This window comes from Mustelus asterias, chromosome 1 (assembly GCF_964213995.1).
Source record: "Mustelus asterias chromosome 1, sMusAst1.hap1.1, whole genome shotgun sequence".
Lineage (NCBI taxonomy): Eukaryota > Metazoa > Chordata > Chondrichthyes > Carcharhiniformes > Triakidae > Mustelus > Mustelus asterias.
In genome coordinates, this window is record NC_135801.1 from 68,026,621 (window position 1) to 68,170,799 (window position 144,179).

General features: G+C 44.1%; 1 protein-coding gene across 1 annotated transcript; it reads right to left on the reverse strand.

The window, feature by feature from the left end:
- Positions 1-2,236: 2,236 nt before the first annotated feature.
- elovl6 (ELOVL fatty acid elongase 6) lies at positions 2,237-111,121 on the reverse strand. Its single transcript, XM_078213506.1, has 4 exons — positions 110,835-111,121; positions 38,367-38,498; positions 20,344-20,495; positions 2,237-12,391 (listed from the first exon to the last, which is right to left on the reverse strand). Exons 1-4 carry the CDS (start codon positions 110,915-110,917, stop codon positions 11,964-11,966), a joined length of 795 nt encoding a protein of 264 aa, XP_078069632.1. The 5' UTR covers positions 110,918-111,121; the 3' UTR covers positions 2,237-11,963.
- Positions 111,122-144,179: the final 33,058 nt, after the last annotated feature.

The following is a 144,179-nucleotide window of genomic DNA, read 5'->3' on the forward strand; positions in this document are numbered from 1 at the left end:
CGGTAGCACAGTGGTTAGCACTGCTGCTTCACAGCTCCAGGGAACTGGGTTTGATTCCCGGCTTAGGTCACTGTCTGTGTGGAGTTTGCACATTCTCCTCGTGACTGCGTGGGCTTCCTCCGGGTACTCCGGTTTCCTCCCACATTCCAAAGATGTGCGGGTTAGGTTGATTGGCCATGCTTAAATTGCCCCTTAGTGTCCTGAGATGTGTAGGTTAGAGGGATTAGTGGGTAAAATATGTAGGGATATGGGGGTAGGGCCTGAGTGGGATTGTGGTCGGTGCAGACTCGATGGGCCGAATGGCCTCTTTCTGTACTGTAGGGTTTCTATGATTTCTATGATTACATAGACATGGGGAGAATATACAAACTCCACACAAACAGTGACCCAAGGCTGGTATTGAACTTGAGTCCCTATCACTTAAGATTTAAAATTTTCCAATGAGAATCATGGACTATAGAACAGTTTTTACATGGTGTGCACATTACAATTATTGGATTCACAGAATTGACAGCACAATAACAGGCCATTCAGTGTGACAAGTCTGGGTTGCTGTTTATATCCCATGAGTCTCCTCTTATTCCACTTACCTCATCTCAGCCTTTCAAGTGTAGCTTTCAATTCCTTTACTTTGATTCACTCATCTAGTTTCCTTTTGAAAGTATTTACATTAACCACTTCAGCTGGCAATGAGCTCCATATTCCGACCACCCTTAGAGTGAAGAAATTTATAATTTTCCTTCTGAAATATTAGTAACTATTTTGGTATTTATGACCCCAAGTGTTGGATTTTCCCACAAGTGAAAACATTCATTCCACTTCTATCCAATGGCCCAGTAATGGGAACAGGAAATCATAAATAGGTGACTTTAAGCAGATACAGCTAATTAAAGGGAAATGTCAGAATAATGAAAATATCCACAGGGGAATACCTCAAAGGCATTGCTTTTATTACAGCTGAAGGAAAGCAGAGCTAAGGAATGGGCAAGATAGATAAAGTATAGCGGAAACCATACATGCAAGCACATAAATGCCAAATAATTGAACGGCTCATTGACATTGCAATGATACACTGCGATTGGCAAGTGCCACATATAATTATACCACAGCCCCGAGGAAGTGGAGCCTCTTTAGTGATTGTCTGCCAAAGCGACATTGGTCACCTGTCTGCAGAAGTGGTGGTGTGAAGGTAGGGGCAAGGAACGGTGTAGGGTACTTCTGATGTTGCCCGACATCCCTCCACTGGGTCTATTCTTCCTTTTCCAAAATACTGAGTTGGAACAGTCTCAGTGGGGAAGCCACTGGTAACAGCACTGATGGGAAACACAAAGAACCTACTGAACAATTGGCACATGAAAATCCAGGACCCCTAGGCCACGATCTTACCGGCGCTGTCTCGGTTTTTCACCTCTCGAGATCTTACTGGCACTGATTTTCCGGCAAAATTGGCTTCACGCCCGCAGAGGGTGCAGAGCCGATTTCAATATTCGTGATATGCTTTGCATGTGAGTCCTGGACTCTGGGGGGAAATCCGGGAGCGGGGGGGGCGGGGGGGGAACTCTGCAAGGGGAGAGGGGAATATCGGTGGGGGTGGCAATCGGAGGAGGTGATGTCCGGATCAGTGACCGGGTAGAGGTGGGGGACTCTGTAGCGGTAGCGATCAGCAGGGGGGGGTGATGTCTGGGGCAGCAATCAAGGGGGCTGGAGGGCATTCAGATGTGGGGATGCTGGCGTTGGACTGAGGTAAACACAGTAAGAAGTCTAACAACACCAGGTTAAAGTCCAACAGGTTTATTTGGTAGCAAAAGCCACTTCCAAATAAACCTGTTGGACTTTAACCTGGCAATGTCCAGGCCAGCGATTGGGAGGGGTGGGGAATCTGCAGTGGCAGCAATCAGCAGGGGGGAATGTCTGGTGTTGGAGACTGGCACAGGGAGCGATTGGCAGCGGGTACCAATGTCTGAGAGGGGTAACAGGCGATCTCCCAGTTCAATCTTTTAAGTATCAAAAACTGAAGTTACATCTGACCGAGTTGGAGCTAGAAATTCCCTTGGGAAGTATAATGCTTCAGAACATTTCCCCAACTGCGCATTCCATATTGCGCATTGCCTGGCTGAAGGAAGAATCAGAGCATTGAGAAGAAACACGCAAGTGGTGTCGAGAAAGGTCAAAGCACCAACACCCTTTAGACCAAGAGTACTGTGAAAAGGTAAGACAACATCTATAAAACAACTGAGAATATATTTCTTTATTGACAGACACAACCATTAGACTTCATACAGGAAAATGTGGATGCCAATTGCGTGTTGTTTGGCTAAAGTTAATTTTACATCATAGTCTGCTTAAAGATGGCTAAAGCAGCACAGGAGGTGACATGTTTATTTACAGTCAATGTGTGTTTTGCCACTGCTGGAGTTTCTTCCGGTTTGCAGATATGCAAGAGAGAGCAGCCCTTTCCCCATTACTTAAGTGCGATTCATCAAGCAAAACTTCCAGCGGTAATTATAAATTTCTAACAGCAGCATCTATTTTCAAGTGCTCTCATCACACTGTGTACACATCCCACCTAATTGCTTCCCCTTTCAGAAAGATGTACACAGCGATTGCTGTTGTGTACTAACCATTCTTCATGGGATTGACTCAATTCGGTTTTTGCTGTTGGTGTTTAATTGTCTTAATATTCAATAGTCAAAAATTAAGATTTACAAAATGCAAAAATATTGGAAGGGGTCACTCAACAGCTTTAATTTTTGGGGAATTAATTTATAGAAATTCAATTGCAGAATTATGAGACAAACAAACATTACAATGAAAGTTCATATACTGAATCTCTCTAGATTTATATGGAGGAAAATTAAATCAATAGCAAAAATGCCTGGTGATGCTGCCTGTTTATAGTGAAAGGTCAGCTGTTCCCAAGTATTCACTCAGGAATTGTGACACAGGAAAGCTGGATTCCACAGCAGCCTCAGCACTCTTTGGTAAATCAGCATTGCTCTAAAAGGTACCTTTCATTGCAAGATAACAACAGGTTGAAGTTAAGAGCTCAGCTGCTTCAAAACAGAACTTGTGTCACTGATCCTATCATTTGTTGAACATTGAGAAACAAAAAGGAACTATGCCTTGTGCTAATAGTGGTGGAAGAGCCAACAGATGTCGCAGGTACTGATTTTACAAGAAGTTCATGAAGCTCTGCAGGTTTTATAAGGATTTATAGGCAACCACAAAAAAAACACTTTTTAAAATATTATTTGAAAGTAACCTTTGGTCACACAATATAGAAACTGAAGTGCAGAATTTCAGTGCGCTGGGAGTTGAGGAAAGGATGAACTGATGGTCCCCTCAATTACCTTTGGACATCAGGGAGTACCTACACAAAACTTTCATGAGATGAAACAAAATGACACAGTAGAGTGCACAGTCAGTGAAATCAATAGGTAACGGTTCGTTTTCATTCATGTGCTGTTTGACCAGGCCTAAAAGCCACCAATTTCTCCTTAGGTTTAGCATCCATTTTCTTTGATTGCACGTCTGTTAAGCATTTTGTAACATTTGACTATAATCAAAGGGAGTCATAATAAAGAAAAATTGTTATTCTTATTTTCACTTGTATTTGACTTTTAACAAAAATATGCATCCTATTTAAATTAAAACACATTATGTAATAAAAATGCATCAGTACTTATGGTTTAAATTAAATAGAAACTCAGGGCTTCACAGAATAATATTTTCAATCTTGAACGCAGCTTGGTAAAATTCTCTTTTTAGTAAGGAGCTTTCCGATTTTTAAAAAACAGTAAGGTTGTAATGTTTCTTGGCCAAACGTATCTAGTAATTTAACCATTGACTGCAAACTCTCCCTATGCTTTCATTTTTGTGTTATGATTTTGAAATGCATAAAAAAATGAAACATCTCAACACAAAACATTTTAAGATATTTTAATAGGTGAGGAAATTGGTCTGAATTTACTGGAGGTATTATGAAATGGTTATTAGCACCTCCAAAGCATTGCCGGAATAAATAACTTCACAATAAATGGGCTTCCTGCAACCTGAATGTTAAATCAAAAAATCTGAAGGTATATGAATTAAAATACAGCACATCTTCATAATCAAATCACATGTTTTTATTCATTATCCAATAAACAATGCTATCCTCTTCCATCATTAGGTTGATTTTACCATATCATTTAGATTGACTCTTATGTTAAGTTAAATTATAGATGAATAATATATCAATGAGATCTGAAGGGAGCTAATTCATTCTAAAATAATTGTCAGCTGTATCTGAAAAACTAGATACTGCTGGAGCTTACTACAAAATGGCAGATTACTGACAACCATATTTACTCACATAATTTACTTTTTATACCTAATTTGTGTCTACTATATCCTTACTACCATCTGTTCATTAGGGCAATCTGAACTTATTGAACCCCAAATGTTCATTTCATTGCTATTTTAAATTGATAAGTGTGCATTTGTAGCTATTAAGCAGGTTCAATAGATTCAGCCAACACATAACCATAGATTTATATTGCTCCAAGCAGCCAGTGGATACACTAAACCACAGTATAAAGGTTGAAAGCACAGCAGCTGAAATGTCAACAGTAACCTCATTTAATATTAACGCTACAATTACATGACACGTGAAAGAAGTGCTATTGTCAAATGTTGGTTAGTACATAGACCTGCACTCTGCACAGTACTGGCGATGGGAAACAATACTTAACTCTACAATCCAAAACAGAATGAGTGTTAAATACAGTGAAGTTCAACGACAGACCTCCGCATTCTCTGTGAATTAGTCACTTGTCAACAGAAATCATAACAGAGTTATAAAGTGCAAGCATACTGCACAATAATAACAGATGTATCTATTTCTACATTATTGTCAGATATTCATGCTACCCAACTTTGAGATGTTACTGTAGTTATATTCATGGTTGGACAATGTTGTTGGCTTCAGTTTAACCTTCCATCACATATATGAGCAAACAACAAGAGGTGATGGTGAAATTCATTGGCCAACAATGAATAATGTTTTTACCTGATTATTTATTCAAATTAAAAAAGGAACTTCAAATTGAAAGATTCGTTGGCTGAGGCAGATTATGAAGGAAAAACCTGCCCACAGACATAAAAATGTAAACAGTGCTGAATTGGCCTTAAAGTAGTACATACTTCTGTCCTGCTATTACTGTATCTATTTTCTTTTCATTATCAAACCTACAAATGTGCCATCAAAAAGTCCGAACAATTAATTGACAATAGAGAACACGAGCGCAACAGATTTCAGGTTGTAATATTTAAATTAATAAGCTGTAATGACAAACTAGTAAAATTGCTAATGTTTATAAGAAATGCAAATTGCATCCCATTGGTTAAGCTTCAGGACAGGATTCTACTACAGCTAGCTCGAATAAATATTGTAATTTGAGCAGGATATCACATTGAGTATTTCAGTAAAGAATAATACTGAAAGACGTGTTTCCCCTTCATTGTTTAGTTAAATAATATCCTTAGCTTTGGCTTTTTAGTTATCTTTAGTGAAGCCTCTAAAAAAATGATGCATTAATATCGTTGAAACATTGAACTCTCCCAGAACATTTCCAACTGCTATAGCGGTGAGAATAATGGAGTGATCCACACTGGTCTCTCAGGCGCACTGCACTTTGCAATCTTCCCACACTCAATCCCTTTTTGGAGAGTTGGGAGTTTCGCACTGGCATGGGTTTGGGAGTGGGGGGTGGAGGGCCGGGTGGGGGGGGGGTGCCTAAAATAGCAGGTGATCCCAGCTTCAGAGTGTTCGGGCGGTATTTACAAGGGTGCCCCAGTGTCAGAGTGCACTGAGAGACTCCTCCAATCCCCTACGGACATCGGGAATCCCCTCTCCCCTATCGGTGGCATATTCCCTCTCTCCCTCCCCTACACAGCTCACCCGCATTGAGGCCGTCCTGATGGGTCCCCCTGCCTGATCCCTGGCATGTTCCCCATCAAGACCCACGACATGACTCCCCCCACGCCCACAACATAATGGTCCCCACTTAGGTCCCACCCCCTCAACACTGCTCCTGGCACAATGGCGGTGTCAACTTGGAACCGCTGGTCTGTCCGGTGGCCACGGTGGAGTGCTGCTGATGTGCCAGTTGGGTACTGCTGGTGTGCAAAGTGGGCACTGCCCTATGGGCACTGCATGGCCATGCTCCCAACCATCCTGGGGCTTCAATAACCCCCGAGACCTCCCGGCTTGACCATCGCACCAGATCTCCTCTTGTGGAGGTCAGTCATGATTCTCAGTTATTGCACTGCGCCCAAAGGCGGATGAATTCCGTGCACTGGGATTCGAAGGGCTATACATAGTTAAATGCTGCTTAGACCATAAGATATCGGAGCAGAATGAGGCCATTCAGCCCATTGAGTCTGCTCCGCCATTTAATCACGGCTGATAAGTTTCTCAACCCCATTCTTCTTTGATCCCCCAACCAATCAAGAACTTGTCTATCTCTGCCTTAAATACACTCAATGACCTGGCCTCCATAGCCTACTGTGGGAATGGATTCCATAGATTCACCACCCACAGGCTGAAGAAATGCCTTCTCATCTCGGTTCTAAAGAGTCGGCCCTTTACTTTGAGGCTGTGTCCTCAGATCCCAGTCTCTCCTACTAGTGGAAACATCTTCACCACATCCACTCTATCCAGGCCTTTCCGTAAGTTTCAGTGGGATGCCCCCTTATTCTTCTAAACTCCATCGAGTACAGACTCAGAGTCCTCAAACGCTCATCACTCATCTAGTTTTTCATTCCCAGGATCATTCTCGTGAAACTCCTCTGGACGCTATTTATCCCCAACTATGCTAATTGGCCTCAGACCCTTTTTGGGCGCAAACTGGTTCGTGCCATTAAAAAAGGGCCGGGAGAATCGCAAACTGTTTGGCGCCAGGTGCAAAGCCGATTTTTAGGCCCACACACTATTCTCCGGGATCAGCGCGATCTGCGTCAGACGTGGCGAAGTTGGAGAATTGCCCCAACTGCATTTCGAAAACACCACTGCAAGTGTGTGTCTCCTGTAGGCAGCTATCACTTTTTTTCCCTGCAGATGTAACTGGCTGTTACAAGATCATTTCAATATTTTCTCTGCTATAAAGTGTTTTCATGCTAAAGATATGTTTGGACAAACAACTCCAAGGATTTGTACTTGCTGGATAAACACTTGTTCTGCAAAGCTTTTAAACGTACCATTAAATTCTCTCAGAATAAAAATGTGAACTCAGAAGTGCCTTCAGCTCTCCTTTTCAAATGAAGATAAAGCTGAAGGTGAGGGGAAATGTGGAGATGGTCAGAGAAGCAATAAATGCAGTTATTTTTAACTATCGTTTCAACAGTCTCATACTTCAGAACAAACATTAAGATTACCAGGTAATTTGTGCTTATATCATACATGCCAATATATTTATATACCCACTAAATGCTCACCTTAAAAATGGAAAATAGCAACCTTTAAGATACATTATAGTGCATGCACTTGGTAAACTGGCCCTCATCTGTTACCGTACCCTTGGTGCGTAATCTCAGTGCAATTGGATGTAAAATAAATGCTTGCTGTCAACTAAAGGTGTAGATACTTCTTGATCCAGAGAGTTATATGAGTGACAGAGGAACTAGTACTATACTTATTCTTTTTAATTGACTTTTTGTATGCACTTGTGACATAAGTACTGTACTGAGGTTATCTTTCACCGTGTATATTGGAGATGTATTTAATATTCAAAATACATCTTTATGCAAAGTTTCCAAATGACTGGAAATTTCGGTTTATTTTCAGTTAAGCTTGTAATTCTAGAAATAGTACATGAGGAACTAAACTCGGAAACAATAACGGCAACTTGCTTTGAATTTCTTGTTATTTCCTTTGAATTCTTACTGTCTTCCAACTGTTGTTTTTCTATTTCACCAATTGCTGTCCCATCCCCTGATAGCATTGATTTCTATCTGGATACAGCTCTGTGGGCACTTTCTAATGTTCATACAGTGATCTTAGACTGAATGAACTTGGTTATATTGATGACAAACAGATATAATCCGAACCTGATCTTGCCTTCACCTAAATTTCCTGTCTGGATACAACTTGGGAATTAGACCCAAAAGTGTGTAATTCTGCTGATGTAAAGTTATTGAATCATAGAATCCCTACACTGTAGAAGGAGGCCATTCGGCCCATCGAACCTGCACCGACAACAATCCCATCCAGGCCCTATCTCCATAACCCCATGTTTTTACACCGCTAATTCCCCTGAATCTAAGGGGCAATTTAGTATGGCCAATCAGCCTAATCTGCACATTTTTGGAGTGCAGGAGGAAACCGGAGCACCCGGAGAAAACCCATGCAGACACGGGGAGAAAGTGCAAACTCCACACACAGTCACCAGAGGCCTGAATTGAACCGGGTCTCTGGCGCTGAGAGACAGCGGTGCTAACCACTGTGCCACCCTTGCTTACAGTCTAAATACTTTCCCTTGATGTTCAATGGCAATACTATCATTGAATTCCCAACCAATACATGCTAGAAGTCACTAGTCACCAAAGACTAACTTTTTCTATTTACCTATAAAGACAGGTCTGGGGGTGAATATCTCACCTCCTGACTCACCAAAGCCTGTCCACCACCTCATCTACAAGGCACAATTCAGGAAGGCGTTGGAATACTCTCCACTTGCTGCGATGAGTGAAGCTCCGGGACAAAGCAACCTGCTTGAATGGCATCCCATCGACCAAATTAAACACTTACTCCCTCCTTCATCGGTGCAGAGTGGAAGCAGTGTATACCATTTACAAGAGGCAGCACACCAACTCGCTAAGTCTTCTTCAACAGCACATTCCAAACCTGTGACCTCGACCACCTTGAAGTCAAAGGGCAGCAGGCACTTGGGAACAGCATAGCCTGCAAGATCCTGTCCAAATTAAACACTATCCTGACTTGAAAATATATTGGTGTTGCTTCATCAATGGGTTAAAATCCTAAAACTTTCTGAACTCACTCCCTAACAGCATTGTGGAGCCATCTTCCCCATTTGTACTGCAGCAGTTCAAGGTGGAAGCTTACCGCTTTTTCAAAGGCAATGAGGGATGAGCAATAAATGCTTGTCTTGCCTGCAATGCCCATATCCTGCGAATGAATAAATGAAATTAATAACATTTCCTGCCAAATCATTGCAATGCACCCAAAGTTAAAAATGAATCTGAGTCAGTGTAAATAATTAAGGCTGAATGAGAGTCAGACTCACACCAGATTGTTTTTTTTGAAGTATAAAAATTCAAGTTTCAGCTCAGTGAACTAATGTGCATACATATTAGGCACATATTTTAGAACATACAGCTGGTATAGCTTTTCAATTTTTAACGTGACATATACTTCTGCCATCAACATGCATTAAAAGAAACCAAAAGTATAGAGCATATTTCAGTGAGGATAATCCTTTTTAAAAAATAAGAAAAAATTGCAATAGAACATCAGAAAAATGGTTTCCTATCATGCCTGTAAATCTGATTGGAAGATTTGCAGGAAATTGCAAGAAACTCATGTGAAACTCTTGGGGGCAGGGGGCAGTTTTATGGGTGGGGATGCATTTTGGCCAAAATGATCACTACCCTCCTGTGAAAGAGAGGAAATTTAGGTACATTGCACTTCAACATACAACGCATACCCAAATTTCTTCTCTCTTTTAGTGACCAATTAGTTTGCACCCAGGTTACATGCTTCTCCAAGTGTAAATGCACAGGAAATTCAAAGCCCTCATGTGCTCATCCAGGGAATATTACCATATTGCTATCAGAGGAGAGAAAACCTCGTTGATGTTCCATTCCCTAAACCATAGATAATAAGTCAAGTTGTACTGCTCAAACTGGGATCAACAAATTCAACAAAGCCCACAGTTTCAACATGGGATCATTCTAGGCTGCAATTATGTACTGTATAAAATCTGACCTAGCAAACCAAGCCAAATTAAGATTCAATTTTTTATATATCTTAGTTGGACGTGCAAACATGGAGATGTTCCAAGTTAATGACGAGGGATTGAAAAATTTTTTTAGGTTAAATATTGCTGATTAATTCGTTTTGCTGGGGTATTATTTTAAGATCTTGAAGCTTTAATGGAGCAATTAGAGCATTAACTACTTCTAATATTATTGCAGGGATATGCAATTAATCTTGAATTAAAAGAAGTAAAGCTACTAGAAAACAATTTTAGAAATATTTATTGTTAGGTGTTACAGCATCAGCAGTTGAGAATTCACAGCAGATTACATTACTTTGGCTCTGGTTCAATTGTTTATTCCAAAAACCACCACAGCATGAAGTGGGTAAAGCTTCTGAGTTTATGAACAAGTATCCTAACCTGATAAATGCTGTTACATGTAGAGTTTTATTTCAAAATCATGAAAATCATCATGTCTTAGTGTTAGCATGTTAAAGGTTAAATAATCTCTCTCAAAGCTCCTGTGCCCCAGAATTTATTTACATTAAATCATTTATCAATAAGACCACAGTATCAAAAAATACAAGTAAAAATATCTGTAAAAGTATCCCACAGCTTGTTTATATAAAGATCTTCGTAGAACTCAAATTCTTTTCTGTGTACATATGTGGTCCCATCAGGCTTTTTTGATTATTCTGAAGTTTCTTAATCAACCATTCAAACTGTTTTAGATTGTTGTAGTACAATAGCAAATACCCATAGCTCTTAAATGTTTATATACTGACAAGAATGAAGAAAAGATGAAATAGCAGGGAAATAGCATTGACACCACTTGTTGAAGTTACAGGATTTCAGAAAGATATCCATACAACCAAGTAAGCAATAGAATTAGAGAAGAGTTGAGTACAGTCTCTGGGAAGTTCCAGGAGTGGTTTGGGAAAGGAACCAATGCACTCAAACAGTTTTATGCGGCTCAGAATAGAAAATAAACAGAGAAACTGAAAATCAAGAAAAGAAGCCTTAAATCTCACTATAGGCTTAGTCACGACTGACAGGTGAATGCTGCAGATTTATGAATTTACCCTATCCAATCAACAAGTATGCACTGAAACTGCACTATATGATAATAGCAAACCCATTAATATGTTTGCATGAAACTTCTCTGCCCTCCATTTTAGCCCATTACCGTAACATCCTGCTAAATGAATAGCTTCAGGTACTTCATATGAACATAGAAATGAGATTACTAATGTCAAACAGCCTCATTTCAACCTATAGGAATGAAATATGTGGAAAATTAAATTGGAACTGACAAAAACTTTTCTTCCTGCAGATGTACTTTGATACCTCATCTCTAGTTAAATCCCCCATTTCTATCAGGCAGAATAACTTTACAGTTCAAATAGTAGTTCTCAAAAGGCCATAAAGTACAGATGCAAATGTTCTCTAACATTGCATGTGTAAAAAAATGTGGGTATTTCTAAAGGCAGAATATTGTGTTTTTATGGTCAGGGACACTATGGGTCAGAAAGTTGCTAGTAATCTTATCAGTGCAGAACCATTTATTATTGATTAATGTAAAAAAAAAGTTTTTTTTAAATCATTAATCTTTTCTTGAAACTTTTGGTTCTTCTAGCTGCCCTTCAGAAGACCTTCGGATTCAACACTAATTGGCTTAAACCTTTAAGCTCTTTTTTATTCCTCAGTTGATCCAGTTTTTAGAAAAAATCATATCACAAAGCACCCATATTGACACTTAACATCATCCGTTACAGCCCAAATATGCATTGCATCACATATGCGCCCATCTAAAGGAACGCCTTCCTTACTATTTTGAAACTTCTAAGGGTGATCTCACTGAGGTGTCATGAGCTCAAATGGATTAATCCAAGCTAATGAATACAGACTGCCATTTTGAAGCACTCGATACATGTCACCGTGCCATGTGACTGATGCCCCTGAGCTGTGACCTTTAACCATCCAGTTCTAGTCGGCCTTCAGTGCTTTCCTGGTGCTGTTGCTCAAATAGGCCTCATAGAAAAACTGGCAGAAGAGCACAAAGTAGCTGAGGTACATGAGGGAGGACCAGACAATGTTGTGCATGTGTGATGGGCACTGACCCTGCTGCATCCACTCATACACCAAGTAGTTAACAATGCAGCCCAATATCATCTGGGTGATCTGCGTCATGGTGATGAACATGGCGAACTTGCGTGAGACTCTGAAGCCAGCTGCCCGCAAAGCGTAGTAGGAGTACATGACAGCGTGCACACCATAGTTCATCGTCATAAACCACCCTCCTCCAGCGATCATGTCTTTGTAAGAGTACCAGGAGTAAAGCAGTACTGTGATATGATGGTACCAGTGTAGGAAAATGAGCTTCTGCTTCCGCAGTATAATGAAGAGTGTGTCCCCTGAAAAGACAAACAGGAACACTTTTGTAAAAAGCTAATTTCATTGTATACGGTTTGTCTCTATTTGTACAAACACTTGATGCTGCAGTTGTTTGAAAACATTACAAAACTCTCTCCAGAAAAATGCTTACATAATTTTAAATCAATTTGAAATAGGTTATAATCTATGATCAACCATCAAGACTTGGAGTTTTGAGCAGGTTTGTGAACTGAATATTGAATGTCTGTTGAGCACACATTTATAATCCTTTGAATGTTTCAGTTTTTACAGAAGTACAATCGTTTAAGGTATAAATTTTGTTAAAACATGTGAAACTTTACAATTGACCACTGCCTGCTGTTTTTTGAATAAATATTCTGTACTAAATAAAGGATTTTAAACTGATAAGCAGAACCATTACCGCCAGAAAATAACCTTCAAAGGTCAGAGAATGATAGAGAGGAAGTTAAAGGATATCACTGGTGAATAGGATGACTATAATAAAAAAAAGGCTGCTGTCTATCATGTTAGATAATACACTGGCTTTAAAGAGGGATATGTAAAACAGTGCATGTGGAACACAAATGCTTAATTGTGATATCACTCCCTTTTTATAAGATTAGTTCAAAGATAAACTATTCATTCCTAAGCATCATAAAAGATACATTTTTTAGAAAAGGTATTAGCTTCCACTAAGATCCATCAAGCAGTGGTTGTCTCATTTGTTTTTTAATTGCATTGGGATTTTTGTTTACAAGAATTTGAATGGGGGGAGCAGGGTTTGAAAGGAAGGTTTCACATAAATAGTCAGTTGGACACACTTGAACATGGTTTTTGCTCGCTATGGGCAGAATTTTACGATCCTCTGCCAGTGGCTTTATAGGGATTGTAAAATACTTTGAATGATAGTGTGTTCATGCAATTTAAGCTGGGATAAGCAGAGCTGACGCACCTGCCCTTGCCCCAGGTCAGGTTCTTAAGTAGCTAATGACCACTTAAGGCTCGTTTCCCATCTACCCTCAATTTTCAGGCTGGTGGGAGGAGTTCATGGGAAGCCTCGGGTGGGCACCTCCATCATCAGCTCCATTCAATATTGGAGGACACCTTCCGCCACCAAGGTCTGGCTCCTTCAGGCATTCCCCGAAGGTCGGGAGGGGATTTTTTAATAAATCATTTATGGAATGTGGGTGTTGCTGGCAAGACCAGCATTTATTGACCATCCCTAATTTCCCTTGAGGCGGTGGTGGTGAGGCCTTCTTAGAACATAGAACATAGAAAAAATACAGCACAAACAGGCCCTTCGGCCCACAAGTTGCGCCGGTCATGTCCCTACCTACCTAGGCTTATATATAGGCCTACCTATAACCCTCAATCCTATTAAGTCCCATGTACTCATCCAGAAGTCTCTTAAAAGACCCTATCGAGTTTGCCTCCACCACCACTGACGGCAGCCGATCCCACTCACCCACCACCCTCTGAGTGAAAAACTTACCCCTGACATCTCCTCTGTACCTATTCCCCAGCACCTTAAACCTGTGTCCTCTTGTAGCAGCCATTTCAGCCCTGGGAAAAAGCCTCCGAGAATCCACCCGATCTATAGCTCTCAACATCTTGTACACCTCTATCAGGTCACCTCTCACCCTTTGTCTCTCCAAGGAGAAAAGACCGAGCTCCCTCAGCCTATCCTCATAAAGCATGCCAACCAATCCAGGCAACATCCTTGTAAATCTTCTCTGCACCCTTTCAATCATTTCCACATCCCTCCTGTAATGAGGCGTCCAGAACTGAGTACAGTACTCCAAGTGGGGTCTGACGAGGGTCTTATAAAGCTGCATCATTATCTCCCGACTCCTAAACTCAATCCCTCGATTGATGAAGGCCAGCATACCATGCACCTTCTTAACCACCTCCTCTACCTGCGAGGCCGATTTAAGAGTCCTATGGATCCGGACCCCAAGGTCCTTCTGATCCTCTACATTGCCAAGAGTCTTACCCTTGATATTATACTCCTTCATCCCATTTGACCTGCCAAAATGGACCACTACACATTTATCCGGGTTGAAGTCCATCTGCCACTTCTCCGCCCAGTCTTGCATCCTATCTATGTCACGCTGCAGCTTCTGACATCCCTCCAACCTATTCACAACACCACCAACCTTCGTGTCGTCGGCAAACTTACCAACCCATCCCTCCACTTCCTCATCCAGGTCATTTATGAAAATGACAAACAGCAAGGGTCCCAGAACAGATCCCTGGGGCACTCCACTGGTGACCAACCTCCATTCAGAAAAAGACCCATCTACAGCCACTCTCTGCCTTCTGCAGGCAAGCCAGTTCTGAATCCACAAGGCAACAGCCCCTTGGATCCCATGCCCTCTCATTTTCTCGAGAAGTCTTGCATGGGGGACCTTAACGAACACCTTGCTGAAGTCCATGTAAACCACATCCAACGCTGTTCCTTCGTCAATGTGTTTAGTCACATTTTCAAAGAACTCCACTCGGCTCGTAAGGCACGATTTGCCTTTGACAAAGCCGTGCTGACTACTTTTGAGCATACTAAACTTCTCTAAATGTTCATAAATCCTGTCCCTCAGTATCTTCTCCATCAACTTACCAACGACTGAGGTTAGACTCACCAGTCGGTAATTTCCTGGGCTATCCCTATTCCCTTTCTTGAATATAGGAACCACATCCGCAATCCTGCAATCCTCCGGAACCTCTCCCATCTCCATCAATGACGCAAAGATCATCGCCAGAGGCTCAGCAATCTCTTCCCTCGCCTCCCACAGTAACCTGGGGTACATCCCATCCGGTCCCGGCGACTTATCTATCTTAATGCTATTCAAAATTTCCAACACATCCTCTTTCTGAATGTCCACATACTCAATCTTTTCAGTCCGCCTCAATCCTGTAGTACAACCACCCAGGTCTTTTTCCACCGTGAATACCGTGGTAAAATATTCATTAAGCACCTCTGCTATTTCTTCCGGTTCTGTACAGACTTTCTCACCTTTTATAGGTCCTATTCCTTCAAATCTCATCCTTTCACATCTTGAACCGCTGCAGTCCCTGTAATGTAGGTACACCCACAGTACTGGTAGGGAGGGTGTTCCACCATTTTGACCCAGTGACAGTGAAGGAATGCTGATACTTTTCCAAGCCAAGATGGTAAGTGACATGAAGGGAGACCTCCAGGTGGTGGTGTTCCCATATGTCTGCTGACCATTTCTTTCCAGATGCTAGTGTTTGTCGGTTTGAGAGGTGCTGTTGCAGGAGCTTTGTGAGTTCCTGCAAGACATTTTGTAGATGGTACACACTGCCACTACTGCTCATTGGTGGTGAAGGGGGTGAATGCTTGTGGATGGGGGTGCCAATCTTGCAGGCTGCTTTGTCTTGGCTGGTGTCAAACTTTTGAGTGTTGTTGAAGGTGCACCCATCCATGCAAGTGGACAGTATTGCACCACACTCCTAACTTATGCCCTATAAATGGTGGACAGGTTTTGGGGAGTCAGGAGGTGACTTACTTGCTGCAGAATTCCTACCCTCTGACCTGCTTTTGTGGTCACAGTCTTTATATGGCTAGTCCAGGTCAGTTTCTGGCCAATGATAACCCCCCATGATGTTGATAGTGGGGGATTCACGATGGTAATATCATTAAATGTAAAGGGGCAATGGTTAGATCCTCTCTTGTTGGAGATGGTCATTGCCTGGCACTTGTGTGGCGCAAATGTTACTTGCGACTTGTCATCCCAAGTTTTGAAATTGTCCAGTTCTTTCTGCATTTGGACATGGACTGCTTCAGTATTTGAGGAGTTGTGAATAGTGCTGAACATTGTGCAATCATCAGCAAACATTCCCAATTCTGACCTAATGGAAGAAGAAAGGCCATTGATGAAGCAACTGAAGATGGTTGGAGAGAGTGAACGTTAAAGCTTTGCCTTGGACGGTGTTGACTTCCTTCAGTATTGTTGGAGTTGCACTCATCCAGACAAGTGGAGATTATTTCATCATTCATGATTTGGGAGGCAACAGAACATTCAAAAGACTTTAAAAACAGGAGATAAGAAAGGAAACATAATAGTTTACAAGGACAAAGGGTTCAAGGATGGCTTTAAGAAGCAGTTGATGATGACAGATGTAAAACAGAAGGGGGAGGTATTTGAGGCAAGCATTGATCGTGCCAGTTTATCAGAATGGGATGGAAGTCAGTAATAAAGTCCATAAACACCATGCACCTGTTAGAGGCGAGAATGTAGTGGGTCAGCAGAAAGAATCAAAGGTGGCATTGCAAGGTGATGAAGAACAGACATCAGATATCATCGACAGAACGTGGGGAGAGGCGACAGCGGAGAAGCAAAAGGGGACACAGAGGCCATGGGGAGCAGGGGGAGCGACGGGGGGGGGGGGGGGCGGGCGGCGCGGGGGGCGGGCAGCGTGGGGGGGCGAGCAGTGGGGGGGGGGGGGGGGGTGGGAGCGGGTGGGCAGCCGGGGTGTGGATTGAGTGGGCAGCGGGGGGGGGGGGGGGGGGGGGGGGAAAGAGAGCGGGCGGGCAGCGGGGGGACAGGAGCGGGCGGGCAGCGGGGGGGGCGAGCAGCGGGGGGGGTGGGAGCGGGTGGGCAGCCGGGGTGTGGAGTGAGTGGGCAGCGGAAGGGGGGGGGGGGGAAAGAGAGCGGGCGGGCAGCGGGGGGCGAGAGCAGACGGGCAGCGGGGGGGGGGGGGGGTGAGAGCGGGCGGGTGGGAGCGGGCGGGCGGGAGCGGGCGGGCGGGAGCAGGGGGGGCAAGAGTGGGCGGGCAACAGGGGGGGTGCGAGGGCAGGCGGGCGGTGGGGGGCGGACGGCAGGGGGCGGGAGCAGGCGGGCATCGGGGGCGAGTGCGGTGGGGCAGCGGGGGCCGAGTGCGGGCGGGCAGCGGGGGGTGCGAGCTGGCGGGCAGCGGGGGGCGCTGGCGGGCAGCGGGGGGGGCGGGCGGCAGGCACAGGCGGGGGGGGCGGGCAGCCGGGGGCGCGAGAGGGCGGGCAGCAGGGGAGGGGGCGAAAGCAGGTGGGCAGCGGCGGGGGGGGGCAAAAGCAGGTGGGCAACGGGGGGGGGGGGTGAGGGCGGGCGGGGGCGCGAGCAGTCGGGCAGCCGGGGGGGGGAGGGGCACGAGCGGTCGGGCAGCGGGGGGGGGCGCGCGAGCGGTCAGGCAGCGGGGGCGCGCGCGAGCGGTCAGGCAGTGGGGGGGCGCGAGTGTTCGGGCAGCGGGGGGGCGCGAGCATTCGGGCAGCGGGGGGGCGCGGGGGGGCGCGAGCGGGCGGGCAGCGGAGGGGGCGTGAGCGGGGGGTCGCAAGCGGACGGGCAGCGGGGGAGTCGCGAGCGGGCGGCCAGCAGGGGGGCGCGAGCGGGCGGGCAGCAGGGGGGCGCGAGCGGGCGGGCAGCGGAGGGGGGGGGCGATGGAAGTTGAACAGAACAAAGTTTTAAGATATTGTTGAGGGCTTCAAATCTGAAATGGCAGCAGCAGAGTGGCGAGGCAGAGATGTAATGGTGCAATACTCAGGGAATTAAAGAAAATTGAAGTTGGTGTGATTTGAGGAGGAGACAAGTAGCCATGAGGGGACAAAGAGAAAGGGAAATACAAGAAATAGACTTGTATTCAATGCAGCAACTACAATGTGTGCACAAACGGACAGAAATAATTCAGTTTGCATCGGCAGGGCAGAGACACACCTTCAGCTTTAACAGAGGACTTCCCTCTCACACCTGGCGCTTTCTAACTGATGAGTAAAAAACTCAATATATTATTTGCCTTTATACTACAATAGAACATAATTACAATAATTAACCAACTAACCACTAGGCCACAGATGCAATTCTTCACTGGGTTAACAATCTCACCAAAGACAAACACTCTATAAGCAAGGCTCACGTATTCAACAGGTATTATCCTCACGACATTTTTAATTGCAAGTTAACCATTTTCAAACCAATGAACTGTATAGACAAATATGGCAAAAATGTAAAAGGTACACGTGACACAAATTCAGTGACCATGTTCCAATTTATACTGTTCCAATTAACAATAAAGACAAGGCAAACTCAGCTTGCCAATGGTTCACAGTGTGACCCAGAGCAGATCAAGGGTCATCTAAAATTGCATGTTTCTCCATGGCCTTCTCAATAATTAACATGAAAATATTTTAAAAGTAGAACAAAGGGGAAGATCACTAGGTTGATGGTGGAGTGAAATCGCGAGAGAGCCAGGAAATCGGGTTCGAATGCAGTTCTAACAACACACAAGAAGCTTGACACCATCCAGAACAAACAGCCCGCTTGATTGGCACCCCATGCACCACCTTCAACATTCACTCCCTCCACCACTGATGCAGAGTGGGGACATTAAATACCATTTCAAAGAACAGTTCAAATATTATTGTACCATTAAATCCTTAATGCGTTATCAATATTACAATTTCATTGTTCTGAATTATGTACATTCATACCTGGGATATTTTCTGCACCATCCACAAAATGCACTGCAGCAAGGCTGCTTCAAAGCAACTTCCAAACCTGCAACCTCTACCACCAAGAAGCACAAAGACATCAGATGCATGGGAACATCACCACCTGCAAGTTTCTTTTCAAGCCAATCACAATCCTCTCTTGGAACCATTTTGCCAGTCCTTCACTCAAGATCCTGGAACTCCCTTTCTAGCAACACTCTGGGCATGCCACTCCACTTGGACTGGAGTGGTTCAAGAAGGCATCTTACAAGGGCAATTAGGGAGGGGCAATAAATGTTGGCCTAACCAGTGATGCTCACATCTTGTGAAAGAATTTTTAAAATGTTTTCCAATAAAATTAGCATTACAAACCCCATAAAAACAGCAAATTTGAACAGAACTTGTCATTGTGCTCTCATTGCTTGTCAGAATGAATCCTTGGTAAGCCAACTTGAGTCCGAAGCCTAAACTTTCCGTTGTTATATGGATATGAATGGATGTAAACAGACACAAAATTGGAAGCGTGCAACTTGTTTAAAATTTTCTAAAGTCATCTCGCTAATGAAGTTCTGTGAAGATTTGAACGTGTTGGAAACAGACCACCGGTGGAAGCAAAAAATTGTAGGGTGATTTCCAACATGCATAGGAATAGGGCCATTTTGTCCCTTGAGCCTGTTCTCCCATTCAATTAGATCATGGTTGATCTTCCTTCTAACGCAATAGGCTTTGGATGCATATCGTTCGACTTCTTTGGTTAAGAAAAAAAATCTATTAATCTCAATTTTAAAATTATCAAATGATCTAGCATCGAGTGCCATTTGAGGAAAAGAGTTCCAAACTTTGAATACCCTGTGCAAGGAAGTATTTCCAAATTTTATTCTTGAAAGATCTAGCTCTAATTTTTTGACGTCTCCTACTGCTGAACTCCCTTAATAGCAAGAATAGTTTTTCCCAATCTGAGCTATCCATTTCCCGTAATAACTTGGGAGTAATTCATTAATTGACTGCACACCTACAGTCCCACATATTTATAAAATGGAAGTCAGCGAGCTGGAGCTGGCTTCCTGATACATTTCCATTTCCTATATCCTTATACGGTGTATCAAGGAAAAGCAGATTTTGTTTTTCAGAAAATAAAATGCCAACTTTTTTCAAACAGCAAAATATTCACATTATTGAGTAACAGACTGGGGACTAAAGTAGGGCAAGGCAGATAGGCGTTTCAAAGTTTTGACAGAGATTGCCAACAGCATGATGGCGTTGCAATTATGATGTGGTATGTAATGGCTTTCACCCAGAATCTGGAATTAGCTTGTTACATCATTTTTGGCCAGTCCACAATAATTCTTATGAAAACAAGAATACCTTAAATACAGTGAAAATGAAAAGCAGCTTGAATAATTTTTAATTGGTTCAGTGGCATAGTTCCAGCAACACTATTTCCGTAAGGACTGAATTTCACCACACAACTTGTCTAGAACTGTCTTCCATACTCACCTAGCTCAGGTGCCTTGCTCAACACAAATGCATATGCCCAGAATTTGCTGATCGGTCCATTGTAGAAGCCTTGGTCACATACTGATTGCTTCAAGCCACTGGTTGTCAGGATGTACACCATATATGCTCCAGTACGAACAGCACCAATAATACTTTGAGGAAAGAAAGGACAACAAAATGATGTGGCATAACATTGCAATAACGATTAAGATACTTAGCTATAGAAACTAAATTTCTCTCCAAACAATGCAAATAAACTCTTACTAAACATGAACACTGTAGCAGAAAAAAAAACTTTAAATCAATTACATTTTAGTGTTTTATAATACGATTTTTAATTGCTTTATGTAAATTGTTTTGAACAAGACCACAAATGTGTGAAATTGCGCAAAAGGCACAGATGCCCATGAGTTAGTTGCCTTGGACAAGGAGACTTTGAAATCTGACGATCAAATTTGTTTTACGGCCATAGAATCAAAACCTGTTTGAATTACTCAAGTCAATTCATCGATCTGATTTTCTATTCTTGTAGGTACTGTCAGAGAACTTCATGTTATCTCAGACATCTGAAAGCATCTTTCGTCCCAGAGTAAAAGCAAAGTCTTGACTTTACTTACTCATTAAAAACATGTCAAACCTCAAATTCCTGCAGCTCCAAACCATGTGTTAGTCTGCAGTTTTGTGTTCTACATTTTTGAAATATTTAAAGTTCGCCCATTTCATGATGAACGTCCTCCAATAAAACACATAATTGGCACCACCAACACTTATATTTGAACAGCACGTTCCGTGAAAGGAAAGAGTATTTTGTGTTTGGCACACCTTGCCCGATAACGCAACACATTGGGGGGGGGGGATTTTACAGTCATTCCCACCAGTGGGATCTTCTGGTCACACCAAAGGCGACTCCCCCACCTCTCCCATCGGTGCAAGTTCTCTGGCAGCAGAGGGTGCAAACAATGGGAAACCCAGTTGACAGCAGCGAGACCAGAAGATTCCCCCTGGACAATGGCAGACCACCTCTACAAAACATGAGGCAGAGGTGTGGGGGGAGATTAGAGGGGGCTGGAATATCTTACCCAATGTGTTCAGGCAGTTGGCAGATACAGAACCCCTACGCTACCTAGACTGCCCTGCTGTTGGACAGTCATAAGATTCAAGTTTCCAGCATCCTGGGACAGAATTCTCCAATTTAGAATCTAAGTACCGTGGCAGGGACGGGACCAGGAAAGTGGATTGTTTCCCATTGCTGAGGCTGGTGGGAAAACACCAAATATTCTGGTCCCAACCTCATTAATGATGTACCTGGGTGTTTCATGTCATATTCAATGGCAGGGCAGGCCATCGTGGTGTAGGTGGACTGCCTGGAAAAGAAGAAAGATCTCCAGGAGCACTCTGAGACAGGTGGCGGGACCTCCTGAAAATGAAGATGCATCTCCAGGAACATTCTGATACTGGAAGATGGACTCCTCTCCAGCACATCGAATCTAGAAGGTCCACCTGCAGATGTATCTCTGACCCACTGATGTGATGTTCCAGGGTCCAGTAGCGCGGGCTGCCTCCATCCCTCCAATTCTGGAGGCAGCCAGAACAGACGTTGTTCAAGTGAGTCCAGACATCTGCATGTCCCATTGTTCGAAACGTGTCTCCTGTCGGCATCGTGGATAATCTGGCGTGGCGAGATGCAAATGAGATTCCCACATCCCTCCGGCAAGTTTTCCGACTTGCCATGGCAGGCACCAGTGGAAGATCCCACTGTAAATTCAAGGCGGCATGAAACCAATTTCTAGGCCTCCTGCCATATTCCCCGCCCCCTCCCGATATCCACCATCAAACCTGCCGACGGAAGCTTGGGAGAACTTCACCCTTGGTTTTTGTCTGGAATGCAGTTGCATGGGAAACATTACACAGGCTGAAATCTAAAATAAATTTAAGTAAAGAAAGATTCTTGCCAATCATTGATCAGTGGTTTTCAAGCTTGTTATTTATTCCTTTTCGAATGGATTAGTAATCCAAATTTTAAAATATCATACGTATAATATGAAAGTGCTGCACATAATATGAATTTAATCACTTCTAAAGAAACAACAATGTAGTTAGAGATTTCAGTGAAATGATATACCTGCTTCAGATTGTACAGTATGTTATATGTAAAATGTTTTCAAAAACTGCCCATTCTTGAACAAGACCGAACTCACCTGGGACTCACCACCAGTCTCGATAACTGTGGGTCTACCTAGCAATCTTCACTCTGCTCTCAGCACTCCTCCTTGCGTGCTCTCCTCTTAGGTGACATAGTGAGCCCATTCTGTGCTGCTGATGTGGCGGCTGCACTCTGCTCCCGCCCCCAGCTCGTACTGAAACCTGCTTCTGATCACCACTCAAATTAATTTGTGGACCCACATGAACCCATGCACTTCAGCCCAACCGCTCCCCGTAAAGGAGAGACACACTGACTCAGTGCAGCTTGTTTACTATTACTACTACTACTTTTCTTTGCTCACCTTCCCTATGAAAACAAAGTGCTTTTTTCGTTTATAGAAGATCAAACATATTACAATAGTTGGCAAAAGTCCATGACCAGAGCCAGGAGGCTGTTGCAAAAATGAAGAAGGTTTAGGATGTATAGGCAAGATACAACTCAGTGGAAATAAACTAGAAGTATAATCCTTTCCTTTATAGAAGGCTGCAACTAGAATACATTTCACAGTTGGCGGGGGGCTGTCAAAGTTCTCGAAAAAGTTCAGAGGATGACCACACGATCGATACCTTGTTTAAGGCCTCTTAGTTATCAGGGCAGACATTGAGAATTAGGGACTTTGACTTTGAGATGGATTGATGATGCAGGTAGACCACACCACATTGGGATGAGACAGGCTTGATGGATCAGCTGGTCCTTTCCTGCCGTGTTTGGATGTTTGTTAATAATGTGTATTATTTATATTACGGCATATTGTATGATTAGTCTGTTGTTTTAACCAAAAGCCCTGGAATATATATCCAGAATATAAATTGCAGATACATCTGCTGAATACCCCATAACCTCATGATGCACAAGTCACCCAAGAACTACAGACTTACGTATTGGCACACTACTAAAGAGAAACTGGAACTTTAGTATGCAATGGATAAAGCTTTATTTTGAAAGGAAGTTTGAGTCAATAAAGATGACCTAAATTAGTGAAGGGATGTCAAGACATATTTTGTCAGATGATGGGTTATGAGAGAAAGAGGTGGTTTTTAGAAAGATAATGGTACACAAATAAGCCTAAGCTATGCATTGAGTTGTAACTATAGATTCCAGCTAAAGTATTTATAACAGCAAAATGAACTGCTTACCCCAGCAGTCTGTTTTGTGAGACACGTCAGCTGGGATTCTAGAAGCAAGGTAACAGCATATTACTGTACAGTGGTATCCTTGCAATACAACTCATTTAGAATATATAAATCGCTGGCACTATCAATATTCTATAATATTCAAAGGAGTGGAGTTTATTACAATGGCAGTGCCCATTATATCAATTCGGTATTGATAGACAAATTATTGACAAATTTATTACTTTGCAGCAGAAATATGTATGCTTGCTGATTTTTATATTTGACGAATTTGGATCTACTTGTGTCGGTACATGTTTAGTGTGCCACAAAGTTTTCCCGAGAGGTCAGTGGGATTATTTGTTTTGAATTATAAATTCAAACCCTGATACAGTGTACAAAATATATATATTTTTTTAATTTCAGGGAAAAAATTAAGCACAGCTAGATAAATAAACAGTCATGCAAAATGTTAGGTTAACAGCAGAGGTGAAAACACTGCCCATCACATTCCTTAACTTGCCTGTATGTCAAAACTAATTGCGTGCTGTTCTTAGTTTATAAATATTGTGCAATAGTATAACACATAAAAAGTCATGCTTTTCAAATGATTACCTGCATAAGTGTATTATTTTCAGTACACTTACAGAATATAATGCGCAAAGTCTTCTTTCCACATGCATTAAAGCTACATATAATCATTGTCTATTGAAAATACAATGCACTGAAGCGAAATCTACTGATCTTTAGCCTATAAATTCGTGCCACAACCAAGCAGACAAATAACCACAGAATATAATGGGAATTCCTAAAATTCTCAGAAGCAACTCATAGACAGTATGATAAAGGTTACACAATTGGAATATGTGGGCACTTTCACTAATGTTGTAAATCGAGTCTGGCTGCATTCAAGCAACTTCTCCTGTGCTGTATAATGGTGGCTGAGGTAATAGTTGCCTTTCCTTCTGCATCAGATTTACTGAGCTTCAAAAAACTGAATCCAAAATGCGACAAATCAGGCTGAGTAACAGAAATGATGATATTTAACCGTCATGGGGCTCCTGGTCCGAATTTTGAAGTATTTGCTGATTTGCTTTATTTCAGCTCAGACTTTGCTGTTATGATGATCTACATGTTATGCATCTACATAACCTATGGGCTAGGAACACAAGTTGCAAAAGACTAAATAATACAGGTGCAGACATGCCAGTACAAATTATTAGCTCAAGTTTCTGATGTTTGCCTGCCAATCTTAAAATAATCAAGCTAATAAATAAGTTTGTTATACTAAAAGATTAATGGTGATCTTTTTACTTTAAACAGATAAAATTGGTCTAATGCAGATAGATACAGAAAATCAAAAGACCAGGAAGAAAAATACAGGTGAACAGCACCTCTCACAAGGAAGAAAGTTGTTTACAAAAAGAAAATACTCTAGATTAATAGATTAAAGCCAAGAAATACCAAGAAGATTGACATGCTTCCAAACACAAAATCTTTTCCCTTTAGTGGAATGTCAAATATGATGGTTATGATATAGATAGCTCAGTGGGTGGATAATTCCTCATTTGCTTTCACATTGTAAAACAGGTCAACAGAATCATTTTGCAAAAAAAAGACTGGCTGGCAATCAAACCTCCAGCCCAATGATTAACAAAGAACAAAGTTTTTATTGTTTTGCTACTTCTAAGATGACACATTATGTCGAAGGCACAATTTTTACTGATGATTAAAGGACCTAATTAAGGAAGCACAATTGCGTTAATTCCTAATTTATGAGATTTCAGTGGCAGTAATTGCTGTACTTGAACAATTAGGCATGCCATTTAAAAACAATATTTTCAATGGCACACTTGATGCAGTTATGGGTTAAGTATTAGTTCTTGGCTCACAAGGCTAGGTAACAGAAAGGAAGTCATGTCAAGCATTAGCCTTTAGATTGTTAGCAGAGGCAGGGACATCTCAGTCTGCCAGAGGTTAGATCAATTTTGTTTTCAATTCACAGTGTGACATTAAACAATATACATTAAATGACATGAGGTTAGGGCCTGAATGGGGGCCATGATGGGGAGAATATCGGCGGTCCGGCAAGGGCACTCATTGGGAGGGCACTGATGCCTCGATGCAGGTGACCCATGTCGGGGAGATGGGGTAGAGAAGGTGGATGTGGCAGGATGGAAGCATGCCTCCAATGAGGTGGGGAGGGTTGTCCTGATGTCTGTTGGAGGTGGGAGGGGCTTCCCAATGCACTGCGAGATCAGGACGCCCTTGCAAAATGGCATCCAAGTTCTCGCAACCGGCTCACCAGCGTGTTCAGGCCACACCCGCCTCAGTTCTGGTGCACAACTCATCACACTCCAAAAAAGTGACTGAGTGTTGAAAGATTGCAATGCAGAGCGCGTCCAAGAGATCAATGCAGTTCACCCCATTTTCCTCATCATTATATGTAGAAACCATTCGGGAAAATTCCACCCATTGTGATTCAGTCTTGATGAGTGTAAGGTGAAAAGCTTCGACAGCATGTCTCTTTTTTCAGACAAATAGGAAAGTTGAAAATTGTAATTGCTGAGATATTAGAAAATTGAGAATTAGAAGGATTACATTCCCTTTTATACAAACTGCGGAGAGTTAAAGCATTGATACAATAAACAATTAGGAAAACAAAGGATATGTTAGTCTTTATTACAAAGGGACTGTAAGAATAAAAAATGCTCGCTATTATTATATAAGGCCTAGGCAAGACTGGGTTGTATGTACATTTTTTGTCTTCACATCTAAGAAATTACATTGTTGCACTCCTCCTAGGGCAACTAAGGTTCGTTAGACTGGTTCTTGGGAGGAGAGTCAACATAGTTACGCAAAAGGGAAATAACGTTTGACTAATTTATGGGACAGTAAGTAGTCTCACAACACCAAGTTAAAGTCCAACAGGTTTATTTGGTAGCACGAGGTTTTGGAGCATTGCCCCTTCATCAGGAGAGTGAGGAGTTGTGTTCACAAACAGGGCATATATAGACACAAACTCAATTACAAGATAATGGTTGGAATGCGAGTCTTAACAGGTAATCAAATCTTGACAGATGCAGACAATGTGAGTGGAGAGAGAGTCAAGCACAGGTTAAAGAGGTGTGAATTGTCAACGCGCAACCTCAGACCATTGTCCACAGCAAACTTTCCAGCCCTCAGGACAACAGCGACCACGACACCACACAACCCTGCCACAGCAACCTCTGCAAGACGTGCCGGATCATTGACACGGATGTCATCATCTCACGTGAGAACACATCCACCAGGTACACGATACAAACTCGTGACTGGGCCAACATTGTCCACCTGACACGCTGCAAGAAAGGATGTCCCAAGGCATGGTACATTGGCGTGACCATGCAGACGCTACGACAACGGATGAATGGACACAGCTCAACAATCACCAGGCAGGAGTGTTCTCTTCCTGTCGGGGAACACTTCAGCAGTCAAGGGCATTCAGCCACTGATCTTCGGGTAAGCGCTCTCCAAGGCGGCCTTCACGACACACGACAACGCAGAATCGCTGAGCAGAAACTGATAGCCAAGTTCCGCACACATGAGGACAACCTCAACCGGGATCTTGGGTTCATGTCACACTATCTGTAACCCCCACGACTTGCCTGGGTTCGCAAAATCTCACTAACTGTCCTGGCTGGAGACAATTCACACGTCTTTAACCTGTGCTTAACCCTCTCTCCACTCACATTGTCTGCATCGGTAAAGACTTGATTACCTGTTAAGACTCGCATTCCAATCATTATCTTGTAATTGAGTTTGTGTCTATATATGCCCTGTTTGTGAACTGAACTCTTCACTCACCTGATGAAGGGGCAATGCTCCGAAAGCTCATGCTACCAAATAAACCTGTTGGACTTTAACCTGATGTTGAGACTACATACTGTGCCTACCCCACATCATAATGTATTGGAGTTCTTCAAGAAAGCAACAAGCAATGTGGATAAAGGGGAACCTCTGGAAATGGTATACTTAGATTTCCAAAAGGCATCTGACAAGGTGCCACTTTGAACATTACTCCACAAAAGGTGTAGGGGTTAACATATTAGAATGGATAGAGGTTTGTTTAGCTAACAGGAAACAGAAAGTAGGCATAAATAGATCATTTCTGGGTTGGCAAGATGTGACAAGTGGAGTGTCACAGGGACCAGCACTGGGGCCTCAACTAATTATATCAATGACTTGGATGAAGGGACTGAATGTATGGTTGCTAGATTTTGTGATGACACAAAGACGGGGAGGGAAGTAAGTTGTGAAGAGGATATGAGGAGTCTGCAAAGGGACACAGATAGATTAAGTGATGGGGCAAAAAGTTGGTCGATGGAGCATAAAGTGTGAAAATGTGAAGTTATCCATTTTGGCAGAAAGAACAGAAAAGTGACATCTTATTCAAATGGGGAAAGAATGCAAAATTCTCAGGTACAAGAGGGATCTGGGTGTCCTGATACATGAATCACAAAAAGTTAATATACAGAAACAGCATGTGGGCAGGAACACAAATGTTGTTGTCTATTGCAAGGAAAATGGAATCTAAAAATGGAAATGTTTTGCTAGTTATTCTGGTGATTGATGAGGCTAGAGTTTTGATGTCCTTACCAAAGAAAAGATATAAATCTTTCCAAATCTAAATCTTTCTAATCTAAATTAGCACGGCTTTGTCAAAGGGAGGTTATGTCTGACAAATCTGTTAGGTATCACGGAAGTTAGATAAAGGAGACCCAGTGGACGTGATTTATTTAGATTTCAGGAAAGCCTTTGACAAGGTGCCGCATAGGAGACTGTTAAATAAGTTAAGTGCCCATGGTGTTAAGGATAAGATCTTGGCATGGATAGCGGATTGGCTGACTGGCAGAAGGCAGAGAGTGGGGATAAAGGGGTCTTTTTCAGGATGGCAGCTGGTGACTAGTGGTGTGCCTCAGGGGTCAGTGCTGGGACCACAACTTTTCACAATATACATTAACAATTTGGAGGAATGAACTGAAGGCACTGTTGCTAAGTTTGCAGATGATACGAAGATATGTAGAGGGACAGAAAGTATTGAGGAAACAGAGTGGCTGCAGAAGGACTTGGACAGGTTAGGAGAGTGGGCAAAGAAGTGCGAGATCGAATACAATGTGGAAAAGTGTGAGGTTATGCACTTTGGAAGGGGGAATGGAGGCATAGACTATTTTCTAAATGGGAAAATGCTTGGGAAATAAGAAACACAAAGGGACTTGGGACTCAGTGTTCAAGATTCTCTTAAGGTTAACGTGCAGATTCAGTCAGCAGTTAGGAAGACAAATGCAATGTTAGCATTCATGTCAAGAGGGCGAGAATACAAGAGCAGGGATGTACTTCTGAGGCTGTATAAGGCTCTGGTCAGACCCCATTTGGAGTACTGTGTGCAGTTTTGGGTCCCATATCCAAGGAAGAATGAGCTGATCTTGTAAAGGGTCCAGAGGAGGTTCACAAAAATGATCCCTGGAATGAAAAGCTTGTCGTATGAGGAACGGTTGAGGACTCTGGGTCTGTACTCATTGGAGTTTAGAAGGATGAGGGGGGGGGGGATCTTATTGAAACTTACAGGATACCGTGAGGCCTGGATAGAGTGGATGTAGAGAGGATGTTTCCACTAGTAGGAAAAACTAGAACCAGAGGGCACAACCTCAGGCTGAAGGGACAATCCTTTAAAACAGAGATGAGGAGGAATTTCTTCAGCCAGAGAGTGGTGAATCTGTGGAACTCTTTGCCGCAAAAGGCTGTGGAGTCCAGGTCACTGAGTGTCTTTAAGACAGAGATAGATAGATTCTTGATTAATAAGTGGATCAGGGATTATGGGGAAAAGGCAGGAGAATGGGGATGTGAAAAATATCAGCCACGATTGAATGGCGGAGCAGATTCGATGGCCGAGTGGCCTAATTCTGCTCCTATGTCTTATGGTCTGAATAGAAGCTGCTCAGAGAAGGTTCACTCAACTAATACCTGGGATGGGAGTGCGGCTGTTATCTTATGTGGAAAGGTTGGGCCTGTATCCACTGGATTTTAGAAGAATGAGAGGTGATCTTATTAAAACGCACACGATCCTAAGGATCTTGACAGGGTGGATGCTGAAAGGATGTTTCCCCTTGTGGGGGAGATTAGAACTAGGGGACACAATTTAAACAGAAGGGATCTCCCATTTAAAATGGAGATGTGAAGAATTTTTTCTCTCAGAAAGTTGTACGTCTTTGAAATTGTCTTCCCTGGAGAGCACTGAAGTTAGGGTCATTGAGTATATTTAAGGCAGAGGGTAGATAGATTCTTGACTAATAAGTGAGTCAAAGATGATTGGGTTGAGGGGAAATGTGGAGTAGAGATCACAATCAGATCAGGCATGACTTTACTGAATAGCAGAGTAAACTTGAGGGGCCGAATGGCCTACTCCTCCTCTTAATTCTTATGTTCAGAGAATATCCTGATTAGAGTGCAGCCTTGGCAGTCAAAGGATTTGGCTAGTGGAGCTAGAATGGAGTGGGGAATGGAGGGGAGATGTTGGCATGCTGACAAGAGTCCTGAGACTGACTAGTATTGGGAGCTGGACTTTTCACCTCTTGAAGTCCACTCCCATTTACCTATTGAATCTTTATTTGGTTGTAGCAGTAGTTGGGATATTTCTTCAGAGGTCGAATAGTCTCTTTAGAGAGTGCACAGGTACATTGAGTAGAAAGAGCAAGACAGGGAAAGCATTTAATACACAGAAAATCTTCAATTAATTAATTCAGAAGTTATGTTTGTTGAACAATTCTGACAGTTACTCTGAGAAATAAGTGCTGTGCTTGTGTGTTGATGCTCAAGAACCTATCGAATAAGAAAAAAAAATAATTGTTAGGAGTATGATCAGGACTTTCTGGCCCCACTGCAACAGGTTCCCCCCTGGACAGATACAGCAAGTCATTCAAATGTCCTTCGACTTCAGTGGGACCACAGGATCCTGTCACTGGGAGGGGGCAGAAAATTCTGTCCCATGTTTTTGATGGGGGAAGTGGCAAGGAGATGTTTCTAAATTATTGCAAAAACTCACTGGACTGTAACAAATATTGGCTGAAGCACATCACTGATTTGTGTAGCTAAATAACATCAGTCTATTTAGCTGACTAGACAAATTATACTCTGATGATTTGCAGAAGGGAGAGACGTGACAATAGTGGCTCTGTTGAAATAAAAACCAGCTTGGCCAACAGAGATTTGTTTAAGGTCAATATTTTCTCAATTTGGCAATAAATTGTGAGGAATTTGTTAAATCCTTTTGGAAAGATAGTGCAACTAAAAGGGTTGTGTCAGTGTTATAAAGTAGGCAGAGAAATGTAAGTAAATGGGAAAATTAAAAGGCTTGTTTATACTTTTGCAGTAGAAGTCCAAGTTGCAAAAAATCATTTATACTTGTGAAGCAGATGGGAAAGTGGCACAGGAGAGCAAGGCCCTGGCCCAGAAGCGGTTATGAATCCGAAAAGCAGAGGATATTAAATTAGCTGGGCCTGAAGCAGCCATAGCAAGTCATGCAAAAGAAAGCTACTGAAGATACAAATATCTACAAGTATTCCAGGGGACCTAGAGGTGAATCACATTCAGCCACAGGCACTCATATGAGTTAACTGTCTGGTGTAAAAAGCAGCGGAGACTATGCCAGGTTGCTGGCCATCAAGTGCTCTCAGGGAGCTAAGAATGAAGCATATCAAAATATTTTTTTTGATTCAAAAAGGGAGCTGGCAACAATTTTATACAAAGATATACTGTGCAAAATAAAGGGCAGGAAAATAATTTATAAGGAGTTTCTGTATAAAATAAACATGGGAGTCGAAAACAAAAGACAAGGTGGAGTTCAGTGACTCGCGTCACAATGCCTCCTGTAGTGGGAAGCATGCAACACACCACAATTTCTTTTCGGAAGTATATCTATTATATATCTTTATAGACAGTTTACATTATAAACATTAACATTAAAGCACGGCTGGAAAATCATGAGAGTTGAAGGTTTGGTGAACAGAAAGTGTGTATCATAAACAATACAGAAATAAAGTGATATTTAAGCAATATATTCAGCTACTTGAGCTTATTCTGCCATTCGGTTAAATCATGGCTGTTCTAACCCCAGCACCACTGACGGGCCTTTTCTCCACAGCTTTAGATACCACTGGACAGTTGTAACATGCAGAACCTGCAATACCAGAGAGAATGGGTACTTAGCACTGCTGTTGCGTTTGAGTGACTCAATTCTTAAAAGGAGCTTACATACCCATTAATATGTACAGAAGACAATGAAATAAATGTACCAATGAAGGAATGTATTTAGTACTGAAGAGAGAGAGCCATTCTATTAGCACTAACACCAGAATTTGCTTCCAGATGACTTGATGCTGTTTCTGTGAGATTACATGGTAAAGAAAGCACAGGATGCTGTGTTAATACTTCAGAGAAAGCAAATAACATAAATGTAAGTACATTATCTAACTATGTAAGGCTTTCACGGAAAAATAAAAATAATTGTATGCTGAAACACAGATACTTAGCTTCATGTACAAGTGCTTTCATAAGACTTCCTCCTATGCTCTGCAATCCAAATATATTATTGAAGTACATATGACATACAGATTAACATCAAGAAAAAGCAGTCACTTTACGTTCATGCCACTAGAATCTTGGGTGCAATTGCATTATAGCAATCTCACTGAATGAAGATCATGAATCCGAAGTGTAAAACTCAACTTGTGGGAGAGTAACTTGATCTCACTCCTGGGACTCCATTACTTCTGCAATATTCCCTTTCAAGTTAATGTACATGGTGCTAATTCTTCTTGTTGGCAGCAGCTTATCAATACACTCTGCACTAAAAACAAATCATAATGCGTTGTATTTATTGAGTGATGCTCGCTAGTTATGTGCAGAAAAATTATAGTAGTACTGAAGAGGCTCGGGGTCAGCCTAGAATAGGGGTGTCTACATCATGGCACTTGGCACAGGCCATATTCAACAAATATTATTTGAACACGTAGGATAATGTCTTGTTTGGCCATAAATCAGGTGCGATGTATATTATTTTCTTGGCACCAGGTCTTGCACCTAACCTGTGCTGATGGCATGGCTGCCAACATTTTGGTCAAGACTGCTTTTGGGCATCCTTAGTGACCATCTGAAATCAATTTGAATGTGCAAAGGAGCATCACGGACTTGCTTCAGGACCCTTCTGCAAAACGTATGCAAAATTAGATGGAGCACACCTGATGTACAACATTCTAAACAGCAGTTCTTAAGTAAATTGCTGGAGGCCAGTTTAGAAACGTGAGGTAAAATTTTGTTTGAAAGATTTCCCCATCTGTGAAATATGCAGGAGCCGGAATGCTCCTCCCAACTCCACAGCACTCCTGTGAGGCACTGGCACAGAATCATCCCTCCTATATCTCCACTTTCTATTGGATATTGAGATGCTCCCTGAGTCTCCCACTGCTGGTTCTCCATTTACCCACAATAGGAAATAATATTCCCCTGTTTGACAATAGTAAAGCCCAGAGATTTCATTAGCCCTTTTACTGACTGCTCCTCTCGCTTAACATGTTGTTAGCTCTGCAGGAGATGCTGAACCACAGGTCATGCCACCCATCTTTCCCTAGCTAAGCTCCAATCTCCCAGTCTCCATTGCTCCCTCTCCACTTCTCCAAAATTCATAATCTGCTTCCCTTCCCGGAGCCAACATCCCCAACCAGCTTTTCCCTTGACACCTTCTTTTATATGACCTGCACTTCCCCAGACTTCCTCTCTATCCAGAGCCATTTCCCAGTCACTGACTACCCTCCTACTCCGAGCTATCTCCAGACCCTAAAGATTTCCTCTTTCTCTCCCCCCCCCCCAAAGCTCCCAGCTCTCCAGTCCCCCAACACCCTTTGCCCATTCCCTTTCTTCGGCCACTGAACCCAAATCTCCCAACTGACCACAGTCCCAATTAAAGCCGACCAACCCTTACCAGGTCCCAACCTGTCTTCCAAACCCCCTTTGAAAATCCTAATCTAGTCTCCATAGACCCGGCACCTCCCCATACTCCTCCTCTCTCTCCCTTTCACCTTCCGCTCACTCTCAAGTAGATGTCTGCCTGCAAGAGAGAAGGGGATATCTAGAGCAGTGCAAAGTTAAAAACCTCAGTGCTTCGAGGTTGTGAAAAAGCCATTCATGTCTCATTTTGGGACACATGCAATACTAAGCACAGACTACCTCAGGCCAGATTAAGTTGTACTGTGGGTTAGATTCAGTTGCTTTGAAGCTGTGTAAACGAAAAACAGCAGACAACCTGCTGGATATTCTGCTCTGCCAGTTTATTTTGTGATGGCCTCAAGGCCCTGGGTCGTACCACCAGCCTTTGGAATGGCCCCAAAACAACTTGTACTGTTGGAACTGTTTTAATGGTCCAAAGGCCACAAGAGATTGAATAGTGGCTTATACAGAAATTTCAATAAAAATACAGACAAGTATATGCAAAGTGCTTGTGCATGATTAACAAGGATGTGTATTCTAAGGAACTGCAGGTTTTGAGCTCTGCTAAAGCACTGTGTCCCAATTCACTGATTCCCCATTCCATGAGTGTGCTAAATTCCACAGATTTAGGAGAGAGCAGGTCCCTGATCAAAAGCCACACCAAACATCAGGACTCATCTGTTCTTGTCCATCTAGACTTCTCCTATGTAAGTTAAATATACGACTTAGTAAATAAAAAAGCAATTTGTTTTTATAGAGCCCCTCAAACTATTGTTATTTTCCTATTTCAACAGATTGGCAGCAGTCAAGTAGTCTTGAATCAAAACATAGGCTGTCATATGACTGAGGGTACAGTGTGGCCAATCTCCTTGCCTCCCATCAGTATAACATACCATCTGGCTGCATTTTCCACAGGCTGAGAGATTTCGCAGAAGTATACCAGAGTCGTACATTAAAAAGATCTACGTAATCAAATCAGGCCTTTGTTTGGTTGCTTGACTTGATCTTTCTCTCACTGTTTACGTATTCAAGGTTTTAAGAAATTGAAAGAAAGCTTAAGGGGATGGGAGTGGTGCATCCCTTTCCACATCAGGCCCCACAGCCAGGTCCGCCCTCAACCCCTCCATTAAGACGCCCCCATCTTCCTGCAGTCTAACTTCACCTCCCTGCCATGAGAATCTCTGCACTTAGCTGCTCGTGGACTCCAGGGCCAAGGTTTTCTGGCCCTTCCCACCAGTGAGATTTTCTGGTTCTGTCGGGAGGGGGATGGCAATACCGCCATCCCCCTCCCGACAGGTTCCATGGAGGCATAGCCAGCGAGTAAGGCACATGACCATTGATTTTGGCAGGACCGGAATTCCCACCAGCAGCCCATGGCACAGCTGCCTCTGCTGCCGGACAAAACAGTGGGGGTTGGGGTGAAGAGAATCCCAGCCCAGATCTTAGAATCTAGGGATTGTTTGTAGTCTCAGTTCTGGGTACTGCTGCCACTGGTGCTACTGGGACTACAGAACTGCCAGCTAATCAGATTAGCTGATAGCTCTCTGAGGCAAGACTTCCTCCTTAGTGAGGGGTCGAAGTCCCCTCTCCAGAATATTAAATGGCTGTGGGGCCACTGTGATTGGTGGCCGGATGAAAAATCCTACTTTGGATGCAAACATTCCCAAGAGCTTATTGGATTGTCAGGAAGCAGAGGTAGTCTTAAGTGATCCATGATATTCGAAATGATAGATTTAAGCGAGTTTAGTTTAGTGGTTCTGGGAAAGGGTAGTTAGATTCATGTTAAACAAAGGTGTTTGCATGTATGGCGGGGGGGGGGGGGGGGGGGGGGGCGGTGTTTAAATTCTAAACCGTGTCTCTGTTGTGTTTGAGTGTTTATGATATGAAAAGTAAACAACGGCTTGAAGAAGGATTGAGCTGTTGCTTAGCAACCAGGGGCCATTTTTAAGTTCGGAACGATTTTTGAGCTTCGTTTTAACCTGAACCAGTAACAGAAGGAGCTTAGCAGTGAGAGAGGGACCAGCTCTGCTCGAACCAGGAAATGGACACATTTTTTTTTTAAACTTAAAAGACTTAGAGATTTAAATACCTGACAGTTTGAAAGTTCCAATACGTTTGTCCACTTTTTAACGCACATTCACATCTACTTTCAACAACCAAAAAGGTCAACTTAACCTGTCCCAAAGGCATTTCTGGACCTAACTCTAAAGTTCCTACCTCTCCAAAAGGATTCCCTACCTAACTAGATAACTCCAGCAACTTTATACCTATTACTCAAATTGTACATCCCACAAGTTTTGTTTTGCACATCCCACTAACAGAAATTGCATCAATTTGAAAGCAATTGCAGTTTTATACGTGCAGCTGCCTCCCTGAACCACAGATGTGCGGGCTAATCATAGAATATAAGCATTACAACAGAGCTTGTTAAACTACTTTGCCCTTTGCTTTAACCTGAATATCAACTGTTCTGCTTGCTGACTGTTAACATTAAATGGCTGCTGGATTATACACGAGCAGACTTTATTTCACAGCCAGCAACCATGAGAGAGAACGTAAAATAAATTGATATTCCTATCTCAAAGCAGTCTTTGTATTGTTACGCCAACATTTCAAGAATGAATGGCTCAAGTTCTGTCTAGTGGGCAGACAGACTCTGCAGTAAACGCTTCTGTCTTTGTACTCCAAGCACAGAGGAATTACATGACATGAATGCAGATCAGAAGTGGCATAGCCTACCCAATTTTTCACCCACGGTCAATGGTCACAAACTGGATAACAGGTGCTGTCCCCTCTGCACCAGAAATTCCATTAAGTGATGCTTTATGCCAAGTACAACAGCAGGTAATATCCCTACTGGGTAATAATGATTACAGTGCATCAGCATAAGTAGTAATTATTTATTGTGCTACCAGTTCAATGTAATAACATCAACATGGGAGATATTATTATGTTGTGGCTTTATATCTTTTTAACAGAAGTGTTTGGGCACTGCTACAAACTACTTGGGGCGGTACGATGGCACAGTGGTTAGCACTGCTGCCTCACAGTGCTAGGGACTCAGGTTCAATTCTGGCCTCTGGTCACTGTCTATGCGGAGTCTGCACGTTCCCGCCCGTATCTGCGTAGGTTTCCTCCGGGTGCTCTGGTTTCCTCCCACACTCCAAAGATGTGCAGGTTAAGTTGATTGGCCATGCTAAATTGCCCCATAATGTCAGGGGGATTAGCAGGGTAAATACATGGGGTTATGGGGATAGGGCCTGGGTGGGATTGTGGTTGGTGCAGACTCGATGGGCCAAATGGCCTCCTTCTGCACTGCAGGGATTCTATGATTCTATACTTGGATGGTCAGGGATGGCAATCTGAATCACTACACTCAATGGCATAAGGGATGTGGCACTGTTGCCATCCCTAAATTCCCTTGAAGTGTGTGTTTTGCTAAGCTCTTTCAGAGGGCAATTAAGAATCATACCTGTGGTATGGGGTCAGCTGTAGACCAGACCAGGTAACGATGGCAGATTTTCTTGTGAATCTGATGTGTTTTTACAACAATCAATGATAGTTTCATTTGATTCAGATGGATTCTAAATCCATGGTGGGATTTGAATCCATTAGCCTGGGCCTCTTGATTACAAGTCCAGTGACATTACCACTACACCACAGTCTCCTCTTAGAATGAGAATTGAAAAAAAAACAAGCAAAGCGTTTTCTATAACAAACCCACTGTATGACAAAATCCTTAGTTTAAAACAGAGTTTAAGAATCTCTCAAAGAAATTGGTGGTATTTTTCCTTTTGTCCCTCATCTTTTATAAGTTGACCTTCCTTAAATAAAAATGCTGCAAAATCTTCTGGCAATTTGAAGAATGAATGTACAGAAAGCTCATGCACTGACCATGCACTTGTATTTTTGGAATCACGAGTTTTCGGAGCACTCCTTCATCAGAGCCATTCACCTGATGAAGGAGCAGCGCTCCAAAAGCTCGTGATTCCAAATAAACTTGTTGGACTATAACCTGGTGTTGTGAGAGCTCTTACTGTGCCCACCCCAGTCCAACGCCGGCATCTCGACATCTTGTATTTTTGGACAAAGATCATTCCAAATGCTTAAATTCTAAAGCTTATATCTGACAGTAGGGCGGCTTATTACAGGAGAGAATTTAATAAGTTTGCAAAGCAGATGTCCTGAATAAGACCATTCAACATACAAAACAGAGAGCAGTGCCATTAATAAAATGTATTGAAAATTATGGGAAAATTTATCTGGCTACAGTTGCCCATCTAAAGCTTTCTTTTATATGGATTAAGCCATGTCACTTAAAATAGATAATAAGGACCTAAAATTGATTTTATGATCATTAGGTAAATCTCCGAGACTCTTCAGAAATAAGTTGAGTAACCGTTTAACTTTTACAGAGTATTATAAAACTTAACATTTCGACTGTAAACATCATTGTAAGGCCCAATAAGTATTTTCAACTGCTACTGTTGACAATACCAAAGCCAAGGAAATAAATGCAGATAACAAAAACACCAATGCACTGTGGTACTCAATGTTAAAAAGGCTGTAATTGCTTTATGACCACTGGGTTGATGAATTTAGAGGCAATTTTAATTTGCAATCATGGGCAGTATCGGTAGGAAGGCCATGGAATGTCATCGAACAGGAGGAAAGGAAGTGATGCTTACCTGAAGAGTGCAAGACTCAGTGACCACAGCACCAAGGGTTTCCTCAGCTCAAACTTTGCTCGTTGTTTCATCAAGCGTCGGCCACCAAATATAAATGCAGCATACAGAGCTGAATACAAGAAAGACTTCTTCCTAAAAATAGCACAAGAAATAGCTTTATTGGTACAATTTTGAGAAACAGGGTCAAAAAGCACAGTTCAAGAATGAGGGTTTTAAGAAGTTTATGATCTTGGATAGAACTCAAATTATTTGCAGATCTCTCACTAATATAAAAGCATTATTAGCTCTCACCACCTTACTTCTTTCTCCACACGTAACAGAGGCCAGAATTGAATAAAAGATAAACTCCATTTTGGTAATAATGTGCTTCTTTTTCAATATAAAGATTTATATTCACTAAATACGTTACCTACAGAATGCAATATACATTTACCCTCTGAATTGGGCATAAACTGTATTCAGTTTTGAATTCTATAGTGCCTGTTCTGCTGTACGAAGCATCTGGTATTAGAGATGAAAAAGCATCATTCCAAACTACAACATATATGTTTAGCATTCCAAAATTTTATAGAAGTAATATTACAATCTAAAGTACAACTTATCCATAGTCAGCAGGCAGTGTCAAGAAATAAAACCCAGGCTCCCAAGCCTGCAACCTAACCCAAACAGAAGATCGTATAATGGTCATAAACACACTAGAAGGCCATTGAACCTGGTCCAGTCTGTGCTAGCTCTCTACAAGAGCAACTCAGCTATTTCCGCTGAGTCACCCTTCCCTTGCAAGCATTTTACCTTTAGGTGCTTTTCCTGCTCCATTTCAAAAGTCAGAACTGAATCTGCTTCAACCACCTCTCTGGCAGTGCATTCCAGATCCCAATCACTCGGTGATTTTGGTTCTTTTGCCCCGATCTTAAATCTGGGTTCTCTGGTTCCCAACCTCGCCAGCAAAGTAAATAGTTTATTTTGATCTACCCTGTCTAGGCTCCTCATGATCCAGAATACCTCTATCCAATCTCCTCTCAACCTTCTCTTCTCTGAGGAGAACAACCCCATCTTCTCCAATCAATCCACTCAACTGAAATCCTTCATCCCTGAAAACATTCTTGTAAATCTGTTCTGCACCCTCTTCAATGTCTTCACATCCTTCCAATAGTGTAGTGCTGAGAATTGGACTCAACGCTTTTCAGTTGAAACCAAATCACTGTTTTCTACATGTTCATCATAACTTCTTTGCTATTGTACACTTATGCCTCGACTTATAAAGCCCAGGACTCCTACATCTTTGCAACCATTATTGCAACTTGCCATGTTAGTTTCAACGATTTGTGTACTTAGAAATCCTGCCCACCCACTTCAGAATTACACCCATTATGTTACATTGCCTCCCTTCATATTATTGCATATATGTCATTTTAAAGTATAGTTTTTGAAATACTGTAGAAGGAAGTGAGAGTGATAGCTTGACAAGAAGACAGCATTTGACAATGCTCCCTCCACTCACATTGTCTGTATCTTTAAGACCTGGTTGGCTGTAGAGATTCGCATTCTAATCAGTATTCTGTAACTTGATTTTGTGTCTCTTTATGCCCTGTTTGAGAGCAGATATCCACTCCATCTGACGAAGGAGCAGCGCTCCGAAAGCTAATGGCATTTGCTACCAAATAAACCTGTTGGACTTTAACTTGGTGTTGCTAAAACCCTTACTGTGGGACTTAAACCCAGAGTTTCTGACTCAGAGGCAGGGACGCTACCCACTGCACCACACAACCTCCACTGTTCAAGGTACTGCATTCTAAAAATATTAAGTGAATAATTTTAGCAACTTGATTTGGCCAAGTGCTTTTTTTAAACTTCATAGAATCATAGAATCCCTTAGTGCAGAAGGAGGCTAATTGACCCCATCGAGCCTGCACCGACAATAATCCCACCCAGTCCCTATCCCCGTAACCCCATGTATTTACCCTGCTATTCCCCCTGACACTAAGGAGCAATTTAACATGGCCAATCAACCTAAACCACACATCTTTGGAGTGCGGGAGGAAACCCATGCAGACACGGGGAGAATATGCAGACTCCATACAGTCACCCAAGGCCAGAATTGAAACCAGGTCCCTGGCAGTGTGAGGCAGCAGTGCTAACCACTGTTCCACCGTACTTCCTAATGTTTTACCTCAAATTCAATGCATTATAATATCACTTAAACACTAAACCAGCTTTCATGTACTTGAAAAAGAAAAATTCAGAATCTAAGTGCACTAATGAGTAACGTGCTCTCAGATAGCCCCTTCTGTACAAATTCATGGGTTGAGTGTACTTGCTATTTATTTTGCCCACTGATCTAAAACTAGAATTTCAAAAGTAATATATATATCTTTCTACAAACACAAACTTAACTCTTTTTTTAACCCTTAACCAACAGCTTGGTATAACTGAATTTCACACAGATTAGTTCCATCTCCTGTCAACAATGCATCAAGTGGGGTCCTAAAATAAATTGGCTCATCTCTCTTTTAAGCTCACTTTGCCTTCCAATGTTTTTAAGTAACAATGTAGAAAAATAAAGAAAAGAGAAGGCTTTGTTTTTTTCCCCTCGGACAGAAAAGCAATGATTTTTGATGGCTTCTTTAGGTGCTAAAGAGTCTCCAAGGTGGTCAAGATGGGATCTTGAGCTATATTAGTCTGGCGCAGGTCGCCATCTTGGCAAAGGAGCTGAAATTCTTGCTCAGAACGGAAAAGGGGGGAGGAAAGAGCAAGTGTCCCAGGATCTAAACACAGGACAGGAGTGGAACTGTGAGTTGTTGGAGCATGGGATGGTCAAATGACCTTGTAGAATTCAGGATGCAGGAAAATAAACTTTTAATCAATCCCTTCCTATAACCTTTCTAAGTTGGTTTTCAACTCTGAGTCTTCGTTGTTTCGAAATCCTGTATGGAAATTGATGGGGTGACATGACTGCATTTTCATGTCGCCTGTCGTAGGTGAGGCATCTCGCCAGGAATGTGAATTTGTAAAATCCATAATCAGTATTTGTTGACTTTAACTACACTATTTATATATAAAAAACAAAATTGACTCCCAACTTGTTACAAGGATAATTAATTGGCAGGCACACATTGCAGCCAGTTCTTGGCCTTGACTCCAAAGCCAGCTTCAAGTCACTTGTTACAGCTTCGCAACCTGGATCACCGCTTCGAATGCAGCAATGGCACGTTTAAAAGCAGCAAGAGTGAGCAAGAGAAGGGAAAGTTGGACCATTGCTCCAAATCAGGGTGAAGAGAAGGGGCAGAAGACAGCGAAGAGACAACTGGATAATGGAGAGAGGCAACAGGAGGGAATGCCAGGTGAGAGTCCTTTTCAGAAGCATTAGATAGGTGGTGCCATGGAATTAGATAACGCAAACGTGAAGCTGCAAAAACTTGAAGGCAAGTGCATTAAGTGTGTTTATCAGAGAGAAATGACTGCAATAACATGATGGAAAAGAGGTGACAAGAAAATGATGCAGCAAATAAGTGTTTACAGGAAATGTAAAAGCTACAGCAAAGAATCGTTATACACACACACACACACACGCATAGTCATTAACAACCTCCGTACTATTCCATGAAAACACTGTACTGAAGTGATTTTTGCTTTTGAACAGAAGACATTAAATAATTTACACAGACAATATTACAGCAATAGTTCATAATCCCTGGATTTCCTTTTGGATTGGTAATCCCACTGTAACAGTTGTTTCCTGGGTTAGCACAGATGTTAACACAATAACAAAATACTTGCTTTACAATTGTACTCCCACAATATTTGAACAGCTAATTTCCTTAAGTGGATAATCAGTGATACTACGAAGTGAATTCAAGATTCAGTATGTTTCAAATGATACATAAAGCAGCCCCACTACAATCCAACGGTTTGTATACTTTTAGGCCACCAGCTTTTAGTTAAATCTTCGAGGTAAGTGAGAGTCTCCTGCCTGATGCGAAAAAGGTTACCCATTATGCTTAGCCCCACAAGACTATAAGGTCAAGAAAAGCTGGCAGGAAATTTTTGCAAGATGAGCAGACAAAAACTTTAGTGAGAAAAAATAAAATCACAGCAACATAAGATATTAAACATGATCAACAAAAACACATATCTGGACTGGAGAACTGCAATATCATGTTACAAAATAATTTGATATGTAATGACGTATTTGGGCATTTTGTTGCCCAGATTTGATTCCTCCCCCCACCAATCTCCTTCAGTATCTCTTGCACTGAAATCAGCGAGAGGCAAGACTGAAGTTGATACTTAAGCGTTCACAAAGCCTTGAAAACAAGGAGGACCAAGAGCACCTTTGAAAGGATTGCATACCAGGTCAGAGTTCTCAATTAATACACACACATTTGTATCTTGATGGAAGCCAGAGACATTGAGAGGAGGAGAGATTTAGGGTTTAGATGGTGAGGCTTGGCCACCCCAGTGGAACATGCACAAAAGGTTGGAGTTACTAGAACACAAGGTTGTCACTGAGTTTCGGTAGAGGAGGTTGCAGAGTTAAGAAGGAGTAACGTCATGAAGGGAGTTGAACACGGGCATAAGAAGTTTAAAATTGAGGTTTACCAGTCTGGTAATCAAGGTACTTTGACAAACGTAGAGGTGAATGGGATTTGCTAAAAAGTTAAGATGCGGGTACTATAATTTTAAGTGTGTTTAAGAGAGAGTGAAAGATAGGAGGGAGGCCAGGCAGAAGAGCAGTCTCTTGATGGAGAGGATATAGACTCAGAAGCTCAGTTCAAGATCAGATAGTACAGCAGGGTTGTAAACAGTGTGGTTCAGTCTCAGTCATTGGCCAGGGAGTAAGATGGAATCAATGGCAAGGGAATGGCATTTGTAGTAAAAACAGAAGAGGGTGCCTTCAGCCACCCAAAAGCTTAACTTCTGCCAATTTCACCTTACACAGGACTGGATGCCAAGCAAGCAATTTTGATTATGTCATTGTGGAGTAGAATGTTGAAGGACAGATCCATGGGTGACTTCTTGGGGTCTGTACGAGAAGCCACTGCTGGGAGTTCTCTGGCAATTACTGGATAGTAAGAATGGAACCAAGTGAGGGCAGTCCTAACTCACGTGGACAATGGGGGAGGATGGTGCAGTCAACCATGCCAAAAGCTTCCATCTGGTTGAAAAGGATGAAGATCGCTTACCGTGGTCAAATCATGTAAGTATGGTATTTGTGGCTTTGTGGCTATTTCAGCATTGTAGCAGGGATCAATGGTGGAAAGCCAATTAGAAAGTTTCAACATGGATTTGATTTTTGTTAATGACCTGGATGAGGGCGTAGAAGGATGGGTTAGTAAATTTGCGGATGACACTAAAGTCGGTGGAGTTGTAGACAGTGCGGAAGGAAGTGGCAGGTTACAGAGGGACATAGATAAGCTGCAGAGCTAGGCTGAGAGGTGGCAAATGGAGTTTAATGTGGAAAAGTGTGAGCTGATTCACTTTGGAAGGAGTAACAGGAATACAGAGTACTGGGCTAATGGTAAGATACTTGGTAGTGTGGATGAACAGAGGGATCTGGATGTCCATGTGCATAGATCCCTGAAAGTTGGCACCCAGGTTGATAGGGTTGTTAAGAAGGCGTACGGTGTGTTAGCTTTTATTGGTAGAGGGATTGAGCTTCGGAGCTATCATGTTGCAACTGTACAAAACTCTGGTGCAGCCGCACTTGGAGTATTGCGTACAGTTCTGGTCGCCGCATTATAGGAAGGATGTGGAAGTGTTGGAAAGGGTGCAGAGGAGATTTACCAGGATGTTGCCTGTTATGGTGGGAAAATCGTATGAGGAAAGGCTGAGGGGCTTGAGGTTGTTTTCGTTAGTGAGAAGAAGGTTAAGAGGTGACTTAATAGAAGCATACAAGATGATCAGAGGATTAGATAGGGTGGATAGTGAGAGCCTTTTTCCTCGGATGGTGATGGCTAACACTAGGGGACATAGCTTTAAATTGAGGGGTGATAGATATAGGACAGATGTTAGAGGTAGGTTCTTCACTCAGAGAGTAGTAAGGGCGTGGAATGCCCTGCCTGCAGCAGTAGTAGACTCGTCAACATTAAGAGCATTCAAATGGTTGTTGGATAAACATATGGATGATATTGGAATAGTGTAGGTTAGATGGGCTTTAGATTGGTTTCACTGGTCGGCGCAACATTGAGGGCCGAAGGGCCTGTACTGCGCTGTAATGTTCTATGTAACACATTCAAGGGCTTTCAACAGGAAAGGAGGTTGGAGATGGGAGGGTGGTTTACTGGGACAGAGGGTCAAAAGCGGGGTTTTGAGTAGAGTGTGTACCGACATTTAACTGAGAAACAGCACAGTATGAAAAATGTGCAATTTATTTAAAATGCCTGTAAAATCTGCAGTTGTTTAAGAATGTTTGAAAAGGACTTTGAGTTTGTATCACTTGCAAAGGGATTCATTGTAATTTTTTCTGCATTAAGAAATACTGATCCATTTGGTGTGGGGACCTCTGCCCTGGAAGCAGTACTAACAGGAAGGAAGTTAACAGACAGAAACTGTGCAGCCAAACAAAAGAGAGCTGCAGCAGATGGGAGAACAGAAGAGGCACATTAACAAGGAGCTGTGTGTGTTGTACAGTTAAACAGGACAGAAAATTGAAGACAGGATTAGAGCAGGGATTGTAAAAAGTACAATTTTACTTTTGTTGCTTTCGTTTAGCCAGAGCTAATCTGACCGTTTAATGGGGTTTATTAAAGGGAGCAGACAAATGGGTCTCTGGGGAATCTGTGCCATCAAAACTGTCACGAACTAGCTAAGGACATTATTCAGGAGTGTGCTGTTTAGGTGACAAGCGATTCCAGGGGCCTGAAAGGAATAGGGCTGTAAGTGAAAGCGATCCGAGGGCCAAATTGACATAGTGGGAAAGGGAGAGATTCTACATACTAGAGGCCAAGTTAAAGAACTTTGGAACTGCACATGGTGCCATATCTGAGGGGAGTCTTTGTTGTATTGACTACTGAAAGTGAAATTTTAGCTTTTCATCTAAAGTTTCATTTGCCTGTTAATCCATGTTTAATTTATGTTAGTTCTGATTCATGTTAAAGTAGTTATGAAAAGGTGGAATCTTATTGGTAATTGCTTCATTTGGGGGTCATTCAGTAAACTTGATTACTTTGGTTTACAGTTGCCCCACAGGGATCGTAACAAGGAGTGATGCAGCAAATCTGAAAGAGAAAAGAAGCATAGGCGAGAGGGAAATTTACAATATTAGCTAAAGCGGCAGTCAGGAAGTGATATTGGTGAGAATAGGGTCAGGACAGCAGAGGATGAGTCTTGTAGACAAGATGAGCTCAGAGAAGGCATGAGATAGACAGGAGAGAAACTAGAGAGATGCAGGTTTAAGTTAGGTTTGTGGGTGAAAATGATTGTTGCTTTGTTAGGTAAGGGGATGAGAAGGATGAAGAAGAGGCAGGTGGTCGTAATCTCACATGACTAAGAGGTTAATAAGCTTCTTGCATATGTTGGAGCTTGGGATGGAGGGAAGTAGGGGACATTGGTTTAAGGAGATGATCAATAGTGGAAAAGCTCTAGGTTAGCTTTACACTCCAAGATAATCTTACTCTAGTGATCAGCTTTGACAGGCATTTTAATAGATTTTAATCAATGTCAAATGACTGCAGCAACTAGAATTGGCAAACAGTCACAGGAGTCCAACATTTATATTCCATGACTTCAACTGGCAAGACTGATAAGAGTTTTGGATTGTTGTGCATGGCAAGTATACAAAATGATTCAACACTAAATTAATCATGTGGATAAAGAGCATCCGTGTATATGTTTTCAAAGCCAAGCACATTATATCTTCTCAAATTTATTGTATGTAAACGTAAACAAACTGTTCCAGGTCAAGGTGATTCAAGAAGTTTGGTAACCACGTTTACGATGACATGACCTATTATGTCCTATGCTGTCCCTGAGATTTTTAATTTTTACAACCCAACATAAAAATTTAGATACCTAATTGCAACGCCACCACCCCCACCCCACCCCCTACCATCCCTAATGTTGATATTTGTGGATCAACGGTAATGCCATTGAACGTCAAAGGGTGATGGTTAGTTTTTCTCTTGTTCTTTCTGTCCTGACAGTTGCAAGATGTAAATGTTACTTGCTACCTATTAGCCCAAGCCCAGATATTGTCTGGGTCTTGCTGCATTTGGACATGGAATGCTTCAGTATCTGAGGAGCTGCGAATGGTGCTGAACATTGAGCAATCAGCAAACATCCCTACTTCTGACCTTATAATGAAGGACGTTCATTGATGAAACAGTGGAACATGGTTGGACCTAGGACACATCCATGAGGAACTCCTGCAGTGATGTCCTGGAATGAGATGATTGACCACCAACAACCACAACCATCTTACTTTGTGCTAGAAATAACTCTAACCAGCAGAGACTTTCTCCCCGATTCTCACTGACTCCAGTTTTACTAGGGCTCCTTGATGTCACACTTGATCAAATGCTGCCTTGATGCCAAGGGCAGTCACTTTCACCTTATCTCTGGAGTTTAGCTCTTTTGTGCATGTTTAAACCAGGGCTGAAATTAGGTCAGGAACTGAGTGGTCCTGGCAGAACCCAAAGTGAGCATCCATGAGCAGGTTATTATTGAGTAAGTGCCGCTTGATGGCACTGTTGATGGCCCTTTCCATCACTTTACTGATGATGGACAGTAAACTAATAGGGCAGTAATTGACCGGGTTGGATTTGTCCTGCTTTTTGTACAGGACTTACTTGAGCAATTTTCCACATTGCCAGGTAGATGCCAGTGTTGTAGCTGTATTGGAACAGCTTGGCTAGGGGCATGGCATGTTCTGGAGCAGTACCACTGCCGTAATATTGTCAGGGCCCACAAACTTTGCAGTATCCAGTGCTTCCAGACATTTTTTGAGATCACGTGAAGAGAATCAAATTGACTGAAGACTTGGCATCTGTGATGCTGGCAACCTCTGGAGGAGACCAAGATGAATCATCCACTTCTGGCTGAAGAATGTCGTGATTGCTTCAGCCTCATCTGTTGCACTGATACGCTGGATTCGGCCATCATTGAGGATGGGGCTAGCTGTGCAGCCTCCTCCTCCAGTGAACTGTGTACTTGCCCACCACCATTCACAACTGGATGTTGCAGCACTGCAGACTTAGTTCCGACTTGTTGGTTGTGGAATCGCTTTGGTCTGTCAATTGCTTGCTTCTTATGTTTGGCACACAAGTAGCCCTGTTGAATCTTCAGAATATTTAATTGACTGTAAAACATTTTAGGGCATCCTGTGTTTATGAATGATGCCATATGAACGCAAGGCTTTCACCTTGCTGAAAACAACACTTTAAAGCCTATTTGCAATGGAACAAGTGCTGCCAGTCCAGTAGTTTGCTGATTAAATAGTGATAATAATTTCCATTGGCTGGCTAGATGGCAATGAGAGAGTAATAATTCAAAATAATCTCTAAATAATTCAAGGGAGGATAGGAATAAAACATTCTTAGAAATGTTGACCAGATTGAAAGATTCATTACGACAAACAATTATTGAAGCAAAGGCCATAAATTATTCCATAAAGATTAATCAATTGCTTTAAAAGAAAGGGAAATTGGAACTTTCATGGAGCAAGCAGAAGAGTAAAAGTAGGCAATGTGATGCATGAGCGGACAGATGCTGGCACAGACTCGATGAGCTAAATGTGCTGTCCGTGTGTAGCATTCTATGATTGCAATGCATCCAGATATCTTATAATAGTTACCAGATGCATAACACTCAACTCTTAATTTGATATCTCTCTTCAGGATCGTCAGCACGAGTTGTCAAACCCCATCAAACAACTCTTGTGCAATGTTCTAACAAACTATCCTAAAAGAGTATCACAGCACAACAATGATGGAACTCAAAATCAAACTAGTGATGAAGTTATCTGTGCTGCAAATCTGACTAAAGATTCTACATAGAGCTCTTTGTTGTAAATTGAATTGTCAGCTCACTAAGCAAAAAAGTAATGTCAAAGCCTGTTTTGAGAATGCTATTTTTAAATTCAAACATGTCCAGGGTCACGTCACACAAGAGATTAACTAAGCTATATAAATATTTAAAAGTTTTTCAAAATTATAACTTGCACTCAACCTAAGTAGAAAGGAGAGTCATTTCATTTTCTTTATGAGCACTGCAATTGTTTCAGTATCTTCCACTACTGTCTTCTTCAAAATATTTTTGAAAAAGACTCCCTTAATTGCGCAGTCAGTTAAGACAATGAATACAGCATGTCCCACATTCGACCTCTAGATAGAGCCAAGTCAGCAGATCTGAGCCAGAACGGTGGCAGACTTGCTATAGCTGGCTTCAGTGATCTCAACAAGGAAGACATTTGGGAATGTCAGCTGAAGACAAATCAGGCTCAGCTGTGACACTACCTACTATTTGCCTTAAAGTTTTAAAAAAGCTTGTGATTATGAGAGGAAGTCTCAAAACTCCAGATACTTGCTTCAATGATAACTGTTTGGCTGCAGAACTGAATCACTGGCTCATGTGCCTACATTCTCAACAAACTAAATCATGCATTAAAGGAGTAAACACAAATTCTTCCTAAAGTTTTTCTTCAAAGGTCATAAAAACAGAAGGTTGTTTCCATGTTAGATTCCTCCAATATGCAATTAATTTAAATAAACAAAAAAATTTCAATCCCTCAATTTCCAGACTAGTGTTTCTAGCGAGTGCCACAATATACCAGCAGCACCCAATCTGTACCTTCTGTGGTTTTTGGTTTAATGTTAAATCTTGGTGAATGGTCAGAACATAGCAAGGGCATTACCAAAACTGAAAAAGAGGATACAAGGTAGATCAGATATTTTGTGAAAATTATTATTTTTTAATTAAAAGAAATCTAGAACCAAGTCTTATAAATTAATGTAGTTATTCCAAAATACATTTTCTATTGACTAATCTACTTCTTATCCAAGGCGAAAGGACCTCTGCTAACTATCCTTTAGTGTGTGAACCATTTCCGTAGTGCTCTGACATAAAGACTGCTGTACTTTTAACAAATGCTTGTGAATTCGGCCATACATCATGCCCTAAAAAATTTGACCAGGGTACACGTTATATTTTTCATCACCAATGAAACACAAGGCTATAATTTTTTTCTTAACGTATACATGCATCACTATACTGTCAGCTTAGCTTTGCTGCCTTGCATTTTCACCTCAGAATCAGGCTGAAATGGATTCAAGTTCCAGTCAGACTTGAGCACATAGTCGTGGCTAACTCTTTAGTGCACTACTGGAAGTCCTCTGCCTCTCCAGTCTTTCACAGAAAATGTTAACATTAAGAACCAACCCCTCTCCCCCAAACCTGCCTGCTCATGCCAGTGTAAAAGACCACATGGCAGTATTCAAAGAGCAGGAAGCTGTCCCAGTATCCTGGCCAACTCCCTTGGACAGATGGTCCAGTCATTCATTCATTAATTCAGAGTTTGCAGGACCTTAATGAGTGCAAACTGGCTGCTGTCTGTTCCAACAGTTACTACAAATCAAAAAGGAATTAATTGGTTGAAAGGCACTTTCGGGAAGGTTCTCTTCCCCCTGCCGCCACCACCCAACCCCCTCCCCCCCCCGCCCCCCCCCCGGCCTTTCCTGTTGGCCTCTGTTAGGGAAGCAAAATAGAAAATATGGATTCAGAAAGAGTTATTGCAAAAAGTCAAGTATTATAGTAGATATAAACAGTGAGCTGTGAAAGCAATCTAACAAAACTGGAGGAGCCAATTCAGAAATTTGAAGACATTGCAACTAATGAGTTTAAGTAAGATTTCCAGAGTTCACTGGGCTGCATCTTATTTGGTTGGGAGGTGGGGGGGGAGAAGAGTAAAGTTGCCAAGAATACTCATTGTGTACTACTCCACTTCACAGTCATTGCAGTGCCGGCAGGCTAAATTGGTAGTGAGCGGGACTTCCAATCTGATTAGCTGGTCGTTCCGCCAGTCTTGGCTGTGCCAGAGTTGAGGAGTGGGCGCTGAGAGAACTGCAGGAAGCAGTCCCGAGAAAGATTATGGGTGCCCCAAGAAAGCAGGTCCCAGAGCTTTAGGGAAGAGCAGGATATCAGAACCTAGGAAAGACAGGTGCACAGAAAGGAGGGGATTGACATCTTGGGGGTGGTATGCCTGATTCACGCAGGAAATCTCCTAACTGCTGTGCCCCCCTTTCCTCCCAGCATTTTTCATGTAGGCCACTCCTGCCCATGCCAACTGTGTTATGGTATGGGCAAGGTATTATTCAGGTCAATAGACTTGTTAACAAGCCTAAACGACTCTTAATTATTTATATGTGTACACATATGATGGATAGGCTGCCAATTTCAATGTCCTGACCCTTACCATGTTATGGAGGTGAGCTTGGGATGTGTGAAATGCTGGTGGGTTAGCCACCCAAGCTATTTTATATGCCACGAAACATGTCCAATGGGGGCTTGTAAAATCCAGCCCAAGTTAAAAGGTTTTTTTGCTGGAAACGAAATTTGCTTCAGAAACACAAAACCCATGAAAAGTTGTCCATTATAGATTGCTTGGTTGTTGCAGATATTAATCCAGGAGCAAGGTGCAACATACTCCAAGTTGCGACCTGCTGTCATCATAAATGGTAGACTACCCTCCTGGGCAGATCCCCTCACCAGCTGGAACTACTCTACATAGGTGGCTTGATCCCTCCTCTCACCAGCGGAGAAAGCATTGACTAACTGACATCCTGAACTCCCAAACAGAAAGGGGGAGGAATATAGGCCACATCAAAGCACACTAGAGGTAGAGAGCCCACAATTCTATTTGAAACATTTTGCTAAGAATGGTATTAGGGATTGCAAATCTGGTACTTCAGCCCTGGCACATTAATGGACCAGTTTATATATTGTAATATTTCAAGGTTTATCTCAAGTTGAAACGATGCCTGAACACAAATACTCAACCTATAAGATGAGACTTAGACTTTCACCTGCAAGGAGGCAACAGCCACAGGGATGCTGGGTGGGGGAGGAGGGGAGGGGGGGGGCGGCAGGGGGCTGGGATGGGTGGAAAGAGAACCCCGGGGAGATCAGTGGCAGGGAGGAAAGAGTCCCAGAGAGACCAGCAGGGGTGGTGTGGGGTGGAAAGAGAGCTCTGGGAGGCCAGCGGAGATGGGGTGGAAAGAAACCCCCAGGGATGCCTGCAGGGGGTAGGGTGGAAAGACAGCCCCGGGTAAGCGACGGGGGTCACTGCTTTCTAGGAGTTACAGTACCACCAATGAATGAATAACCATGGCTACCTGAAATCCAGGAGGTAATCATATTCTGAATGACAACAGAAGAATGAAAGTGGTGTCTGCCAAATGCAAGTCACATTTGATGAAGTAGGCCCTTGGCACCCATTGATAAAACTGCAATTGCCACTGAGGAATTTGACAACTAATTTTAGTTAAGCCGTGGTATATTCAACCAAACTTCTCACTGAAAAATTACATGCTTCCCAGCTTGTGACTCTGGATGCAAACCAGATCTCCCACACTGAGGTACATCTATAACATCAAAACATAGCTTCCAGCTGAAGCCCAGTGTGCAAATGAAAATAACAAATGCTTTTAAATGGAGGTTAGTCTTACCACCGTGCACTGTGCAATAAGGTAACAGCAGAATAGAGGATCCTGGCAGGGTCTGAGCTTGGTTTAGTTTACTGAAGAAATGAGGCAAAAACGCAATTGAAACAAAAGTTTGTGATTCATAACTGCTATCTTTAATAATTGGGCTTCTCAATAGGACTGTCAACTCTGGCTGGACAGACATATTCCGGAAGATGTAATCACATGGTCTTCAACCAGTTCCCCCGCCCCCCCCCAGCCGCCAGACTCCTGCAATTGATCACCCAACATATGGGGACCAATAAACAGGGAGATATGCAGTCTACCATTAACCACAATTGGGTGCTATTTAAGTGGCACATCTTAGATCATCCCATTTTTTCTCCATTGGGTTTTATGTCCCTTACCCTGACTTATATACAAATCTCCTTTAAGTGGTAGGATAAATTACAGGTTTTGCCATTAATCAAAATGAAAATAAGTACAATTCCATAATTGGATGAGGTAACTTTCTGGTTATAGATAATGCAATGCATTTCTGATGTTAAAAACTCTTGTGCTGCTCCCCACAAAACCCTGTTATGTATATATGCCATAAGACCATAATATATAGGAGCAGAATTAGGACATTCAGCCCATCGAGTCTGCTCTGCCATTTAATCATGGCTGATATGATTCTCATCCCCATTCTCCTGATTCTTCCCATAACCCTTGATCCTCTTACTGATCAAGAACCTATCTATCTCTGTCTTAAAGACACTCAATGACCAGCCTCCACAGCCCTTTGTGGCACCACTCTCTGGCTGAACAAATTCCTCCTCATCTCAATTTTAAAGGAGTGTCCCTTCGGAATGGCATGGTGGCACAGTGGTTCGCACTGCTGCCTCACAGTGCCAGGGACCCGAGTTCGATCCCTGGCTTGTGTCAGTGTGGAGTTTGCACATTCTCCTGTGTCTGCGTGGGTTTCCTCTGGGTGCTCCGATTTTCTCCCACAGTCCAAAGATGTGCAGGTTAGGTGGATTGGTCATGCTAAATTGTCCCTTAGTGTCAGGGGGACTAGCTAGGGTAAATGCATGGGGTTATGGGGATAGGGCCTGGATGGGATTGTAGTCGGTGCAGACTCGATGGGCCAAATGACCTCCTTCTGCACTGTAGGATTCTATGATTCTATGAACTCTTTCACTCTAAGGTTGTGCCCTTGAGTTCTAGTCTCTTCCACTAGTGGAAACATCCTCTCCACGTCCACTCTATCTAGGCCTCTCAGTATTCTGTAAGTTTCAATTAGATCCCCCCTCATCCATCTAAACACAATTGAGTACAGACGCAGACTCCTCAACTGCTCCGACAAACCCTTCATTCCTGGGATCATTCTTGTGAACCTCCTCTGGACCCCCTCCAAGGCCAGCACATCCTTCCTTAGATATGGGGCCCAAAACTGCTCACAATATTCCAAATGCCAAACTAACAAGCAATAGACAAGGTCAAATATAGCTTCACCAAAGATTTTTTTTAAATCATGCTAAAATGTGCCTGTGCACATATACAGTGTCAAATTCAAAAAGTACAAATCACCTTAAAACCATACATTACTGGAGCTTTTCGTAAGCTCCAGTAATAGATGGATGCAGTAACCTAGGGGCTGTATATTCAAAGCCTACAGTAGGAAGCTGCAAAATTGAACTGAATAAATCTGGCAGGATAGTTTAACAGTGTATAGTTACATTACTTATACTGTAGAAAAATGTGTATATTTATCTGGTACTCAAATTCTGAATCCTGTCAGCAGGTTTTAATTTTAAAAAATCACAGCATGTCAATATCATAGAGATTACAATTTTTAAAAGAAAAATTAAACTTGGCTTCTTGGAGGCGGTTAAGAATGGCAGATTTGTTTTCCTCTCAACCTACTTTTTAACCTTTCCTCATCCAAAGGCATACGCCCAGCTTAAAACACTAAAAGCTTGGCTTTATTTAGGCACAGATACACAACAGCAGCACAGTATTTTATCCCCTTGGCATTTTAATTAATTCAGCATTGTGCACAAGCAGCTGTTGCTGTTGTCACAGGAGCATATTTTACATTTCAAGCTTTGTGCTCCATTTGTCAATAATCACAACACCCAAATGAAAGTCTATCAAAGTAGACTTCATGAAACTGATAGTGGTCTTCTTGCCAATAAATCACACTGTGCCACCCTGCAACACTGGTCTCCTCAAGGCCACGTCACACAATGTGGATGAACAAATGGAAGAAAAACATAAGATTGCAGAATGGATACAGAACATACCCTTTGCTTGGGAAGAGATTAATTTACCATGTATCGCTGCACCAGTGGCTAAATGCCAGAAATGCATAATGGGAAGGGGAAGGTGAGAAGGGGAAGGGGGTGGGCGAGAGCGAGGGGGAGTGTGAGGAAGAAGAGCGAGTGTGAGGGGGCGGAGCAAGTGAAAGAGGAGAGAGTTTGAGAGGCTGGAGAGAGGGTGTGAAGGGGAAAGAGGGTGAGCGAGACCACAAATTTATCTGAAAATTAAAGGCAGTGCTATTAAAATTTGCAATAGATAAAAATAATTTCTTCATTGCTTTAAGACTATTCTGAAGGTCCTTGTTTTAAATTTTAATTTTATTGATTTCAACCGGAAATTGATGTCATAAGAATGTTGGACCCTTGGAGGACGAGAGGGGGGAGTTAATAGTGGGAAATGAGGATATGGCTGAGTCTTTAAATAAGTTTTTTTGTGTCGGTCTTCACGGTGGAGGACACAAATAGTTTGCCAAATATTAACGATAGAGGGTTGGCAGCAGGAGAAATACTTAATACAATTAATGTTACCAGAGAGGCAGTGCTGGGTAGACTAATGGGACTGAAGGTGGACAAGTCCCCGGGTCCGGATGGAATGCATCCCAGGGTATTGAAAGAAATGTCAGAGGTAATAGTGGATGCGTTAGTGATTATTTATCAAAACCCGTTGCATTCTGGGGTAGTGCCGGTTGATTGGAAAACGGCTAATGTTACGCCGCTGTTTAAAAAAGGAAGGAGACAAAAGGCGGGTAACTATAGGCCGGTCAGCTTAACGTCTGTAGTAGGGAAAATGCTGGAATCCATTATTAAAGAGGAGATAGCAGGGCATCTGGATAGAAATGGTTCGATCAATCAGACGCAGCATGGATTCATGAGGGGAAAGTCGTGCTTGACGAACATGTTGGATTTTTATGAAGATGTGACTAGGGCGGTTGATGGAGGAGAACCGGTGGATGCGGTGTTTTTGGATTTCCAAAAGGTGTTTGATAAGGTGCCCCATAAAAGGCTGCTGAAGAAGATTAGGGCACATGGAGTTGGGGGTAGTGTGTTAAAGTGGATTGGGGACTGGCTATCCGACAGGAAACAAAGAGTCGGAATAAATGGGTGTTTTTCCGGTTGGAGGAAGGTAACTAGTGGCGTGCCGCAGGGATCGGTACTCGGGCCGCAACTATTTACCATTTATATAGATGATCTGGAGGAGGGGACGGAGTGTAGGGTAACGACGTTTGCAGACGACACAAAGATAAGTGGAAAAGTGAATCGTGTGGAGGACGGAGAAGATCTGCAGAGAGATTTGGACAGGCTGAGTGAGTGGGCGAGGATATGGCAAATGGAGTATAACGTTGAGAAATGCGAGGTTATACACTTTGGAGGAAATAATAACAAATGGGATTACTATCTCAATGGAAACAAATTAAAACATGCTACCGTGCAAAGGGACCTGGGGGTCCTTGTGCATGAGACGCAAAAGCCCAGTCTGCAGGTACAACAGGTGATCAAGAAGGCAAATGGGATGTTGGCCTATATCGCGAGGGGGATAGAATATAAAAGCAGGGATGTCTTGATGCACCTGTACAGGGCATTGGTGAGGCCGCAGCTGGAATACTGTGTGCAGTATTGGTCCCCTTATATGAGGAAGGATATATTGGCATTGGAGGGAGTGCAGAGAAGGTTCACCAGGTTGATACCGGAGATGAGGGGTTTGGATTATGAGGAGAGGCTGAGGAGATTGGGTTTGTACTCGTTGGAGTTTAGAAGGATGAGGGGGGATCTTATGGAGACTTATAAGATAATGCGGGGGCTGGATAGGGTGGAGGCGGAGAGATTCTTTCCACTTAGTAAGGAAGTTAAAACTAGAGGACACAGCCTCAAAATAAAGGGGGGTCGGTTTAAGACAGAGTTGAGGAGGAACTTCTTCTCCCAGAGGGTGGTGAATCTCTGGAATTCTCTGCCCACTGAGGTGGTGGAGGCTACCTCGCTGAATATGTTTAAAGCGCGGATGGATGGATTCCTGATCGGTAAGGGAATTAAGGGTTATGGGGATCAGGCGGGTAAGTGGTACTGATCCACGTCAGATCAGCCATGATCTTATTGAATGGCGGGGCAGGCTCGAGGGGCTAGATGGCCTACTCCTGCTCCTATTTCTTATGTTCTTAAGATGCAATCTACAGATGATCACAGCCACAAGAGTCATTTTTCAGTGAAATGCTTTTATCCTTCCTCAACGACAGCGCTGCCTCTGTTTTCCTCCCATCTCTCAACTTTATGCAGCATCTCTGCCTGAATAATCTACTCGGTCACCTGAAGTCGCTGCACGTAAGCTTACAAAAGATATGGTGGAAATGAGAATGAGAAAGGGCGAGAAAGAGAAAGGGTGACACAGTGGCACAATGGTTAGTACTGCTGCCTCACAGTGCCAGAGACCCGGTTCAATTCCTGCCTCAGGTGATTGCCTGTGTGGAGTTTGCACGCTTTCCCTGTGTCTGTGTGGGTTTCCTCCGGGTGCTCAGGTTTTCTTCCACAGTCCAAAGATGTGTAAATTAGGTGGATTGGCCATGCTAAATTACCCCTTAGTGTCATGGAGATTAGCGGGTAAATACATGAGGTTACAGGAATAGGGGCTGGGTGGAATTGTTGTTGGTGCAGGCTCAATGTGCTGAATGGCCTCCTTCTGCACTGTAGGGATTCTATGATTCTCATGATTCCTTCGTGGGGAGGCACCTCGCTTTACTTGATACCTCCCCAGGCAGGAATCCAGTCGTGTGGGAGATTATATGTCCCATTGTGATGAATATATTGTCACCTAAAATGCCTATTGTTGGCATTTGCCAGTTATCCTTTTTATAACTTTTTGCACTGCTCTCCATATTTTGTACAATTTTCTAATAGGATAACTATTGACAATTTGACCACTTAGGATGTGAGAATTACAAAGATTGCATGAGTTTGCACCACTTTGATTAACCACATCTTAATTAAGCAAAAATGCCAAATAATTTCCCTTTTCTATTGTGTAATCATTGCAAACCTTCCACTTGCAGCACTTTAAATTTTGGTCAGACTCAAATGATTAGTCAGCAGTTCACACCTAGCTGAAGTCCAATTACCATGCTACTTAATCCCCTCTTACAGCTTCAAAAGTGATTTTCTACCTCTTGTTTAACAGTAAAACAATCCAACATACGTAGCAAGCAAATTGCAACAGCACCAGTGTGCCTTTCAAAGAGCACTGCTGACAGTAACTTTAACATTTAACTTTCACATGAGGACGGCCTAAACCGGGATGTTGGATTTATGTCACATTATCAGTAACCCCCACAGCTTGCCTCCTGGTCTTGCAGAATCTCACCAGCTGTTCTGTCTGGAGACAATACACATCTCTTTAACCTGTGTTTAATGTTCCCTCCACCCACATTGTCTGTACCTTTAAGACCTGGCTGGCTGTAGGATTCGCATTCTAATCAGTATTCTGCAACTTGATTTTGTGTCTGTTTGCACTGTTTGAGAGCACATTTCCACTCCATCTGACGAAGGAGCAGTGCTCCGAAAGCTTATGGTATTTACTACCAAATAAACCTGTTGGACTTTAACCTGGTGTTGTGAGACTTCTTACTATGTTCACCCCAGTGCAACGCCGGCATCTCCACATCATAGTAACTTTAACAACAGAGTCGGTTTGTATTCCACACTCAGACTTCTCCCAGAATCTCACCCCACCTACGCATTGCCCTTAAGGTGTCTGTGGCGGGGAAAAGACCGTTGCCCATTTCCTTGTGAAATGTATCTTTGCAAAGAAGACCTGGAGAGAGAGAGAGGTGAGGTGATTTTTGTCAAGGTTCATCCTGAGAAACTCCATGACGCAGGACTCAGTTCTACGGGTTGATCTCAGGGACACACATCAACTGCTGCTGGAGGATCATCAACATGGTGAAAGATGCTCTTTGGTCTGCCTGAAACATGTTGCTCTTACAATGCAAAGAATTATCCTCAACCGAGTGTTGCAGACTGGTGCATTCCAAAGCCCTGGACTACGTGCCTGAGGGATGCACTAAGGTCTTGGGCAGCCACCTCAGAGGAACAATAGGGGGAGATCGCTGTATAAGAACTTTCATGACGTGGAGATGCCGGCGTTGGACTGGGGTGAGCACAGTAAGAAGTCTCACAACATCAGGTTAAAGTCCAACAGGTTTATTTGGCAGCACTAGCTTTTGGAGTCTCAGGCTCCTTCATCAGGTGAGTGAGGACTTGTGTTCTCAAAGACTTGTGTTTGAGAACACAAGTCCTCACTCACCTGATGAAGGAGCCTGAGACTCCAAAAGCTAGTGCTGCCAAATAAACCTGTTGGACTTTAACCTGGTGTTGTGAGACTTCCTACTGTAAGAACTTTCAGCCATAGTGAACTGGGGGGAAGGGAATTGTATAGAACCCCCCTCAGGCTGTATGACTCACATTGAATGTAAACAGTGAACATTACATATTATCACAAATGTATGGAAGCAACTCATCATAGATGAGTTATCTAGGTTGATAACTTAAAACCTCACTGGTAATGACTATTTTGAAATGTCTGTAATGTTTCTTTGACTGTACTGAAGCACCTCAGAGTATAACTTGTTGTATGTAGCAAGCCGGAACATTACTACACTGTGTGATGGCCATTTTGAAATGTTTCTAATGTTCCTTCAGATATTTTACAAATAAAGCTTTTTTTGCAAAAGAAAATGAACAACTTCCATTATTTGCTCAGTGGAAGGGAGACTTTATAACCTCAAGAAGTAAAAGTGAAAATAAACACTATTATCAGCACCTACTGGATGTCAGAAATATATATTACAAAGTGACCATAAGAATCCCCTGAACAGAAGACAAAGACCTTTCTAACAAATCCTCCCATTTCATAGAGAGGTGGGAAAGGCCCAATCTATGGGCCTTTCTTATATACACAAGAAGTATCCCATAAATTCCATCAAGAAGCAACTTTCTTTTATGTAGCACCTTGTATGAACATAAAATATCCCAAAGCACTTAACAATGAAGTGTTTTTTGAAGTATAGTGACTGCTGCAATGTGTGAAATGCAGCAGCCAATTTCACATAGCTAGATGCCACAGAGCAGTGAGCTCAAATGTGTTCATATAAATACAAATTTTATTCGGCAACGAATTCTATCTGGCACAAGGCAAGCACAGCGTTAAGCCATTTCTATAATACACCACAACAAAACAGAAAATGCTGAAAAATCTCAGCAGGTCTGATAGATTCTGTGGAGAGAGAACAGAGCCAAGGTTTCGAGTATGGATGACCCATCGTCTATCAAAACACATCTCATCAAATGTATTTTCCATTCATTATTGCAACATTATAATGAAGCATTTTGTAAAATTAGATGAGATTTGATTAAAAAAACTTGATTATATCGATATCAAAAAATCCTGTACAAAAGTTTGCTTTTATTCTGCCACATAATAAGAACATAAGAACTAGGAGCAGGAGTAGGCCATCTGGCCCCTCAAGCCTGCTCCGCCATTCAATAAGATCATGGCTGATCTTTTCGTGGACTCAGCTCCACTTACCTGTCTGCTCACCATAACCCTTAATTCCTATACTGTTCAAAAATTTATCTATCCTTGCCTTAAAAACATTCAATGAGGTAGCCTCAACTGCTTCACTCGGCAGGGAATTCCACAAATTCACAACCCTTTGGGTGAAGAAGTTCCTCCTCAACTCAGTCCTAAATCTGCTCCCTCCCCCTTATTTTGAGGCCATGTCCCCTAGTTCTAGTTTCACCTGCCAGTGGAAACAACCTCCCTGTTTCTATCTTATCTATTCCCTTCATAATCTTATATGTTTCTATAAGACCTCCCCTCATTCTTCTGAATTCCAACAAGTGTAGTCCAGTTTATTCAGTTTCTCCTCATAAGCCAACCCTCTCAACTCCGGAATCAACTTAGTGAATCTCCTCTCAGAAAAGTATTTAAAGAGATTCACTCATAGTCCAACTTGCAGTTCTGTAATTTGTAAAATAAGACCATAAGAATGAGAAAAAGTAAGCCATTTGATCCCTCAAGCCTGCTCACAGCTGATCTGATTGTGGCCTTAACTTCACTTTCCTGCCTGTCCCCCTTAACCCTCAGCTTCCTTTCAGATCAAAAATCTGTTAACTCAGCCTTGAATATATTCAATGACCCAGTCTCCAGTGCTCACTTGGGGAGAGAATTCCAAAGATTTACATCCCTAAGATTAGAAATTCCTCATCTTGGTCTTAAATAGAAGATCTGTTGAAACTATGTCCCCTTGTTCTAGATTTTCTCAGGATGGAAAAGATCCTGTCAGCATCTACCCTGTCAAGTCTCCTCAGAATCTTAAATTTTTAAAAACGATTGCCTCTTGTTCTCTAAACTTCAATGGGTATGGTTCCATCATGCTCAACCCTTCCTCATAAGACAGCTCTTTATTCCAGGAAAGCAACCTATTGAACCTTCTCCAAACTTCTAATGCAATTAAATTCCAACTTATGCAAGGAAACCAAAACTGTACACAGTACTCCAGGTGTGGTCTCACCAAGGCCCTATACAGTTGGAGCAATATTTCCTGACTTTTAGACTCAATTGCTTTGCATTGAAGGATAACATTCTATTTGACTTTCAAATGACTTGCCGCACCTGCGCGTTGACATTTTGTGAAGCATGTACAAGGACACCCAGATGCCTCTGAACTGCAACACTTTGCAGTATGTCCCCAATTAAATAAGATTCGGATTTGCTATTTGTCCCACCAAAGTGGACAACCTTACATTTTCACAAATTATACTCCCAACTGCCAAATTTTTGCCCACTCAATTAACCTATCGATACCTCTTTGCAGACTCTGTGTCCTCCTCTGTTTCCTGCCTATCTTTGCATCATCAGCAAATCTGGCTATAATGCACTCAGTTTGTTTCCAGACATTAAATACACATATTAAAGATATACCACAGAGTGGGTGGTGGGGGAAAAGGAGAGGAGGGAATCCTCCCCTCATCCAATGGCTCAGTGGTAGACCACTTGCCTTACAAGTCAGCAAGTTGAGTGTTCAAATCTCACTCCAGACCCCCTGAAGCACATAATCTGAGCCATAAACTTGAGACTCTGTAGCCACGAGCGGCTCTTTAATATCTCATTTGGAGCTCCCAACCTTTTCCAGCTGGATCTCATTAAGATGAAATAAAGTCAAAAAAATTAAATCAAGGGAAGGAAGAGTCATATTTTTACTGTAGAGACAAAAAGCTTACCATGCTGCACTCTACAGTTTCAAATTATTATTTTAACTAAAAACATCATGCTCTAAATAATCTTGTTTGAGTGGTGTAGCGACACAATAGATATGGATAACGCATTTGGTTTGAGGAACAGGTTTTATGATTGCAACCATAAGGCTGAGATGATAAGTTATTTTGAATGTGCCATTAAGAGCTTTTTATAACCACGAGAATCAATAGCCAAAAAAGTCTTAATTCTATACATTAAAGTTTGTTTTAAGCACAATTTTACTGTTAACATTTTCATAAGTAAACATTAAAAATGCAATAATTCAAAGTTAGGTCTATTTTAATTTCTGTTGATAAATTGAATTGTATTAAATGTATGCATTACATAATTACACATTCCATCAGAGACACTTGATAATTTGCCCTGTAGTTTGTTTAGAAATGCACATTGTCTTGTGGCTTCTGATAGTTCTTATTTCAAGCAATTCTTTCCCCCAAAGGCTCTTCAGGTAAAATAAAGGTTGCCAACGCCTGCCTGATCAAGGCTACTGTGCAATACCGAGGGAGTGCTTCACTAATGAAGGAGTCATCTTTCAGATGAGACACTAAACCAAAGTGCTGTCTGCCCTCTCAGGCAGGCATAAGAGATCCCATGGCACTACCTGAAGAAAAACAGGGGAGTTTTCCTGTATCCTGGCCAATATTTATTCTTCAGGCAACATCAATAAAAACAGTTTACCTGCTCATTATCACAGTGCTGCTTGTGATAGTTCCTGCCATATTTTGACAGTGACTGCATTTCAAAGAACAATGAACAAAGAAAAGTACAGCACAGGAACAGGCCCTTCAGCCCTCCAAACCTGTGATGATCATGATGCCCTAACTAACTTTAAAAAAAACCTTCTGCCCTTATTCAGTCTGTATCCCTCTATTTCCTCCCTATTCATGTACCCATCCAGATGCTCTGAAATGTTGCTAATGTGCTTGCTTCCACCATCTCCTCTGGCAGCGCGTTTCAGGCACCCACCACTTTCTGCGTGAAAAACTTCCCCGCATATCTCCCTTAAACTTTCCCCTCTCACCTTGAACCTGTGCCCCCTTGTGATTGACACTTCCACCCTGGGAAAAACCTCTGACTATCCACCCTGTCTATGTCTCTCATAATTTTATAGACCTCTATCAGTTCTCCCCTCAGGCTCTGTCTTTCCAGTGAAAACAATCCTAGTTTGTTCAACTTCTCCTCATAGCTAAAACCCTCGAGACCAGGCAACATCCTGGTGAACCTTCTTTGCACTCTCTCCAAAGCTTCCATGTCCTTCTGGTAGTGTGGTGACCAGAATTGCACACAATACTCCAAATGCGGCCTAACCAAGGTTTCATACAGCTGCAACATGATTTCCCAACTTAAACCACTTTCAAGAGTTTACTTATTTGCAAAGGGCTTTAGGATGTCACGGGATCACGAATGATGCTTTAGCAATGGTAGAGGAATCCTCTCTTTCCGTTTGATAGCTGGAAAGAGTTTGAAAGTTTACCATATCAGCTCATATACACCAACATACTACTTGGGCTGAATTGAAACATTTTTCTGGGAAATGTAATTACATTAATTCACATTTTGCAAAACTACCTTTATGCCTTGGATGGTACACAAGATCATTAATTGGTGTCCACAACCACAGTGGAACAAACTAAACCACTAATTATAAAATAACCCTCTGCTCCAAACTGACAAAGCCAAAAGTCAAGAGTGAAAAAGAAACATGCATGGGTTGTGGATTTCTGGCCATTCTTCTCCTCATCCTCTTTACCTCAAAGTCTGTTTTTCTATCTCTTTGGATTTTTAAAATTCTCCAACTTTGTTTTATTATTCATTTTCCTTCTGACTATCTCCTGCCTTGCTACTTGACTATCTGCATCCTGTCCTGGTTTCTAATCAGCCACCTTCTGACTTTGCTGTTATTTTGCTTTGCAGTTAATCTCTAGTCTTAGATGGCAGCTGATGACAGGCCGCATCCTGGGCCAGAGAATATTACATCAGATGACATTTTCCTCAACATTAATCTACCAGCACAGAACAAGTGGCCAAACCTCAAATCATAAAAATGAACTATCCATTGACTGGAACGTCAAAGTAGGTTAAACAATATTTATTGCAATGTTAGAATACTTGTAACTTCACTGAATTTATGCAGTTGCTCACACATTGCACTGCACACTGTGGTTTGTGGTTTGAATAGCAGAATTTATACGTTCAGTATGTTCTAACAGCTCTAGGGTTCTATGCTAAATAAATTGTCCCTGGCAGTAACACTACCAATGAACAAGAGGCATAAAAAAACTGGCCAATTAAAATGGCACTAAGAAGTCTCACAACACCAGGTTAAAGTCCAACAGGTTTATTTGGTAGCAAATACCATAAGCTTTCGGAGCACAGCTCCTTCGTCAGATGGAGTGGATATCTGTTCTCCAACAGTGCACAGACACAGAAATCAAGTTACAGAATACTAATTAGAATGCAAATCTCTACAGCCAGCCAGGTCTTAAAGATACAGACAATGTGGGTGGAGGGAGCATTCAACACAGGTTAAAGAGATGTGTATTGTCTCCAGATAGAGCAGCTAGTGAGATTCTGCAAGATCAGGGGGAAAGCTGTGGGGGTTACTGATAATGTGACATAAATCCAACATCCCGGTTTAGGCCGTCCTCATGTGTGCGGAACTTGGCTATCAGTTTCTGCTCAGCGATTCTGCGCTGTCGTGTGTCGTGAAGGCCGCCTTGGAGAACGCTTACCTGAAGATCCAAGGCTGAATGCCCGTGACTGCTGAAGTGCTCCCCCACAGGAAGAGAACAGTCTTGCCTGGTGATTGTTGAGCGGTGTTCATTCATCCGTTGTCGTAGCGTCTGCATGGTTTCCCCAATGTACCATGGCCCCAGACGCCGCAGATATGGCAAGGAGCGAATAATTTATTTTGGGCGTGTTTCGTACACAGATCACAGCCTACTTGTCATTGCTTAGGGAGTGTTCTGTTGGCATGAAATGACTGGAAAATCTCAAGTTTAAAAACTCACACCAAAATGTGAGAGAGATCATTTAAATGCTTTAGTTTATGCAAATTGCTGCATAATTATTCTGAACGTGATATCCTCTTTTTGATGGAGTGTGCACAACACATTTAGTTCATCCATTTGCAGTGTAGATTAAAGGCCAGTTATTATTGAACTTCTTTGGGAGTTTTTCTTTAATCTATGAAGCTCTATTTACTATATTTTACCACAATCGGAGAGAACGGGAGGAAGATACATAGAGGGAAAGGTGGGGGTAGAGAGGGAGGGAGAGAAGGGGAGGGTTGGTGGGGTGGCATATAAGATAGGGCAAGTGCAAATCCTATCACTATCCTGCCAAATCCCAAACTTACCCCCGTAATATGGGGGGAGTGCTGAAATCAGCAGCCCATCTGTCAAATTTAAATGAATAATCAAGAATCAATTAGGCCTGTTATCAAGGCAATGGATCCTGATAAATGCTGCCCATACCATAAAACATTTGGCATGGGCAGCTGGGCGGGCAATATGATTTTCTTTCATTCAAGGGCTTAAAGGATGGAATGGGTGGGCTGGGGGGCTGCCTTTGCCAATTGTGAGGTCTTGCTTCAACTGTAGAGGAGTTGGTTAGACCACACCCGGAGTACTGTGTGCAATTTTGGTCACCTTACATATTGCTGCAATAAAGGTTCACCAGGATTGTTCTGGGGATGGTGGGAGTGTCTTATGAAGAGAGATTAGACAAGCTGGGCCTGTATTCTCTCGAGTTTTGAAGAATGAGAGGTTGTCTCATTGTTCCATACGTAAAAGGAATAGACAGAGTAGATGCAAGTAAAATGTTTATTTTGGTTGGGGAGTCTAGAACCCGGGGACATAATTTCACAATAAAGGGGATGCCACTTATAACCGAGATGAACAGAAATTTATTTACATAGAGGGTTGTGAATCTTCGGAATTCTCTGCCCAGAGGGTAGAGGAAGCTCAGCCATTGTGAAAATTAAAGCAGATATTGTTAGATTTCTGATTAACAATAACATAAAGGGCTGTGGGATAGTGGGTGTGAAAGGCATTGAAGTGGCAGATCAGCCAGGATTGTACTAAATAGCTCGATGGGATGAATGGACTATGCCTGTTCCTATGTTCCAAAATCTCCTCTTCCATAGAATCTCTACAGTGCAGAAGGAGGCCGTTCAGCCCATCAAGTCTGCAAATCCCATCTAGGCCCTATTCCCGTAACCCCATATATTTACCCTGCTAATCCCCATGACACTAAGGTTCAATTTAGCATGGCCAATCAACCTGACCTGCATATCTTTGGACTGTGGGAGGAAACCAGAGCACCCGGAGGAAACCCACGCAGACACAGGGAGAACATGCAAACTCCACACAGTGACCTGAGGCCGGAATTGAACGCAGGTTCCTGGCGCTGTGAGACAGCAGTGCTAACCACTGTGCCCCCGTGCCACCCCATTATACACATTTTGTGTTAATCTACTGTGGGCCAGAGCTCATGTCTATAACAATCAAAAAATGTCAGGAATTAATGTGCAGGTTGTACGCCTTCTGCGCACCATTCCAAGCCTGAGAGCAGCTCCTGTGAAATCTACCTTCATGTTTTGATTGTGGCAGTATCAACTCAAGAAACAATAACAGCCTATTGTACTTTTATTATGATGGACCCATCCACCCTTAAGCTCCATTACTTGTTTGTATCCATTGTTCTTTTTGGTCCTGGTCTAAAAAGGAAGCAGTTCGATAGATACCATATCCAATCATTTTCCCACAAGAGGATCTGATCTAACGACTGCAACTTAATTTTCACACATTTCACAGTCAGATCTCACTTACTGAATAAACAACATAGTCAGTCATTGGCTGATGTGCGCCCTCCATTTCAGTACCCTATATAGACCTGATCCAGATGTCGTACAACAGATTCTCAGTATCGTTGCCAAAGAAGCATCCGGCCATATTTACGATTAAAGGTGGAGACTATAATTGTGGTAGAAAAACAATTCTCATTATTGGAACAGTCATTTCTGTGCAGGCGTGGGCAGGAATGTGAGCAATGCTGTTCAGCACATGATATGGTGCTTTCCTTTTATAGACAAATCGTAACGCAGAGTTATAAAATAATTGGGAAGTGGAATCAGCAGCCAGTCCCCCAAGTAAATAGAAAGGAAACCGCAATTAACTGAAAACTTAATGGGTGAACAAATCTGGCGATTTCTATGGTGATAATCATACTTACACGAATGAACTTTGACAAGATGATTTTAAACAAATAAAGGAGTAGCCCATGTGCCGGAAGAGGGTCATTTTGATCTATTGCTCAATGGAGAAAGTCAATTAAAATGAATTGCTGACTCCATATGAACTATTTCCATGCTCCTCACCAGGCCAGAATCACAGTTCTTCTCGTCAGTTCAATGCCAACACATGCAGTGCCTGACCTTAGGGCCCCAATACAAGGCACTCCTCACACTGAAGTTGTGTGGGGACCATGCAAGGAATATGACAACAAGCATTTACTGGAGTACTGGCTCAAAATTCCAAAAGACGGTACGGGACAAAGGGGAGATAAGTTTAAGAGTCTGCCTCCAAGATAATTTCTTGTAAAGCTGCTGGATAGATCATCACATCAACAGGAAAATATCAAAGCACTACAGAAATGGATACAAATGCAGCAGCTATTAGCCACAAATCACTCCCAGTTAAAGATCTCTATACCTAGAAAAAGATTTCTCACGCAATTCCAAACACATCTTGGGTCAATCATCTAAATTTACATCAAACTTTTGTCTATGAGCCAAACACATGCTAGGTGCACAGGTCCATAATATACGTTAATGCATTAACCCTAACCTTGCGCATTAGGTATTCACAGTAAGAAGTCTCACAACACGAGGTTAAAGTCCAACAGGTTTATTTGGTAGCAAATACCATAAGCTTTCGGAGCACAGCTCCTTCGTCAGATGGGGTGGATATCTGTGGATATCCACCCCATCTGACGAAGGAGCTGTGCTCCGAAAGCTTATGGTATTTGCTACCAAATAAACCTGTTGGACTTTAACCTCGTGTTGTGAGACTTCTTACTGTGCTTACCCCAGTCCAACGCCGGCATCTCCACATCATTATGTATTCGCCAGAGTAGTTTAAGGGTGGCAAAAATAGCATTAGCTTCTGCTTAAACAATGTGTTTAAAGGCCAAGTGCCATTCTCAACCTTTTCTGCAATAACAAGACATTCGTTAAATTGCAATTGCACAAAATGAAATGAAAGCATTCGCCTCACAAGCCCCAGTTAAGTGATACCTCTTATAAAACACAATATACCAAAGCACAGGCTAATTCATCATAAATGCAGTTAGCATGGTTGTCGTTTAAGCAAGGAAAACAAGGGACGTACACTGGGGGTTTCATTAAAGAAATTCTTACATTTACTCCCACTCGAAGGACGCAGACATACAACTCATAATTCTGTTCAATATTTTACAAGAGGTTCCTCTGCTACATCAGCTAAGAGAGGGCACACCGCTGAACAACTCAGAATCAATGAAACACATTTTAAAGAATGAAGAAACAGATGTAGGAGAATTAATTTCTGAATAGTGTTTTATAATTCAAACCTACTTCCAGAATGTAGAGATCTAATTTTCCAAGTATTTACACTGTATTTTATACAGAAGTCTAACAACAGTACTTTCTTTTCTACAAATTTATGTTTGATATCTTTGGACTCCTTTAAAAAAAACCATAGGTCTAAATGGTTTCAGATAAAGTGGGAATAAAACTCATTTAATGAGGAATATAGAAGAACAGTTTGGTGGACTCCTCACAATGCTGCCCAATGCCATAGGCTAAGATTTACACAATTGAAACTATTTGATGTATGGGTAACATTGTATTCAAAAGATGGATTTGAATTGTAGATAGTGAAACGAACCAAATAGGCGTCTGATAAGCAATGGGTGATCCAATGTATTGGTTAGAAGTGGAGGACTATTCGGTGACTAGAAGGAATAAGTCTCTTGTTGTCCAACTTGTTGACGGACGGAACCATGAAAGGGGGGGGGGGGAGGGTGCCGCTGGTTAGAGAGCCGGCAGGAGTCCCAGGCCGCCTCTTTCGGCGGGACCCCCGCAGCCGCTGATACTTCCACACAGGCAGGTGTCCGGCCAGCCGGCTGTCTGCCCTCAGGACCGGGGCCGGGGTCACGGCCACCCCGAGCTGCTGACCAATCAGAGGCCAGCATCTCCATCCCGGGGCGGGGCGGGGCGGGGGCTGAGGTGTCGGTTGGAGTCCAGGCCAGAGGTGAGTGACGGTGGGAGGGGCGGAGCGCTTCTCAGGGTCTGTCCGTCTGCCTTTGGATAACGGACCTCTCGGAACTTGCAAACCAACCCCACGCGGTTTGCTTCACGGGCTCCCTCTCCCAAACCCGCTGCTGGGACCAGATTCTCCATTGGGGGACAGGTCAGGAAGGCCATCCCGGGACAGATGGTGGGGTTAAAAGTAAAACAATAAAATGGAACAAATGCGTGTCTCCAATTTTAAACTTCTGCAGGCTCCCAGTTCTCGGAGAGCACAACATGAAAACAGGCGAGGCCAGACCTGCCAGGTAAGCATCTTCATTGCCTTGATTGTAGACCACGAAGCCATTCGTAGAGCACAGGGAAGTGGGGATAGTTTTGGATAGCTCTTCAAAAGAGCCAGCATTGACAATAGCCTGAATGGCTTCCTTCTGTACTGTGAAACTTCTTTGGTTACAGGGGTTTACAGCATGGAAACAGTCCCCTTGGCCCAACATGTCCCGCCGCCCTTTTCTTTTAAACCCCTAAGCTAGTCCCAATTGTCTGTGTTTGGCCCATGTCCCTCTATACCCATCTTACTCATGTAACTCTCTAAATGCTTTTTAAAAGACAAAATTGTACCCGCTTCTACTACTGCCTCTGGCAGCTTGTTCCAGACACTCAGCCCCTCTCGACCCTATTGTATCTCTCCCCTCTCACCTTAAACCTATGCCTGCTAGTTTTAGACACCCCTACCTTTGGGAAAAGATGTTGGTTTTAGCAATGTGCTGATATTTTATCAAGTGGCTCAATTGAACTTGCTAGTCACAACTTGCTTTTTCCAAATAGTGTTGGCTGTACTTAAATAATCCAAGCTTTTACAAGTAAATGTTAATTTTATCCTGTAATATTTTGGCAATCACCAATGTTATTTGAACTAAGCTGCAAAGAACAGTACAACACAGGCACAGGCCCTTCAGTCCACCAAGCCTGCGCTGATCAAATTGTCCTATCTGGACCAACCGCCTGTATCCCTCTATTCCCCACCTGTTCATGTGTCTATCCAGATAAGTCTTAAATGTCACTAATGTGTCTGTCTCACCCACCTCACTTGGCAGTGCCCTCAGGACCGGGGCCGGGGTCACGGCCACCCCGAGCTGCTGACCAATCAGAGGCCAGCATCTCCATCCCGGCCCGGGGCGGGGGGGGGGGGGGGGGGCTGAGGTGTATGTAAAAAAAAAACTTCCCCCGCACATCTCTACTGAATCATTCCACCCCACCCGCCCCACCCCCCCCCACCCCACCTTGAACTTGTACCCCCTTGTAATTGTCATTTCTGCCCTAGGAAAAAGTTTCCAACTGTTCACCTTATCTATGCCCCTCATAATTTTATAAATAACTAAGAAGGTAGATGAGGGCAGTGCAGTTGATGTTGTCTACATGGACTTTAGCAAGGCCTTTGACAAGGTACCGCATGGTAAGTTGTTGCATAAGGTTAAATCTCACAGGATCCAGGGTGAGGTAGCCAAATGGATACAAAATTGGCTTGAAGACAGAGGGTGGTTGCAGAGGGTTATTTTTCAAACTGGAGGCCTGTGACCAGCAGTGTGCCTCGGATCGGTGCTGGGTCCACTGTTATTGATCATTTATATTAATGATTTGGATGAGAATTTAGTAGGCATGGTTAGTAAGTTTGCAGATGACACCAAGATTGGTGGCATAGTGGACAGTAAAGGAAGTTATCTCCAATTGCAACGGGATCTTGATCAATTGGGCCAGTGGGCTGACGATTGGCAGATGGAGTTTAATTTAGACAAATGCGAGGTGATGCATTTTGGTAGATTGAGTCAGGGCAGGACTTACTTGGTTAATGGTAGGGCATTGGGGAGAATTATAGAACAAAGAGATCGAGGGGTACATATTCATAGCTCCTTGAAAGTGGAGTCACAGGTGGACAGAGTGGTGAAGGCGGCATTCAGCATGCTTGGTTTCATCGGTCAGAACATTGAATACAGGAGTTGGGACGTCATGAAGTTGTATAAGACATTGGTACGGCCACACTTGGAATACTGTGTGCAGTTCTCGTCACCCTATTATAGAAAGGATATTATTAAACTAGAAAGAGTGCAGAAAAGATTTACTAGGATGCTAACGGAACTTGATGGTTTGAGTTATAAGGAGAGGCTGGATAGACTGTGACTTTTTTCTCTGGAGCGTAGGAGGCTATGGGGTGATCTTATAGAGGTCTATAAAATAATGAGGGGCACAGATCAGCTAGATAGTCAATATCTTTTTCCAAAGGTAGGGGAGTCTAAAAATAGAGGGCCTAGGTTTAAAGTGAGAGGGGAGAGATACAAAAGTGTCCAGAGGGGCAATTGTTTCAGAGGGTGGTGAGTGTCTGGAACAAGCTGCCAGAGGTAGTAATAGAGGTGGGTACAATTATGTCTTTTAAAAAGCAGTCAGATAGTTACATGGGTAAGATGGGTATAGAGGAATATGGGCCAAATGCGGGCAATTGGGATTAGCTTTGGGATTTTTTTTTAAAAAAAGGGCAGCATGGACAAGTTGGGCTGAAGGGCCTGTTTCCATGCTGTAAACCTGTATGACTGAGGTTGCCCCTCAGCCTTTCTCTTTCTACGGAGAACAATCCCAGTTTATTCAATCTCTCCTCATAGCTAATACCCTCCATACCAGGCAACATCCTGGTAAACCTTTTCTGTACTCCCTCCAAAGGCTCCACGTCCATCTGGTAGCGTGGCGATCAGAACTGGACACAGTATTCCAAATGTGGCTGAACCAACATTTTATATAACTATAACATAATGTCAACTTTTATACTCTTATGCCCCAGTCGATGAAGGCATGCATGCCATATGCTTTCTTCACCACCTCTTCCACCTGTGCTACCAATTTTAAGGGTTACAGAGGTTTAAAGCATGGAAACAGGCCCTTTGGCTTAACTTTTTAATGCCGCTTTTTATTTTAAACCCCTAAGCTAGTCCCAATTGCCCCACATTGGGCCGATATCCCTCTATACCCATCTTACCCATGTAACTGTCTGAACACTTCTTAAAAGACGAAATTGTACCCACGTTTACTACTACCTCTGGCAGCTTGTTCCAAACACTTGCCACCCTCTGTGTGAAAGAAATTGCCCCTCTGGACACTTTTGTGCATCTCCCCTCCTACCTTATGCCTATGCCCTCTAGTTTTAGACTCCCCTACCTTTGGGAAAAGATATTGACTATCCAGCTGATCTATGCCCCTCATTATTTTATAGACCTCTGTAAGATCACCCCTCAGCTTCCTACGCTCCAGAGAAGAAAGTCCCAGGCTATCCAGCCCCTCCTTATAACCCAAACCATCAAGTCCCGGTAGCATACTAGTAAATCTTTTCTGCACTCTTTCTAGTTTAATATCCTTTTAATAATAGGTTGACCAGAACTGTACACAGTATTCCAAGTGTGGCCTTACCAATGTCTTGTACAACTTCAACAAGACGTCCCAACTCCTGTATTCAATGTCCTGACCAATGAAACCAAGCATGCTGAATGCCTTCTTCACCACTCTGTCCACCTGTGACTCCACTTTCAAGGAGCTATGCACCTGTACCCCTAGATCTCTTTGTTTTGTAACTCTCCCCAACGCCCGACCATTAACTGAGTAAATCCTACCCTGATTCGATATACCAAAATGCATCACCTAGCATTTATCTAAATTAAACTCCATCTGCCCTTCGTCAGCCCTCTGGCCCAATTGATCAAGATCCCATTGCAATCCAAGATAACCTTCTTCACTGTCCACTATGCCAGCAATCTTGGTGTCATCTGCAAACTTACTAACCATGCCTCCTGTATTCTCATCCAAATCATTAATATAAATGACAAATAACAGTGGACCCAGCACCAATCCCTGAACCACATTGCTGGTCACAGGCCTCCAGTTTGAAAAACAACCCTCTACAACCACCCTCTGGCTTCTGTCATCAAGCCAATTTTGTATCCATTTAGCTACCTCACCCTGGATCGGTGGACCTGCACTCCCAGATCAATGTGTCTATGCTCTGATGGTTCTGCCATTGATTTTATAGCTCCCACCGAATTGGATCTACCAAAATGCATCACCTTGCATTTGTCCAGATTAAATTCCATCTGCCATTTCTCCGCCCAATTTTCCAGTCTGTCTATATCCTGCTGTATTCTCTGACAATCTTCATCACTATCCGCATCTTCAGCAATCTTAGTATCATCTGCAAACTTGCTAATCAGACCAGCCACGTTTTCTTCCAAGTCATTTATACACATTACGAACAACATTGTCTCAGCACTGATTCCTGTGGAACACCACTAGTTACAGACCTCCATTCAGAAAAACATCCTTCCACCGCTATCTGTCTATGGGCAAGCCAGTTCTGAATCCATCTAGCTAGTTCACCCTTGATGCCATGTGATTTAACCTTTTGCACCAGCCTGCCATTAAGGACTTTGTCAAATGCTTTACTAAAGTCCATGTAGATAACATCCAAGGCCTTTCCCTCATCAATCATTTTTGTCAAGTTTTGTCAGTTTATCCCTTTATCCTTTTTTGAACTGATGTTTTACAACCCTCGAGCACAGCTTGTATCTCTGGAGATGAAAAAGATTTGTGATTTTTCTCTCTCCATTCTCTCAATATTCTGGGAGATACACCAACAGGGACGAGTAAGTTAGAGTTCCACCATCTTATTCAGTACCAAACCACCATTTATAACAACCCTGTGCAATCACACTGCCTTCTTCTCTTGCAATACATCATGAAGTTTGCAGTGTATGCATTTACATCGCAACCATTTAAATTTTCGGCAACACAGGTTGCAGTAAAAATCCAGGTTCACTATCTGAGATGGCTCTGTAGATAAGTGGTCCAAGACTACCTTTGCAGCAAAGTGCTACCTTTGTTGTTTCACTGAAATTGATGCTCCTGGAACAAGGCCTCTGAGATCAATGTAAAACAGTTTGGAGTACACCAGCAAATTACTGTACTGTACAAATTACTGTGTTCAGACTCTGCACCAGATGATCTGCATTTGGAAGATCAGCTCTTTGGAATTTCAATGTCATTCCAAAAAAAAAGTTTAAAGTGTAGTCTGGGGTCCTGTGAAGACCTTTTTAAACCTACAATTAATATAACTGTTTAGATAAATGCAGACACTACTGTCCACACCTGATATTTAAATTTTAACTGCTGAGATAGGGAATAGTGTAACCATGCACATGCAGCACCCTCTGAGGAGAACTAGAGATTCAAGCAGAAGTTTTAACCAAGCTATCTTTGGTAGCTGCAGTATTGGTTGCAGTCAATCAGATTTTAAATGCAAGATATACTGCAGTACACATTCCACCTGAGTAGCACCCCTGGTGACCAATATGCTTTCCCCAATTGCTGAGGAAGTTTTTTTTTAAATCACAGAATCCCTACATTGCAGAAGGAGGCCATTCAGCCTATCGAGTCTGCACTGACAATCCCACCCAGGCCCTATCCCCGTAACCCCACAAATTTTACCTCGCTAATCCCTCTAACCTACACATCCTGGGACACTGAGGGGTAATTTAGCACAGCCAATGCGCCTAACCCGGACGTCTTTGGACTGTGGGAGGAAACCGGAGCACTGGGAGGAAACCCATGCAGACATGGGGAAAACGTGCAAACTCCACACAGACAGTGACCCAAGCCGGGAATCGAACCCAGGTCCCTGGAGCCGTGAGGCAGCAGTGCTAACCACTGTGCCGCCGTGCCGCCTATGTAGGTCAGCTAGCAAGACATTGTATTTTCAGCCTGTTTGTTCACTGCAAGTATTGTCAAACAACACTTGGCACTCAGGAATGGTAATGCCACCTCATTTACCTTGCCATGTCGCTGACAAAGTCAAGGCTATTGTTAGTGGCAGTACGGTGGAATATTAATTTGAGATCACCAATGATCAAAAACCTGCATCATGTGAATAGACTGATGCATAAATACAGGCTATTTTGGAATAAAATTGGTGTGCATCAGACCAGTGTGTGTTTTGTGGCATCTCCGAGACCAAGAGTTGGAAAACTGTCAGATGCCCAGAGTGGTGTCACAGGAGAAACATAAATTAATGGATTGGTGTGATACTGCTGTTAGGAAGGATCTTTAAATAGCTGAAAATTAGAAAAAATGCATTTTTTAAAAAAGCAGGTACTTTAAGTAAAAAAAAACAAGCAATAGTAAAGTAAAGTCAAGGTTAGGTAAAATAAATTATAACAAAACTAAAGTAAACATAGTAGAAGTAAATTGACACATGGGGAGGAGAGTTTGGTTATGCGAAACACGTGTCCTGTAATATGTGGGAAGTCATGGATGCTCCCAGTGACCTAGATGACCACATTTTCAGGAAGTGTCACGAGCTGCATTTGGGGCCACTATGGCAAATCTGTGAGGTTCAGAGCTGTGTGTGTAGCATGTTCAGAGAGGTGGTTACACTGCAGTTTAGGTCTATGGAGGTAGAGGAGGAATGGGTGACCACCAGGCATTTCAAGAGAAGTAGGTAGGTAGTACAGGAGTCCCCTAGGATCTTGCTCGTCAATCAGCAGCTTTCCATTTTTGGATGCTGGTGAGGGCAGTGAAAGTCAAGGTTGTGACACCATAAGCAGCTCTGCTGCATAGAACGTCAGGAAGAAAGAAACAGCAGTAGTAATAGTGATATGTTAGAGGAACAGACAGACATTTATGACAGATATGACTCCAGGATGGTATGTTGCTCCCTGGTACCAGAGTTAAGGATGTCACAGTGCAGCTACAGGACATTCTTCTGTGAGGATGATCAGCCAGAGGTCGTGGTCCATGCCGATACCAATGACTTGGATAGGAAAGGGGATGACATCCTGAAAGCAGGATTTAGGGAGATAGGAAGGGAATTCAGCACCTCTTGGGGAGTGGAGGTATTTGAACTAGATAGGAACACGAGCAAATTCAGAGCAGTATCATGTGGAAGATTAGTGAGTGACACCGAAAGACAGAGGCACAGGTTTAAAAAGTGTGCAGGACATGAATTTGAGTGTTAAACGGTATAAATGTACATGGAAAGATTAAAGCAAAATTAAGCCGATAAACTAAGGGCACAAATAGACACCTAGCAGTTTGATACTGTTATGACACGGAGGTGATTTTCCTTCTACTTGATTTTGGAACCACCCAAAGAGATAGAGCTTGCCCTTTAATTTCTTATACGAGTGTGTGAGAGGTAGTAGGAAGTTACTGGTTTTGGAAAATTAAAGCAGGATCCGACACACTATCATGAACAATTGACAGATCTTTATTTTTTAAAACTGGTGACAACCTTATTAAAACAATTAACAAACTGTATAAAATCCCAATAGAATGCTGTTCAAATATTACAAGACTCATTAAGGAATAATGAAATAAATCATTACAGAATTCAGTCACTCAAATAATATACAACAAGGCATCTTTTGGAAGCATGAACTTTCTCCGGTGACGCTGTCGTCTGGAACACTGAGTTGGTATCTCTCTCTATTTAGATGGTGATTTTATGAAGACACAAATTAAACTGTAGGATTTACACGAGAGCCTCGCCTTTCCTCCTTCCAACTCAAGAGGTGGCAAGCATACTCTGACAGTTAAACCCTTTTTCTGGGTTTATATATCTGGAATTGCCTCTCAGTATTCCTGCGATCTGAGTGGTTTGAGGCTGTCAACAACCCTCACATTTGAATTCCAATGGTTCTGTCTCTGCCTGCTTTCAAAAGCCTATTTTGGATAGGTTGGAACACTGACCACTAAACTTTGCTACAAATGTTGCAAAAACCTGTTTCTGCAGCCTGCACACTGCAATTTAAAATCCACACGTAAATACACCTGATTTTAAAGAGACAATGCTATATGATTTTTTTTCTTTTGGTTTTAGCGTTTCTTTTCACTATTTATGTTTATCAAACACCACATTTTTAACCTTATGTATGCAACTTCACAACAATATCATCACTGTAATGGAAACTTGACTTAGTGGGACAAAATGGCAACTCAGCATCCCTCGTTATAGAGTTTTCAAATAGAACAAAAGTGAGTTTAAAAAAAGGCACGGATACACAATTATTGGTTAAAGATTAATTACAGATCTGAGGAAGGGATAATATAACGAAACATCAAATGAGGTTGTATGGGTTGAGCTCCAAAAATAAATGGGCAGCCACATAGCTAGGACTGTATTACAGACCCCCAAATAGCGGAAGGGATTTAGTAGAGCACATATGTAGGCAAATTTGAATGCAAAAACAATAAGGCAGTAATAATTAGAGACTTAAACTATCAATTGCGAAATGAACAGTGAGAAGGACGCCAACGGCACAAAATTCTTGATCTGCATTCAAGAAATCCTTTTTAGCCAGCACTTACAAGCTCAACAAGCAAATCTGGATTAAGTCTCACAAAACAAATGGATGAAGTAACAGTGGGGGACCATTTTGGAGATAGTAACCATATTACAATTAGATTTAGCATAATTATGGAAAAAAATAAAGAGTAGAAGTTCTAAATTGGGGGAAGACAAATCTTACAAAGCTAAGAGGTGAACTGGCAAAAGAGGATTGGACACAGCTACTAGAAGGGAAAATAGTGTGAAATCAGTGGCAGGAGAGGTGAAGGAAAACTTAATATTGTAGAAAACCTAGAGGAGTAGGTGAAGTACAGGGGTGAAGTAAAGAAAATTAGGAAAGCAAAAAGAGGATATGAAGAAATATCAGCAGGTAAAATCAAAGAAAACCCAAAGATGTTTCACCAATAATTTAAGAGCAACTAAGGAAAGGATGGGGCCTATCAGATATATGTGGTAATTTATGCATTGATGCTAAAGATATGGGCAGGGTTCTCAATGAGTACTTTGAACTTCACTAAGGAGAGGGGATGACGCAGACATTCTCACTGAAGAGAAGTGTGAAAGTTTAGATACAATAAGCTAAAATGAAAAAGCACTGAAGAGACTGGCATCCTTGAAGGTGGATAAATCACCGGGACAGATTGTATCCCCAGTGTTAAAGGAACCTAGGGAGGAAATAGTGATGTTCTGAGGATCGTTTTCAAATCCTCACTAAATACAGGTGAGGTACCAGAGATTGGAGGTCTGCAAACCTCCATTATTTAAAAAAGGGTGCGAGGGTAGAATCATAGAATCCCTACAGTGCAGAAGGAGGCCATTCGGCCCATCGAGTCTGCACCGACCACAATCCCATCCAGGCCCTACCCCCATATCCCTACATATTTACCCACTAATCCCTCTAACCTACACATCTCAGGACTCTTAAGGGGCAATTTTTAGCATGGCCAATCAACCTAACCCGCACATCTTTGGACTATGGGAGGAAACCGGAGGAAACCCACGCAGACACAAGAAGAATGTGCAAACTCCACACAGACAGTGACCCAAGCCAGGAATCGAACCCAGGTCCCTGGAGCTGTGAAGCAGCAGTGCTAACCACTGTGCTACCGTACTGTGCCAGGTGTTATAGGCTGGTCAGCCTGACTACAGTGGTAAGCAAATTATTGGAATCAATTCTGGGAAACAGGGGAAACTGCCATTTAGACAGGCATGGACTGATCAGGATTAGTCAGTGTGGTATTGCCAGGGCAAGACTCTGTCTTATGAACTTAATCAAATCTTTTGAGGGAGGAAGGAAAATTGATGAGGATAATGCAGTGGATTGTGTCTCTGTGGATTTTAGTAAGGTTCCACGTGGCAGACTGGTCAGAAAAGTGAGATCTGATGGAATACAGGGAAGGTGGAGCGTTGGATCCAAAATTGGCTCAATAGGAAACAAAAGGTAATGATCAATGGATGTCTTTGCAAATGGAAAGCAGTTTCCAGTGGCATTCCACAAGATTCAGTTGGCACCCTTGCTGTTTGTTGTATATCGGATTAGATCTATTGCATATCAGATTAGATTTATTGTCACATGTACCAAGATACAGTGAAAAGTATAAAACAAAGTGCTATTGATACAAATTATACCATACATAAGTACATCTGGGTAGTGTTATGGTATTTGCTACCAAATAAACCTGTTGGACTTTAACCTGGTGTTGTGAGACTTCTTATAAGTGTTACAGCTACAGAGAAAATCAGTTCAGTATCTGAAAGGACTATTCAAAAGTCCAGACCAAGCTAGAGTCCCAGGCTAGCCACACTGACCCCCACCGGCTATGGCAAGGTCTGCAAGACAGAACAGGCTAAAAAATGAAGGCATGTAAAATCACCGGGTCCAATGCATTCTGCGCCAGTTTTGAGCAAGAGGTCAGCGAGAGCATGCCCTCGACCCTGGAAGAACCTGTATCCGGGGTCACCATTGCAGATGTTAGAGCAGCTTTCTCGAAGGTCAACCCATGGAAAGCAACTGGCCCGGATGGGGTACCCGGATGAGCACTCAGATCCTGTGCGGATCAGCTGGCAGGAGTTTTCGCAGACATCTTCAACCTCTCTTTACAACAATTTGAGGTCCCTATCTACTTGAAGAAGACAACCATCATCCCGGTACCTCAGAAAAACCAAGCAGCGTGCCTTAATGACTATCGGCCAGTGGCTCTGACATCCATCATTCTGAAGTGCTTCGAAAGCTAGTCATGGCACGAATCAATTCCAGCCTCCCAGACTACCTGGATCCACTACAGTTTGCCTATTGCCACGACAGGTCCGCAGCGGACGCTATCTCCCTGGCACTGCACCCAGCCCTGGAACACCTAGATAACAAGGACACCTATGTCAGACTCCTATTTATTGACTACAGCTCAGCCTTCAACACCATTATTCCCACAAAACTCATCTCCAAACTCTGTGGCCTGGGCCTCGGCTCCTCCCTCTGCGACTGGATCTTGAACTTCCTAACTCACAGACCACAATCAGTAAGGATAGGCAACAACACCTTCTCCATGATCATCCTCAACACCGGTGCCCCACAAGGCTTTGTTCTCAGCCCCCTACTATACTCCTTGTACACCTATGACTGTGTGGCCAAATTCCCCTCCAATTCGATTTTCAAGTTTGCTGATGACTCCAACATTGCAGGTCGGATCTCAAACAATGATGAGACAGAGTACAGGAATGAGATAGAGAATCTGGTGAACTGGTGCGGCAACAATAATCTCTCAATGTCAACAAAACAAAGGAGATTGTCATCAACTTCAGGAAGCGTAGCGGAGAACATGCCCCTGTTTACATCAATGGGGACAAAGTAGAAAGTTTTTAGGTGTCCAGATCACCAACAACCTGTCCTGCTCCCCCATGCCAACTCTATAGCTAAGAAAGCCCACCAACGCCTCTACTTTCTCAGAAGACTAAGGAAATTTGCCATGTCAGCTACAACTCTCTCCAACTTATACAGATGCACTATAGAAAGCATTCTTTCTGGTTGTATCACAGCTTGGTATGGTTCCTGCTCTGCCCAAGACTGCAAGGAACTACAAAAAGTCGTGAATGTAGCTCAATCCATCACGCAAACCAGCCTCCCATCCATCGATTCTGTCTACACTTCCTGCTGCCTCGGCAAGGCAGCCAGCATTAAGGACCCCACGCACCCCGGACATTCTCTCTTCCACCTTCTTCCTTTGGGAAAAAGATGCAAAAGTCCTACAAACAGGACGGGGTGCACCTGAACCAGAGGGGCACCAATATCCTGGGAGGGAAATTTGATACGGCTCTTCAGGGGGGTTTAAACTAATTTGTCAGGGGAGTGGGAAAAGGAGTTGTAGTCCAGAAGTCAGTGTTGAGGGTGGTGAGGTATTGGGGAAGGTGTCAAGGGTGGGTACCGGTAGACAGGAAGGTGGGTTGAAGTGTGTCTACTTCAATGCAAGGAGCATCCGGAACAAGGTAGATGAACTTGGGGCGTGGATTGGTACTTGGGACTACGATGTTGTGGCCATTACGGAGACGTGGGTAGAACAGGGACAGGAATGGTTGTTGGACGTTCCGGGCTATAGATGTTTCAGTAAGTGTAGGGAAGCTGGTAAAAGAGGTGGAGTAGCAGCATTGTTAATCAAGAATAGTTTAACGGCTGCGGAAAGGCACTTCGAGGGGGATCTGCACACTGAGGTAATATGGGCTGAAGTTAGAAATAGGAAAGGAGCGGGCACGTTGTTGGGAGTTTACTATAGGCCCCCAAATAGTAATAGAGATGTGGAGGAAGAAATTGCTAAGCAGATTATGGATATGTGTGGGGGTCACAGGGTCGTTGTCATGGGGGACTTTAACTTTCCAAATATTGATTGGAACCTTTGTAGGTCAAATAGTTCGGATGGGGCAGTTTTTGTGCAGTGTGTGCAGGAGGGTTTCCTGACACAATATGTGGATAGACCGACAAGAGGTGAGGCCACATTGGATTTGGTACTGGGAAAGGAACCGGGCCAAGTGTTGGATTTGGTTGTGGGGGAGCACTTTGGAGATAGTGACCACAATTCTGTGTCTTTTGTTATTGCAATGGAGAGGGATAGGGCCGTACGGCAGGGCAAGGTTTACAATTGGGGGAGAGGTAATTATGATGCAATTAGGCAAGAATTAGGGGGCATAAGATGGGAACAGAAACTGTCAGGGAAAGGCACTAATGAAAAGTGGAACTTTTTCAAGGAACAAATACTGGGTGTCCTTGATAGGTATGTCCCTGTCAGGCAGGGAGGAAATGGCCGAGTGAGGGAACCATGGTTCACGAAAGAGGTGGAATGTCTTGTGAAAAGGAAGAGAGAAGCTTATGTAGGGATGAGGAAACAAGGTTCAGATGGCTCGATTGAGGGTTAGCAAGGAATGAGCTGAAAAAGGGGCTTAGGAGAGCTAGAAGGGGACATGAGAAGTCCTTGGTGGGTCGGATCAAGGAAAACCCCAAGGCTTTTTACTCTTATGTGAGGAATAAAAGAATGACCAGGGTGAGGTTAGGGCCAGTCAAGGACAGTAGTGGGAACTTGTGTATGGAGTCAGTAGAGATAGGCGAGGTGATGAATGAATACTTTTCTTCAGTGTTCACCAAGGAGAGGGGCCATGTTTTTGAGGAAGAGAAGGTGTTACAGGCTTAATAGGCTGGAGGAAATAGATGTTCGGAGGGAGGATGTACTGGCAGTTTTGAATAAACTGAAGGTCGATAAGTCCCCTGGGCCTGATGAAATATATCCTAGGATTCTTTGGGAGGCAAGGGATGAGATTGCAGAGCCTTTGGCTTTGATCTTTGGGTCCTCACTGTCCACGGGGATGGTGCCAGAGGACTGGAGAGTGGCGAATGTTGTTCCTCTGTTTAAGAAAAGGAATAGAAATGACCCTGGTAATTATAGACCGGTTAGTCTTACTTCGGTGGTTGGTAAATTGATGGAAAAGGTCTTTAGGGATGGGATTTACGACCATTTAGAAAGATGCGGATTAATCCAGGATAGTCAGCACGGATTCGTGAAGGGCAAGTCGTGCCTCACAAATTTGATTGAATTTTTTGAGGTAACTAAGTGTGTTGATGAAGGTAGGGCAGTTGATGTCATATACATGGATTTTAGTAAGGCGTTTGATAAGGTCCCCCATGGTCGGCTTATGATGAAAGTGAGGAGGCGTGGGATAGAGGGAAAGTTGGCTGATTGGATAGGTAACTGGCTATCTGATCGAAGACAGAGGGTGGTGGTGGATGGAAAATTTTCGGACTGGAGGCAGGTTGCTAGCGGAGTGCCACAGGGATCAGTGCTTGGTCCTCTGCTCTTTGTGATTTTTATTGATGACTTAGAGGAGGGGGCTGAAGGGTGGATCAGTAAATTTGCTGATGACACCAAGATTGGTGGATGAGGTGGAGGGCTGTTGTAGGCTGCAAAGAGACATAGATGGGATGCAAAGCTGGGCTGAAAAATGGCAAATGGAGTTTAACCCTGATAAATGTGGGGTGCTTCATTTTGGTAGGACTAATTTAAATGTGGATTACAGGGTCAAAGGTAGGGTTCTGAAGACTGTGGAGGAACAGAGAGATCTTGGGGTCCATATCCACAGATCTCTAAAGGTTGCCACTCAAGTGGATAGAGCTGTGAAGAAGGCCTATGGTGTGTTGGCTTTTATTAACAGGGGGTTGGAGTTTAAGAGCCGTGGGGTTATGCTGCAACTGTACAGGACCTTGGTGAGACCACATTTGGAATATTGTGTGCAGTTCTGGTCACCTCACTATAAGAAGGATGTGGAAGCGCTGGAAAGAGTGCAGAGGAGATTTACCAGGATGCTGCCTGGTTTGGAGGGTAGGTCCTATGACGAAAGGTTGAGGGAGCTAGGGCTGTTCTCTCTGGAGCGGAGGAGGCTGAAGGGAGACTTAATAGAGGTTTATAAAATGATGAAGGGGATAGATAGAGTGAACGTTCAAAGACTATTTCCTCGGGTGGATGGAGCTATTACAAGGGGGCATAACTATAGGGTTCGTGGTGGGAGATATAGGAAGGATATCAGAGGTAGGTTCTTTACGCAGAGAGTGGTTGGGGTGTGGAATGGACTGCCTGCAGTGATAGTGGAGTCAGACACTTTAGGAACATTTAAGCGGTTATTGGATAGGCACATGGAGCACACCAGGATGATAGGGAGTGGGATAGCTTGATCTTGGTTTCAGATAAAGCTCGGCACAACATCGTGGGCCGAAGGGCCTGTTCTGTGCTGTACTGTTCTATGTTCTAAGTCTAAGGTCACGTACCAACTGACTTAACAGCTTCTTCCCTGCTGCTGTCTGAATTTTGAATGGACTTACCTTGCATTAAGTTGATCTTTCTCTACACCCTAGCTATGACTGTAACACTACATTCTGCACTCATTTCCTTCTCGATGAACAGCATGCTTTGGCTGTATAGTGCGTAAGAAACAATAGTTTTCACTATGTTAATACGTGACAAATCGAATCAAAAAGTCTGATCGCAGGAAAGAAGCTGTCCTTAAGACTGTTGGTACATGTTTTCAAACTTTTGTATCTTCTGTCCAACAGAAGAGGGTGGAAGAGTGTAACTGGGGTGGGAGGGGTCTTTAACAGAGTAGATGGATTGAAGGCTGGTTTGGGTGATGGACTGGGCTGTATTCGCGACTCTAATTTCTTCCAGTCTTGGGCAGAGCAGTTGCCATACCAAGCTGTGATGCATCTGGATAGGATGCTTTCTATGGTGCCTCTATAGAAGTTGGTAAGCGTAATTGTAGACATACCAAATTTCCCAAGTCTTCTGAGGAAGTGAAGCCATTGGTTTTCTTTCTTAACTGCAGTGTCTACGTGGGTGGACCAGGATAGATTGTTAGTGATCTTTACTCCTGGGAACTTGAAGCTTTTGACCATCTCCACCTCAGCATTACTGATGCAGACATAGCAGTGTCCTGAAGTCGATGACCAGCTCCTTCCTTTTGCTGACATTGAAGGAGAGATTGTTGTCTTTGCATCATGCCGCTAAGCTCTCTACCTCTTTCCTGTACTCTGTCTCGTTGTTGCTTGAAATCCGAACCACTAGATTGGTGTCATCAGCAAACTTGCAAATAGAGTTGGAGCCAAATTTGGCCACAGAGTCGTGAGTGTACATCTACACATCTTTGGACACTAAAGGGGCAATTTAGCATGGCCAATCCACCTAACTTGCACATCTTTGGACTGTGGGAGGAAACCCACGCAGACACGGGAGAATATGCAAACTCCACACCAAGCTGAAATTGATGGGGGTGGCATGGTGGCACAGTGGTTAGCACTGCTGCCTCACAGCGCCAGGGACACAGGTTCGATTCCCGTTTTGGATCAGTCTGTGTGGAGTTTGCACATTCTCCCTGTGTCTGCATGGGTTTCCTCTGGGTGCCCCGGTTCTCTTCCCCCCGCCCCCACAGTCCAAAGATGTACAGGGTAGGTAAATTGGTAATGCTAAATTCTACCTGAACAGGCGCCGGACTGTGGCAACGAGGGGATTTTCACAGTAACTTCATTGCAGTGTGAATGGAAGCCTACTTGTGACAAATAACTTTAACCTGGTCCCCCTGAGGGGCAGCAATGCAAACCACTGTGTCACCGTGCCGCCAGGTGCTGGAAAGTGCGATTTAAAATGGATGGCTAGTTTATTTCATTCTCTTTTATAGCTGACTCAGATGTTGGGCTTTTTCTATGGTTCAATGGGTTTTTAGAAATGCATATCTCAGTCATTTAATAATGAGCTTCATTACAAGACGAGATGAAATCCTTTTCATTTGCTTTTTAAAGTTTGAGGGGTTTTGATGGTCTCATTCATTTTAAGAGGTAAAAATCAAAGAATATAAATGCAGCATACGCATTAGTAACTGGTAATTTGCAATAACATAGGTCATGCACACCAAATTGTAAATTATACATTTAAAAACATGCACATCAAGGGTTTTAATGTCAAGTTGCCAATTGAATACCACCATTCCTTTGGAGGAAAAAAAACAGCCATCAAACACATCAACAGATAATCAGTGTTTTTTTTTTATAATGCTCTTAATTTTCCTTACCAAATTGTTTCTCATTGTCTGACTTGTGCCAATGCATCTTTGATCATCTGACATCCTTCAGTATGTCACCTTCTTAGGCATTCGCCATATGAGAGTCTAGATGGTGGGTAACAGGAAGCAATGCAGAGGTGCCACAGCCAACTCTTTACATTTACTAGCAGGGATACACTGGGCACCAAAGCTAACCAAGATCTAACCAACCCTACAGCAACTCTGGATAGAAGCTTGGAATCTTTCGACGCTGTATGGTGTACTACCACACAAGATTTTCTTGTATTGCTGGGGTGTGACAACTAAACATGGGCCTGTATCATTTAAAATACATTTGGACATGTTGAAACTGTTGTTAAGATCCTGGTTGGCGTTACTGCTGGACGGGAATATTCCAGAATGGAACCCCGACTTAAAAAATCAGAACTTTTACTTCTTTTAGAAAACAGGGAGGAACAGAATCACTGGACTGCTAATTAGTTTTTAACAATAAGAAAAAAAAAATTAAACACAAAAAGTTTGATTATAATACGATGCGCTTTTACTCCCCACTTATGAAGGTAATGCCACTCTGAAACCAAATGGCCAATGTCACTCAACTATCTTTGGTGAATTTCTTAAAATTCCCCCAGATCATTGTCACTTGAGTGTTTCCAAACTTCACTCCCAAAAAGACACACGTTAGAATATTCTTTCAAAGCTTTCCATCAGCTGTTTTCATTATGAATCTAGTTCCAAGTTATTTAACTATCCTTTCAAGCGAAGCGTCTGCTCCACTGTTTTAACAAGGAATTCAGCACCAGGTTTTCCAGCTTCCCTTTTCAGGTTTCCTGTTGTGTTGTATGGCTTTTCTTCTAGCAAACAGAGATGTTCCCACTCCAGCTTCTCATAACTTACTGCTATGATTTCTGTGAAAAACACAATCCCAAAAACTTTACTACCCTGAAGGTGCCCCTGGTTGCTAAGCAACAATGTTTTATTCCTCCAAGCTTGTTTACTTTTCAAGCACAATAGAACCACAGTTTGAATTGACCAAGCCCCCACACATGAACACCATTGTCCAACATGAATCGAACTAGAGTTTCACTCTTCTTACACAGTGGTGGCACGGTGGCATAGTGGTTAGCACTGCTGCCTCACAGCACCAGAGATCCTGGTTTAATTCGGCCTTGGATGACTGTCTGTGTGAAGTTTGCACGTTCTACCAGTGTCTGGGTGGGTTTCCTCCAGGTGCTCTGGTTTCCTCCCCCAGTTCAAAGATGTGCAGGTTAGGTTGATTGGCCAAGCTAAACTACCCCTTAGTGTCCCAAACTGTATAAATTAGGGAGATTAGTGGGGTATATATTTGGGGTTGCATGGATAGGGTCTGGGTGGAATGCCCTGTCTGAGAGTCGGTGCAGACTTGATGGGCTAAGTGGCCTCCTGCACAGTAGGGATTCTATGAAATTATTAAATTAAACTCACTTAAATCTCTTATTTCTAATACTTGGATGCAAATTTGGATCTCTGTTTTCCTGACATTAAGTCCTCTTCCTAGATGCCTCCTTTATTACTCAGATGTTTAGCAACATTACTTGAAAAAAGATATACTTTCACTGCATGTCTTGTCAAGTCAAATACAAAAGAATAGGGCAGTGAAGTGCCATGTTGAAAAATGTAGCAATAATGGAATTTATGTATTCCCCTCCCTCCTAATCAAATTGGGTGGGGTTTCTCATTCATCAGTGCTGTGGATTGGAACACACCCATTTTTGACATTTTCAGTATCAGATTCTCAGCAGAGCTCACAATTCATTATTTCCTACATTTCAAGGATTTCTTCATTCCTAAACCAAGTATCCTTTCAACTTGCCAAAATAAGCACTTAGCAAATGTCCACCAGGGCCAAGAGCATCAAACCAGATTTCATACTAGACCCCGAAAATAATTTTAAATGCAGTTAGCGCGTCTGTGTGTGAGCTCAGGTATGTGTGTATACATGAGACAGATATGCTAAGCTTGGTAGAGATCCACAAAGTACCATATTTTCTTGTTGTTATTTTTAAATTGTAGACCTAATCCTTAACATAGCAATTCTGTCAGAAACACAACATCAAATCACTCTGCTTTAATCTCTTCAATCAGTACTGATGGTAAAAGGTGGTCAGAAGATTAAATCTGTTGGGTGGAATTCACAATGTTATTAAATTTCAGTGGTTGTGCTAGAGAACAGTTTGATGGACTGAATGGCTCTCCTCATTCTGTAGCTTCTTGAGTGAAAATCTTAAACAGCAGCTCATAGAGGAAAGTTATCTAATCTGCCCAGTTTAAGTGGAAGTGCACTACATAGCCATAATACCATAAATCTGAAATAAGCAAGGCACAATCATTAGTCAAGGTCATACGACATGACCAACACTGCTGGCACAAGTACAGAATTGTAAAATACCACATAAAACAAATACTGCAACTGATACAAAGGAGTTACTTCAAGATTGTAATCTGTTCTAAAGACCCAACTGACTTGTACAAGCAAGAACTATGAAACAATAAAGGGTTATTTGACTCATCAAGTCAACTCTTCCTAATGGATCAGGTACAATATGAACAGTTTCAATTGACTTGCCATTCCTAGACCTGGGTAACATGGTCTTCGGAGATCTGGTGCAGACTTGATGGGCCGAATGGCCTCCTGCACTGTGTAGGGTTTCTATGATTCTATACAGGGCATTGGTTAGACCACATCTAGTAGGGTATACAGTTTTGGTCGCCTTATTTAAGGAAACAGTTAAATGCATTGGAAGCAGTTCAGAAATGGTTTATTAGGTTAATACCTGGAATGGGTGCATGTCTTATGAGGGCAGGTTGGACAGGCTAACTTGTATCCACTGGTATTTAGAATGTAAGATGTGATCTGATTTCAAGATGAGGGAAGTTTGAAGCTGAGGAGAGGAACAGTTTGGAACTTGAGGGAACTTGACAGGCTGGATATGGAAATGATATTCGCTCCTGTGGGAGAAACTAGGGGCCACTGTTTAAAAATAAGGGGTCACCCATTTACAAAGGAAGAAAACAACCTGATTTGAGATGCTTTGGAATTCTCTTCCTCAAAAAGGTGGTTGAGGTAGTGTCTTTGGATATGTAAGGCAAAAGTAGGTAGATTCTTGATAAGCAGGAGGGTGAAAGGTTTTTAAATTTTATTTATTAGTGTCACAAGTAGACTTGCATTCACACTACAATGACGTTACTGTGAAAATCCCCTAGTCGCCACACTCCAGTGCCTGTTTGGGTAAACTGAAGGAGAATTTGGCATGGCCAATGCAGCTAACCAGCATGTCTTTCGGATTGTGGGAGGAAACCGGAGCACCCGGAGGAAACCCATGCAGACACTGGGAGAATGTGCCGTCTCCGCAGACAGTAACCCAAGCTGGAATCGACCCAGGTCCCTGGCGCTGTGAGGCAGCAGTGCTAACCAGTTTCCAGCAGCTCTCAAAGAATCCCACTTTTACATTTCCTCATAATAAAGCTCATCATCTTAGTCAGATAATCTCCTCAATGGCCAAGATTTTCCACCCCTGTCTTTGGCTGACAGGAAAGTTGGTGGGAGTGGAGAATCGAGGGGGACTGGATTTATTTTGTCAAAGTGTCAAAAGATATGGCAGGAAAAGACGGCAGTGGAGATGCTGGGCTACACCCCCTTTTTCCCACCTAAGTTGACACTTAGTCACAAAATGAGAATATTCTGTCCTATACTTTTTCCGTGGTATCGACATCCTTCTGAACTTAAATGCAGAATGGGAGAAACTGCCAACTTAAGTCACAGAAAGCAAATGCCCAACTGGTAGCAACTAGCAACCAAACCTATGGACAAGATGAGGGAAATTTGAAGCTGAGGAGAGGAACAGTTTTAGAATTTAAAGGTAGCAAACATAAAGCTGCTCAAGAAAGGAGAGAAAACAGGAAACTTAAGTTAGCATGACATCAGTTGTTAGGAAAATATTACGAGCAGCGGTTAGGATTGTGGTAACAAGGTACTCAGTATATCATCATCTGTGGACAGAGGCAAAGATCCATGAAAGGGAAAATTATGTTTGACAAACTGTTATAGTTTTTGTGTTGCATTATGACCCCTTTAGAGATCAAATAAACTTGTAAAGAGATTAATTTCTCAGCCCCCAACAGAAGTAAATTGAAGGCAAGATTTCACGTTAAGATTTTTACTGTAACAAACTAATTAAAATCAACATAATTGAAATATTAACCGGCAACTAATATACCAAACTAAAGGAAAGGTATATTTGCATTAACTAACATAAGCAAGATATTCCTCTCAAACCCTTTCAATGTGCACGGCACTTCAGGCAGTTGTGCAGCATTGAGAACCAGTCTGAGGTTACTTTTGGCTCTCCAACAGGTTCACTACTTCCTGCTGCCCTTGGTCCAGATTTTCAGTGTCTTTTGAAAATCGTTCCTGAATCATCCGCGTCTGACTCCCACCAGCAAGATCCACATCGGTGAGACCTTGTTCCTTAAATCTCCAAAAGACCTGTCAGTTCTGAATCCTTCCTTTCAAAGAGAAAACCAACTCTCTCAGGCATTCTGCATAGTTGTAAACAAAACAGTCCTTCTCTGTTCCACAAGCAGTGGTTTCTTTGCTTAGTCTCTCTCTCTCCCTGCCTCAAAAACCAGTTGTCCCAGGTGTGCAGACTTAACTTGATATTTCAATAGGTTTTTGTTCAAGTTTCTTCCCCCATGGCAACCGGATGTCATGGGTCCTTCCAGAACGTTCTGCTTCATGTCTCTGTTTCCAGTCCTGTCGAAGTATGGTGAAGACAGATTCAATCAAGGCATTCAAGAGGGCATTAGCTGATTGTTTCTATTCAAACAATGTGCAAGGATGCAAGGAAAAGTCAGGAGAATGGCACTAAGTCGTGATGCTCATCTGGATAATGGGTGCAGACACGATGGGCCAAAAGGCCTCCTCCTGTGCCTTAACAATCATGTGATTCAAAGGAGACGTTTTTAAAACCTTGTAACGTCCAATTTTCGTAACAGATGGTATAACTAGCAGAGGAGATAAAGGGGTACACCAGTGAATGTAGTGCATTTGGATATCTTAAAAACATTTCAAAATGTCTCAAGTTGGGAAGGAAAGTAACTTGTTAGGAATACAGACAAATTGACTGAGTGGGCAAAAACATGGCACATGGAAAAGTCTATCATGCACTTTGGAAAGGAAAACAGAAAATGTGTATATAAAATTGAGAAAGTGGAAAGTGTTGGTTTTAAGAGGGAATTGGGTGTCCTTGTAGACAAATCTTAGTTCTTGAAGACAAATCACAGTTAAGATGCAGGGACAGCAAGCAATGAGGAAAGCAAATGCTATGATAGCCTTTCTTACAAAAAAAATTGGAGTGCAAGAAAAAAAACATAGTATTCTCGGTGTGGTCTGTGTCCTATGTTTCATTTTGGTCTCCTTACCGAAGGATGGATATACTTGTTTTAGGATAAGTGCAGCAAGATTCACTCTGTTACCTTGGTTGGAGGGAGATTGTCCTACGAAGTGAGAGTAGACGAGGCCTACAATGTTTAGAGGAATCAGTGGTGATCATAATGAAATATATCAAAGTCTAAAGGGCTTGATAGGGTAGATGCTAAGTGGGTGTTTTCTGACTGGGGAATCACAGGGTGGGGTCAATGTCAGGATAAGGGGTCATTCATTTACTACTGAAAGGAGAATTTTCTTCAAAAGGTTGTGAATCTTTAGGCTCTTTATTCCAGAGTACTGTGGATGCTCAGTCATTGATTATATTCATGACAGAGATAGAGATCAATTTCATTTTGGGAATAGTGCAGGAAGGTGAAGTTGAGCTAGATCAGCCATGATGCTGCAGAAGACTCAAGGGACTGAACATCCTACAGCTGTTCCTATTTCCTAAGTTCTTTAGGAATCTATGTGGCTGTACTTGTGTGCAAATTCTGCTTCCAGTAAACAAAAGGGGTGGAGAGAAACCAGCCAATCAATGGGAGTGGACTAACTCGCCCTGCAAGTTTATTTTTAATTGTGCACTACAGTAACAAGTCTACATCACTCATAACAGTTGTTGAAACAACAAACTCACTAAGCTATTGTGAAGGTTAACCTGCAATTCTACATCAAACATCTTTAGCCTGTCAAGGTTTTATTGACACCATGAACTCAACTGCTAGCCACCACAGTTGCATGCATCCATAAGATTCCTATAGGGATGGCAACTGAGAGGAATTAAAAATACATGTGCTTCTGAAACCCTTCAATGCAATTATCAATCTCTGAAACACATTACCAGAGAGCAGGCACAAGACAAAAATTAGCTGCATCTTCCATAACAATTATTTTGCTGTAGATTCAAGGTTGCCTTATTAAATTATTAAATTTGAAAAGCAATTCCTTGATGATCTGTCAGCATTGCTCTGTGGAACATGTTAGAACTACTCTGACCAGCAATTATTCTCCAGTTTGTGATCAAAAACTGACACAGAATCATGTAGCACAGAGGAGGCCATTGCAGTGCAGAAAGAGGCCATTGAGCCCATCTTGTTTGTCCAATTAGTCCTGATCCCTGTACATTTTTTCCAAGTTTAAATCCATTTCTTTTTGAAAGTTGCTATTCAATTGTCTTCCACCACATTTAAAGATTGTGCTTTCAGTTAAAACTCTCTGCATTAAAAAAAACTCTTCATCTCTTGTTCATCTGCCAAGTGTCTGAGATCTGTGCCCTTTGGTGATCTACCCTCCTGCCAGTGGCTAGTTTTACCTTACTATTTAACGATTCAAAATCATTGCATTTAGTTACTTTTACAGAGCTTCCTCACTTCACCTATTCAAGTCAAAGTAAACCGCATTTTAAAAATTGTTCTCAGGCTATGGGTGTTGCTCAAAAAGGCCAGTATTTATTGCCCATCCTTAGTTTCCCTTAAAGATGATGGCATGTTGGTACGCCCACTAGCCTGCTCCTAATTTGTATATTAAGACATTTTCAAGTCTGCAAGTGAATTCCACAGGATCCATATAAATAGCAATTTTCTGTATCTGACTTACTAAACAGTTTTCAGTTCTTACAGTGTTGTCCTGGCAGCACTTGCACTGTACCACACTCCTGAACCCACCAACCATATTTACATGGTTAACACACAGGACTTAATGTACACCAAGTGGTCTTGCCTCTATTTAGCAATGGTAATGACAACCCTCAATCAGATCGGAATCTTCGGAATACGGGTCTAATTTACCAGATATTTCATATTACACTTATCAAAAACTATCCCTTCTCTTTACAGGACCTTTATTGCTCCTACAAAAGCTTTTGATTTGGTCAGCAGAAAGGGACATATCCACTGGCTAGAGAGAGTTGATCACTAAAGTTCGCCTTAGTCTGATTTGATCCTTCAACAATGCTGAGAAGCCTACAATCTAGTATGATGGTAATCAAACTGACAGTTTTGAAGTCAGTAGTGGTGTCAAACAAGGATGCATTCTGGCACCAGCACACTCTACTGTAAAACCTTTTCAATGCTTGATCAAACTTTCTCATCTAATGCTGAACAGTATTACTTAATACAAGATGCGATGGAAAACTCCTAGGACGACACAGTGACACTGTGGTTAGCACTGCTGCCTCACAGCGCCAGGGACCCAGTAAAATTCCCAGCTTGGGTCACTGTCTGTGCAGAGTCTGCATGTTCTCTCCGTGTCTGTGTGGGTTTCCTCCCACAATCCGAAAGACATGCTGGTTAGCTGCATTAGCCATGCTAAATTATCCCTCAGTGTACCTGAACAGGCGCTGGAGTGTGGCGACTCGGGAATTCTCACAACTTTATTGCAGTGTTAATGTAAGCCTCCTTGTGACAATAAATAAACTTTAAAACTTTAAACTAATTTTATTTTTTACTCGGTCATGCATTGTTAAACATTTGATGATCAACTTTTCACTGACGATGCAATGTTTGTCCCACACAGAGAAGCAGAACTTAAAATAGCTTTGCAATGAATTTCGACTAACCATCAGTCTAAAGAAAACAGTGGTTATGGCACAGGGTGTGTTCATTACACTAAATGTTTCAATAGCTAACAACACACTAGAGGTTGTACACAATTTCATGTACCCTTGGATTTGTTCCAATGAAGAGAAAGCAACTTCACATCAAACTGTATAAATGCAGTAATAATTTGTGACGTACAGCTTTGCAGTCGTTTTACTATGATTTAATGCATAAACGTTTACAGAATATTGAAAACTATTAAAACATTGAGTGCAAACTACTTGGCTAAGGATGGTACTGTTTGAGTACCTTGTATGTTAGACATGCATACATAGAACAGTACAGCACAGAACAGGCCCTTCGGCCCACGATGTTGTGCCGAGCTTTATCTGAAACCAAGATCAAGCTATCCCACTCCCTATCATCCTGGTGTGCTCCATGTGCCTATCCAATAACCGCTTAAATGTTCCTAAAGTGTCTGACTCCACTATCACTGCAGGCAGTCCATTCCACACCCCAACCATTCTCTGCGTAAAGAACCTACCTCTGATATCCTTCCTATATCTCCCACCACGAACCCTATAGTTATGCCCCCTTGTAATAGCTCCATCCACCCGAGGAAATAGTCTTTGAACGTTCACTCTATCTATCCCCTTCATCATTTTATAAACCTCCATTAAGTCTCCCCTCAGCCTCCTCCGCTCCAGAGAAAACAGCCCTAGCTCCCTCAACCTTTCCTCATAAGACCTACCCTCCAAGCCAGGTAGCATCCTGGTAAATCTCCTCTGCACTCTTTCCAGCGCTTCCACATCCTTCTTATAGTGAGGTGACCAGAACTGCACACAATATTCCAAATGTGGTCTCACCAAGGTCCTGTACAGTTGCAGCATAACCCCACGTCTCTTAAACTCCAACGCCCTGTTAATAAAAGCCAACACACCATAGGCCTTCTTCACAGCTCTATCCACTTGAATGGCAACCTTTAGAGATCTGTGGATATGGACCCCAAGATCTCTCTGTTCCTCCACAGTCTTCAGAACCCTACCTTTGACCCTGTAATCCACATTTAAATTAGTCCTACCAAAATGAATCACCTCACATTTATCAGGGTTAAACTCCATTTGCCATTTTTCAGCCCAGCTTTGCATCCCATCTATGTCTCTTTGCAGCCTACAACAGCCCTCCACCTCATCCACTACTCCACCAATCTTGGTGTCATCAGCAAATTTACTGACCCACCCTTCAGCCCCCTCCTCTAAGTCATTAATAAAAATCACAAAGAGCAGAGGACCAAGCACTGATCCCTGTGGCACTCTGCTAGCAACCTGCCTCCAATCCGAACATTTTCCATCCACCACCACCCTCTGTCTTCGATCAGACAGCCAGTTACCTATCCAATCGGCCAACTTTCCCTCTATCCCACACCTCCTCACTTTCATCATAAGCCGACCATGGGGGACCTTATCAAACGCCTTACTAAAATCCATGTATATGACATCAACTGCCCTACCTTCATCAACACACTTAGTTACCTCCTCAAAAAATTCAATCAAATTTGTGAGGCACGACTTGCCCTTCACGAATCTGTGCTGACTATCCTGGATTAATCCGCATCTTTCTAAATGGTCGTAAATCCCATCCCTAAAGAACTTTTCCATCAATTTACCAACCACCGAAGTAAGACTAACCGGTCTATAATTACCAGGGTCATTTCTATTCCTTTTCTTAAACAGAGGAACAACATTCGCCACTCTCCAGTCCTCTGGCACCATCCCCGTGGACAGTGAGGACCCAAAGATCAAAGCCAAAGGCTCTGCAATCTCATCCCTTGCCTCCCAAAGAATCCTAGGATATATTTCATCAGGCCCAGGGGACTTATCGACCTTCAGTTTATTCAAAACTGCCAGGACATCCTCCCTCCGAACATCTATTTCCTCCAACCTATTAGCCTGTAACACCTTCTCTTCCTCAAAAACATGGCCCCTCTCCTTGGTGAACACTGAAGAAAAGTATTCATTCATCACCTCGCCTATCTCTACTGACTCCATACACAAGTTCCCACTACTGTCCTTGACCGGCCCTAACTTCACCCTGATCATTCTTTTATTCCTCACATAAGAGTAAAAAGCCTTGGGGTTTTCCTTGATCCGACCCGCCAAGGACTTCTCATGTCCCCTCCTAGCTCTCCTAAGCCCCTTTTTCAGCTCGTTACCTGTATTAAACTGATATTAATACTTTGCTTTTCATCAAATCTTGCAATTGTTTTTCTTTAATTATATATTTCCATCTCCGCCACTTGGACACGATATTGGGCTTGAGACAAGGTTGTTTTTTGTTGCTAGATACTTAAGATCTGAGGGTTTAGGGAGACTTGTTACAATCTGTCTTGTGTCCTGTGTCTCAGACGGTCTACTGCTCCTGAGCTTTACTAGTTACTGTGCCTTTCTTACTCCATTATTCCTCCCTCTCACCCAGCTGCTCCATTGGTCTGTGCCACATTTCCCTGCTGAAGTTTCCTCACGGCTCTTTCTCCATCAGGGCTTTTGCTCAGTGCAATCCAGCAACCTTTTTTGAAATAGCATAGGTGACAAAAATTGACTGAAACAACATCCAGGCTCATACATGAAGGCCACTTGGGAAGATATGCAAGGGCCCTCAAGAGAATTACCACTTTTGGAAAACCATAGAGAGCAGCAGACAAAAAAAACTAGTTGCTGTGGGGTTTGAGATGGCAGCTAAATTTGCTTTGGATTGCCTATAACTGGTAACTAGCATGATGGACACGACTAGCCACAATACTACATTCAATTGAGGTAAATTATATTCATACTGAAAGATTGAGTGTGATCACTGCAGTTTACTGCATCATCATCAGTAGCCAAGTCAATATAATGACAAACTAAGATAAGAAATAAGAGCAGGAGTAGGCCACTCAGCCCATCAACTCTGCTCCACAATTCAATAAGATAATGGTTGGTCTGATTTGGCTTCTTCACTTTCCTGACTGTCTCCACATAACACTTGACTCCCAAAATCTGACTAACTCAGCACTGAATATATTCAATGACTCAGTCTCCACTTCACTGGAAGACAATTCCAAAGACTAATGACCCTCTGAGAAAAGAAATTCCTCCTATAATTTAAAAAGACTGTGATATACATATTCAATGCATTTATCTTGAATCCCCCATGTTAACCATTTTTAAAAATAACGCTGGTAAATCAACAGAAAGGGAATTTCAAAAGACACCATAAGCGTTTATAAACTGGTATCCAATGGTGTAATTTCAGGGCCAATATAATCAAACATTTTGAATTGTGTAACTTTTCTAGTACTTTAGCAATTGAAACTGGGGAGAACCAGTCTGCAGGAGTGTGCAATTCTGGCCACTGTCAATTTTAAACCACTTCCAGTCAGAGCAGCATGGTGGCACAGTGGTTCGATTCCCAGCTTGGGTCACCGTCTGTGTGGAGTTTGCACGTTCTCCCCGTGTCTGCATGGGTTTCTTCCAGGTGCTCCAGTTTCCTCCCACAGTCTGAAAGACTTGCTGGTTAGGTGCATTGGCCATGCTAAATTCTCCCTCAGTGTACCTGAACAGGCGCTGGAGTGAGGCGACTAGAGGATTTTCCACAGTAACTTCATTGCAGCGTAAATGTAAGCCTACTTGTGACAATAAATAAACTTTAAAAAGCTTTGAGTCAACACTTGGAACTACTAAAACAATCCATCATATTTTGTAATTTCAGCAGACCTGGAATGAGATGGGCAAATTTGGGTTGGGTGTTCAGTAAATTTATTTTATATTTAAAATAGTGCCTTCCAGAGAGATGCTAGCATATTTTCCCAATACTGGTCAATTAAAAATAATATATATATTATGTATACACCGATCTCATCATGTAGGAACAGGAGTAAGCTTAGTTAGCCCCTTGAACTGTTTCCACTTGCACTGACCCAGCCTATCTTGGAAAAATGTGTACATTAGGATAAATTGTGATAACCCTTCACCATCACTATATATGCCAATTAAAAAAGTACCACTTAAAGTGCATTTAGTGCAAAAAGTATTTTGGGAAGATCAAGTAGCTGGTTGTCTAAGTGCAGCCACATTCAGTCATCCATGGACACGGAAACTCCTACAATTGCTGTTTACAAATATTTACTGAGTGTGGTGATTAAAACTAACCTGGCCAATGCATTTGGCAATGGCCTGAATTTTTTGCCTGTCAAACACACAGGCGAGCCCGGAAGCAGACGCCAAACATATTCCCAGCCGCGGTTGGCCCCAGAGCACAATTTCACACTGGCTGGTCAATTAACGGCCATAAAGTGTGAAATATCTCTGTGAAAGATTGAGAGCTGGTGGAAAGAGGGCAAGAAGTTTAACAACACCAGGTTAAAGTCCAACAGGTTTATTTGGTAGCAAAAGCCACACAAGCTTTCGGAGCTCTAAGCCCCTTCTTCAGGTGAGTGGGAATTCTGTTCACAAACAGAGCTTATAAAGACACAGACTCAATTTACATGAATAATGGTTGGAATGTTGTTAAACTTCTTACTGTGTTTACCCCAGTCCAACGCCGGCATCTCCACATCATGACTACGAAAGAGGGCAGGCATGAAGAACAGGGAGAGTGTGGGCTAGCTTTTCTAACATGCTCCCTTAGGGGGACAGTCTCTGCAGAGCTGTCTCAGGGAGCTGTTGAATATAAATGCCAATGTTAAAACTATGCCACGAGTGTCTCGGCAGCACAATTATACAGAGAGCTCAGTTCCTGGACATATTAATTTTATTTCAGCCCCGACGGTCATCTCATCCCATCCTGAACCCAGCTAGCAGTTAAAATGTAAAGGCTTCCTGGCCAATCAGCCATCCTGCCACCGATCATAAAAGCAGACAGGCCATGTAAAATTCGACTCGACCCTTAATGGGCTTAAACTTCCTGCTTGATTGCCAGCAGGAATGCCTCCAATTCTCACATGCACCTGCCGACCGAAATATTGCACAAATGTACAACATCAGGATGCATGTTTGATGCCTTCTCGCACGATTTCATGCGCTTCCGAGTCGGGCATACACCCACAGGAACATAGGAATTAGGAGCAGGAGCAGGCCCTTCGAGCCTGCTCCACCATTCAATCAGATCATGGCTGATCTCTCCCCGGTCTCAAATCCACCTCCCCACCTGTTCCCCATATCCCTCTTTATTAGAAATATATTTATCGCCCTCTTGAAACCATTCAACGATTCAGACTCCAGTGCACTATGGGGCAGCGAGTTCCACAAATTCACCACCATCTGCGAGAAATAGTTCCTCCTCATCTCAGTTTTAAATCTACCTCCTCTCAACCTATACCTGTGACCTCTTGTTCTAGATTGTCCCATAAGAAGGGAAACATTTGGTCTTCATTTACTTTATCAATCCCTTTTTAAATTTTCTCGATCAGATCCCCTCTCATTCTTCCAAACTCCAAGTACAAGCCCAAACTGTTTAATCTCTCCTCATAGGTCAACCTCTTCATCCCTGGAATCAATCTGGTGAAACTCCTCTGAACTGCCTCCAATGCCACCACATCCTTCCTCAAATAAGGAGACCAAAATTGGACACAATACTCCAGATGTGGTCTCACCAACACCCTATACAATTGCAATAACAGTTCTCTACTTTTATACTCCAGTCCTTTTGCAATAAATGCCAACATCCCATTTGTTTTTTTTATTATGTGTTGTACCTGCATAGACAGCCAGATCCCTCTGCCCGGACGCATTTTGAATCTGCTTTTTTTTTGCCAAATGGATAACGTCACATTTATCCACATTAAACTCCATCTGTAAAATTTTGGCTCATTCTCCTAAGCCTAGCTATCTATATCCGTTTGTAGAATCGTTTATATTCACTTCACTACCTGCTTTCCCACCTATTTTAGTATCATCCGGAAATTTTGCTATGTTACACTCTGTCCCTGTTTGCAGATCATTTATATACGTTGTAAACAGTTGAGGTCCAAGGACTGACCCCTGCAGCACCCCGCTAGTTACATTTCTGGCAGATGGAGTACAATGTTGGTAAATGTGAGGTCATCCATTTTGATAGGAATAACAACAAAATGGATTATTTAAATGGTAAAAAATTGCAGCATGCTGCTGTGCAGAGGGACTGGGTGTTCTTGTGCAGGAATCTCAAGGAGTTGGTTTGCAGGTGCAGCAGGTAATTAAGAAGGCAAATGGAATTTTGTCCTTCATTGCTAGAGGGATGGAGTTTAAAAACAGCGAAGTTCTGTTACAGCTGTATAAGGTGCTGGTGAGGCCACACCTGGAGTACTATGTACAGTTTTGGTCTCCTTACTTGAGAAAGGATATACTGGCAATGGACGGGGTGCAGAGGAGATTCACGAGATTGATTCCAGAGTTGAGCGGGTTGGCTTATGAGGAGAGACTGAGTAGACTGGGGCTATACTCATTGGAATTCAGAAGAATGATGGGAGATCTTATAAAAACATATAAGATTATGAAGGGAATAGATAAGATAGAAGCAGGGAAGTTGTTTTCACTGGCGGGTGAAACTAAAACTAGAGGGCATAGATTTAGGACTGAGTTGAGGAGGAACTTCTTCATACAAAGGGTTGTGAATCTGTGGAATTCCCTGCCCAGTGAAGCTACCTCATTGAATGTTTTTAACGCAACGATAGATAACTTTTTGAACAGTAAAGGAGTTAAGGGTTATGGTGAGCAGGCAAGTAAGTGGATCTGAGTCCACAAAAAGATCAGCCATGATCTTATTGAATGGCGGAGCAGGCTCAAGGGGCCAGATGGCCTACTCCTGCTCCTAGTTCTTATGTTCTTATTTCGCCAGCCAGAAAAGGACTCATTTATCCTGACCCTGTTTTCTGTCAGTCAGCCAATCCTCAGTCCAATCTGGTACTCTACCCCCAATTCAAAGAACAAAGAAAATTACAGCACAGGAACAGGCCCTTCGGCCCTCCAAGCCTGTACCGATCATGCTGCCCGACTTAACTAAAACCCCCTACGCTTCCGGGGACCATATCCCTCTATTCCCATCTCATTCATGTACTTGTCAAGACGCCCCTTAAAAGTCACTATCGTATCCGCTTCCACTACCTCCCCCGGCAACGAGTTCCAGGCACCCACCACTCTCTGTGTAAAAAATCTGCCTCGTACATCTCTTTTAAAACTTGCCCCTCGCACCTTAAACCTATGCCCCCTAGTAATTGACTCTTCCACCCTGGAAAAAAGCTTCTGACTATCCACTCTGTCCATGCCTCTCATAATCTTGGAGACTTCTTTCAGGTGTCCCCTCAACCTCCATCGCTCCAGTGAGAACAAACCAAGCTTCTCCAACCTCTCCTCATAGCTAATGCCCTCCATACCAGGCAACATCCTGGTAAATCTTTTCTGTACCCTCTCCAAAGCCTCCACATCCTTCTGGTAGTGTAGCGACCAGAATTGAACACTATATTCCAAGTGCGGCCTAACTAAGGTCCAAAAAGCGGCAACATGACTTGCCAATTTTTAAACTCAATACCCCGGCCGATGAAGGCAAGCATGCTGTATGCCTTCTTAACTACCTTCTCCACCTGCATTGCCACATTCAGTGACCTGTGTCCCTGTACACCCAGATCCCTTTGCCTATCAATACTCCTAAGGGTTCTGCCATTTACTGTATATTTCCTATCTGTATTAGACCTTCCAAAATGCATTACCTCACATTTGTCCGGATTAAACACCATCTGCCATCTCTCCGCCCAAGTCTCCAACCGATCTATGTCCTGCTGTATCCTCTGATGGTCCTCATCGCTATCCGCAAATCCACCAACCTTTGTGTCATCCGCAAACTTACTAATCAATCCAGTTACATTTTCCTCCAAATCATTTATATTACAAACAGCAAAGGTCCCAGCACTGATCCCCGAGGAACACCACTTGTCACAACCCTCCATTCAGAAACGCACCCTTCCACTGCTACCCTCTGTCTTCTTTGACCGACATGATGTGGATATGCCGGTGTTGGACTGGGGTGAACACAGTAAGAGTTTTAACAACACCAGGTTAAAGTCCAACAGGTTTATTTGGTAGCAAGTACCATTAGCTTTCTACTCCATCTGACGAAGGAGCAGCGCTCTGAAAGCTAATGGTATTTGCTACCAAATAAACCTGTTGGACTTTAACCTGGTGTTGTTAAAACTCTTTTTGACTGAGCCAGTTTTGTATCCACCTTGCCAGCTCACCTCTGATCCCATGCGACTTCACCTTCTGCACCAGTCTGCCATGAGGGACCTTGTCAAAGGCCTTACTGAAGTCCATGTAGACAACATCCACTGCCCTACCCTCATCAATCATCTTCGTCACTTCCTCGAAAAACTTGATCAAGTTCGTGAGACACGACCTCCCCTTCACAAAACCATGTTGCCTCTCGTTAATATGTCCACTTATTTCCAAGTGGGAGTAAATCCTATCTCAAAGAATCTTCTCCAATAATTTCCCTACCACTGACATAAGGCTCACCGGCCTATAATTACCTGGATTGTTCCTGCTACCCTTCTTAAACAAAGGAACAACACTGGCTATTCTCCAATCCTCTGGGACCTCCCATGTAAGAAGTTTAACAACACTAGGTTAAAGTCCAACAGGTTTATTTGGTAGCAAAAGCTAGTCCAATGCCGGCATCTCCACATCATGACCTCCCATGTAGCCAGTGAGGATACAAAGATTTCTCTCAAGGCCCCAGCAATTTCCTCTCTTGCCTCTCTCAGTATTCTGGGGTATATCCCATCAGGCCCTGGAGACTTGTCTACCTTGATGTTTCTCAAGAACCCCAAGACCACCTCCTTTGATCTCAACATGACTCAAACTATCTACATATCCTTTCCCAGACTCATCATCCACCAAGTCCTTCTCTATGGTGAATACTGACGCAAAGTACTCATTAATACCTCGCCCATTTCCTCTGGCTCCACACTTGCGATCTCACCTTCTGGATCAGTTTTTTATGTGACCCCTTCTCAAAAGCCTTCTGGAAGTCTAGATATACCATAACCATAGACTCCCCACTATCCACCTTACTTATGTCCTCAAAGCACTCAAGCAAGTTTGTCATACATGACTTTCCCTTCATAAAACCATGCTGACGATGGTGGATTGAGCTTTGTCCTTCCAAATGCTCAGTCATCTCCTCAATGATTGATTCCAGCAACTTCCCCATCACAGAAGTCAAGCTAACTGGCCTATAGTTCCCCATCTTTTACATCTCTCCCTTTTTGAATAGGGTCATCACATTAGCCACCTAATTACCAGAATCAAAGTAATTTTGAAATATCATAACCAATGCATCCACCATCTCTGCTGCCACCTCCTTTAATACCCTAAAGTGCAGGTCATCAGCTCCTGGAGACTTTTCTGCCTTTAATCCCATTTTTTATTCAGTACCCTCTCCCTAGTGATGATGATTGCACCAAGTTACTCTGCATTAACTACAGTTTTTGGAAAATCTTCATTATTCTCTACCATGAAGACAAAGGCAAAATATTGGTTTAGTGCCTCCACCATCTCGGTCTTCCCCATTAATACCTCACCAGTCCTCTAAAGGACCAATATTTACTTTAGCTATTCTCTTCCTCTTTGCATACTTGTAGAAGTTTTTGGTATTTGTTTATGTTTTCTGTTAGTTTCCTTTCAGTTCATCTTGGCTTTTTTGATTCTATTTTTAATAGCTTTTTGCTGAACCTTAAAATTCTCCCAATCCTCCAGCTTACCACTAGCTTTTGCAGTTTGGTATGCCCTAGTTTTTACCTCTCTGACTTCCTTGTCTAGCCATGAAACATTTTTCTTCCTTTTACAATTCCTCTTCCTCTCAGGAATATCTTTGAGAGATATTCAATATCTCCCTGAACAGCTGCCATTGTTCCTCAACTGTCCTGCCCTCAATTATTTGTGCCCAGTTTACTTGGACCAACTCTTTCCTCAGGCCTGCAGTATGGCACTCTCTTCTCTCACTCAATCTGAATTTGAAATTCTAGCATGCTGTGATCACTCTTTCCAAGAGGATCTTTGACACAAGACTATTTATCAGCCCTTTTTCATTACAGAATATTAAATCTAAAATAGCCTGCTCCCTGGCTGGTTCTCTAAGAAATAGGCCCTCATACACTCTTAAGAAATCTCCCTCGAGGCTACCTGTACCAATTTGATTAATCCAGTCTATCTGCATATTAAAATCACCATGATTACCAATATGCCTCTCTTACAAGCCCTCATTATTTCTTGGTTTATACTATGCCCCACCTTGGAAGTATTACTCCTACCAAGATGTTTTTTCCTTTGTTTTTTATTTCCACCCAGGGTGATTCGACATGTTGGCCCTTCATGCCAATGTCATTTCTCAATACAGCCTTGATGTCCTCTTTAACCAATAAAGCAACTCCAAATCCTATCCCTCTTGTCTATGCTTTCGGAATACTGAGTACCCTTGGCCATTCAATTCCCAGTCCTGGTCCTCCTGTAACCATGTTTCAGAATCCCCACCAAATCATACCCATTTGTTCCATCAACTGATTGACCTTATTCTGAATACTGTGTGCATTTCGGTACAGTGTTTTTAAATATGTCCTCCTGGTTTGTTTTTCTCTTGCAGGATTTTCTTGCACACATTTTGACATCCTTTATTCCTCTCTAATGGTTGTTAGCCTGGCCCCATCTGTTCATCCTATTAACCTTTATCTTCTCCTCACATACTAACCTGATGCTTTGGTTCCCATTTACCATTATATTTCTTGTAGTTTTACCCTTCCCTTTCCCCCCACTTGCTAGTTTATAGTCCTTGTGACCCACCTGAGCAATGTAAAATTCTGGCCAATATGCATTCATACATAGACCCTTTAGCATAGTAAAGTGTTCCAAAGTGCTTCACAGGAGCATTACCAAACAAAATTTGACCCTAAACCATCAAACGATATATTCAGGCAAATGACCAAAAGCTTAGTTTAAGAGATTGGTTTTAAGGAACGTTTTAAAGAAGTTAAGAGACAAAGCAAAGTAGTGAGATTTAGGGAGAAAATTGCAGAACTTAGGGCAATGTCTGCTGAAGGCACAGCCACCAATAGTGCACTGACTGAAACTGAGGATGCACATGAGCCAGAATTGGAGATGTGTGTGTAGGAGGAAGTTGCCAATATATTGAGGGGTGAAGGGCATGGAGGAATTTGAGACAAAGACCTGAATTTTAAAAGCAAAGTATTGCTTCAACCAAAACCATTGCAAGTAATCAAGCACAAAGTTGATGGGTGAAAAGGACTTGATGCAAGTTAGGATATAGGCAAAAGAGTTTTGGATGACCTCAAGTTTACAGAGAGTGGAACATGAGAGACCAGCCAGGAGAGCATTAAAATAGTCATGTCTAGATGTATGTAAACAAGAACATAAATGAGGGTTTCAGCAATAGATGAGCAGAGATAGGTGCAGATTCGAGTCACTTTAGAGATGCCTTTTACTGAGGTGGAAATAGTCGACCTCAGTGATGGCATGTATATGTGGTTGGAAGCTCATCTCGGGGTCAAATGTGACACAGGTGTAAACAATCTAGTTCAGCCTCGAGACAGTTTCCAGGAAGATGGATGGAGTTGGTGGCTAGGGAATGGAGTATTTCAGAACATCTTCAGCACAACACTTCCCATGTCCTATTCAGAGTACTGTAGTTCATAATACAGAGTAATGTAACATTTCATAGCTACTTTAAAAACAGAAACACAGCCATGCTGTAATACAAATAACATTGTAGCAGTCAATAGCAATGAAACAAATACAAATATGATACTGTAATTAAACATAAATTTGAGTGAAGTTTACAAAATGTATCACTGCAACACCAAGTTTAACAGACCTTATCATGAGTGTCAGTAGGTAGCACAGTCCTATGCCATACTGTTGTTTATTTGTCACAAGGCGTACATTAACACTGCAATGAAGTTACTGTGAAAATTTCCTAGGCGCCACATTCCGGCGCCTGTTCGGGTCAATGCACCTAACCAGCAAGTCTTTCAGACTGTGGGAGGAAACCAAGGCACCCGGAGGAAACCCACGCAGACACAGAACATGCAAACTCCACACAGACAGTGACCCAAGCCAGGATTCAAACCCGGGTCCCTGGTGCCATGAGGCAGCAGTGCTAACCACTGTGCAAAATGCTGCCCCATACTGCCCCTCCAGAATCTCAGGTGGCACTTTACACCAACCACTATTTATACCATCTTGACCTCAGGAAGATTTACCAATCTTGGAATTCCTGTGATTCTGCTTACATTTAATGTCAGCCTGAACATGGTTATGATATTTAGCTGTCCCCTTTAAGTGCAGTGCTCAAGTAAGAAATCTTAGTGATCAGAGGGCAATTATAAATGCTGCCAAGTCTGAACACCGGTCACTATATATTTTTTCAAAGCATTAACACTTAGAGTACATCAGACACATGCTAGAATATAAAGCAAAATACATAATAAATTAAAATTTTGTACTTAGAGCAAAAATTCCAGGAAGTGCACTAATTGCCTGCAGCATTTTTCATAACTATTGATGACACCACATTGAAAATAGTCTCCTTGCTTGCTTACAATCAGCACCCACAATAAGCATAAAGTCACTGCAGCAGCCACACTGTCCAGTTATGGCAGTGAGACCTAAACCACCTCAATGAATGAACTAGTCACCTTGCTGCACCTCATCTGTTGTAGTAGGGTGAGAAATTGGCCAGTTCTACTGAGTCAGCCGACCGAGCCAGTGGGAGAACAAAGTCCTGGACACTCCCCTCAGAGGGCCCACAAAAAAACTTCTTGGGCCTTTGTGGTGAGCAGCCTCTAACAGTCACTAAGGATCATTGTTTAGGTCATTCAAGAACCATAAAACTGGGCAGGTTGTGCATAGCATATGCCCCACTCATTAATACTTGAGAATTAAAACCAGACATACAGACTCAAAACGTTAACTCTGTTTCTCCCTCCACAGATGCTGCCAGACCTGCTGAGTTAATCCAGCATTTTCTATTTTTATTTCAGATTTCCAACATCTGCTGTACTTTGCTTTTATTTATTCCACCTGTTCAATACTGGCACACTGCTCACTCATTTACAGGCCTGTCTGAAAATGGCATCAGTCTGGCAGTGGGCATGAACTGGGCATAATCGGGCACCCTGAATTTCCAATGGCTGTTAACTCAGTTTTCAGACAGATGGCAGTGGTAAATCCCTCACCCGCCCAGTGTGCCCAGACTATGGATAATGTCATGGGATAACTGCTAGTGTATACGCAAGACCAGTCTTAATTGTTACACATAACCTAGCCTGTGGATATTCAAGAGTTTAACTGCTGCTTGGGCTGTGAACTTTGCAGGGTGGAATGCACTCATCAGTTTCAGGTTACACTGCAGCAGCACTCAAAATTCAAGTATAACAAAGTGTCCTGTTCAGCTAGTAACATCTACTGATACTTTTACGAGTTCACATTACAAGCAGACTTGCTTCTGCACTGAAGGCACTTGTAAAAATTATTCCTTTTCTACCATAAGGAAAAATGCCAAAACTATAATTAGAATTTTTGGGATCAGGTTGCAGTTTCACTTTTAATTACATTTGTACATATCCATTTGTATAAGGCTCGCCTGTCAGAAATGAGTTTAAATAGAGACTTCTCAGTCGATTCAGTGCTGAAACAGTTAACCTGGAGACAAACTGTGTTAAACTGTGCAGAGACAATGTGTAGAAACTTTTATGAACATAACTGCATGACATTTAACTGCCGGAATCAGACGAGCCTCCTGTGATGTAACCTCATGCAGATGAGCTTGGAGCAGTCAGAACAGGGCTCCTGCTCTTTGATTGGCCAGTTTTCTGTCAGAAGACATCATAAGATGATCAGTATTGGTCAGTTGATCTCAGTTAAACAGGGTAACACTAAGTGCTCATAGCACATGGCTGAGACAGAGTTTCAAAATGAAAGGATTGCAAAACAAAATAGCCTAGAACTTTGCTTTCAGAGAGAATTTCTTTCCTGTAAGAAATAGCTAAACTTATTTTTGTTTCAGTTTAAATATTCGTATACTTCACCATGAAGAGCTTTGCTAAAAAAGAATTATTTAATATAAACAATGTTGGTTTTTCAGCAGCTAACTGCTACTTTACCCTAAAAAGAACTATTCCAAGCTATTAGATGACATATTTTGCACTCATTAATTTCACAACTGCTACTTTACCCTAAAAAGAACTATTCCAAGCTATTAGATGACATATTTTGCACTCATTAATTTCACAACAGAGAACACTGCACATATTCTAAACTACAGGCAACACAGAAAAGTATTCTTCCCTGGAAGGTACCTGTCACAATCAGGTACCTCTTGAGCGCACAAACTAGAAAACTACAGTAATAATAAAGCCCATTTCAGTTGTAACAACTAATATTTATAGTGTCTTTGACATAGTCCCAAGGTGTTTCACAGGAGCATGACCTGGCAGATTCTGAGGCTAAGCCAAAGGTGGAGACTTTAGGACAATTTACTAAAAGCTTACTCAAAGGAGTAGCTATTAAGGAGTGTCAAGCTAAAGGAGAGTTTGGGGGTGGGGGGGGGGGGGGGGGGTTTGCCAGTGCTTAGGACCTTGAAAGCTAAAGGGCACATCTGGCAATGGCAGGGCAAAGGAAGTCAAGGAGGAATAAGAGGAACACATAGGGTTGTAAGGCTGAAGAAAGTTAGAAATCGGGATGGAGCAAGGCCTTGGAGACATTTAAACACAAGGATAATAATTTTAAATTGGAAGAGTTGGTGGACCAAGAGCTAACATGGATCAGTGACCAAAGGAGAGGGATATGCTTAGTTCCAATTTCAGTTGCTAATCTCAACCACAAAATATACTTTTAAAAAGAAACTTTAAGCTGCAGGGTTTTATTAATCCTGCAGAGACAATTCCCACAAAGGAAATCACAGAAATCCTACAGTGCAGAAAGAGGCCATTTGGCCCATCGAGTCTGCACCGACCACAATCCCACCCAGGCCCTTCCCCCATATCCCGACATATTTACCCACTAATCCCTCTAACCTGCACATCTCAGGACACTAAGGGGCAGTTTTAGCATAGCCAGTCAACCTAACCTGCACATCTTTGGACTGTGGGAGGAAACCCACGCAGGCACGAGGAGAATGTGCAAACTCCACACAGACAGTGACCCAAGCCGGGAATCGAACCCAGGTCCCTGGAGCTGTGAAGCAGCAGTGCTAACCACTTGGCAATGTCCTTCACCATGGATGAAAGATTCAAAATGCCGCCAAGTGAGCAACTAAAGTGTTTGCCATGATCAAAAGATCTCCTGGAATTCAGTGCAGCTACAGTTTTAGGTACAGTACCAGAACAACAGGTTTGTATTCAGTGAGTATGATGAGTGCAAGGAAAGATTGATGTGTAAGGGAGGGCTGTCTGGAGTGAAACAGCAATCACTTTGCTCAAATGAGCTAAAACAGAACATGGAATATTACCCCTCTTTATCATTGCAGAAACTGACTTATTGTAGGTTAGCACCAGGCTGCAAAGCAAACATTGAAAGAAAATCTTATCACTGAAAACCTTTGAGTGACATTTACATTTATTTCACCTGTTTGCTTTGAACACTTAAAAAAAATACTCCCTTAGTACTTGTATGGCAACAGAGATAATGGCAACTGCCATAAATGAGAAGGAAAACAGCTGATGCTAGACAAATCAGATGACAGAATATTCCGAATAGCCCCGCTACATGTCAAGTTCTACCCTACACTTCATACTAAAATCATTACAATCCTCTCCTGCATTGTTAACAATGCATTCTTACATATTGCAGGGTCAACTAATTAACAAAAAAAAAATGGTCCTACTTGTCGATTGGAAGTTGTTACAAAATTATAATTTTAATCATGCTTGCATATCAAAATTTGCAGACAAAAATGTACTACTTGTTCTAAACTCTGGATGTACTGTGTAATGATGACACTTGTGCAATTCAAATGCTCAACCCCCTCCCCACCCCATCGGGTTAGGACTGTTCACATTTGTACAACTGTGTGGAATAACCACATAAGCAGAATTAAAAGGAAATGTGGAGGAGAAGGTTCTCTTTCTGAAATCATAAATTTCAATTTCTTCAAAACATTAATTCTGTTTCACTCTCCAGATGCTGCCAGACCTGCTGAGAATTTCCAGCATGTTCTTTTTATTAGCTTCACTTTTGTAGTGCTGGTATGAGGATTTAGTGTATATGAATGTAAAATATATATTCCAAGTTCCAGCCAACATGCAGTATCATCTCATCAGAACATGGAAACATTTTTTCTTAAAGGAAAGTAGATTTTGTCAACAAGTTCATATTTATACCTGTGCATAATCCATGGCACTAGACTATTGCATATCAACAGCTTTAGTGGAATCAGACTACAAGACAGCTACATCTTTTGCAAATATAACATTTACGGGAAAAGGCTATCTACAACTCTTCCAGTACTGTTGACAACTCATCACAGGCTGACATCTTACTTCATTGCATAATTTCTGCTGCCTCAGCTAGTGGGACCCTTTCTATGGGACTGGGAGTGTAGCTCATTTAAACTGGATCAATCATGACAAAAAACATACACAAGCAGCTCATATTAGAGAAGTGAAGAACTTCGACACTAGCCCCAAATTATCAGCGAATTTAGTATTCCAAATGCATTCCTCCACACACACTTTGGATACAAATACTGGACTGACATCTGTTACCAAGACATGGAAAGTCAATATTTCCAGTAAGAAAGATCGCTACCCATGGCAAATGTTTAAGCGTTGATGGCTTAATTGAATTGGTGTAGTGTAAAGTCGTGCCTTTGATTTATTTTTGTATCGTTCTGGCATAAAATGGACCTGAGGTGAATGCTAGCTTCAGCAGGTAAGGGGCAGTTCACGCCGGGCTGTTTGCACGTGTTTCAATGTCTGCTCAAGGATTTCCTTCAGAATTTGGAGTGAAATAAGAAAGGTTCTCTCAGATTTGGTAGAATAACAAAGAAATAGACGAAAGACGACTGCTTTACAGGAGATTTACCCAAAATATCAGTTATCTATTATCCAACACAAGGTAGCCGGCATGTCGCTGATGAAGCAGATACAACCTCTTGGCTGTATGAAAGGATGGGAAGAGAAGCCTGAAAATAATTACTTGAAAGGCAGTCGGTGTAGTGGCCAACACAAGTGCTTCTCTCAGCCTCCAAAAGCAAGCAGACAGACTACAAGGGACAGGTTGGGTTTAAATTAGCAGCCCCTGAACTGTTTCCCCCATTAAAACATAAAGATATATCAAACAAAGCAAATCTGGCGTTCTCTGGGAGCACCACGATGGGGCGGCGGCGGCGGCGGATATAAAATGCAAACATTTTTTCTTCTGCAGTAAGTCTTCATCCACACAGCAAGCATCACTCACCAGTTTTCCTGCATCCATTGAATGGCTTCTCTCTCGTTGAACTGTCTCTCGAATTCATATTCCTGCAGCGCCAGCACTGACATGCTCCCAGCCTGTTTTTTATTCCCCCTCTTTTCCCCCCAATACTGTTTCTAACAACTGCTGGTTGTGAGGAAGTTGTCCTGCTTCCTCCTCCTCCTGCCTGCTGCTGCCGCTCTGCTCGCTCTGCTCTGATTGATGGACAGATTAGGCATCGCGCGCTCGCCCGCTCAACATTCGCTTCCTCCTCTTTCCCCACTCCACACAGCAGCCCCAGAGCTGGAGCCGAGTCAGCCCGCGCGCGGTCCTATCGCCCGCCGCCCTAAAACCAAGCATAAAAACTGATTCATTCTCCACGCTCTGTGATAGAAAACATCGCCTCTTGGCCTTTTTAGCCAAGATCAAGCGTCCGCGTCCAAGCCCAAAATGAGGTGCAATGCCTCATCTTGTCAGTTTGGATCTTGTTTCTCTCTCTTGTGGGGTCCTTGAATTAGATTCATTTGGTTTTTGAAGCAAACAAGGAATGGATTTGGGTTTGCCCGGTCCATCCTGAGCATTGGTGTTGTAACTTTAAGAATTAGTTATAGAAAACATAAAAACTAGAAGCAGGAGCAGGAGTAGGCCATTCGGCCCTTCGAGCCTGCTCTGCCATTCATTTTGTTCATTGAATTCAATATCTTGATCCCTTTAGCCCCGAGAGCTATATCTAATTTCTTCTTGAAATCAGACAACACTTTGGACTCAACTACATTCTGTGGTAGTGAATTCCACACATTCACTACCCTCTGGGTGAAGAGCTTTCTCCTCACCTCAGTCCTATCAGGCTTATCGTCAAACTATGACTCCCAGTTCAGGACTCGCCCACCATCGGGAACATTCTTTCTGAATGTACCCTGTCTAATCCTGTTAGAAGTGTATAACTTTCTATGAGATCCCCTCTCACATTTCTAAACTCCAATAAATATAATCATAGAAACTCTACAGTGCCTTTCTCACAGTGGGATATCTTCCGTCTGGTTTTCACTCTCGAAATTAACCCATCAAGTCTGCACCGACCACAATCCCACCCAGGCCCCACCCCCACATATTTACCCACTAATCCACGCATCTCAGGGGCAATTTTTAACCCAGCCAATCAACCTAACCCGCACATCTTTGGACTGTGAGAGGAAACCAGAGCACCCGGAGGAAACCCACGCAGACACGAGGAGAATGTGCAAACTCCACACAGACAGTGACCCGAGCATCGAACCCAGGACCCTGGAGCTGTGAAGTAGCAGTGCTAACCACTATGCTACCGTGCCGCCCTAATCCTAACCGACTTAATCTTTCCTCATATGACAGACCTGCCATCCCAGGAATCAGCCCAGTAAACCTTTGCTGTACTTCCTTTCTCGCAGTGGGATATCTTCCCTCTGGTTTTCACTCTCGAAATTAATTTCCTTTTTTTAATTTAAAAAAATAAAGTAGAAATAATATTGACAAACTTTTTTCTTCACGTAGGAGGGTTGGGACTCTCCCAGAGGACTCTGGATGCTCAGATGTTAAGTGAAGGCCGAATGGTTATTTTTTGACTCCAAGAGATTTGGGAATCAGGCTGGAGGCTGGAAAGTGGATCAACCTTTCCACTATCCAATGGCAAAGCAGGCTGAAGGGGCCATACGGCCTTTCTGTCTCTATATCCTTATTATTTTTATGGCATTTGGATTCAGATTAAATATAAAACCTTTGAGTGAGATGATATAAAATTGATATTAAAGAAAATCGCGCTGTGATTGCGCTGTATAATGTCATGCTGAACACATTTTTCTGGTCCAATATATGTCCGACAGTAAGAAATGCCAATACTTTTCTCAGAATCAACCAAGAAAAGGCTTGCATTTGTCTAATGCCTCTCATGATTTCAGGACATCCCAAAAAGCTTTATAGAAAATTAAGTCCTTTCGCAGTGCACTCAGTGTTGTAAAGTAAGGAACATTGTAGCTAATATGTGCACAACAAAATTCCCAAAGACACAATGTGAAAATGACCAGGTAACTTGTTTTTCGATATTGGCGGAAGGATAAAATATTGGCCAGGAAGAACTCTTCTGAGAAGTATTGACCTGTGATCTGGAGGACATACAGGATTTCAATTGAATATTTTCTCAGAATACAGCACTGTGAACAACACTACAGTACTAGGGTTGCCAACTCTAGGTGGACTTTTCCCTGGTGGTTTGGATCTATGTGTTCCAGTCCATAACCACCCTTCAATCTTTCACCACTGATCACTAGGCATGACCATCTTCACAATACACCATCTTACCTAGCCAATCAGAAAGAGAGCAAACTCATTGTTATTCAATTGGGCTGGAATTTGTCTTTCAATCAAACAGCACCCGTGATATTTTTATAACTATAAATTGCTAAACTTAAAATGAAGTAACACTAAGATTTTTTTTCTTCTAGGTTTTTACTTGCTGCACTGTTCAGTAGATAAAACTTAACTTTGTGGATTGCCAAAAAATTATTGGTAATGCAACCGGATAAACCAGAGTAACTTGAATGCCATGATACTACAGGGAGATATTAATCTTTACCTTCAATGAGTTGCATCCTCTCCTAGCTGATGTTGTTCCAAAAATCTTCTTCCTCTCAGGACAATCTGGTTCTCACATTCAACATGCTGAGGCTTGAATGCTCAGCACAGGCGACCTTACACACTCAGCACACCCAGTTCCCTCACTTCCACTGGGTCAAAATCCTGGAACTTCTTTCCTAACAGCACTGTGATGTATTCTAACCACGTACTGCAGTGATTCAAGAACATAACAGTGGAACATAAGAAATACGAGCAGGATTAGGCCATTTGGCTTGCAAACCTACTCTGCCATTCAATAAGAATATGGCCTTAACTCCACTTTCCTGCCAATGTCTCGCCTACAATCTCTCACCCATAATCTTTGACTCCCTTGTAAATCAAAAATCTGTTTTAGCCTTGAGTATAATCAGTGAACCAGACTCCACTGCTCTCTGGGGATAGTGAATTCCAAAGATGAATGTCCCTCAGTGAAGAAATTTCTGCTCATCAAAATAAGAGAGACCCCTTATTTTGAAACTGTGTCTCCTAATCCCAGATTCCTCCATGAGGGGTAGAATCCTCTCAGCATGTACCCCGTCAAGTCCCCTCAGAATTTTTCAGTTTTCAGTAAGATTACCTTTTATTTTTTGAAATTCCAATAAATATAGTCCCAATTTGCCCAATTTTCCCTTGTGAGCCATACCCTTTATCCCAGGAACCAGCCTTGTGAACCTTCCCCAAACTATTTCCAATGCAATTAAATCTCTCTAAGTAAAGAGAGAACTGTACAGAGCATTCTAGGTGTGATCTCATCAATGCCCTGTGCTGCTGTAACAAGACTTCCCATACCTTTGTACTCCAACCCCCTTGCAATAAATGCCAACATTCCATTTGCTTTCGTAATTATATGCTAACTTCTTATGGTTGATGTATGAGGATATCCAGATACTTCTGCACTGCAGAATTCTGCAGTCTCCCTCTATTTAAACAATATTTAGCATTTCTATTCTTTCCACCAAGGTGGATAACTCACTTTTTCCCACATTATACCCCGTTTGCCAAATTGTCTATTTCTATCCTTTTGCAAACTCTTTGGGCTGTTTTTATCAAGAATGTGGGAATTGGGGATGGAGGATTTTCCTACATTTTCCCCTTCAACCCCATCACACACAACTATCCCCTCCCCCCACCCCTACCCCTCCTCACCGCCACCACTTCCCCTAACCCTCTTGTGCAATATCTACTTTATAATTTAAAAGCTCTATGGTAATTTTTGGAATCTGTCAAAATAACCAGATGTCACTTGAATAGATATTTGAAAAATGACTGTGTTCTTCAGATGCTCATAAATCTCTCAGGATAAATAGACTCACATTCCTCAGGACAGCTGTTAAAACAAATTCTGCGGTATGGAATTGATCAATGCCTTTGACATCTTCAAAACTTTCAAACAGCCATACAGATGGCTGAGCTCTTCTGTAAAGAATGAATGACAGCACTGAAGTTGAAGTCTGAGCTCATGATCTCATATTTGGGCTAGTCTTTCAATATTGTGTAAAGCAGAATGAGACTTTATCCAGAGGTGGGGGGGGGGGGGGGGGTGGTGAAGAGTGTAGTGGGATGCCAATTTTACTCTCTTTTATATTCTTCCTATCTTTAATCCATGGTTCAATCCTCCAGTCCACAGGGTTGATTTAGGCAGGCCTTCATAGCATGACAGCCTTGCTGTAAATTGCAGAGGTTTTGGAATGTCTCCTTCTAGAATAGTGCCAGCAATGTCCAAACAGCAGCGTGTGGGATTCCCAACTCACCCCTTTTTCTGCACCACTGGAAATAGCAGCAGACAACTTGGAAATGGACCTTCCTCCATTGCCATTCAGCAGCTATTTTTTTCACATTTCTGCCTCCATGTGGTCATGAGGTGGGACTCCATCATCTGGCAGCTTGTGTCTGCTCCTCACAACTTTATTTTCTTACCTATCTTTATATCATCAGCAAATTTGGTTACAACACTCTTGATAATATAGATTATAAATAGTAGAGGGTCCAGCACTGACTACTTTGGCATTCCACTAGCTACAATTTGACAATTTAAAAATGACCCATTTATCCCGAATCTGTTTCCTGTTAGTTTGCCAAACCATGTTAATATTGTTACTTCCAATGGCATGAGCTGTTTGAGTTTGAATTGTAGCAACATACACTTCTGCATGTCTGCTGTAGCCTTGAACTATGGACAGTGATGGTGGAAGCTCCAACTTCTTTCCATCATATGGCTGCCAGCAATCTCTCCAACTCTTAACGCCTACCAGTGGCGTATGTTGGAAGGATTCGTCCCCCCCCCCCGCAATACTGTTTCTAATAACTGCTGGTTGTGAGGAAGTTGTCCTGCCTCCTCCTCCTCCTGCCTGCTGCTGCCGCTCTGCTCGCTTCGCTCTGATTGATGGACAGATTAGGCATTGCGCGCTCGCCCGCTCAACATTCGCTTCCTCCTCTTTCCCCACTCCACGCAGCAGCCCCAGGGCTGGAGCCAAGCCGGCCAGCGCGTGGTCCTACCTCCCGCCACCCAAAAACCAATGAAAAATTCTATTCATTCTCCAGACTCTTAGTTATAGAAAACATCGCCTCTTAGCCTCTTGGCTAAGATCAAGCATCCGAGCCCAAAATGAGGTGCAATGCCTCATCTTGTCAGTTTGGATCTTGTTTCTCTCTCATGTGGACCTTGAATTGGATTCATTTGATTTTTGAAGCAAACAAGGAATGGATTTGGATTTGCCCAGTCCATTCTGAACCTTGGTGTTGTAACTCTCAGAAAGTAGTTATAGAAAACATAAAAACTGGAAGAAGGAGTAGGCCCTTCGAGCCTGTTCTGCCATTCATTTTGATCATGGCTGATCATCAATTTCAATATCCTGATCCTCCATTTCCCCCCATGTCCCTTATCCCTTTAGCCCGAAGAGCTATATCTAATTTCTTCTTGAAATCAGCCAACATTTTGACCTCAATTACATTCTGTGGTAATGAATTCCACACATTCACCACTCTCTGGGTGAAGAAATTTCTCCTCACCTCAGTCCTGAAAGGTTTATCCTTTATCGTCAAATTATGACCCCCAGTTCGGGACTCGCCCACCTTTGGGAACATTCTTTCTGAATCATTTTGAGCTTGGACGCTTGATCTTAGCCAAAAGGCTAAGAGGCGATGTTTTCTATAACTGAGTGTGTGGAGAATCAATAGAAACAAAACTTTAAGTTTGTCTAAACCTGCTAGAATTTTATAAGTTTCTATGAGGTTCCCTCTCAGTCTTCTGAACTCCAGTGAATATAATCCTAACCGATTCAGTCTCTCCTCATATGACAGACCTGCCATCCCAGGAATCAGCCCAGTAAACCTTCACTGTACTCCCTTTCTCGCAGTGGGATATCTTCCCTCTTTTTTAATTTTTAAAAAAAGGAAAGTAATTTTTTAAAAAAATTATTATAATATTGACAATGTTTTTTCTGCAGGCGAGGGGGTTGGGATTCTCTACACCCTCCCAGAGGGCTTTGGACACTCACATTAAGTAGAGGTCGAAAGATTATTGTTTGACTCCAAGGGATTTGGCATTCAGCTGGAAAGTGGATCAAGCTTTCCACTATCCAATAACAGAGCAGGCTGAGGGGGCCGTACGGCATTTCTGTCTCCATATCCTTATTATTCTTATGGTATTCGGGTTCAGATTAAATTAAAAACCTTTGAGTGAGATTATATAAAATTGATATGAAAGAAAATCGCACTGATATTGCGCTGTATAATGTCATGCTGAGCATCTTTTCTGGTCCAGTACATGTCCGACAGTAAGAAACGCCAATACTTTTCTCAGAATCAACCAGAAAAAAGCTTTCGTTTGTCTAATGCCTCTCATGATTTCAGGACATCCCAAAGAGCTTTACAGATAATGAAGTCCCTTTGCAGTGCACTCTATTGTAAAGTAAGGAACATTGCAGCTAATACGTGCAGAACAAGATTCCCAAAGCCTCAATGTGAAAATGACCAGATAACTTGTTTTTCGATATTGACTGAAGGATAAAACATTGGCCAGGAAGAACTCTTCTGAGAAGTAATGTCCTGGGATCTCGAGGCCATTCAGTTGAACACTTCCTCAGAATACAGCACTGTCAACACTGCAGTGCTTGGATTGCCAACTCTAGATGGACTTTTCCCTGGTGGTTTGGATCTATGTGTTCCAGTCTATGATCACCCTTCAATCTTTCACCACTGATCACTAGGCATGACCATCCTCACAATACACCATCTTACCCAGCCAATCAGAAAGAGTGCAAACTCATTGTTATTCAATTGGCTGGAAATTGTCTGTTCATCAAACAGCACCCGTGATATTTTTATAACTATAAATTGCTAAACTTAAAATGAAGTAACACTAAGATTTTTTTCTAGCTTTTTACTTGCTGCAGTGTTAAGGAGATAAAACTTAACTTTGTGGATTGCCAAAAAATTATTGGTAATGCAACCAGATAAAAACAGTAATTTGAATGCCATGATACTACAGGGAGATATTTATCTTTACCTTCAATGAGTTGCATCCTCTCCTAGCTGAGGTTGTTGCAAAAATCTTCTTCCCCTTAGGACAATCTGGTTTTCACATTCAACACGCTGAGGCTGATTCACATTCAGCATATCTGGCCTTGCACACTTGGCACACTCAGCACACCCAGTTCCTTCACTTCCGCCAGGTCAAAATCTTGGAACTCCCTTCCTAACAGCACTGTGGATGTATTCTAACCACATGTACTGCAGTGATTCAAGAACATAACAGTGGAACATAAGAAATAGGAGCAGAAGTAGGCCATTTGGCTTGCAAGCCTGCTCTGCCATTCAATAAGAATATGGCCTTTACCCCACTTTCCTGCCAATGCCACACCCCTACAATTCCCTCCCCCATAACCTTTGACTCCCTTGTGGATCAAAAATTTGTCTTATTCAGCCTTGAGTACAGTCATTGAACCAGACTCAACTGCTCTCTGATAATGTGAATCCCAAAGATGAATGTCCCTTAGTGAAGAAATCTTTGCTCATCAAAATAAGAGAGACCCCTTATTTTGAAACTCTGTCTCCTGATCCCAGATCCCTCCATGAGGGGTAGAATCCTCTCAGCATATATCCTGTCAAGTCCCCTCAGAAACTTTTATTTTTCAATAGGATTACCTCTTAGTCTTTGAAATTCCAATGAACATAGTCCCAATTCTCCCTTGTGAGCCATACCGTTCATCCCAGGAACCAGCCTAGTGAACCTTCCCCAAACTATTTACAATGCGAGTAGATCCCTCTTTAAGTAAAGAGACAATTGTACACAGCATCCTAGATGTGATCTCATCAATGCCCTGTGCTGCTGTTACAAGACTTCCCATACTTTTGTACTCCAACCTCTTTGTAATAAATGCCAACATTCAATTTGCCTTCTTAATTACATGCTAACTGCTCATGATTGATATATGAGGATATTCAGATATTTCTGCACTGCAGAATTCTGCAGTCTCCCTCTATTTAAATAATATTTAGCATTTCTATTCTTTCCACCAAATTGGATAACTCACTTTTTCCCACATTATCCTCCATCTGCCTAATTTTCTGTCTATATCTTTTTGCAAACTCTTTGGACTGTTTTTATCAAGAATGTGGGAATTGAGGCTGGAGGATTTTCCAACATTTTAATCTTCAACTATCACCCACAACACCTGCCCCCCCTCCTCCCCCTCCCAACCCCTCACCATCACCACTTCCCCAAACCACTTGTGCAGTATCCACATTATAACTCACAACCTCTATGGTAGTTTTTGGAATCTGTCAAAATAACCAGCTGTCACTTGAATAGACGTTTCAAAAACCACTGTCCTCTTTAGACGCTCATAAATCTCTCACGATAAATAGACTCACATTCCTCAGGACAGCTGTTAAAACAAATTCTGTGGTATGGAATTGATCATTGCCTTTGACATCTTCAAAACTTTCAAACAGCCATACAGATGGCTGAGCTCTTCTGCAAAGAATGAATGACAGCAGTGAAGTTGAAGTCTGAGCTCATGATCTCATATTTGGGCTAATCTTTCAATATTGCGTAAAGCAGAATGAGACTTTATCCAGAGGTGGGGATGGGGGCGGGGGGGTGCAGGTGAACAGGTGAGGGAGAGAGTAGTGGGATGCCAATTTTACTCGCCTTTTATATTCTTCCTACCTTTAATCCATGGTTCAATCCTCCAGTCCACAGGGTTGATTTAGGCAGGCCTTCAAAACATGGAATCATTGCTGAGGCTGAAATTTGCAGAGGTTTTGGAATGTCTCCTTCTAGAATAGTGCCAGCAATGTCCAAACAGCAGCGTGTGGGGTTCCCAACTCGCCCCTTTTTCTGTACCACTGAAAATAGCAGCAGATAAATTGGAAATGGGCCTTCCTTCATTGCCACTCAGCAGCCATTTTCTTCACATTTCTGCCTCCATGTGGTCATGAAGTGGGACCCCATAATCCTGCACCTTGTGTATGCTCCTCACAACTTTGTTTTCCTACCTATTTTTATACCATCAGCAAATTTGGTTACAATACACTTGTGTAATAACTCCAAGGAGGCGAAAGTCCCATCACCAAGTTACTTTATTTACACCATACATCTGTACACAGCCCGCTCTCCTGCTGAATGCAGGCTGGTAGTCTGACACACCTGCTTTAAATAGCGAGCATGAAGCTCCCTGATTTAACCTTCAATTAGGACTCATCAGGTATTTCTTTCGACACCAATCAAGTAAACGAACTCAAATTAACTTAGGGACAAAGTAAAAGGGGCGGCTCCCCAAAAGGAAGGGGGGAACAGCCCGAACCAAAATCAAAGTCGAAAGGAAACTTAAAACGTCAAACCAAAAGGTGATTATCGGGGTCGATAATACACCCCAGCCCCTGCTGCGCCCAGCGGTCGCGGAAGGCGTCAACCGCGCCCGTGGACACCGCATGCTCCCTCTCCAGAGACACCTGGCCGCGAATGTAGCCGCGGTAGAGGGGCAGACAGTCGGGATGGACGGCCCCGTCGATCGCCCGCTGCCTGGACCTATTGATGGCGCGTCTCGCCAGGCCCAGGAGCAGGTTCACGAGGAGGTCGGCGTCCCGACCCGCCCCTCTCCGCACCAGGTGCCCGTAGATCAGGAGCGTGGGACTGAAGTGCAAACAAAACATCAGTAAAAGGTGTTTGAGGAAACCAAAAAGGGTGTGCAGCCTAAAACACAGAACGTAGACATGGTCCACGGACTCCACGAGGCCACAGAAAGGGCAGTCTCGGGAGCCCGTGTACCGGAAAAACCTACGGTTGCACGGCACTGCTGCGTGCAGCACCCTCCACCCCAGGTCCCCGAGATAATTGGGGGAGATCCCTCCGTAGAGGGACCTCCACTGGGGACCTCCGCCGCCCGGCGGCAACAAGGCCCACCAAGGTGTATCCAGGCGACGGGCGAGGACTCGGTAGTGAAAGGTGTGGAGCAGCAGCCCGTACAGGAAACGCCTCCGCGCGGTGGAAAAGGGCACGGAGGGCATTTCCGCGAGGCGGCACACGCAGTGGGGCACCTGACCCGGGGGGGGAGGTCTAGGCTTCGGGCCAATGTGAAATTCCGTCCGAGCAGGGGAACGCTCGGGCGGGATCCCACCGCACGCCTGCGCCGCCTCTAGACCGCGTGCGCACTCGGGGCCGAGCACGACCGTCCTAAGGTCTCGGATGGCTTTGGCCGCGCGCCAGACGGCCACCCCCACGCGCTCAGCCAGCACGTGGGGGCTCATCCAGCCCGCTCCTCCGCCATCCAGCACATCCCCGATCCTGGTCACCCCGGCGTCCACGGCCCTCCTCTCCGCCAGCCACCTGAAGTCGTAAGGCTGGAGGTGCGGATTCCTGAGCAGCGGCTCTCGCACGAGAGCCGCTACTCCTGACGGGGGAGAGCTGCGTCGCGAGGCGACCGTGTTCCAGACCGTGAGTAGGTCCTGGTAAAAGACGGGCAACTCCCGCAAGGAGGTCGGAATACGCCCCAGTTCGATATGCAGGAGCTGCACGTCGTAATTCAGGCCGTGCAACTGGTGGAAGAAATACGGCGCCATGGCACACCATCGTGGAGGAGGCTCGACGTAAAGGTATCTCTGCAGGGCCTGGAGGCGGAAGGTCGCTACCTGTGTGCGGAGACGCACCAGACCTTGTCCGCCCTCCTCAAGCGGGAGATGCAGAACCTCGGCAGAGACCCAGTGCAGTCGGTTGTCCCAGAAGAACCGCACGAGGGTTTTCTGCATATCGGTGACAAAGCCAGGGGGAGGGGTCAAAGTGACCAGTCGGTACCACAGCATGGAGGCGACCAGCTGGTTTATGACGAGAACTCGTGCCCTGTAGGAGCACTCAGAGCAGTCCTGTCCAGCGACCCAGGCGGGCGGAGACTTTGGCCTCCAGCTCCCGCCAGTTCGCCGGCCAGGATTCCTCGGCTGGGCAGAGATGGACCCCCAGGTAGAGGAGGTTGGTCCTGCTCCAGGTGAAAGGCCTGAGCTCCTCCAGAAGGGAGTCTGTCTACCACGGACCGACCAGGAGTCCGGAGCACTTGGCCCAGTTGATCCTGGTGGAGGACGCGGCGGAGTACACCGCCTGGCATTCTCGCATCCTCCGCAGGTCAGCCGGGTCCGTGAACATGAGGACCACGTCATCGGCGTAGGCCGACAGGACCACCCCTACGTCCGGGCCGTGCAGAGTCAAACCCGACAACCTCCTCCGCAAGAGGCGCAGGAATGGCTCCACGCATATAGAATACAGTAGGCCGGACAAGGGGCAGCCCTGCTGCACTCCTCTCCCAAAGCGAAGGGGCGCCATCAGGGACCCGTTAACCTTAATCAGACACTCTGCGGCAGAGTACAGTAATCGGATTCGGGTGACAAAATGCATCTCGAACCCGAATGCCCGCAGAGTTCCGAGTAAATACTCGTGCTCCACCCTGTCGAACGTCTTCTCCTGATCTAAAGACAAGGCGGCGCTCGACAGACCAGCCCCCTGGGAATGGTGGATCAGGTCCCGGACTAGATGGAGGTTGTCGTGAATTGACCTGCCCGGGACCGTGTAGGACTGGTCAGGGTGGATCATGTGGTCCAGCACGGACCCAAGGCGTGAAGCCAATGCCCTGGCAAAGATTTTATAATCCCTGCTGAGGAGGGAGACCGGGCGCCAGTTTTTAAGGCACCGGAGATCTTGCTTCTTTGGCAGCAGGGCAATAATCGCCCTGCGCCACGAAAGGGGCATCTCCCCGGTGGCGTTGCTCTCCTCCAGGACCCCCACGTAGTTGCTCCCCAGGACGTCCCAGAACGCCCTGAAGAACTCCACGGTCAGCCCGTCCAGCCCCGGGGCCTTGCCCCGTTGGAGGCTGTTGAGGGCGCTGGTCAGCTCGGCCATGGTGATGGGGGCCTCAAGCCTGCCGACGCCCTCCGGGCTGACTTGCAGAAGGTCCTCCCACAGAACTCTGCGGGCATCCTCGCTGGACGGATCCGGAGAGAAGAGGGAGGTGTAATAATCCCGGGCAATGGCCCGGATGCCCTCCGGATCCGAGACGGGGGAACCGTCGTCGGCCAGCAGCGTAAGGAGCTGCTGACGGTTAGCCCGCCCTTTTTCCAGCGAGTAGTAGAAGGGGGAGCTGCGGTCCAGTTCCACTTGGAACTGGAGCCGCGACCTCATGTACGCGCCACGGGACCCGACCAGTTGCAGGTCCTGCAGCGCGCCCTTCTTCTCCCTGGACTCCAGCCGCAGGGCCGGGTCCGCGTCAGGCTGACTGAGGCGTGCCTCCAGGTCGAAAACTTCCTTCTCCAACTCCTCGAGCCTGGATTTCCGCCTCCTTGTCGACCCCCTCGCATACTCCTGACAGAAGGTACGGATGTGAGTCTTGCCCACATCCCACCATAGCCTCAAGGAGGGGAAGCCTCCCCGCTTCCTTCTCCAGCCGGCCCAGAATCGACGAAACGAGTCCAGGAAGCAGCGTGTTGTTGAAGTGCCAGTACGCGGACCCCCCCCCGGACGCGAGACGGAACAAACTCCGCCCACACCAGGTGGTGGTCCGTGCACGGCACCTGCCGCATGGAGGCCGATGGCACACCGGACACGTGCGCCCTCGAAATGTAAAGGCGGTCGAGTCTGGACGCTCCGCCTCCAGGCTTCACGAAAGTGAAAGCTCTGGAGCCAGGATGGAGATGTCTCCAGGCGTCCACCAAGTCGTGGGTCCCGAGCAGGTCCCGCAACTTCACCACCGCCGGGATGCGCAGCCAGGGGCTGGTGCGGTCCCGTACCTCGAGGGTAGAGTTGAAATCGCCCCCGAGGATGATGCATTCGCCCCCCGCGATGGTGTCGAGATGAGCGGACACTTTCTCGTAGAAAGTCGTTTGCTGCTGTCCGGCGGTCGGGGCGTAGACGTTCAGCAAGTGAATGACCACGCCCCCCTCACAGACCGTCAAGTGCAGCAACCGGCCTGGCACCAGCTCCTTGACCTCCAAGATCTCCAGCTGAAAATGCGGGGCCAACAAGATAGCCACCCCGCGAGAAGCGAGCGTGAGGTGGCTCATGTAGACCCCCCCTCGCCACTACAGGAGCCATCGGGCTTCGTCTCCCAGAATGGTACGGGTTTCTTGCAGGAAGCACACCGCATACTTCCCGTCACGGAGGACCGAGAAGTTCTGGAACCTGTGGAGTGGCTCGCTGCTGCCATTGACGTTGAGGCTGGATATAGTCACCTTCATGTCAGTAGCATTGTGCCACTGTCACCACGTATCTAAGTGCGTGGGGGAGCGCTGGTGCACGACGCGCCAGTCTGCTCCCCTTGAGCCCGTCAAGGAACTCCCATACCCGACACCGCTCTCTTTCAGTCAGGTCCGAAGCGACCTGGGAGCAGGCCCGCGTGGAACGGACGAGTAGCGCCAGGTCCAACCAACGGTCGAGGGCTAGTTGGACGCTGTCAGGGCGGCCAGAATGGTCTTTGATAAAGGCCCTGAGTTCCCCAGAGGGGATGAGAGGCGACTCGGTGAGAGGCACGAGGGAGTCCCCCGCCTCGCTACAGGTGGACCCTGAAACAATCCCCGTGTCCACCACCGAGCAGCTTACCTCCTCGGGGCCGTCGCCCTTCAACTCCGAGTCCCCCGCCGCAGGGCGTACGGCGGGTGGCACGGAGCCGCCAACTAGTCCTGACTCCCCCCCCGATCCCACCCCCAGGATCGGCGGAGGAGGGGTTAGAATCATAGAACCCAACAGTGCAGAAAGAGGCCATTCGGCCCATCGAGTTTGCACCGACCACAATCTCACCCAGGCCCTACCCCCATATCACTACATATTTTACCCGCTAATCCTTCTGACCTACACATCTCAGGACGCTAAGGGGCAATTTTAGCATGGCCAATCATCTTTGGACTGTGGGAGGAAACCGGAGCACCCGGAGGAAACCCACGCAGACACGAGGAGAATGTGCAAACTCCACACAGACAGTGACCCGAGCCGGGAATCAAACCCAGGTCCCTGGAGCTGTGAAGCAGCCGTGCTAACCACTGTGCTACCGTGCCGCCCCCTGGGCTCCTCCCCCTGGGTTTGTGGGTCCGTGGGCAACGGCGGCTCAGTCCCCCGCACTGCCCCAGACGCTTGGGCACCCCCCAGGTCCGGAGAGTCCTCCGGCCCGAGGTCGGGGGCGCCCAGCATCAGAGGTTGGGACAGAGAGGGGGGGCCTTCCTCGCCACTGTTGCCCAGTGACCCAAACATCGGGGTGCTGCCGCAGTCCCCCAGCAGTTCTAAAAAGAACTCCTCCGTGGTGCTAAAATGCACCGGGTGGAACAAGACCACGGGGGCCCCGCTCCCACCCGGCCACGGGGGACCCCTCCCACCCAGCCACGGGGGCCCCGCTCCCACCCGGCCACGGGGGCCCCGCTCCCACCCGGCCACGGGGGCCCCGCTCCCACCCGGCCACGGGGGCCCCGCTCCCACCCGGCCACGGGGGCCCCGCTCCCACCCGGCCACGCGGGCCCCCCTCCCACCCGGCCACGGGGGCCCCGCTCCCACCCGGCCACGCGGGCCCCCCTCCCACCCGGCCACGCGGGCCCCGCTCCCACCCGGCCACAGGGGGACCCCTCCCACCCGGCCACGGGGGCCCCGCTCCCACCCAGCCACGGGGGCCCCGCTCCCACCCAGCCACGGGGGACCCGCTCCCACCCGGCCACGCGGGCCCCCTCCCACCCAGCCACGGGGGACCCGCTCCCACCCGGCCACGGGGGACCCGCTCCCACCCGGCCACGGGGGCCCCGCTCCCACCCGGCCACGGGGGACCCGCTCCCACCCGGCCACGCGGGCCCCCTCCCACCCAGCCACGGGGGACCCGCTCCCACCCGGCCACGGGGGCCCCCTCCCACCCGGCCACGGGGGACCCGCTCCCACCCGGCCACGGGGGCCCCGCTCCCACCCGGCCACGGGGGACCCGCTCCCACCCAGCCACGGGGGACCCGCTCCCACCCGGCCACGGGGGCCCCGCTCCCACCCGGCCACGCGGGCCCCCTCCCACCTGGCCACAGGGGCCCCGCTCCCACCCGGCCACGGGGGCCCCGCTCCCACCCGGCCACGCGGGCCCCGCTCCCACCCGGCCACGGGGGCCCCGCTCCCACCTGGCCACAGGGGCCCCGCTCCCACCCGGCCACAGGGGCCCCGCTCCCACCCGGCCACGGGGGCCCCACTCCCACCCGGCCACGGGGGCCCCGCTCCCACCCGGCCACGCGGGCCCCGCTCCCACCCGGCCACGGGGGACCCCTCCCACCCGGCCACGGGGGACCCCTCCCACCCGGCCACGGGGGCCCCGCTCCCACCCGGCCACGGGGGCCCCGCTCCCACCCGGCCACGCGGGCCCCGCTCCCACCCGGCCACGGGGGACCCCTCCCACCCGGCCACGGGGGACCCCTCCCACCCGGCCACGGGGGACCCCTCCCACCCGGCCACGGGGGACCCCTCCCACCCGGTCACGGGGAGCTCCGCTTGGGGGACTGCGGCAGCACATTCTTGTCTTTTATCTTTGCCTTGCCCCCGACTTTGGGGCAAGGCACGAAGTCGGGTGGGGGTGGGGCAGTGGATGGTGTGAATTGGGAGAGGGGCGTAGGCGCCACAACCTCTGAGCTAGGGGAGGGGGTGTGGGGAGTCCCACAGGTGTCAAGTTTCCCCTCCCCTGAGGTGTGGCGCCTCTTCCTGAGGGGCAACCCCTTGGCAGGGGATGCCCCTCGCAATCTGCCCCCCTCCTTCCTGCCCCGTCCCTTGGCCTTCCTATTTCCCACCCCGGGAGGTGTAACATCTGCCGGCTCGGGGTCGCGTACCCCTCCACGCTCGGACCCGGGAGCGCGCGCATGTGCGACGCCGGGCCCAGCGCAGGATGCAGAGGCACCCACGGGCCCGGTAGATGTTTTCAGAGGGGGGCCGGAGGTGGATTTTGTCCCCGAGCCGGCAGCCGGTGTGACTGGGGTGGGTGGTGGTGGGGGTTCCGTTCCCCCCCCCTTTTCTTGTCCTTGCTTTTCCCGGGGTCTTCTGGCCTCGCGGAGGCTCCACTCCCCCCCCCCCTGCCGGCAGCCAAGGTGGCAGCTGCTGCCGGCGTGGCCTCCCCTTGCGGGGGGCCAGGTGGTACTTGGTTAGAGGGAGAGCAGGCTGCGGTGCCAGCTGCGGCCGCCTTTGATTGGGGTTCGGCGGCCTTGGAGGCGGGGCAGTTCTTTCTAATGTGCCCCTCCTCCTTACAGGCATGGCACCGCACACCGTCCGCAGACCAGAAGACCCGGTAGGTCGTCCCGTCGAAGGGGACATTAAAGCCCCCGGGCCAGGCGGACATAAACCTGGCGCCGGAAGGAGTAGACATGCCGGAGGGTGGGATCACGAAGGCCGAGCGGGACTGGTGCCACCCCTGACCTAACCTCCCCCAGGAGATGGAGGTGGGGGAGGAGGAGCTCCATGGGGATGAAGGGCGGGACGTTCGAGATGACTAGGCGATGGGCGGTGGCCTCTAGGGGGTCCACTGCCAAGAACGTCCCACCCACCGTGAGCCCCTTTTCCAGGGCGAGTTGGACTGCCCGCTCGGCCTTCAGAAAGAATATGGCCTTGCCCTACATCTTAGAGGCTGCTACAATGGCTGAGGGGCCGACAACCCCAGCCATTGCCTGGACGCACGCCTCGATGGTCATGTCGGGGTGAGCGTAGCACTTCACCCTGAGTTGTTTCGTTAAAAGTCTAAATGGTGGCAGGGCCTTGGGAGCGGTGGGGCCCTGGCTGCCACCACACCCACATAGGTGGGCCTAGACGGCCCTGCCACCAGCGACGGTGTCGTGGTCACCATGGTGTCAATAACTGGTGCTACGCCCACCCCGAGACTGCCCAGATGTACGGCAGGGCGTATCTGTTGTGGCTTATCCGTGGGGGGTGGGGGGTGCAGGGAGGGTTGGGTGAGGGGCCTCTCTGGCCTTTATGTGAGGTAGAGAGGGAAGGGATCGTGGGTGTGGTAGGTGGGGGGGGGGGGAGTGGGGGGTGTCTCGGCCCTAGGATCAGGGGACAGAGTGGGAATGAGAGAGGGTGGAGTGGGTGGGGGTCCAGGAACTCTCTCGCCGGAAGTCAGAGAGGGAGAGAGGGGGACGGAGGAGCAGGAGGGAGGACGAGGGACAGGGCACCGAGGAGGGCTGGTGCCCCAGTCAGGAGGAAGGAGGGGGGGTTGCCGGTGTTGGGGGCAGTAGCAGTGGGTGGGGGGACTTCTCCTCTTCGGCCCGAGGCCTAACAATGAAATAGTCCGGGGTGTCTTCACCCCCCACCCCTGTAGATGGTGAAAAAACAAAGTTCTTTAGTCTTTCCCCCCCCCCTCACTTTTCAGGCACAGGCTCCCGATGATGGGGCACCAGCCCAACAACTCAGTCCTTAGATGTTCCGGGTCCCGCTGTGCTCAGTGTTGTTCTCCCTCCTGCAGATGGAGGCACTCTTCCTCTTCCTCTCTCTCTCTCTCTCTCTCTCTGGAAGAGAGCACCTTCCAGTGGCTGGGTGGCAAGTGGGGGCGATAGCTGTTCCTCCCTCCTCGTTCCGTCTTCCTCCTCTCTCCTCCCAACGGCAAGAACCTCTCACCCAGCTCCTTCCTTCTCTGTAGCAGCAAGCGAGCGACTTCTCGTGATAGAGCTGCACACAGCCAGCTCGGAAGTTGCGACCTGCTGAATGCAGGCTGGGAGTCTGACACACCTGCTTTAAATAGGGAGCACGACGCTCCCTGATTTAACCTTCAATTTGGACTCATCAGGTAGTTCATACTCTAGCAAGCTAACCTCATTAGCCTGGCTGAAGCCATCACACCCCACCCCCCCCAAAGTCCGAGGAATCCCCTCGGTTTGCTTCCCTCAGGGATCTTTTCCTCCGCTTGAGTGCCGGGTCAGTATCCTCCAACTTGGTCTCTGATGTCGGCGGCGTGTAATGGTTGGGCACCCATCTCTTCCGCTGTGAACGCTGGAGGCCTGGTTCCTCGTCCACTTCAGGTGGTCGGGGAATCGCTGCAGCTTTGTCCCCTGTGTCCATGTCGGACCCTGAGGTCCCCATCAAGGGTGTAGGGGAGGCGGTATTGGCTTGTCGAGGGGGACTCTGCTCATCCCTAGGGCTGCAGGGCGGACTCGGCTCCGGAACGGGTGGAGCGCTTGAGGCCCGGACCTGGTCCAGGTGTTTCCTTACCACTGCCTCGCCTACATGGCGTTGGTAGGATACCAGTCCGGTCCTGGACTTGACTGTTCCAGTTACCTAGGTGGGCCCATTTGCACAACGTCTGACCCAAACTCTCTCCCCCGCTTCAAAATGCCTCTCTCGGTGAGTGTTGCTATGGCCCCTGCATTGGGCTTCCTGGTGTCTTTCCACCTTTCCTCCCAAGTTTGGCAACAACAGGCTCAGTCTGGTGTGGGGCTGTCTGCCCATCAGTAACTCTGCTGGCGCAGTTTCCATGGTGGCATGTGGAGTGGTCCTATAGTCAAATAACCACCTTGAGAGTTTTGTCTCTAATGAGGCCACTGGCTGTTTTATCAACCCGGCCTTTAACGTCTGGACTGCTCTCTCCGCTAGCCCATTTGATGCCGGGTGATAAGGTGCCGTCTTGATGCACCGAATCCCATTTGATTTCATAAATTTTGTGAAATCTAGGCTGGTGAACACTGAACCATTATCGGAAACTAATAACTCTGGGATCCCATGCCTTGCAAAGAGATTCCTCCATGAGGGGAAAACTCCTCTCGGCATGTACCCTGTCAGGTCCCCTCAGAATTTTAAAATTTATTTAAATGAACATAGTCCCAATTTGCTCAATTTTCCCTCGTGAGCCATACCCTTCATCCCAGGAACCAGCCTAGTGAACCTTCCCCAAACTATTTCCAATGCAAACAGATCCCGCTTTAAGCAAAGAGGCAATTGTACAGAGCATTCTTGATGTGATCTCATCAATGCCATGTGCTGTCCTAACAAGATTTCCCGTACTTTTGTACTCCAACCCCTTTGTAACAAATGCCAACATTCCACTTGCATTCCTAATTACGTTAACTTCTTATGATTGATATATGAGGATATCCAGATACTTCTGCACTGCAGAATTCTGCAGTCTCCCTCAATTAAAAAATATTTAGCATTTCTATTCTTTCCATCAAAGTGGATAACTCACTTTTTCCTACGTTATACTCCATTTGCCAAATTGTCTATCTCTATCCTTTTGCAAAATCTTTGAGCTGTTTTTATCAAGGGTGTGGGAATTGGGGATGGAGGATTTTCCAACATTTTTCCCTTCAACCCCATCACACACAAACAATCCCCCCCCCACACCCCCTTCCCCCTCACCGCCAACACCTCCCCTAACCCACTTGTGCAAAATCCACTATATAAATTTAATTTACAAGCACTGTGGTAATTTTTGGAATGTGTCAAAATAACCAGATGTCACTTGAATTGACATTTGAAAAACCACTGTCTTCTTCAGATGCTCATAAATCTCTCAGGATAAATAGACTCACATTCATCAAGACAGTTATTAAAACAAATTCTGCGGTATAGAATTGATCATTGCCTTTGACATCTTCAATACTTTCAAACAGCCATACAGATGGCTGAGCTCTTCTGCAAAGAATGAATGACAGCAGTGGAGTTTAACTATTAGTTCTGGATCTCATATTTGGGAGTCTTTCAATAGTGTACAACTTTATCCAGAGGTGGAGGGTTGTGGTGAACCGTGGGGGAGAAAGTTGTGGGATGCCAATTTTACTCACCTTTTGTATTCTTTCCTACCTTTAATGCATGGTTCAATCCTCCAGTCCACAGGGTTGATTTAGGCAGGCTTTCAAAGCATGGCAGCCTTGCTGAAATTTGCAGAGGTTTTGGAATGTCTCCTTCTAGAATAGTGCCAGCAACGTCCAAACAGCAGCATGTGGGGTTCCCAACTCACCCCTTTTTCTGCACCACTGAAAATAGCAGCAGACAAATTGGAAATGGGCCTTCCTCCATTGTTACTCAGCAGCTATTTATTTCACATTTCTGCCTCCATGTGGTCATGAAGTGGGACCCCATATACCTTGTGTATGCTTCTCACAACTTTGTTTTCTTACCTATCTTTGTATCATCAGCAAATTTGGTTACTATGCACTTGGTTCCTTCATCCAATTCATTAATATAGATGATAAGTAGTCGAGGGTCCACACGGACTACTGTGCCAGTCCATTAGCTACAATTTGACAATTTAAAAATGACCCATTTATCCTGAATCTCTGTTTCCTGTTAGTTTGCCAAAATATGTTAATCTGTTACTTGCAACAGCATGAGCTGTTTGAGTTTGACTTGTGGCAACATACATTTCTTCATGTCTGCTGTAGCCTTGAACTATGGATAGTGATGGTGGAAATTCCAACTTCTTTCCATCACATGGCTGACCAGCAACCTCCCCAACATTTACTGCCTACCAGTGGTGTATGTTGGAAGGATTTACAAGTTAACACTCAACCCTTTTGGTCACATGACAAATGCATCTTCCTGAGCCAGCAAGTCCTGTAATGGAACTTGTAGCTAGACTTTCTGGCTCATGCTACCCAGAAGACCTTCTTTGATTATAATTTGTATTTCTAAATGTCCTGCTACTATTTCCTTAATAACAGATTCAAGCCTTTCCCAGTGACAGATGTTAGGTGAACTTTGTCCTTTCTTGAATAAGTTTGTTATAGTTTGGATTTGCACAGAGCTTTACAGACTAAAGGAAATTGTGAAGATTACAAACAATGCATCCATTATCTCTGCAGCTGCAAAGACTCTATGATGCAGGCTATGATCGAGGTCCAGAAGACTTGTCAGCCCATAGTCCTTTTAGTTTACCTCTATTTATTTTCTTGTGATTGTGATTGTTCATGTTCTTCCCTCCCTTTTCCCCTTGATTTTCTATTATTCTTGGATGCCTTATTGCATCTTCTACTGTTTCTTTCCCAAGTCAAAGTAACTTCTAGACAACATCCAGCACATGCTCCTGCCGAAATCCACCTTGCCTTTGAGAGGCGTAGGCTAGCTTTAAGTGGTGCAGACTGCCTTGTGTTATCCAATCATGACTTCGCACCCACATCCCAGACATGCAGCTACTCAGCAGTGTGCGTAATCCCACATTAGGATGTCCATGCTTGTGTTCAGGTGCTTTCCAATTGTGCCTCCAAAGTCTTTTTTGCTGGTTTCCCAATTTCCACCATTTATAAATCCAAAATTCTGCAGCCTTTACTCAATTCTTCACCAAGTCCCACAAACCCATCAACCCTGCCCTCAGGAACCTCCTCTAACTCTGTTCTCCAGTGCATTAAATTTGAAATGCTTGCCTTCTTTACAGGATCCTCTAAAGGCCTTGCTTCATCCTACCTCTGCAATTTCCTTCAGTGCTACATCCCAGACTTTTTGGCCCAATGGCAGTGGTTTTCTATGCACTCTGACTCCTTCGTCAGTGGTAGAGCCTTCAGCCACCTCTGCCTTACTTTTGGAACTCTGTCCCGAAACCTTTTTAATCTGCTACTCCTCCCCCTGCTTTTAAAAAACACGGAGGAAGCTTTCATTTTGACAATGTTTCTATGAATCTCTCCAAACTCCTTAACTACTACAAGGTATCCATCCTCCTCTATGTTAAATACCTTGGAATGTCTTGTTGTGTTAAAGGTGCGAAAAGTGTTAAGTTGTTGCTGGATGTGAGCTCATGATGGTAACAAGTAGAATCTGAGTTACAGCAGTAATCTACTGTTATCGCATCAATGATTGTATCATTGTGCAATACATTTTGTACTAGCTTGAGTCTTGGGATACATTCTATCAGAATACAATACTAACTTTTTTTCTCATCTCTATACATTTTGCAGGGGAATGCACAATACTCTGCCCAAAATCTTAATAGTGACATTGTTTAAAAAATGATTTAATTTGAAAATTTTTTTGCTCAAACATTTTGAAAAAATAATGCCAGTTTAAGTTTGGTTCACATATTCATGCTTTCACTTGTGGATTAGCAAGTTATGGATTCACACACTGTTTCAGGATACTACTGAATAGTGCTGAACTGCTGTAGGTACTGTCGTTTGAGTGAGACATCAAACTGAGACCTTGGGCGCGATCTTACCGCCCACTCATGCCATGCTCCCGCTGCAACGAAGATGGAGATTTTGGCAACAAGAAAATCCCACTGGCCTGAACGGTCAAAAAACTCCCGCCCTTGTCTGCCTAATAAACTGGATCTAAAAGATTCCCTAGCAATGGTTGAAGAAGCACATGACTATTAATTCACACCAGCAAGAAAACAGATTATCTGACCATTCAGTTTATTTGCAACCTATAAAGTTTTTCTCTCTGAAGTCTGGCTGCTGCATTCGCCAATTTAACAACATTGACTTTGCTTCATATTAAATTCATTGGCTGTAAAGCATTTTGTATGTGTTGAGGATTTAAAAGGTGCAACACTAATAAAAGGACTTTCTTGCCAATATCTTAATTGACCTTTATCGAATCTTGGCTCAGAAGCTATGAATCTACTATAATTTTAAAGCTTTCCTATCTTGTTTATGAAATAAGCATATCATGGCCAACATTTCTGACTTTGTGTCCAAGGGAACACCCATTATATCAGCACAAATGTCAGGAAAAGGAAATGGAAGCTGGTTTTGTCAGCTTTCTTGCACCTTTATATTACTCCCAGATTCCTAGGGTTTCTCCAGGGAGGCACAGCTGGAATTGCACTTGCAATAAACACAGCTCCATAACTATCATGGTAATGGGGCAAAGATTAGCTGGTGACATTCAAAGGAATTCAAAATCTTCTATAAACAGATAAAAAAACAACTTGAAACTTAGGTGAATTTGGGGCCAATTAAGAACAAAAAGTGAAAATCTTCTTGTGGAGGCAGAGGGTATGACTAATTATGCTTTGCAGATCTACAGTAGATGCAGTCTAGTGTGGATAAATGTGAAGTAGTGTACTTTGTGAGAATCTGTATGGTGAGGTAGTATATTTTATGTGGTATTCATTTGAGGTTGGTGGACAAGTAAAGGGATTTTGGGGTGTATATACACAAATCTTTGAAGGTGACCCAGCAAGTTTGGATGAGGGAGGAATTGGCAAAGGTAGACTGGGAGCAAAAGCTTTATGGTGGGACAATTGAGGAACAGTGGAGGACTTTCAAATTGATTTTTCACAGTGCTCAGCAAAGGATATAAGGAAGGACTGTAGAAAAAGGGATAATCAGCCATGGATATCTAGGAAATAAAGGAGGGTATCAAATTGAAAGAAAATGCATACAAAGTGGCAAAGATTAGTGGGAAACTAGAGGATTGGGGAATCTTTTAAGGTCAACAGAAAGCCACAAAAAAAGCTATAAAGAAAAGTAAGATAGATTATGAGAGTAAGCTAGCTCAGAATATAAAAACAGATAGCAAAAATTTCTACAAATGTATAAAACGAAAAAGAGTGGCTAAAGTAAATATTGGTCCTTTATAGGATGAGAAGGGGGATTTAATAATGGGAAATGAGGAAATAGCTGAGGCATTGAACAGGGATTTTGTGTCAGTCTTCACCATGGCAGACACAAATAACACGCCAAAAATTGATGACAAAAAGGCTATGGCAAGTGAGGACCTGTAAACGATCATTATCACTGAAGAGGTAGCGTTGGGCAAGCTAATTGGGCTAAAGGTAGACAAGTCTCCTGGCCCTGATGGAATGCATTCCAGGGTACTAAAAGAAATGGCGGGGGAAATAGCAAATGCACTAGTGGTAATTTACCAAAATTCGCTGGACTCTGGGACGGTTCCAGCAGATTGGAAAATAGCAAATGTGACGCCACTGTTTAAAAAAGGAGGTAGACAAAGGCGGGTAACTATAGGCCAATTAGCTTAACCTCTGTAGTGGGGAAAATGCTTGAATCTATCATCAAGAAAGAAATAGCGAGACATCTGGATAGAAATTGTCCCACTGGGAAGGTGCAGTATGGGTTCACGAAACACAGGTCAAGTTTAACTAATTTACTGGAATTCTTTGAGGACATTACGAGTGTGATGGGCAATGGGGAACTGCTGGATGTGGTGTATCTGGAAGACATTCAATAAGGTGCCGCACAAAAGGCTGCTGCATAAGATAAAGGTGGATGGTATTATGGGTAATGTACTAGCATGGATAGAGGATTGGTTAACTGACAGAAAGCAAAGAGTGAGGGTAAATGGGTGTTTTTCTGGTTGGTGATCAGTGACTAGTGGTGTGCCTCAGGGGTCCATGTTGGGACCGACCGCAATTGTTTACAACTTACATAGATGATTTGGAGTTGGGGACCAAGTGTAGTGTGTCAAAGTTCACAGATGACACGAAGATGAATGGTAGAGCAAAGTGTGCAGAGGACAGTGAAAGTCTGCAAAGGGATATAGATACTTTAAGTGAGTGGGCAAGGGTCTGGCAGATGGAGTACAATGTTGGTAAATGTGAGGTCATCCATTTTGGTAGGAATAACCGCAAAATGGACTATTATTTAAATGGTAAAAAATTGCAGCTTGCTGCTGTGCAGAGGGACCTGGGGGTCCTTGTGAATGAATCATAAAATGTTGGTTTGCAGGTGCAGTAGGTAATGAAGAAGGCAAATGGAATTTTGTCCTTCATTGCTAGAGGGATGGAGTTTAAAAACAGGGAGGTCATGTTGCAGCTGTATAAGGTGCTAGTGAGGCCACACCTGGAGTACTGTGTACAGTTTTGGTCTCCTTACTTGAGAAAGGATATACTGGCACTGGGAAGGGGTGTAGAGGAGATTCACTAGGTTGATTCCGGAGTTGAGAGGGTTGCCTTATGAAGAGAGACTGAGTAGACTGGGACTATACTCATTGGAATTTAGAAGAATGAGGGGAGATCTTACAGAAACATATAAAATTATGAAAGGAATAGATAAGATAGAAGCAGGGAAGTTGTTTCCACTGGTGGGTGAAACTAGAACTGGGGGGCATAGCCTCAAAATAAGGGGGAGCAGATTTAAGACTGAGTTGAGAAGGAACTTCTTCATCCAAAGGGTTGTGAATCTGTGGAATTTCCTGCCCAGTGATGCAGTTGAGGCTACCTCATTGAATGTTTTTAAGGCAAAGACAGATAGAATAGTAAAGGAATTAAGAGTTATGGTGAGCGGGTGGGTAAATGGAGCTGAGTTCACGAAAAGATCAGCCATGATCTTATTGAATGGTAGAGCAGTCTCGAGAGCCAGATGGCCTACTTCTGCTCCTAGTTCTTATGTTCTTATTAAGTTGCTAAGTCAGTTCAGAAAGTAGATGGAAGACTTGGCTTTGTAAATAGGGGCACTGAATACAAAAACAAGCAAGTCATGGTCAACCTTTTCAAATCTCTGTTTAGGTCTCAGCTGGATTATCGTTTATAATTCTGGGCACCACACTTTAGGAATGATGTCAAGGCTTTGGAGAGTGGATGAGAAGATTTGTTGGCCAGGTTAACTGAGTGGGCAAGAACAAGGCAAATGGAATATAATGTAGGGTAGTGTTGGATAGAAAATAGAAAAGCTGAATATTTTTAAATGGTGTGAGACTGTCAAATGTTAGTCATCAGAGGAAGCTGGGTTTCCTGTGCACAAATATTAACATGTAGGAATGCAAATTACATGTTGACCTTTTTTACAAAATGAGTATCACTCAACGAGTAAATCATAGAAACCCTACAGTACAGAAAGAGGCCATTCAGCCCATCGAGTCTGCACCGACCACAATCCCACCCAGGCCCTACCCCCATATCCCTACATATTTACCCACTAATCCCTCTAACCTACGCATCTCAGGACACTAAGGGGCAATTTAAGCATGGCCAATCAACCTAACCCGCACATCCTTGGAATGTGGGAGGAAACCGGAGCACCCGGAGGAAACCCACGCAGACACGAGGAGAATGTGCAAACTCCACACAGTGACCTAAGCCGGGAATCGAACCCAGGTCCCTGGAGCTGTGAAGCAGCAGTGCTAACCACTGTGCTACCGTGCCACTGGTGGGATTGAGATTGAAAAGGCAAGGCCAATCTTTCCTTGAATTTAGAGGAATGGGAAGTAACCTCATTGAAACAAATAAAATTCGTAAGAGGTTTGATAAGATAGAGACTTGGAGGATGTTCCCTATGACTGGTGAGTCTCGAGCTAAGGGTCACAATCTCAGAAAAGAGAGTTGGCCATTTATGACTGCAATAAGGAAAACTTTCTTTGCTCACAAGGTTGTAGATCTTTGGAATTTTCACCCAGAGAGCTCTGAATGTTCAGTCATGAACATATTCCAGGCCATAGATTTAAATACTGGGGGAATCAAGGGACATGGTGAGAGTGTGGGAAGGTGGAAATATGAGCGATGATGACATTGGATGGATGGCAGACCAGACCTGAAGAGCTGAATGTGCTACGCTTCATTTCTTACATTATAATGTAAGGAATGAGGCACTTCACTTAAGTGAAAAGGTTGAAACAGTCACATTTGTTTTCCTTAGAGCAGAGATCGTTAACTGGACAACCCACAGATGTGTTCAAAATGATGAGGGTTTTGATGGAGATGACTCTGCATCATCAGGCAGATGATGTCGGGTGGGGGAGGGGTGGCTGGCTGTGGCCAGTTAACAGGCTGCTGCCAGAGGCGGTCACCCAGTTGAAGACAGAGGCCTGCCTCCTCAAATTGCCAGCCAAATCAGAGGGTCAGCAGCTTTGTGGTCTCAACAGCGTGATGGCTATTGGTGGCCATTGCTCAGGCTGCACTTCAGGATGAGGACATCTCAATGGCAGGTGCATTCAAAGAGCAGTGAGTTTGTTTTGACAAGCTGGGGCCAGGCAGACCCTGCTCTGATCGGGGAGTGGGTGAGGGAGGTCAAACAACTGAGCTGACCACTGCTGACAATGTCAATGGGAAGACATTGGGCTGCCCTCCCAATGCCCACTCCTGCCACATTGCCAGCCCTCGCATCAGAATCTAGCTGATAAGTTTAAAATAATTTGCAAAAGAACCAGGTAGCATGAAGGATGGAGTGAGGGGGGCACAGTGGGGTCATGGTGCATAAGCGGCTGTCGCAGGGCAGGGGTGGCCATCACCAGTGGAGGGTCATTCATGGGTTAAGGTGGTCCCAAAGAGGTCTCTTCTCCTGGAAACTATTGTAATGGAAACTCCCAATGCGGGCAAAATACCTATGGAGGAATGGAGTGGCCCTTAATTGACAACTTAACAACTTAAGTGGTTCTGTTGACTGCAGCACTGAGGTGACCACCACTGGCCACATGCCATGTCAAGAGGAATGCATGGGGCTGCCTTCCCCATAGATCTAAAATAATTTGCAAAAGAACTAGAGAGTGAATGAGGGGGAGTCTTTTTCACACTAGGATTTTAAGATCTGGAATGCACTACCTAAGTGGTGCAATCAGATTCCATAGTAACTTTTATAAGAAGACATGATATGTAGTTGAAGACGACTAATTTACTGAGTTATGGGGAAAAAGCTGGTGGGTGGAATTAAGTTAGATATCTCTCAAAATGTTCCAGCACTGATATAACAGACCAAATGGCCTCCTGTGCCAGTAGGTCCTATGATTTTAATGTGGAAGTGCAGGGTATGCCCAGCCTGCCACTCTTTCTCTAACACTTTTAGACATTGGGCATCTCATGAAACTGGCAAATTACTTGTGCCAGGGTTCCCTACAGACAAGATCTGGTGGAGAGCATGAGATGGGACAAAGGAACAGACTGAAGAAGACCAAGCAGTAAGTGCCTGACCTTTAGTTCTCGAACACAACAGTTCTTGGGCCATTTGGCAGTTGCATTTGACTTTTCTCCCTTTGTTGCCACCAAGAGACTGCCATCAGATCTACTAGAGTTGCCATGTTAATAGCCTGGGACAGAAAATCTAGTGCTTGTGGCCCTGGACAGATGGGGCACAATGGTATGCTGTTCCTGTTCAGTGCCAGAGAGAACTTGGAAAATTGACCCCCCCATCCCCTCCCACCGCCCGCCCCCCCCCCCTCCCCCCCCCCCCCCGCAACTCCTCCCTCACCATAAATTAATGTGAATGTACCTAATATTTGTTTCAGGCTTCATTTAATTCACAAGGTGACTTGATACATCAGGTCGAGGTAAATATCTAGCTGCCTCTATCTGTACCCACCTTGCTCATTCTCCTCGTGTCTGCGTGGGTTTCCTCTGGGTGCTCCGGTTTCCTCCCACAGTCCAAAGATGTGCGGGTTAGGTTGATTGGCCATGCTAAAAAATTGCCCCTTAGTGTCCTGGGATGTGTAGATTCGAGGAATTAGCAGGTAAAATATGTAGGGATATGGGGGTAGGGCCTGGGTGGGATTGTGGTCGGTGCAGACTCGATGGGCCGAATGGCCTCTTTCTGTACTGTAGGGTTTCTATGGTTCTATGTTTCTTTGATAGCAAAACCTTCATTCTCAATTGCCTTAACATTACCTTGTTAATCGCTGCTTCCATACCACGATATTCATGGTGAACCTGATGAAGGAGCAGCGCTCCGAAAGCTCATGATTCCAAATAAACCTGTTGGACTTTAACCTGGTGTTGTGAGATTTCTTACTGTGCCCACCCCAGTCCAATGCCGGCATCTCCACATCACGATATTCATGTGGAGTTTTGTTATTGTTGTATTCTTCTAAGTTTATGTTGTTACTGATGGTACAGAGCAACAAGCCAAGTCAGTTTTATAAATGTCATTGCACATGAAAGCTGGAAGTGGGAGTACAGTCAGCATACTGACAGCCACTTGTTTGCAGTATGCGGAATTTGGCAATATCTACTGGGGTGGGCTCCAAATGCTTTTGAACCGTTATCAGTCGAAAATAAAAAGATTTGTTTTCGTGGATCAGGAATTAGAGAAATTGGTTTACTTGATAAACAAATCGAAATGAAATGGCAGAAGAGTCACATCTGAAACCATTATGCATTTATACAGAGGAATAACACTTTTCCCCGAAAAGGTCAGTTTTCCCTCTCAAGTGGACATAAAAGAACCCACGGCATGATTTGAAGATCAAGAATGTCCTTCCAATGCCCTGATTAACAATTATTTATCAACCAACATTAAAAACAGATTATCCAATTGTGCATTTCATTTGCGTTTTATGGGAGTTTGATATGTACAAATTGGGTGCTGTATTTTCCACATACAACAATGCGGGGAATTTTCCTCCCCCCCCCCTCCCGCTGGCCACGGGAGTCATAGCGGGCTGGGGAGGGCAGGAGCGGGGGGTCCATGCAAAGGTCCGTTGATCTCGGGCGGGATTTTCCGGCTTTGGGGTGAGTGTGACCAGAAAATCCCGCCCAATGACTTTCCCTGGTTGTAAAGTGCTGGAGGACATGCTGTGACACCAAAGAAAACAGATTTGTCTTCAGTTTCTCTTGGAATCAGGTATTTACATATATGCAAAGCCGGAGTGAATCTGAATAAATTAAATTATTTGGCTTTTACTTGTTCTGGTGCACATTTGACCAGGAATATGTCTTAAGATCTGCCTTTTCTTCCGAACACAGGTTGGTTTAAACATTTTTGTTCTTTGCTTGACTTCCATTTTTACTGTACTCAGCAAAAGGTACCAACTGAAATCAAACTCAATCAGAGGGCATCAGGCACCAGACAGCGAGTGGATGGACTTATTTATTTACTCCCTTGATGTAAATGTCTCAAGTTACCTGGAAAGGAGACAAAAGCTAATAAACAGGAATTGGAGAAGAGTTGCAACTCGTGACTGAAGGCTTGCTGGAAGACGCGTCAGAAACCAAAGTCTCAGGGTTTGAACAGGAATTAGATGGAGAGATATTTTTGGAGCAGACGAAAAGCTTTTTTGGGAAGGAGATGATGATGACAGTGTTGAAAAACAGTTTAAAGTTTATTTATTAGTATCACAAGTAGGCTTACATTAACACTGCAATAAAGTTACTGTGAAAATCCCCTAGTCGCCACACTCCAGCACCTGTTCGGGTACACTGAGGGAGAATTTAGCATGGCCAATGCACCTAACCAGCATGCCTTTTGGACTGTGGGAGGAAACCAGAGCACCCAGAGGAAACCCACGCAGACACGGGGAGAACATGCAAACTCCACACAGACAGTGACCCAAGCTGGGAATTGAACATGGGTCCCTGGCGCTGTGAGGTAACAGTGCTAACCACTGTACCACCGTGCCAAAATAGTACTGGAGGAAAGGGAGCCACTGACAAGGTTAGGGAATAAGAGACCACAAACAATTGTGTGTGATCATAGGAGGTAGGTGTTGCACTTTTGAGTCTGCCTTTCTTACTACAGCTTCCTGATTTCAGCTCTGTGCACGTGAATTGATTCTGAGTGGGTTAAAACTCACCTTACTTTATTACATTAATCTCATAGATAAGCTCAAACATCAATAACAAAGCCAAAGCAAATGTTGAAAATATGAAATAAAAACAGAAAATGTTGGAAGTATTCAGCAGTTTAGAGAGCATCTGTGAAGAGAAAAACAAAGGGTCCTATTTTACCATTTTGATTCTAAGTGCTGGGCAGACTTGAAACTGGGAGTGTTTCAGATCCAACTTTTAGACCCGTTCTCAGGCGCCCCCATACGCACTCTGCCTGAAAAAATATCAACGATTCCGAATCGTGCTGCACAAGCCTGTGGGTGGGGCTTAATATGCCCGAAACCCTGCAGCTCCGATCGGCGCCTCCAACTGCATGTGCACGGACAAAAAAGTGATAGAATGTGACTCCCCTGCCACATCGCTCCCGGGCTGGATAATGCCTCCCCCTGGCTCCCACAGACATTGCCCCACCGCCACAAGATTACTGACCCCCTTATCTGCCCAGCCCCCCGTCACCCAGACCGATCGTGGGCCCCTCCCCCCATTCCCCCCACCGGTCTCAGGCAGAGTCGCAGCGGACTGCCCCCTTCTCCCCCCCCCCCCAAAGATCTCAAGCAGAGAACCGTCGGACCCACATTTTCACCCCCCCCCCACCCCACCACCGATCTCAAACAGAGAGCCAGTTGGACATTAGGCACCTACCTCCTCACGAACTGGAGTGCCCGAATCGAACTTTTGTGGAGCATGTCTGTTTTGCGCCGATTCTGGATGGGCGAATGCGGTGGTAAAGGGGGAAGCACCGGTAAGGTTGGACGTGCAGCAAACGCATTTAGGTGGCCATTGTGACTGTTTTGGGTGCGGTCTCAATTGCATCCATTTTTGGACCTTGGTAAAGGGGGAACCGGCGCAGAGGCGGGCGCGGATCGCGCTACTCGCCTCACGCCCGACTTTAGCAAGTTTCCGTGCCTGAAAACGGGTGCAACGCAATGGTAAAATCGGGCCCAGAGAGCGGGATTTTCCGAATCCGACACCAACTGGCATCATCATGGGCAGCACCAGAAGATTTGGAGAGCTGTTAAAAGTCAACAACTCTCCAAATGTTCTCATCTCATCTGCAACTATTCCCCTATGGTGGCAGGGTCGGAAAGTTCCAGCCAGAGTTCAAGTTTCAGGTCAATGATTGAATTCTTTATGCTTTTTGAGAAGGCCTTCACGAGCCTTATTATTTAGATAACATTAGCCCAGTTCGTCCGGTCACTGGATGGACAGAGAGCAAGCATAACCTGGAATATGTGCTTCTGGATCCTTTGGAAGTCCCAATGTAAGGACGCTGCAGGAATTACTCGGAGACATTAGAGGGCTCCTGCTCACTTACCTGGATTGTTACCCAGGAAATATTAGATTTTTAAAAAACAGGTCTCATAGCTGGGTAAGTATACAACTGACTTCCACCACTTCCCCCGCCCCATTCGCGACTGATGCTATCCTGACACATCGCCAACACTTTCAGTCCTTTCCTGACCCTCCGACCTCCCCCTTCCCTCCAATTGCCCAAGACACTCTGAACCAACTCCATCCCTGGCCCTCTGACTCCCCAACCCTCAGAATCCACACCAATCTTTTGACTCCTCCTGACCCTCCAACTCCCCCTACCCTCCAACTACCCTCAAATTGACCCGACCTCACCACCCTACCCACCTTGCCACCAACCACCTTACTCACCTGCCACCTATCAGTGTGCTGTCTATCCACCCACCATCTTACCCACTCTGCAACCTATTACTCTTCCACACTACCCACCCTACCCATTCTGCCACCTTACCACCTATGCACCTTGCCACCTACCACCTGCCAATATTTAGATGTCACAAAGTTTATTGGTGTGTTATTGAATGAAAACTTAACAAAATATGTGAGCTGGTGCTGTAAAACAGGGGCTTGGCTTCCCCCGATGATCCTGTACTACAAGGAAGGACTCCGAGATCATGGATACTCTGCATTTGTGAAGAGCCTGTGTTTGGAAGGCTAGGCCAGAAGGTGGTAGAGTGGATAGGATGGTATGGTGGTAGAGCGGGTAGTGTGGAAGGGTAATAGGTGGCGGAGTGGGTAAGATGGTGGGTGGATAGGCAGCACACTGATAGGTGGCAGTTGAGTAAGGTGGTTGGGTGGCAAGGTGGGTAGGGTGGTGAGGTCGGGTCTGGAGCTGCCTCTTAGTGTAAAAGGAGTGGAGTGGCAATCTGACAGTAATTGCTACTCTTCGGAAGATTCAGTCCATTTTTATAACGCACCCAGGATAGTGAACATGACGACCTTTCTGTTAACTGCTTTTAGTTAATGGAAATGTACTACTAAACATCAGCTTGACTCAGTGGAAGCACCCTTGTCTTTAAGTCAGAGGCTGGGATTTCCAAATCTGGATTGGGAACCCAGTTCAGTTCCCCATCCTAATCTTGCATTGTGTGTTCTAGAAAACTTCATCTGGATTTTAAAGCGCCAAGCCAATTACAGATAGGGAATGGGCTTACTGTTCAATCAGAGACAGCAGGCAGGTTCTTGATGCTGGCAAGTCCTCTCGCACTGAGCAATCGACAGCTCCACCAGCTGAACTGAGTTGCCAATGTGAACATGAAAAGCAAGAGAGAGAAGGTAAGATTATTTCTATTTTATGAAAGGCCACACCTGCCAAACCTACCTCGCATTAAATTGATCTTTCTCTACTCCCTAGCTATAACTAATACTACATTCTGCACCCTCTCATTTCCTTCTCTATGAACGGTATGCTTTGTCTGTATAGCGCGTAAGAAACAATATTTTTCACTGTATGCTAATACATGTGACAATGATAAATCATATCAAATCAAATCAAAACCTGTCAGGG

Excerpts from the sequence above, each read along its gene's own strand:
- elovl6 (XM_078213506.1), bottom strand. The coding sequence starts at position 110,917 with ATGTCAGTGCTGGCGCTGCAGGAATATGAATTCGAGAGACAGTTCAAC. Across the intron at positions 20,496-38,366 it reads CTGAGTCTTGCACTCTTCAG|TATTATTGGTGCTGTTCGTA; the intron begins GTAAGCATCACT and ends CTTTCCTCAAAG. Across the intron at positions 12,392-20,343 it reads GAGCAAGGCACCTGAGCTAG|GGGACACACTCTTCATTATA; the intron begins GTGAGTATGGAA and ends TTGTCTTTTCAG.